Here is a 126,984-nt window from a genome sequence, read left to right as displayed (position 1 = left end):
CACAGTCTGATAGATTATCCCTGCTATGATCTCTGGGTTGGTTCAAAAAACCCACAGGCAGGCTCAGATTATTTTAGGGTGACCAGATGTCCCGATTTTATAGGGACAGTCCCAATTTTTAGGTCTTTTTCTTATATAGGCTCCTATTACCCCCCACCTCCTGTCCCGATTTTTCACATTTGCTGTCTGGTCACCCTAAATTATCTATTAAATTCTAAAGAATCCTATAATTTCTCTCTCCCCCTGTTCTGTTTCTAAAGCTCAGTGTTGGTTTCATCCCTACAAAACCATACAGAATTTTTCCCATCAGGGATATTCAAGTACAATTATTATGCCCTGAACTAGCTGCCAGTCAGTTTCAGCGCTGATATTCCCTGAATGCAGAAAAAAATTGTTTGTTTGTTTATAACCATGTAACTTACGAATGTCAGTTTCACATCCATTCCTATCCCTTTAGACAATGAGGATAATTACAACATGCCTCAGATATTGCCAGGCTAGGGGACCGGAGAGAGCATCTCCTGATGGAGAAGGGAGGGGGCTGGACTGTGATTAAGGCTACGACTTTGCCGTGCAAATTTTTAGTTAATTCCATGGTGGAGATGGCGGGGGGAAAACCCATAGTGACGGAAGAGTCACGGCTTGGTTGCGGGGGCATTGAGAACAAGCCTGGCCCGCATTCACTCTGGAACTGCAGCTCCTGTCCCTGGGGGCGGCGGCTGACTCCCCGTTCCAGGCGGTCGCAGCGCTACTCAGGTTTGGTGCATCCACCTCTCCACAGAGGCGGACACACCATACTAGAGTGGCGGAACGACCATGTGGTCCATGTCGCAATACGAGGCAGGCCTGCAGAAGCTGCCTCTGCAGGGGTCACGGACCTTATTCAAATTCACACCTACCAGGAACACCGTGATGAGTATAAAGGGAGATTCTTTTTGGAGGATGCAGGACCCAATGGTTCTCTCTGGCTCCTCAGCTCTCAGCCTATGTCAGGGTCTCTCTGAATTCTGGCCTGGGCTCTTCAGTCCTGGAAGGGAATGCTGGCTAGATACAGGCGTGCGCACCACGTGCATCCTCCTGCTGCAATACTAGCTCGCGCTGTAGCATCACAGCAGAGCTGTGATTACAGATGCTGGTAAATGATATGTCCAGCCTCAGTCCAGCACAAAGAGCTTTTATTATTAGCATTACGTTAGCATCTATAGGCCCCATCTGCTACGTGCTGTACGTACCCATAGTGAGAGACAGTCCCTACCCCAAGAGCCAGCAATTTACATAGACAAAGAGAGGAAAAGTGACAGGGTCAAGGTCATACATCACGCCAGTGGCAGAGCCAGGGATAGAGTCAGGTCTCCCGCGGCCTAGGCTGGTACCTTTCCCACTTTAAATATCACTGGACACGCTCCTCGTCCGCGGTGCTGCCTTCCAGCAGGCCTGCGCCTGCCCCTGCTTCGGGAGGCAGGAGCTTTGCCCTACACCGCAGTGGGCAGCCCAGAGTTCAGGCACATTCCACACACAATGAACTGCTCTGAAGACAGCTCCATGGGCTCCTATGTAGTGGAGCCGGCGCCCCACCTGGGAGCAAAGGTTTCTATTGTAATCAGCAATCCGGCCTTCATTGTGATTGGCAATCAGCTTCCTTCTCCAGCTTCATCCCACTACGCAGGGGGCCCCTCCAGGCTCCATTCCGCCTTCACCTGGGTTCTTTCCCAGCACTGTAGCCTTGATGTAAACCTAGCTGCTTCCCTTCATTTTCCCATCAGAACTGATGAAAAAGGTCATTAATGGCCTGTCTCCCCCCTGCAATAGGAGACAGGGCATTGCCATCAGGCCAGCTGGCATCTGAGCGCTTTCTTTCAACCAACGGCCCAAAGAGCTCTGCCAGTTTTCCAGAACAATTACAAACCGAGATCATCTCACTCACAGTGAAATGCAGCCACCTCTGGGCCGGCACTCGGCAGCTGTTTAACAGCTGCATGGCCACGCTGCCCAGCAGTTTAAGGCAGGAAGTGAAGAAGGACTTTTTATCCAGTTATGGCGGGGGAATTTAGGTTGGCCAAGGTGGGATCTGGCCAAAATTCTGAGGCTGATGCACCTATTAGTGCAACACGTGCCATGGGATTTTAAATTATTATTCTGTACTGTGGTAGACATGGACCAGGACCCCATCGAGCTAAGCACTGTTCAAACACGGAACAAAGAGATGATCTCTGCCCCAAGGAGCTGACAGTCTAAGCAAATGCCTACACGTGATTGGGACCTCGCTGCTATCTCTCGACTGCCAAATCAACCACTGGGTCAGGCTCTCAGGTGCTGTAAAACAGGTGTAGCGCCATTCAGGTAGAGACAAGCCAGTTTGCACCAGCTGCGTGTCTGGCCCACTGTCAGTCGGGGGATGAAAATAGAATTGTTCGGAAAAGAAACAGAGAGCATCACAAATTCATCATCGGGTCTGAAGTTAGGCTGTGATTAAGCTCCAACCTCCTCTCCCCACCTCCAACTTTTTCCTGAGTTAGAATCTGAAATCTCTTTACTTTGTGGTGCTGAAACTTTGGTTGCTGGCTGGGAGGAGAATCTCTGGATCACTTCATTTAGAATGTTAGAGCTTCCTGGATTCTAGAATCTGGAGCCTTGTAGCACTTCCTGGGTTCTACAATTCCAAGTCTTGCAGAATTTTAAGGGTTACGTTCCATTTAGGAGAAAGAAAAAGAGAATTTTTGTAAAAGCTCTTTCATGCTTAAAGAATTTCCATGGGATTTTTTAACAGGTTGACAGTTACATTTAACAACTATAAAAAATTCCTGTGGAGAAATAGTCCCCTGGGAAAGAAAGATGATGTCACGGGGTGGGGGAGAGAACAGGCAGAGACAGTGCAAAAGTAGAAGAGGGAAGAGGTGTTTGAGAAAGAACATTATAAAACCTTGATGATTTTTAGAAAAGTTCTAGACTTTTCCCATAGCCCCAAACGTGTCTGTATTCTCTCTCCTATCTCTGAGTCCTGGCTGCTGTGTATATGTGCCCCTGCCCTCTACTTGAGAGAGTCAGAACAGGCCTTTTCTACTTCACAAACCAGGTCACATCGAGCGGCATAAAATCGAGGCCTTGACTTCGTGTGGTCATTAAAACAATGGCTTACCCTTCTCTAGCAGCTTTCTTCCAAGGATCTCAAACATTCTATAATGAAGTCTGACAACTGTCCTGTGAGGCAGGCAAGGGAAAATGTCACCAACCTCTGAAATGCAACCACCTCTGGAGTGGAACGCGGCAGCTAGTCAACAATGCACAACAGCACTGTATAAGAGCTTTGCATATAAAGTAAAGAAGACTACTGTAACTTATGGACATGATACGGGGGTATGACCAGAGTTCAGGTTTGATCAGGATACCAGAGGTACTCTTAGGAAGAGCACCATGAGATTTCTCATGACAAGATGAGGTCAGGAGAACATCAGTTTCACCTGTACAGGCTGGCGCACACTCCAACACCTCCAGCCACACAGTACCTCTAGCCCCACGCTGGGGCCTTCATGCCATGCACATGCCACATAACTGCAAATGCCACTCCAGTGAGCTATGTGCAGCTCTCCCTCCTGAGTAGGACGTAGGATCGACCTGGCATCTTCAACACCAAAGGCACAGCCGCACCCTAGTCAGTTAAAGGCGTCACTGCCTTAAGTGCTAGTATGAGCAGGCTCAGTTTATATTTATATGGACCAGTCATGGGAGGGGAACATGACACACTTAGCCAGAGGGCTAGATCCAGGCCAAACCAGCTGTAGTCCTGGGCCTGATTTTCAGTCGTGTTAAGTCCTCTTTACACTGGGGGGGGGGGGGGGGGGCTAAAAGTGGGTGCATGCGTAATCTGCAGCCCCTCTGTGCAGCCAGAGCTGTGCAAAGGTGCCAGATAGCATAACTGAGCGAATCCAGCCCAGGTAAATTACACGAGGCTATAACAAACAGACAGGACCTGACTCCCCATTGCCCAGCCTCTCACACAGTCACTTACCCCTGGGCAAAGTGGGTGTGGCACCACCCAATCAGAAATAAGAGCATTTTATGCCCACTTTGGCACATTGGAGAATCTAGCCCATAGGTGCCATACGAAGATACATTTACGCCCCCTTCCCCCAGCCCATAACTCCCCAGAGTGCCTTTCTGGTATAAATGTTTGAGGAGTCCAATTACAAAAACTCCAGACTAGCCTTGTCAGAGGAACCTGGGTCTCACATGGTCAGATCCTACCAAATTTCCTATCTCCCATAACCCCCCTTTGAGAGACCCAATCGCCCTGCCCCTGGCATGGCCTTGGCATTCTAGGGCTTGTGCCAACAAGTGACGCCGACAGCTCCTTTGAAGGTGGAGCCATTGGATTTAGGCTTCACATCTGGACGTTTGCAGCCTTGATATTTTAAAGATGTATTAGAGGCGGAGATGAAGGACCCACTGTGGAGAGGTAGAGAAGACAGCAAGAGTTCCCAACTCTGCCAGCGTTGCCAACGTGTGTGATTTTATGGTGATTCTCATGATAGCTGGTGCTTTTCTTAATGCCCCAGCTCCCGGAGTCCTGGGATAATATAGGCATCTCAGCTTTTGTTTTGTTTTGTTTTAGAGGAAATTTTCTAGCCCTTGTGGGTGGAGGTCAAAGTAGCCCGAATGCATCCCTAGAGGCTCAGTGGCCAGAAGGACACAACTTTTATTGATTTCTTTAAAGTCAATGTCATGAGTGGTAAGCAGCTTCATGATTTTAGGGACCTGCCCTCATGATTCCTGAATGCTCAGGGCTGGCAATGCTGTATCCCTCCTGGTTCTGAACGGGCAACGCTGGCTCAGATGCACCCTTAGGGGCTGAGTCTCACTTACGCTGATGCCCCTTTGCACCCACTCTGGCTGCCGAAAAGAGTCTGAAAGTGGCTGTAATTGCAAGTTGCACTTTCCCCTGCCAGGGCAGGGTGCGGGAGAATCCAGGCCCCTGTGTCTGTGATGCTCATAGCTGCCTCCTGAGCTGAGCTCCTGTCTGGCTTTGTCACAGATGTTGAGTTGCTCCAGGGCTTCTTTTCTTCTTTTCAAGCTCTCCTCACATGGAACAAAAGGGAAGGAAACAATCAAGCCCACGTTATGCTCAAACCGAGGGTTTCTCGCTGTCTGGAATCGCAGCGTGAAGAGAGACAGTTTGCTAAGCCTCGAATGAGACCGACCTTCCTGGTTCTTAGAACTGTTTGCAAAAGGCCACCCCACTCTGCATGCTTTTTTCAGCGCTGTTTGCTTCTAAAAGAAAAGCAAGGTTACCCGCCCAGCAGTGAAGAGCAACCTTACAATAAATGGAAATATACTTATCTCACAGAGCTGGAAGGGACCTTGAAAGGTCATCGAGTCCAGCCCCCTGCCTTCACTAACAGGACCAAGTACCATCCCTGACAGATTTTTGCCCAGACCCCTAAGTGGCCCCCTCAAGGATTAATATCATAATCCTGGGCTTAGCGGGCAAATGTTTAAACCACTGAGCTATCCCTCCCAGCCCATTGTATGCACCCCGGCACTCACAAGCAAACCCCAGCGAGCAGCCCCACATTCACAAACAACCCTATGAAAATAAGCCACCAGGTGCAGCCCAACGCTCATCAGCATCCCTACAATAACAACAAGCCGCTGCCTGCAGCCCAGCACCAGCAAGAATCCAGAGGATGTTCCACCCCATAGGATGAGAACTGGCATGGGACAGTCCCTGGATGTTCAGAGGTGGATAGTGTCCTTTAACCTGCTCTGGTGTGCTTGGGTCCGCAGCTCCCATCCATCCATCAGGCACTCCTTTGGAAAGAGGGAAGCAGGAGTATCCGATAGTCTCCTGATCCATGTGACTCCTGGGGACACTACTCTCATTTCCACAGACTAAGGAAATGTCTCAGAGCCGCCCATGTCCTCAGGACCCCATGCTGGCCTGGATCTGCTGAAGGAGGGGGATGGAGCAGAACGGTGTCTCCGTCACTTGGAATCGGATCAGACTGGGGCCACTGCTGTTCTGCCAGGCAAGGGTCCAGCCCACGGGACAGGGGGCTGGGATAGTGTTCTGCTGCGTCTGCAATCATGGACGTCTCACCACAAGTACTGTGTGTCTGCCATCGTCCTGCTAATCCCAACAGCCTCGCCACAGTGCAGGGAGAAAATCCGTGTGTAGGGACGTAACGTATGGGAACAAGCCTGGCACTCTGACCAACAGCACGCCATCTCCCAGTGTACTCACGTGTGCGTGCACACGCTCACATGCAGTCACGGATGTTCAGATGCTTCCAAAAACAGGGGGCTTTTTAGCTTTGTTTAAACTGCTATCAAATAAACAAAAGGGAATTAAATAATCCCATCTGCTCCTACGCAAAATGGAGAGCATCGGCACATGCATCCACACTCACACACACACACTGACACATATACACGCATGCACACACCCATATACATGCATTCACATACATATATGTATGCATATACACACAAATGCATGCATATCCACACACAGAGAAACTACACTGGTTTCTTACAGGAACAGGGATTGAGGAGACAATGTAAGGAGTGAAAAAGAGAGAGGTAATAAGATGCTTTACAATGACACAGAAACACCACACACACACACACACACTATATATATATATGGTGTTTCTGTGTTACGGTAAAACACCATCAAATGCAGGAATGGTGCTGTATCCATTATGATTAACAGCACGTATTAATCTAGCATACAATACTTCTACAGAGATATAGCACCTCTCTTTGTATATATACTAAGGTGTATCTAGGCAGATTTTATAATGTTACATATCTCTGTATAAATATTGTGTTCTTTATTAATATCTACATTATATATAAGAGAGGGAGAGAGACTGTATGTAGCTAGACCCATAGATAATGCTTCTGCCTCACTAGTGCATATTAGAGCTGTGTAAAAGTATTGCAATGAGGCTTTGGGTTTTGTTCAGACACCCCAGGACTCAGCCCTGGTTCTCAAACCGGGGCCAAATTTCAAGCTCGCCTGGGGTTTGTGGTGGAAGCCACTTTGGGGTCGAGTTTGGGAGTTTCCAAGCACACGACGCCAGAGGAAGCATGTGGAGAAGATGTTCTTGAGAAGCCCAGGAGACCCCACATTTTGGTGCTTCCCATAGCTCCGCTGCACATATTTCTTGAGCCACTGTAGACACAGACACATGCTGTCTGTATATTGGAGGTGCCTAGGTGGCGGAGTTGAGTGATACAATCAGACGCTGTTGCCATGTTATCTATTTAGCCCAAGCCTATCTAGGTAACCCTTCCACCTGGAATCAGCCCCCTCTGAGATTCTGAAGGGCTAGAGGCCAATGGTTTCTACCTTTCTGATGCCTTAGAAGCCAATCCCACTTGGAGATAGATGGGTGCAAGCTTGATGGAGCCCATGTGCTAAGTGGCCAATGATGCTGGTGATTGCTAAGGCAGAACGGGGGTCAGGAAGTAGTTTTCAGCTCCCTCTCAGAGCCACATTGTTATAGAACTGGGCTGGTTTCTTGCAGAAACAGGGTCCAAAGTGATGTAATGTAAAGATAGAAAGATGGAGAACGTCTCTGCTCTCCATATAAAATATCTATTGAAATATATAAATCTCTATAAATTAAATATATATATATATATCTTTATTTTATTAGGGAGAACTACTGAGCACTTTGTTGTTGGAGGGTTGAGAAGTGGGCACAAGACTCCATCAAGGTCAAGGGACAAATTCGGGCGAGCCAGGGTGAAAATTTTGAATTTTGAAATTTCAATGAGAAATGTGATCCAAATTTGAAACAGGCAAAAAAACCTGTTGAAATGTTGGCAAAAACTTTCACTGAAATGCTGACAACATTTTGTTGAACTATGAACTAACTCTTGATGAAAAACATTGTTGCAATGTAGACGGAAATGTTCATTGATATCTGAAATGTTGACAAAAAATTCATTAAAATTTCAAAATTTTGATAAAAATGCTGACTTTTCAATGGAGATTTTAATTGAAATCTGGAATTTTGACAGAAATAACTGTTGAAATTTTGATTAAAAAGTCATTGAAATTTTGATGGAGATTTTCATTGAAATATGAAATGTTGACAAAAATTGCCATCAGAAGCTGAAATGTTGACAAAAGTCTTTGTTGCAATTTGAAATGTTGACCAAAGAACACAGGAAAAAATGCAACCCTTCCACAACATTTTTCACTTCTTCTCAGACCAACTCGAGAGCTAGGAGGCAGCTCATAACAAAATGTGAGAGGGAAAAACAACTACTGTTACAAAGAGAGAACAGTAACCCCAGATCTGAGCAAAATGAGAGTGCAAGAAATCTGCACCTAGGTGAGAATTTTACATTGAGAATGTCTAATGGACATGCAATCTGGGGCCTGAGATACAGATCTGAGCATGGATTTATCTCACTTTACAAACATTTCCCCCACTTTTGAGCTGGCTTGAATTCGGGGTGAAGTGTCACTCATCCCTTGATAAACCCATCTGCACAGCAACTGATGGAAGCTGCGTTATGAATGGCACCGAGCACGTTCCTTTGAGGAGGTGAAAGAAAGAGGGGGACTTTGCCATTTAAGTTCTATATGATAATCAAACATAAAACCTTGAGACACTGCTAACTTTTTCTATCACTATTCTCAGCTGTCGGTAGCCCCTCGGAGTCAGGGTGAGCTGTGATGTTTTAACAAGGAGTTTAATCCAAGATTACCAGCAGCAGCAACAAAGCTGACTTAGTGGCATGACAAACTGATATCTGTACTTTGTATATGGACCTGCCGACAAACAGGGATATACGTACACCTGCTTAATGTTAAAGCAAACCCACTACTGCTCATTTAGTTAATCTGGATATTAACAGATTTGGTTTAAAAAGAAAAAAAATCGATGTTCGTTTTTGCCTGTTAATTGCGTACTGTACGGAAAAAAATGATATAATATATATATAATTAGGGAAGATGTGTTCTTATCCATTGGAAAGACGTCACATGAAAAGTCTGATTTTATTGCGGGGGGGGGGGGGGGGGAGAATGTTCTTCTATTTTTTTCTCTGTTTGGAAAAAAAAAAGTTACTAAATAAAAATATTCAGATTTTAAAATCGCTTTTGACCGGGTCTTTCGTTCGCCCTGGAGCCAGATTCCCATTGGCACTCAGGCCACTGGACCTCTCTAGCAGTTCATTGTTTGTAGTACGGCAGTGCTAGCGCTCCTGACTGAGAACACAGTCACACAGTCAGCTAGAGACAGTCCTGGCCTCAAAGAGCTCATGATCTAAATAGACAAGACAGAGGAAGGATGGGAGGGCACAAAGGGTAACATTTCCACAAGCGCCTGAGTGACTTATCCACCTATATGGGTTTAGCTAGGCTGGCAGAACAGCCTAGTGCAGACACAGCATGTGCAGACAGGCATGTGCCACTATGGTAACACCTCCCCACCCCATATGGCTATCATAGAATCACAGAATATCAGGGTTGGAAGAGACCTCAGGAGGTCATCTAGTCCAACCCCCTGCTCAGAGCAGGACCAACATCTGACAGACCAACACCTATCCTGACAGCCGTCCTTTTCTACGTCTACACTGGGGGTTTTGCCAGCAAAGCACAACCGTTAGGGGCTGTGGGTTTTTCACACCCCTGACTGACATAGCTATTCCAACACCACGTTGCAGAGCAGACCAGGCCCCAGAGATAGAAGTTGGTCAAATAAAAGATATTACTTCCCCACCCTGTCTCTCTAATATCCTGGGAGCAACATGGCTACAACTAAATTGTAATTCATTAGATAGATAGATAGATAGATAGATAGATAGATAGATAGATAGATAGATAAGGTGTATGGGGATAGATAGATAGATAGATAGATAGATAGATAGATAGATAGATAGATAGATGTGGTGTATGGAGATAGATAGATAGATAGATAGATAGATAGATAGATAGATAGATAGATAGATAGATAGATAGATCGATCATCATTCTAGGTGATGATATCGATAGATTTCCCAAATAATTATCAAACTATGAGGTGTTGGCAAAGTGTTTGTTTCAACTTTACGCTCGTTGCAGTTTGTGGTGTGTGGTTGGTGTCGTGTGGAAGGCCATAAACACAAAGAGCCCTGCATTAAGCAGCAACTAGAGAACTCCCGAAGTTCCTACATCTATTAAGCTCCCCACTGCAAAAATCTTCTCTTGGATTGTTTCTGCTACTCTGGGTGACCTGCATGTTATTGCAAAACATCCCATTTTGCGCCATCTCCTGCATTCTGGCTCTTTAGCACGGTTGCTAGCTGTGGCTTGGTGTCTTGCCACAATTGGTCCCTGGAGTTAATAACATTGGTTCTGCTCCAGGACACTTTTTAAAGGGAAAATAGTAAATACACTTTCATGATAAATTTTCAGATAAAGAATCATCAATGCTAAAACTCAGAGAACTTCCAGGATTCCTGGATATGCTTGTGAGCATCCAGCAGTTGTCCAGACAACTCTCCCAGCAAACAGAACTCAGCACTTTCCTTTAAAAGGATCGTCACAACTCGTATTTCAGCCCACCACCTGACCGACTCTGCTCAGGGCCGGTGCAAGGATATTTCGCGCCCTAGACGAAACTTCCACCTTGCGCCCTCCCCCTCCCCGAACCCTGCGGCAGATCCCCGCCCCCCCCCCCCTCCGCCCTGAGGTGCCCCCCCCGCGGCAGCTCCCTACCCCAGCTCACCTCTACTCCACCCCCTCCCTGAGCCCTACGGCAGCTTCCCACCCTCCCCGCCCCGCCCTGAGGCACCTCCCCCATGGCAGCTCCCCCTCCCCAGGGCGGGGTGGGGGTGAGGAGCTGCCGCAGGGCTCGGGGAGGGGGCGGCAGCTCCCCACCCCAGCTCACCTCTGCTCCGCCCCCTCCCCGAGCCCTGCGGCAGCTCCCCACTCCCCCCCCGCCCTGAGGCACACCCCCCCACGGCAGCTCCCCACCCCCACCCCGCCCTGAGGCGCCCCCCCGTGGCAGCTCCCCCCCGCCCGGAGAGCCATGCTGCAGCTCACCTCTGCTCCACCCTCTCCTGGAGCACGCCATCGCCGCTCCACTTCTCCCGCTTCCCAGGCTTGCGGCGCCAATCAGCTGTTTGGCGCCGTAAGCCTGGGAGGGAGAGAAGCAAAGCAGGGTGGCGTGCTCAGGGGAGGAGGCGGAGCAGAGGTGAGCTGGGGCGGGGAGTTCCCCTGCGTGTCGCCCCCCCCCGCCTTACTTGCTGCAGGCGGCCCCCCCCGCACCGCCCTGCCCCAGCTCCCTCCGCCTAAATGCCGATGACGACCAGGGCGGCCGAAGATCTGGCCGCCGGGGTCGCCGCCGAAGAAAATGCCGCCCCCCAAATGCTAGCGCCCGGTCGCCTAATAGCGTGCACCGGCCCTGACTCTACCAGTTGTGATGCACACAGGCAACTTTTCATTGCAGTCATAAATCCCAGTGAGAAAAATATTCTCCCAGAAGACACATTTCTTAGCCCCCCCCCCCTTTCTTTTCACAATTAAATGTTAGATGTAAAAAATAACTGGGGTCAAATAAATTGCTCTACTTGTCTATACATTTTGGGGGGGGTTGGGCTTTGGGGCTGCTCCAGAACTGGGCAGTGGTGATGCCGTGTGTGTATAACCTGAAGCACCCCACATGTTTTAAAGTGATATCACCTTTTTAAGACTTTCATTTTTATTAGCACTGGCCAAAAATTTTCCATCTAGTTTTTTTATTATTATTATTGACAAAAAATGGCCTCTTTTCTAAATGATTTTTTTTTCATTAAAGTTTCTGGGGTTTTATACGAAAAAATGGGCAATAAAAAAATTTCACTTTGGAAAAATAAAATTTGCTACCAACCCCCAAAAAATTTTAGGACGGGGGGCCTGCCCTTTACACCCAATAGCCCCATGGTTAGGGCACTCCCTAAAAGGTATGAAACCTAGGTTCAAATCCCCACAAGGGATCTTTTTCGCCAAAAAATTTTGCCCAGCTCTACTCATTGGACAACTGTGACCAATGGAGTTAGTGGACCCCCGCCTTCTGACCCATATAACCCTAAATTAGATCAGGTGACTGGGGATGGAGAATAAAATTTATACACTTTTCAGCACTATTGTGTGTCACACCCTTATTAGATGGTGCCAAAAGTGGGATTCAAGCCTGAACCTCTCTCCAGGGACCACATATTGAAATGACCCCGAGGTATCTGACTGATGGTTGATGAATCCCAAGAGTTTCACTAATTTTAGCAGGAACATTTTATCATCTGAATGTTCACTCTAGAGAGTGTGTTAGCCACACTTCGTTAATCTCTGGTTTTAACGTTTTCTGTCAACCAATAATGGGGAGGAAAATATACCATGTGACTTAGATGACCAATCACCATGAATAGGAGACCGTGAATAGCTGCATTGAATAGACATTTAAATCCGCTCTCCCACAAGGCTGAAAATGATTTGTTCAAACTAGTCTGCAAATACGTAGAAAGAAGAAAGGCTTTAGAATAAAATTGCGTGGAGCAGGAGTGGGGGATATGGACAGGGGTAAGGGGGCTGAGGCTGGGGCCACAGCTGGGGCACCGGGCACGGAGCCCTGGGTGCAGTCCCAAATGATGACTCATCACATTTGCGTTTTAAGACCACTTTCACAGCAGATTTGGAAAAACACAAAGAAGGTACCAATGTGAGATTTCTAAGGATAGATACAGCATTCGACCCAAGGTTTAAGAATCTGAAGTGCCTTCCAAAATCCGAGAGGGACGAGGTATGGAGAATGCTTTCAGAAGTCTTAAAAGAGCAACACTCCGATGCGGAAACTACAACACTCGAACCATCAAAAAAGAAAATCAACCTTCTGCTGATGGCGTCTGACTCAGATGATGAAAATGAACGTGCGTTGATCCGCTCTGCTTTAGATGGTTATTGAGCAGAACACATGTCCTCTGGAATAGTGGTTGAAGCATGAAGGGACACATGAATCTTTAGCACATTTGGCACATAAATATCTTGCAGTGTCGGCTACAACAGTGCCATGCGAATGCCTGTTCTCACTTTCAGGTGACATTGTAAACAAGACATGGGCAGCATTATCTCTTGCAAATTGTAACCAGACTTGTTTGTCTGAGCGACTGGCTGAAGTAGGACTGAGTGGACCTGTAGGTTCTAAAGTTTTACATTGTTTTGTTTTTGAATGCTGTTATTTTTGGACCAGCCACAAAGAAGCACAAACTCAGACATACACAAACACGCAAATCCTCCTCCCTACACACAATCGCACAAAGACACACAAACACACATCCAGGGCCACCCAGAGGGGGGGCAAGTGGGGCAATTTGCCCCAGGCCCCGCGAGCCCTGGCACTGCGGCGGTCTGGGTCTTCGGCGGCGGAGGGCCCTTCAGTGCTGCCAAAGACACGGAGCGACTGAAGGGCCCCCCGCCGCCGAAATGCTGCCGAAGCCCCAGACCGCCGCCGGGTGAGTACAAGCGCTGCAGCTCCCCCGCTTTGCCGCAGGCCCCCTGAATCCTTTGGGCGGCCCTGCACACATCTGTCTATATTTAAAGTAGAACTGATGCTTTTAATAGGAGGTAAGTCTAAGAACTATTTCGCACCCCTGAATCAGTAGTGGAAGATCTTTATAAGTTTGAGAATCGCAAATAGGAGCTAGGTTGCAGAAGTGACTGGAGTGGGAGCTGCGGGAGGTTCAGGGCTTTTGAAAGTCAGGTTTCTTATTGAAGAGTCTTTTGGGGTCAAGATTTTCAGACTGATTTTGGGTGCTCAACTCAAGACATCTGAGGTCCCTTTAAGGTGTCTCAAGATGGGCACCCAAAATCACTCGTCACTTTTGAAACTCTTGGGCTTCGAGCCAAACTTTTTATATTTAGATTGGAAGTTCCTTGGGGCAAGGACCATCTTTCTCTTCTGGGTTTGTACAGCGCCTAGAATTATGGGGTCCCTGGTCCAGTGCTGTCCTGGGTCGCCTAGGCACTACCGTAATACACCTAATAGATAATGGACAGCGCCTACCCCCATGGGGTCCTAGTCCACAACCGGGGCACTTAGGCACTACCATAATACACCTAATAGATAATGGACAGTGCCTACCCCCATGGGGTCCTGGTCCAGAACTGGGACACCTAGGCACTACCGTAATACATCTAATAGATAGTGGACAGTGCCTAGCACCATGGGGTCCTGGTCCAGGACTGGGGCACCTAGGTGCTATCACAATAATTAATAATACCCCTAGGCCCCCATCTTTGAAAACCTTGGCCCTGGAACATGGACAGAAGAAAATCGTTGCAGCTAATTCAGGGTGCGTTCTGGTTGGCAGGAGGCTGCCTTACAGTTTGGGAGAATTATTTCCAAGAAGAGGAGAATAAAAAGCCACTTACCGCAAGGGCGGCCCCCGGTCACTTGGATGAGGAGCAGCAGGAGAGCGAGTTGCTTCATTGTTGACTTTGCAGCAGGGAAAGCAGTAGATCAGCTGGTTAATAGCCAGGCTCCAGCGTGAGAGGCTCCTCCCCAAATCTTCCTGCTCCCAGGGCTGCGCTGACTCTCTGCATAACCTGCCCATGGCACTAACATCCCAGAGGAAAGTTCGAGACCCTGCAGCCCTTGAGTTCAGTGGGGGTTTGCCGCAGTGGGGATGGCCATGCAGTTACATCCTTAGAGCAGTTTTCATTTCCAGAGCGCACTGAGGGCTCAGTGATGGGCTTGTGTATCAGGAAGCTCACGGGAACCAGGCTGGGAGGGGAGCGCCAGAGACTAGGAGGAAATCAAGTAGCATCATGTGCACAGAACAAGCCCTCCCCCTGCACTCCCTCTGCTAACTGAGCCTCACATCACCCCTCTAGGGTGGCCAGGTCTCATTATACCCATTTTGCAGATGGGGAAACTGAGGCCAATAGTGCCTGACCTGAAGCTCATTGAAGTCAATGCAATGCCTCACGCTGGTTCCAGTCAGCGCTGGAATCACGTCCAGAAAAGGGAAGCGAGGGGATCGGTTCCCAAGTCCCATCTCAGACCTTTTTCCTAGGAGTTTCTCTCCTTGCTTTGCAGCAGAACTGACGCCAGCACATTTCACTCATGCCGTGGAACCTGCCTGCACACGGCACGGCCACAGCTTCACAAGCACAGCCAAAGGGCCCTGCAGCACAGCTACCCAATGCTAGAGGCAGGCAGAGGGGGCTTGTTAAGGCTCAGATTCAGGAGAGCTGGGTTCAATTCCCCCTCTGTCACTCACTCCTCGGGCAGGTGATGGGCTCTCTCTGGGCTCAGCTCCCCAGCTGTAAAACAGGGGTGAGAACCGTCCCTACTTCACCAGGGTGCTCTGAGGATAAGTGCACTGAGGTTCGTGTGTGCTGTGGTGCTGGAGAGCCGGACAGACCCAAGCTGATGCTGTGTAATAATAATGTCTAGTGCTGTTCATGAGTAGATCTCAGTAGCATTATCCTCATTTTACAGATGTAGAGAAACCAACAATGTCTTGGGCTTTTTAAAGTGTCTCTTTGCCAAGTTAACATATTACAACTTCCATGTTAAGTCACAATGTAACACACCGAAGAGAGGGTCAGGACCCACTTGGGCCATAGTTCCAATGTCTGAGGTTTCCAACTGCAGATTTGAGCATCAGAAACTTCTTTTACATGGAGAGACATAGCTATTCCTCTGATGCACCAACCCCCTCTGCCTTAAAGGCACCAATAGCGAAAGTGACCTTTTAAAAGCAAACACAACCAACAAACACCAGCATTATCCGTACACATGGGGGCTGGGGAGAAGGTTTCAGGTGAACACCTAGACCAGGTCAAATCTAGTTCATCTTTCATCTTCATGCCCCAATGCTACGTCTGCCAGTCCAGCCAGAGAATTCCATGTTTATATACAAGCACCTGGCAGGCCTGGCTTATCAACTGATCACTGATTCCTTGCATCCTGCCGCTGAGTGTTGGTTCGGGCGGTGGAGATGAATTGCCCCAATGAAGCCACAAAGGATGTCGGGGCTCTGTAGATCTTTCACTGCTAAGAAGCAGATTGAAGCAGGAACTTTGTTATTTAGGTTTCATTGAAACAGCTCCGCTTGCCCTTGGAATTTAGAAGTGACTCCGACCACTAAAAACAATCAAGGGATCAGAACAATTCATTGAATTTCTTTCTGTCTTTCAAGTACGGTTCGCTCTTGCACAGCATTTTTTAATCCACAGATCTCCATGCACTTTCCAAAAGGGATCAACATTGTTATCTCCATTTACGAGAAAAACTGACGCACTGAGAAGGGAAGAAACTTTCCTGAGGTCTCCAGATGAGCTGGGAATAACCCAGCTCTCCTGGTTCCTACTCCCCATTGGATCGCACAGCCTCCACTTTGCAGCACAATACCCTTTCTGCTCTAGTCCTCCAGCTACTCACCAACACCCTTAGTCCCACGTTTCTCAATGTGTGGGGTGCATCAGTGCCCCACTGTGACAGAATATGCCCTTGTGATCACACCCTATACGCTATCGTAACCATTTTGTACATGGCATGTCTTTTAAGGTATCATTTGAAAACTTGTAATTTGCTGGTCAGCATCATCCTGATAAAATATGTGTGGTTTCATTATATGTGACATTATAAGATTTCCTGTTATGGTGTTATTCAGCCATGTTCCAAACCCCACAGCCCTGCCCAAACAGAAGTTGGCAAACAGGTCTGTCCTAAACAAAGGAATATGTGCTCTGCTAATTTGCCTTTAAGCAGTAAACAGAGTCATCAAGCAGGAAGAGAAAACAAAGTAAATTCAACTACGTGAAAAAAGCAGCAGGGAACACCCTTCCACATAGACTCTGTCTCCTAGTGGTCAGCTGGAAATGTTTTTCAAGAGGGGGACTGCAACTATAACAAGGATGGACAAACATCCTCAAGGAACACCCCCCTCTCTCTCTCTGGCTAATACATTTACTGCACCTGAAGAGAAAAAGGAAGCAGGTGTTGGACTCTGGTGGAAGATTCCTGACCTGAGAGTTTGGTCAGTAACTCTGCTGAAAGCATGTGGTGAGAAACATTGCTTGAATCTAATAGTTTGTTCTATACCACAAGGGTTTGATTCCTTTCAGAATGTTTGTTCACAAGAACTAGGATCACTCTGGATATTCTAGCTATCCACAGAAATTGTCCGTTCCTTTTTTAATCTTTGCTGAATTCTTGGTCTCAGCAACTTCCAGTGGTAGCGAGTTACCACTTTAGCCCAGGTAACTTCATATTGGCCAGGCCCCACACATGAGCACAATCCACAACATCACAGCTGTCCTTTTGAAGCCCAGGGGTATTTCGCCCTAGGAGAGACTGCAGGATCTGACCCCATAGCTGCCCTGTATACAGCAGGGGTCGGCAACCTTTCAGAAGTGGTGTGCCGAGTCTTCGTTTATTCACTCTAATTTACGGTTTTGTGTGCCAGTAATACATTTTAACCTTTTTAGAAGGTCTCTTTATATAAGCCTGTAATATATGACTAAACTATTGTTGTATGTAAAGTAAATAAGGTTTCAAAATATTTAAGAAGCTTCATTTAAAATTAAGGTGGGCAGGACCTGGGCAGTGTGAGTGCCACTGAAAATCAGTTCGCGTGCCGCCTTCGGCACGCGTGCCATAGTTGCCTACCCCTGGTATAGAGTAATATATTTAAATACACTGTGTTTATGATGTTTGTATACTCATATATCAAACCCAAAGAGGGACTTAAAACCCAGCTGGAATGTTATGTATGTGTGTGTGTATTTATCTTTTTTAATCGACATTATAGTTTTAAAAGGATCAATTTTAAAAGATTAGTTTTATTTTTCACAGTGAAACACTCTTTACACAGTCCCCATATCAGCAAAACTTGTGCCATGTGTCTGGCTGTGCTGGGATCTCACGCAGGACATTGCTAATGTCTCCTTGCTTTCTATTACTAAACCCTTTACATGGAGATTTTGTATATTGTCTGTTAATTAACACAGTCAGTGGAGCAACTGGCGGCTCAGATACCACAGTGATGCAGAGATCAGACAGGGATTCGGTATTCCACTGACTCAGAGTTGCCATAGAGCAGAATTTCTTTTCAGCTGATCACAAGTGGCCCCAACTTGAGTAATTGAGGCCATGGACTGCAGGGACCTACCACCAGCCTGAAGGGCAGCCACACAAGGGATCCCTCTAGTCACAAATCCACTCATCCCTGCCCTGCCTCCAGACCCTCCCTCCGCACTCCCAGGCTCACAGACCCCCTGCACCAGACCCCGCAGTTCCTGCCACCCTTGCTCAGCAGAACCGTCCCAGTCCCACTGACAGGGGAGGCCTCTGAGGCAGGATTCGCCTCTTCCACTCAGATCTTCGGGTTCACATTCCAGCCTTAAAGTGATAGCAGCAGAAAAGGAAAATCGGGGCAGCGTCAATTTATTTGTTCGGAAAATCTCTACGGCACAGCCTGGTGTTGGGCCCTACCAGGAAGATCCCAATTCCTTGTGCCACTGGAGTAGGGTGACCAGATGTCCTGATTTTATAGGGACAGTCCTGATTTTGGGGGCTTTTTCTTATATAGGCACCTATTACCCCTCCCACCCCCTGTCCCGATTTTTCACACTTGCTCTCTGGTCACCCTACACTGGAGGCTGGGGCAGAGCCATCTCCCTGTATTCCAGAGTGACACCCCTCCAGAGGGGTGGGGAACAGGATTGACTCTGGATGGAAATGTTCCCCTCTGCCCTCCACCAGGTGGCGCCATGGGGGTGCAATGCACCTTAGGCTGCTGCTGAGGAAAACCTAAGCCCCGCCCCTCAAAGGGATTTAGACGCCTAATTCCGGGCTGGAGGGAGGCACCTAAGCCAGGTTGGTCGTTTTTTGAGGCAGAAATTTCAAGTCACTGCTCCAGTGTTTGGGGCAGGTAGGGGACAGCTTTCAAGACAAGATTGCCAGCATTTTTTTTTTTTTTAAACATGGACAAAACACTGTTCTGGGTATCAGCTGAGCCCTTTCAGCTGAGTTAAAAGAAAAGAAAGAAATTCAGCTGGGGCAGAGACCCACCAGGGAAATTCCAGCCCAAAGGGTTGAAGTTTGGCAAAATGATAAGCAATGAAAACAGAGTTTTAGAATGGGACATGGTGGGGAATATTAATCATAGGTGGTCCTAACAACTACGACTAGAAAAGGGGGGGGCAAGGGATGAAGCACTAGACTAGACTCAGGAGACCTGCTACTGTGCTACTGGCCTGCTGGGTGACCTTGGGCAAATCACGTCACCTCTCTGTGCCTCAGTTTCCCCATCTAAAATGGGAATAATGCTACAGACCTGCTTTGTAAAGTGCTTTGAGATTGACAAAGGAAAATCACCACATAATAACACCCAGTGCTCCTGTTATTGCTAACCGTAAATAATTACAAATAATGACAGAAGCGTCTCATTCTGACTGGTGCTGAGAGCCCTGCAGGCCTCTCAGTCGCAAGGGGAGCAAATCACACCAAGACCCCAGCCCACTTCACATTCTTTATTTGCATGGCAGACGTCTGAGTTCAAAGCCAGGGAGTAGCTCCAGCTGGAGTGAAGCAGCGTCGTTCACTGGGTCACGCCAGCCTTTCCGGACTCAGCGGTAGAACAGCAGCACTGCGGATTCAATCATCTCCTTGGATACGCTCCAGTGCTGATGGGTTCCATAGCCATCCCAGGCAAAGGCAGGGAAATCGCCGCACTGAACCGGGTTCCCTTCTGGGAAGAACCCTCCTCCACCTATGCAGTGCTGAGGAGAGAACAGAGGAATTGCCAGATGGGAGCAGAGCAGGGGCCCATCTAGCCGCTCTCCTGTCTCCAGGCCAGTGCCAGCTGCTTCACAGGAAACCACAAGAAACCCTGCAATGGCCAATTGGCGAATAATCTGTCCCCAGAGAAAGTTACCTCCTGACCCCCCGCCCTCCCCGAGTCAGAGGTCAACTAAGGCCCTGAAGCATGAACATTTAAATCTCTTCCTAACTCTTGGGACCAGACTCTCCATTGCCCTGACTCTTGTGCAGTCACTTACCTTGGTGCAAAGGGCCCCCAGATGACAGCGTTTGACTCTCCTTTAGCGCTGGTGTGAACGTCTGCACAAGGGGCAGGGCCAGGAGGCTTTGGGCCATTGGGTTTTTATTTTTAGTATTTATTGTTTGCATTAAATCTCAGAGCCCCCAGCCATCCATGGCCCAGAACCCTGGTGCTAGGCGCTGTACATTAGTTATTAGGTGTATTACGATAGCACCTAGAAGCCCCAGCATTGGCCCAGGACCCCTGACACTAGGCGCTGTACAGACACAAGAGAGAGACAGTCCCTGCTCCAAAGACCTCACGATATAACCCTGACTATCACGTGTTCTCCTAGCCCGTCCTTGTTTGAATCCTGCTCAGTGAATAAACACAGACTGATGGAGAGGACTGGATAGGCAGTTAGTGAAAGGCCAGGCATTATCCCCCTCCTTGAACTGCAATATCTGGACATATGGACTCAACTCACGACTCCAAGCTCCTGCTACTGCCAATTAGAAATTAGAAAGGCCCTTTCTCCCTAGAACTGAAATGGTCCCCCAGTGCACCAGAAAATACACTGATTCAGCACATCCACCCCCGTACCCTCAGCAGCTTCTGACAACAGGGCTCCTGTGAGCTGGTCCTCCCTTGATGGAACCCCAAAGGACAGAAATAACATCAGCAGCCCCTACACTCCCCTGGGGGGTGATTGCCTGCATGGGCACAGCTGAACCCTCCCTGTGGCAGTGCAGAGGTAAAAAAAGAGTCTTTGCGCAGGCAGTGAGCTCCAACAGTGACACTAGGTGGCTCCACAGCTCATCAGCAGAGCTGGACACACAACTTCTGCTGAAAAACTGCAGTTTTGGGTCAACCAAAACTATTTCCGAAGTAAGGTTCAACGTACGTACGTACGTACGTACGTGTGTGTGTGTGTATGTGTGTGTGTGAGAGAGAGAGAATGAATATTTGGTTTGAATATTTAGCTATTTTATTATTTTTAAAAATGGGGAGAAATACACAAAAAAAGAAACAACAACAACAAAAATGAAAAATGCCAGGCTGCTTTGAGTCAAATAAAATATTTTGTTTGACCCACCACAACTATTTGGGGTTTTCATCCATTTTGAGTTGACACAAAAAAATGGTGGTGGAGACTTCAGATTATTCGCTCCACTCCAGCCCGCCACTCATCCTGGACCCTGCTCCAACCCTAATCCCACTCTGGTCAGATACTCACATGCTCAGTGTTACAGCCGGTGACTTTCACCCCAGCACACAGAGCCATGGCTGCCTTCTCAGTATTAAATACGCGGAACTGGATGTAGCCGGGGACGAATTCAGCTGGTGACAGAAAAGGGGAGGTCAGAACCATTGTTTGCCATGGACAGGTGGAGAGAAGTGACAGAGCTCTGATCCCAGCCAAGCCCCTTCGTTAAGTTCCTGTGTGTGAACTGGGAATGATTAAGGATCTGGAACTCCTGACTAGGCCATGGCAGAGAAACTAAATGAATTATTTGCATCGGTCTTCACGGCTGAGAATATGCGGGAGATTCCCAAACCTGAACCATTCTTTTTAGGTGACAAATCTGAGGAACTGTCCCAGATTTAGCTGTCATTAGGGAGGTTTTGGAACAAATTGATAAATTAAACAGTAATAAGTCACTAGGACCAGATGGTATCACCCAAGAGTTCTGAAGGAATTCATGTGAAATTGCAGAACTACTAACTGTGGTATGTAACCTATCGCTTAAATGTACCAGATGACTGGAAGATAGCTAATGTGACACCAATTTTTTTTTAAGACTCCATAGGCAATCCTGGCAATTACAGGCTGGTAAACCTAATTTCAGTACCTGGCAAATTGGTTAAAACTATAGTAAAGAATAGAATTATCAGATGCATAGATGAACACAATTTGTTGGGAAGAGTCAACATGGTTTTTGTAAAGGGAAATCGTGCCTCGCTAATCTACTAGAATTCTTTGAAGGGGTTAACAAGCTTGTGGACAAGGTAGATCTAGTGGATATAGTGTACTTAGATTTTCAGAAAGCCTTTGACAAGTTCCCTCAACAAAGGCTCTTAGGCAAAGTAAGCAGTCGTGGGATAAGAAGGAAGGTACTCTCACTGATTAGTAATTGGTTAAAAGATAGGAAACAAAAGGTAGAAATAAATGGTTAGTTTTCAGACTGGTAAATAGTAAATAGAGGTAACTAGTGGCATCCCCCAGGGATCTGTACTGGGACCAGTGCTGTTCAACATATTCATAAATTATCTCAACAAAGGGGTAAACAGTGAGGTGGCAAAATAGCAGCTGATACAAAACTACTCAAGATACTTAAGTCCAAAGCAGACTGTGAAGAGTTACAAAGGGACCACACAAAATTGGATGACTGGGCAACAAAATGGCAGATGAAATTCATTGCTGATAAATCCAAAGTAATGCACATTGGAAAACATAATCTCAACTACACATATAAAATGATGGAGTCTATATTAGCTGTTACCACTCAAGAAAGAAATCTTGGCGTCATTGTGGATAGTTCTCTGAAAACATCCGCTCAGTCTGCAGCAGCCGTCCAAAAAAGCGAACAGAATGTTGGGACTCATTAGGAAGGGGATAGATAATAAGACAGAAAATATCATATTGCCTCTATATAAATCCATGGTTCGCCCACATCTTGAATACTGCTGTGACGTTGTGCAGTCTATATGGTCTTATAGAAACATAATAAGAAGTGAATATAATGTAACTGGAATATGCTTCAAGCAAAAGGTCTCTTGTAAGGTATCATTACAAAGCTTATAATCTACTGAGTGTGATCATCCTATTTGTAGAAATGTATCACTCTTGTATCTGAAACTAGAAATATGAAATATAACTCTGAGGGCCTATTGTAATTATGCAAAGTGTGGGCCATTAATAGTGGTTTGGAATCTTGATAACTCCCATTAACCAGGACCATTGTCTGCACATGGCTGTGTTTACCTGTGAGTCTTCCTGTATATGTGTGTGCTGGCAAGTGGGTAATGAAGTCTTGCAGTGACATGTGATCATGTCACCTGACCTGGAATCCATCTTTAACCTGGGTGCTTTTCCAGTGAGAGGGGGTGGAAACCCAGAGGGACAAAGGGTTCCCGCCTTATGCAAAAGATATATAAAGGGTTGGAAGAGAACAGAGGGGGAGAGGAGCCATCATGAAGAATCCCCTAGCTATCACCTGAGCTGGAACAAGAGGTGTACCAGGGGAAAGAATTGTGCCCAGGCCTGGAAGGTGTCCAGTCTGAGAAAAAACTTACTGAAGCATCTCTGAGGATGAGATTATCTGTGTTCAGTTTGATTAGACATAGAGTTGCGCATTTTATTTTATTTTGCTTGGTGACTTACTTTGTTCTGTCTGTTATTGCTTGGAACCACTTAAATCCTATTTTCTGTATTTAATAAAATCACTTTTTATTTAATAATTTACTCAGAATATGTATTAATACCTGGGGGAGCAAACAACTGTGCATATCTCTCTATCAGTGTTATAGAGGGCGAACAATTTATGAGTTTGCTCTGCATAAGCTTTATGCAGGGTAAAACGGATTTATCTGGGTTTAGACCCCATTGGGAGTTGGGCATCTGAGTGCTAAAGACAAGCACACTTCTGTGAGCTGTTTTCAGGTAAACCTGCAGCTTTGGGGCAAGTGATTCAGACCCTGGGTCTGTGTTGGAGCAGACTGAAGTGTCTGGCCCAGCAAGACAGGGTGCTGGAGTCCTGAGCTGGCAGGGAAAACAGGAATAGAAGTAGTCTTGGTACATTAGGTGGCAGCTCCCAAGGGGGTTTCTGTGATCCAACCCGTCACAACTGCGTGCGGATGTGGTTGCCCTATCTCAAAACATTTATTCTGGAATTGGAAACGGTACAGAAAAGAGCAACAAAAATGATTAGGGGTTTGGAACAGCTTCCGTATGAGGGGAGATTAATAAGACTGGGACTTTTCAGCTTGGAAAAGAGACGGCTAAGGGGTGATATGATAGAGGTCTATAAAATCTTGACTGGTGTGGAGAAAGTGAATAAGGAAGTATTATTTATTCCTCATAACACAAGAGCTAGGGGTCACCAAATGGAATTAATAGGCAATAGGTTTAAAACAAAAGGAAGTATTTCTTCACACAACACAGAGTCAACCTGTGGAACTCTTTCTCGGAGAATGTGAAAGCCAAGATTATAACAGGGCTCAAAAAACAGCTAGATAAGTTCATGGAGGATAGGTCCATCAATGGCTATTAGCCAGGATGGGTAGGGAAATATCATGGAGCAGGTCCTCAGGGAATCCATTTTGAAGCACTTGGAGGAGAGGAAGGTGATCAGGAACAGTCAACATGGATTCACCAAAGGCAAGTCATGCCTGACCAACCTGATTGCCTTCTATGAGGAGATAACTGGCTCCGTGGATATGGGGAAAGGGGTGGACGTGATGTATCTTGACTTTAGCAAAGCTTTTGATACGGTCTCCCATAGTATTCTTGCCAGCAAGCAGGGCCGGCTCCAGGCACCAGCTGAGCAAGCTGGTGCTTGGGGCGGCAGATTGTTCGAGGCGGCATTTTGCCCAAGCCTAGGGTGGCACGGCCGCTTTTTGTTGTTGTTGTTGTTGTTGTTCTGCTCCGGCCGCCCTGTAGGGGGCGGCGGCGCGGAGGACCGGAGCGCCCTGCAGGGCAGTCCTCTTCCTTCCCTCCCCGCCGACCGGAGCGGAGCCCTCGCTGCAGGTGGCAGGAGGCGGCGCAGCGGGAGGGGTCGTGTGGCAGCGCCCCTGCTGTAGCCCTGGCTGCCCCCTTCTCTCTCTCTCCCGCCCACTCCCTCTCCCTCCCCCTCTTCCCCCCCCAGCCAGTCCCCCTGCACCCGCGCTCCGGCCGCACCGCAGGTTTGTTTGTTTTTTTGCTCTGCCGTTCTGGCCGCCCCGTTTTTTGTTTTTTTTTTTTTTTTGCTTGGGGCAGCCAAAAAGCCAGAGCCGGCCCTGCCAGCAAGTTAAAAAAGTATGGATTGGATGAATGGACTATAAGGTAGATAGAAAGCTGGCTAGATCGTTGGGCTTAATGGGTAGTGATCAACGGCTCAATGTCTAGTTGGCAGCCGGTATCAAGCGGAGTGCCCTAGAGGTCGGTCGTGGGGCGGTTTTGTTCAACATTTTCATTAATGATGTGGATGATGAGATGGATTGCACCCTCAGCAAGTTCGCAGATGACACTAAGCTGGGGGGAGAGGTAGATAAGCTGGAGGGTAGGGATAGGGTCCAGAGTGACCTGGACAAATTGGAGGATTGGGCCAAAAGAAATTGGATCAGGTTCAACAAGGACAAGTGCAGAGTCCTGAACTTAAGATGGAAGAATCCCATGCACTGTTACAAACTGGGGACCGACTGGCTAAGCGGCAGTTCTGCAGAAAAGGACCTGGGGATTACAGTGGATGAGAAGCTGGATATGAGTCAGCAGTGTGCCCTTGTTGCCAAGAAGGCCAACGGCATATTGGGCTGCATTAGTAGGATCATTGCCAGCAGATCGTGGGACGTGATTATTCCCCTCTATTCGGCACTAGTGAGGCCATATCTCGAGTATTGCATCTAGTTTTGGGTCTCCCACTACAGAAAGGATGTGGACAAATTGGGGAGAGTCCAGCGGAGGGCAACGAAAATGATTAGGTGGCTGGGGCACATGACTTACGAGGAGAGACTGAGGGAACTGGGCTTATTTAGTCTGCAGAAGAGAAGAGTGAGGGGGGATTTGATAGCAGCCTTCAACTACCTGAAGGGAGGTTCCAAAGAGGATGGAGCTCGGCTGTTCTCAGTGGTGGCAGATGGCAGAACAAGGAGCAATGGTCTCAAGTTGCAGTGGGAGAGATCTAGGTTGGATATTAGGAAACACTATTTCACTAGGAGGGTGGTGAAGCACTGGAATGGGTTACCTAGGGAGGTAGTGGACTCTCCATCCTTAGAGGTTTTTAAGGCCCGGCTTGACAAAGCCCTGGCTGGGATGATTTAGTTGGGATTGGTCCTGCTTTGAGCAGGGGGTTGGACTAGATGACCTCCTGAGGTCTCTTCCAACCCTAATATTCTATGATTCTATGGGATGGTGTCCCCAGCCTCTGTTTGCCAGAAGCTGGGAATGAGCGACAGGGGATGGATCACTTGATCATTCCCTGTTCTGTTCATTCCCTCTGGAGCACCTGGCATTGGCCTCTGTCGGAAGACAGGATACTGGGCTAGATGGACCATTGGCCTGTCCAGTATGGCCATTGTTAGGTTCTTACGTTCTAATTCCATTCCCACACAGGAGCTGGGCAGTTGTCCCGTCACAGCTGGGCGAACCGTAGCTCTGTCACTGTTCTGCGTGTGTCTTTGGTGCACTGCACCTTTCAGTTCCCAGGAGCCCTGGGTAGTGCCACGATCTCAAAACACCCCTCCTGGCATGAGCTGCCAATGCAGCCGCTGCCTCATTCCCCAGCTGGAGATTTCCCCAGTCTGGGATGGGGAAGGGCTCCTTCGGTCACCCTGCTGACTCTCAGGGCTTGTCCTGGTCTGGCTCTCCCCAGGCTGGGTCCTTATCCCTGGTCTGTCTGTCGGGTGCAGAGGGGAGGGGAAGGGTCCTTCTCACAGGCATCTCCTCCACCCTTGCTGCCACCACCCTTCAGGGCCAGCTTTAGGGAATAAGCCCCCTTCTGCCTCTTCTCCTTGGCTCCTTTCCTAGAGATTGGAAACTCCAGACCACCTCTTTCCTCAGTCTCCACCTCCTGCTGTCCTCTCTTCTGGCCACACCCTCACCAGGTATCACAGACCACCCCATGCCAGAGCCCTTTTGTGTTCAGTTGCCATGTAGCATGTTAAAGTGGAGAACACACACCATGCGCTCTCCTGGGGAGTGTCCATATCCTCTCTCTCATGTAATCGTTTGCCCTGTCTCTAAAACGAAGTTCATTCAGACTGGAAGGACAGGGCTGGTCTGTACAGGTGGAGAGGCAGAACCCGCACGCTCACGGCAGACTTACTTCGGGCAGCTGGCGCGTAATAGCTGGCAGTTTGCTGGGCATCGCCATAGTCGTAGATGATGGGCACAGCGGGGCCATTGTTGGTCTTGCAGACGCCGGCGCCATATTTCACTGGGTATTTCTGGGAGACAAACACAGCGAGAATCCAGCGTTAGTTTCTGTCCCTGTGGCAGGGCAGCTGCAGCACAGACAAGTCAGCTTCACTGACACATGCTCGCTGGGTGATTAGTTCAGTCAGTGCTGCCTCCCACACAGGCCAGTCCTGGGGCACCGTGACCCCAGCAGTGGGCAGGGAAATCTGGCATGTCACGGTGCCCCTTGGGGTGGATTTATCACAGACTGTTTGGGGCAGGGACTGTTGTGTTCTGGGTCCATGCAGCACCTAGCACCGTGGGGCCCTGGTCTGCGGGGGGTTCACTAGGACCTGCCACAATGCGGGCAGTAAATGATAATAGGTGAGGATCAGCATGTGTCCAGCATTGTTTCCCCACCACCCCCAGCCCTGTGGAGATGCCCCTGCTAGGATGCCTGAACCCCAAAGCTGGGGCTCAAGGGTGGGTCGAGGGCTTGGCCTAGCGCCAAATAATTATGTCCAAAGGCCCCCCCATCTCCAGGGCATGAGGTGGGGTCAGTCTCCGTGGGCTGCTCAGCCTCTCTGCTGAGTCTGCCAGCACATCAGTGCCAAGGCAGTGGCTGGTTTGGGATGTGAACGCCAGCAATTGGTTGAGAGCTCTGTGTCCCATTATAAGCCCCTGGCCCCCCAGCAGAGCCACACGCCCCTCCAAAGCCCCCAGCCCAGTGCCATCACCTGGTAGAGTCTGAGGAGGTTCCCCCCCTCTGAGGGCAGGAAGCCGGTCTCGGTGTGGTACCTCAGGATGGACCTGTTCTTCCATTCCTTCAGGGGCGTCTTGTTGGTTACGTGCCACACGGACAGGTCCTGGGCTTGAAGATCGTAATAACCAGGGTTCTGAAAAGTGAGGACCCAGTTGAAACCTCTCAGCCACATCCCTGGTACTTAACCGGCCCCCCCATCACCGGGGCATCCGGGCACCTCCCCAGCTGTGGTATATGTATCCTGACACTCGCCCCACAAAGCAGAGAAGCACAATTCCCCATTGTACAGGGGAGAACCGAGGCACAGAGACTAAGTGACTTGCCCTAGGTCACACAGGGGGCTTGTGGCAGGGCAGGAAATGGAACCCAGGACTTCCAAGCCCTTCGCTAGCACCTTGACCTCTGGACCATCCCCCCATTTAACCCCCATGTCCATGTCTCCCACCTGCCCATGTGCATTCACCCACATTCTAACGCACCCTCTCTCCCCAGCAGGTAGCTATTGGCCATGGAGAAGGGGACCCCACCTTGTAGTCATCGCTGGTGGAGCCCACTGCGGAGCCGAAGGTGTTGTAATTGGCCCAGTTGCCTTCTCCCTCTGGGTAGTTGACATTGTTCCCCTGCTGGCTGGACCAGCGATCGCCATTGGTGCACTTGCCGTAGGCATTGTTCTCGTGCACGCTGGCCACCAGGGTCCAGCCGCCCCCCTTGGTGGTCATATCACAGAAGGTCTGGTAGGTCTCGCCGTTCTCGGTGCGCAGGGTGTAAATCCCATCTGCAGGGGACGGGGCAGGAAGGGAGGAGCACCGAGCTGGTCAGCCAGGGCCGGAGAAAGGGGCAGGGCCCTCTCGGAGCCAGCCATTAAATGGAAAACGCCCAGGTGAGGAGCTTCTAGTGCGCTGCAGCAGGGGGCAAACCCGGAGTCACTGGAGCAGGACGTGCCCCTGCATCCCGGGACAGAGCGGCCTGATTCCCAGGGACACTAAAGCCCCCTAGGCAGCGGGAAGTGAGTGCAAATTACAGGGACTCCCAGAGGACGGGGCCTGAGCCTTTCCACACACAAGCTGTAGCACATTAATGATACCGGTGTAGTTATAGCGCTACAACTCCTTAGTGTGGACACAATTTATACTGGCTTAAAGGAGCTTTATACAGGGATAGCCATTCCCATGAGGAGGGAAATCGGCTATCCCTGTCTAAGGCACCTTTCTCCCAGTACAACTGTGTTCTGGGGGTGGATTGGTATCAATATATCAGGAAAACCCATCCCCCGACCCGTCACAGTGACACCGGCACAGATGCCGTGCGCAGACCAGGCCTAAGTGTAACCGAGAATCAGGCCCGGGGGCCATTTGTGCTCAGGAAAGGCCCCAGGGCTCATTCAGAGCCCCCTGCCCCTCCTGTTGTCTGTGTCCCTGCGCTGTGTCCCTCTTTTGGGCCTGAGCCTGCGGTGACTCAGTCTGGGGGCAGAACAATGGGTGGAACAGAGTCAGGCAAAGAATCTACCGCCCACGGAGGGGTAAAGTTAGGTGCCCTTCGCCTGGAGCCCTAGGAACTGGGAAAGGGTGGGGGTGCCTAAATTAACCTGGAGTCCTAGGCCCTAGGTAGAGGTGGGATGCCCTAGAGTGTGCAAGGGACAGAGAATGTTGTGCGGGTAACAGGAGGGCCCCTGGCACGTGTGCTTGGCACACAGCACTCCCCCGGTTCGCACCAATCAAAGGGCCCCTGCTCATTGTCAGTCCCTGACATCTGAACAGACTGGACCCAGCTCTGGCCTTTACATTGGTCTGGAGCAGGCACCCGACAGAAGCAAAGCAGCTTCTGACGATCAAGGGATGCCGCCTCCACACTCACCTGCAGCCCTGATCTGGGTGGCTTTAATTTGCTTGCAGCTGCGGGGTAGGCTCTGGTAGGTCTGGTTACTCTGGGGGCTCGGGCTGACGTACGTGTCCTCCCACTTTTCCAGCAGGTCGCGGATGGCGAGCTTCAGTGCAGCAGCACCCCCGCTCCCATCTGCACAGCAGGGTGAGGTAGGGTTAGGAGTTTCCATCGGTTACCTTTTGTGTGGCCAGGGGGGCAGAGCCCTCAGTGCAGAGATCCCAAGTCATGAGAAAGCCACTGGGAGAGTGACATTCCATACACTAACCACGACACACACAGAAGCACACAGACACACAAAACTGAACATATACAGCCCCCCCATCATACACAACACCGAGACACACACACAGCCACACAACCACCCACACAATCACACACAGCCACAAAGAAACACAAACTCAGACACACAAAAACATAGAATCATAGAATATCAGGGTTGGAAGGGACCTCAAGAGGTCATCTAGTTCAATCCCCTGCTCAGAGCAGGACCAATCCCAACTAAATCATCCCAGCCAGGGCTTTGTCAAGCCGGGCCTTAAAAACCTCCAAGAAAGGAGACTCCACCACCTCCCTAGGTAACCCATTCCAGTGCTTCACCACCCTCCTAGTGAAATAGTGTTTCCTAATATCCAACCTGGACCTCCCCCACTGCAACTTGAGACCATTGCTCCTTATTCTGTCATACAAAACCTCCCCCAACAAACAATCGCACAAAGACACACACACACACACCTGTCTATATATAAAGTAGAACTGATGCTTTTAATAAGAGGTACATCTAAAAACTATTTCACACCCCTGAATCAGTAGCGGAAGATCTTTATAAGTTTGAGAATTACAAATAGGGGCTTTAGTGGGAGCACCTAGGCACTACCATAATACACCTAATAGATAATGTACAGCACCTAGCACCACGGGATACTGGTCCAGAAATGGGGCACCTAGGCACTACCGTAATACACCTAATAGATAGTGGACAGCGCCTAGCACCATGAAAACCTTGGCCTTGGAACACGGACAGAAGAAAATCGTTGCAGCTAATTCAGGGTGCGTTCTGATTGGCAGGAGGCTGCCTTAGGGTTTGGGAGAATTATTTCCAGGAAGAGGAGAATAAAAAGCCACTTACCGCAAGGGCGGCCCCTGGTCACGTGGATGAGGAGCAGCAGGAGAGCGAATTGTTTCATTGTTGACTTTGCAGCAGGAAAAACAGGAGATCAGCTGGTTAATAGCCAGGCTGGGGGGGGGGGGCGGAGGTGAGGGCTCCTCCCCAAATCTTCCTGCTCCCAGGGCTGCGCTGACTCTCTGCATAACCTGCCCATGGCACTAACAACCCAGAGGAAAGTTCGAGACCCTGCAGCCCTTGAGTTCTATGATGGTTTTCCTGAGTGGGGATGGCCTTGCAGTGACATCCTTAGAGCAGTTTCCTTCTTGAGGGCTCAGTGATGGGCTTATGGGGTGGGAAGCTCAATGGAGCCGGGCTGGGAGGGGAGCACCAGGGACCATGGTGGTGCCTGCACACTGGGAGGAAACCAAGTAGCATCACGTGCACAGAACAAGCCCTCCCCTGCACTCCCTCTGCTAACTGAGCCTCACATCACCCCTGTAGGGTTGACAGGTCTCATTATACCCATTTTGAAGGTGGGGAAACTGAGGCAGGGAGGGCCTAACCTAAAGCCCATTGAAGTCAGTGGAATGTCTCACACTGGCCCAGTCGGCGCTGGGATCAGGTCCAGAGAAGGGAAGCAAGGGGATCGGTACCCAAGTCCCATCTCAGCCCTTTTCCTAGGAGTTTCTCTCCTTGCTTTGCAGCAGAACTGATGCCAGCACATTTCACTCATGCTGTGGAACCTGCCTGCACACGGCACGGCCACAGCTTCACGAGCCCAGCCAAAGGGCCCTGCAGCACAGCTACCCAGTGCGAGAGGCAGGCAGAGGGGGCATGTTAAGGCTCAGATTCAGTACAGCTGGGTTCAATTCTCCCCGTCACTGACTCCAGTGGTGAGAACTGTCCCTACTTCACCAGGGTGCTCTGAGGATTAGTGCACTGAGGTTCGTGTGTGCTGTGGTGCTGGGGAGCCAGACGGACCCAAGCTGATGCTGTGTAATAATAATGTCTAGTGCTGTCATGAGTAGATCTCAGTAGCATTATCCTCATTTTATAGATGTAGAGAAACCAACAATGTCTTGGGCTTTTTAAAGTGTCTCTTTGCCAAGTTAACATATTACAACTTCCACATTAAGTCACAATGTAACACACCGAAGAGAGGGTGAGGACTCACCTGGTCCGTGGTTCCAGTGTCTGAGGTTTTCAGCTGCAGATTTCAGTATCAGAAACTTCTTCACACAGAGAGACAGAGCAATTCCTCTGATGCACCAACCTCTCTGCCTTAAATAAGGCACCAATAGCGAAAGTGACCTTTTAAAAGCAAACACAACCAACAAACACCAGCATTATCCGTACACATGGGGGCTGGGGAGAAGGTGTCAAGTGAACACCTAGACCAGGTCAAATCTAGTTCATCTTTCATCTTCATGCCCCAATGCTACGTCTGCCAGTCCAGCCAGAGAACTCCATGTTTACATACGAGCACCTGGCAGGCCTGGCTTATCAACTGATCACTGATTCCTTGCATGCTGCCGCTGAGTGTTGGTTCGGGAGGTGGAGATGAATTGTCCCAATGAAGCCACAAAGGATGTCGGAGCTCTGTAGATCTTTCACTGCAAAGAAGCAGATTAAAGCAGGAACTTTGTTATTTAGGTTTCATTGAAACAGCCCCGCTTGCCCTTGGAATTTAGAAGTGACTCCGACCACTAAAAACAATCAAGGGATCAGAACAATTCATTTAATTTCTGGCTTTCAAGTACGGTTCGCTCTTGCACAGCATTTTTGAATCCACAGATCTCCGTGCGCTTTCCAAAAGGGATCAGCATTGTTATCTCCATTTACAGAGAAAAACTGACACACTGAGAAGGGAAGAAACTTTCCTGAGGTCTCCAGATGAGCTGGGAATAACCCAGCTCTCCTGGTTCCTACTCCCCATTGGATCGCACAGCCTCCGCTTTGCAGCACAATACCCTTTCTGCTCTAGTCCTCCAGCTACTCACCAACACCCTTAGTCTCGCGTTTCTCAATGTGTGGGGTGCGTCAGTGCCCCACTGTGACAGAATATGCCCTTGTGATCACACCCTACATGCTATTGTAACCATTTTGTACATGGCATGTGTCAAAGTTAGAATCAGGACTCACAATTTTGTCAAGACCACTCTGTTTATTAGCACAGCGCTCTGCTAATACAATCTGATAATGTGAGCCTCCATGCAAGATTCAAACAGTCTTATTTATACAGATAAAAGGGTGCGAACTAAACAAAAGGACAGAGAGAGCAAAAATGTAAAATATGCATGGAGCACAATATGCATATCCTGCTTCCTTGTTAACTCTTATCGATCTAAGACTAATGCTTCACCAATTGCCCTTAAGTGGCAAGTTAAGCAGTTAATGTCTGCTTTCCTGCCCCCCTGGCTTGCAGCATTTCTCATTTCTACTTAAAGGTACATACAGCATTCTTTAATTCATTCTATTTCTTTAATATAATTCATTTCATTTTCACAATCCCTCCTTTTGGTCAAGCTTACGCAAAGACCAACAATTACTGGGTTCCACATATTAATAGTTCTTTATCTCTTCGTTCATCAGTGATATTTAACATCATCATATTAGCACTCTGTTTTGGGGCAGTCACCTGGGTGGCATACCTTACACAATTCTGGATACAACAGGAGATTAACTGAAAACATACAAAAATCATTAGGATTCCACACAGGATAGTCAGGGCTCCCTGAAACAACCAGTTTCCTATGCCAGAGAAATTGAATATGTTACTTAGCCACTTCCATAAAGAACTCGGCTCTTCATGGGGAAGATATGCGATTTGTTCTAAGTGACTAGCGCGATCTATTACCTCATTGGTGTCGTCGGTATAAACACACAACATTCTTTTCCAATGAGAGCACAGGTCCTTCCTTTGGCCACCAGCACTATGTCCAATGCCTGATGGTTTTGGAGGGCCATCTGTCGGATCGCCCCTGTTTCTTTGGCCAGGGTTTTTAAACTCTCTCTGGTTTCATTTGCCATTATTTCAACTACTGCTTGTAACCTTAGGAGCCTTTTTGCATGGTGTATTACTCCCCCAAGTGGGATAAGGGAACCGCCAGTGGCCTCTTCCCAGGTTAAGGGGCTTATGTTATTTACATACCATTGGGCATCTGATAAGTCCCTTCTTCTTCGCCTGAAATTACGAAGGCGTTCTCGTGGGAAGGACCCTAGCACTCGGAATTGTGGGAAGAGTCGGGCGGGATAACAGATACCTGACCAGTTAGCTGGTAACGCAGTATAAGCTTTGGTCCCACAAACCCAATGATGGCCTATTAAGGCCGGGAAGGGTCGGTTGCACCCATTTGTCACATAGGTGCCTACAAAAGAGGAGTAATATCCTCCAAAGGGGTACAGGGTAATTCTCCTTATGAGGAGTGGTGTTATTTGCATGGCATTGAAAGATTGTATTGTTTTCACTAAGGTTACTGTAGGGGGAACATGAGATTGATTTTTCTGTTTGATCCCAGGTCGAGAAAAAATTCATATCCCCATACCTGGCCCGCCACTCTTTAGTTTTGTTCGAATAATCCCATACACAATTGGCCACAATATACCGAAGGCAACGGCTTTTTCCCAGATCCAACCCTGTCCCATTACATACCCAACACCAATGACCTTTTCCCTCTACCACACTTATCCATTTAGATACATTTATTCCCACTGCTTCCCAAGGGTCATTGCTGTTCCATGTTTTGTTAAACGGATGAGGTCCTCCAGTGAGGTCTGGGGAATTGAGTGGGATTGCCAGGACAGGAACACCAGCTTGAGAGTGGGCTGGGATGTGGCTGCAGACCCAGCAATTAGAAATATTAAGGGGCTTAGCTATCCACACTTGCTGCTGGATAAAAGAATTGTCATTGTGGACTCCCCAGACCTTAAGACACCAGCAGCCGAGGAACAGGTGCCACCAGAGGCTCATGTCGGAGGCAAGGCCCTGCTGGTTCTGACAACCTCAACTGAGGGAACCGCAGTCACAGTTTTACATCCACCAGGCAGCAGGCGCTAGGCTCACTACTGCTTCTTCTTGCACCTTGCTTTAGGTCGTCGTCTGCTTCTGGCAACCCTTACGAGAGCGTAGATTGTAAGGTATTGCAGGCTATTCCTCTACGTCTTCTTTCAGAGTCAAAATTGACTCTGTGTGGTTCTGAGGTGATGATTGGTTCGCTGGGGATGGTGTCTTCTTACACTGCAAAGCATGTATCCACGCTGCGATGCCAGATAGTTTAACAGCCGTCTGGGTAGTAAGCAGTACCTGATGAGGACCCTTCCACCGGGGTTCCAAGGCGTGTTTTCGATGATGGTGCCATACGTAGACCCAGTCACCTGGCTCGAGGTCGTGGCAAGCGTCAGAGGTGGGTTCTGTTGGCCAGGCGGCTCGAACCTGTGAATGGAAGTGACTTACAGCTTGCATTAATCCCTTGCAATATTGAAGGAGCGTACTGTGAGTCAAGTTCAAGTCTGGGACTGGAGTAATGGTAGCCATAGCTCGCATGGGCCGTCCCATAACAATTTCAAAGGGACTCAATTTATGCCTTTGGGATGGAGTGGATCGCATTTCCATAAGGGCTAGTGGTAAAGCTGCTGGCCAGCTTAACCCTGTGGAGTCACAAATCTTAGCAAGCTTATTCTTAAGTACACCATTTCGCCTTTCCACAGCACCTGCACTTTGTGGATGGTAGGGACAGTGCAGCAGGTGTGTGATATGTAATATACGATCCAGGTGTTGAACAATTTGTCCGGTAAAATGTGTACCCCGGTCACTGGACAGAGTGACAGGAATTCCCTTGGCAGGCATAATATGATTTAACAAACACTTAGCAACAGACAGTGAATCAGCCTTGTGACAAAGAAAGGCTTCAATCCAACCAGAAAATAAACATACCGTAACCAAAATAAATTCATATTGTTGACACTTAGGCATTTGTACAAAATCAAGTTGCCAATGCAAGAATGGTACTTGGGGCAGGCCCCGGAACCCCTGAGCCACTTTTACAGGTTTACCAATATTGTGGCTTTGGCAAGTGGTACAGACGGCACAGTGGCGGGCTGCAAAGGAGCTGAAATGGGGGGCCCACCATCCTGCCTTAGTTACAGCAGAGACCATCCCCTCCTTTCCGACATGTGAAACACCGTTAGCAGGGTGGCCAGCGACGGGTAGAGTGAAAAGGGGGCCACAAAGGCGCCAGCAGGCAAACGCCAAAGGGAATCAGGATGTAGAGAGCAACGCTGGGCAACCCCGGAGTCTTTTTCGGCTTCTGGGTCAGAGTCTTGGAGCAGGGTGAGGTTAGTGCGGAATGGCGGTGGTATAGAAACAGAAAGGGGACCTAGAAATGCATCTGGGGAAGGTTCTATGGCAGCAGCATGTTTAGCAGGGGTGTCAGCAAATGCATTACCCTTAGCAACATCAGCATCCGCCATCGAGTGGCCAAGGCACTTAACAATAGCTAGGGCAGATGGAAGTAAAGCTGCGTACAGGAGAGCAGCGATGTAGGGGCCATTTTGGATAGGGGTACTGGCGGAGGTAAGGAAACCCCGAGCTTGCCAGAGGGTGCCAAAGTCATGTACAACCCCAAAAGCGTAGCCGGAGTCAGTCTAAATGGTGGCAGAGCATCCCTCCGCCAAAAAGCAGGCACGGGTGAGGGCAACTAATTCGGCAACTTGCGCTGAGGTTACAGAAAGTAAAGGCGCAGCTTCTAGGGTCTCAGCGAGTGACACTACAGCGTACCCTGCAAGGAGACGACCTTGGTTGTCTCGAAAACAGGAACCATCAGTAAACAAAACAAGGTCAGAGTTAGGGAGAGGGACATCAGAAAGGTCAGAGCGCGGAATGGTGACAGCAGAGACAGTTGCAAGGCAGTCGTGGGGATCACCGTCATCAGACAAAGGAAGGAGAGTGGCAGGGTTTAACTGAGAACAACGCTTTATGGTGATATACAAAGCAGACAGCAGTAAAAGTTCATACCTGGTAAGGCAGGCGGAGGAGAGGTGGCCTGTGTTACGTTGTAACAGCAGAGTTTCCACAGAGTGAGTGACCATGAGGGTAAGAGGAGAGCGGAGGACAAGGGATTCGGACATTTCGACTAAGCGCGCTGCGGCAGCCACAGCACGCAGGCAGGGGGGTAAGCCTTGGGCCACAGGGTCCAAAGTGGCAGAGAAGTAAGCCACTGGGCGGTTCTTGCCTCCGTGCACCTGAGTGAGAACTCCAAGTGCACACCCAGATTGTTCATGGCAGAAAAGGGTAAAGGGCTTAGAGTAGTCAGGCAGCCCTAAAGCGGGGGCAGAAGCCAAACCCTGTTTGAGGGAAACAAAGGCAGAGTCTGCTTCAGGGGGCCACGGCATGGGGTCAGGCACAGAGAGTCGAGTGAGTTCCTGGAGAGGTTTTGCAAGGGAGGCATACTGGGGAATCCATTGCCTGCAAAATCCAGCCATGCCCAAAAACTTTCGGACCCGGCGTGGGGAGCGGGGTCGGGGAAAGCTAAGGATAGCCTGGACGCAGGCAGGAGAAAGTGTACGGGAACCCTGGGAGAGGAGAAAACCAAGGTATGTGACAGAGGCTTGACAGAGCTGTAGTTTAGAGCGAGAAGCCTTGTGACCTTTTTTTGCTAGGGCAGTAAGGAGCACTGAAGAATCAGTTTTTGAGGCAGATAACGAGGGGGAACAGAGGAGTAGATCATCTCCATATTGGACTAGAGTGGACCCGGATGGGAAAACAAGGTCAGCTAGGTCTCGGGCTAGTGCCTGGGAAAAGTAAGATGGACTTTCAGTATACCCCTGAGGGAGTGTAGTCCATGTATATTGCTGTCCCTTGTAAGAAAAGGCAAAGAGGTACTGGGAGTCAGGGTGAACCGGAACAGAAGAGAAAGCAGAGCACAAATCAACAACAGTAAAATGAGTTGCCTCTGGTGGGATAGAAGCCAGAATCGTTGCTGGGTTAGGGACAACAGAAAAGGCAGGTATGACAATACGATTAATGGCTCGAAGGTCCTGAACAAATCGCCATGATTTGCCATCAGCTTTTCGAACTGGGGGGATAGGGGTGTTACAGGGACTGGAGCAGGGAACAATAATGCCTTGCTCCCGCAGGGCGGTCATGACCGGAGCAATGCCAGCCTCGGCTTCGGGGTTTAAAGGGTATTGAGACAGGCGAGGCAGAGGCTTGAAGGAGTCAACAGTAATGCAGACGGGGTCAGTATTTAGGTGGCCCACCTCAGAGGGATGGCTTGGCCACAGAGAGGATGGGATGTGCGAAATTAGGTGTTCAAGGGATGGGACCAGTGGGCAACAAGGGACTGGGGTGGAAAGGGGGGTCTCAGACAGCAGGGAGGCCACAGAATCACTCAGAGAGGACTGGGGAATTTGCAAATAGACCCCATCCGGGGAACAGTATATGGTGCAGCCAAGTTTACATAACAGATCCCGACCCAAACGGTTTACTGGAGTGGAATCAGAGAGAAGGAAGGCATGATCTGTGGATAGGGGACCAACCTGGACCGGTAGAGGTTTTGAAAGGGGATAAGGGGTTGGGATTCCCGAAATGCCCACAGCAGATACAGTCTTTCCGGAGCAGGGAACCGCAGGCAGGTCGGTAGTACGAACTGCAGAGAGCGAAGCTCCCGTATCAACAAGGCAAGGGAGAGACAAATCATTGATAGTTAACACACACTCACCTATGGGACTGAGAGGTAGTAAAGGAGCTAAAATTTCCTGAGGTTCCCCGGCGTCCCGTCATTGCTGCGGGACAAAGTAAGGCTGGGGACTGACTGGCTGTGCCGGCAGGGGGTCTAGCTGGTTATTTACAGAGTTATCAGGCCGGCTCGGACATTCGTTCTTCCAATGTCCGGGCTGCTTACAGTAATTACAAACATCCCCATTACCCGAAAATCCAGTTCCTCGGCCCCTCCCTCGACCACGTCCCCGTCCCTGGTATTTTCCCCGTCCCCGGTACTGTTTGCCCTGCCCTGAATAATGCTGTATTTGCAGGGCCATTAACTGTTGAGATGATTGTTCCTCCTTTCCTTTCAGAGTGTTGGCAGTGCTCTGCCACTGTTTGCAATTTGTCCATGGTTTCGGTCTCCCACCCAACACTTATTTGCTTTAGCATATTGCCAACAGCAGGTAGGAGGCCATTAACAAACGCATTAGCCAGGGTGCCCTGTCCATTTTTATACGGTTGCTGTATACCAGAATGTTGCAGAAAAATGTCAGTTAGCCGGGTGCGACAGTCGCCCGGGTTTTCTCCCTGTCGTTGCTTAGAGCCGTTTATGGCCGTCCAGTTGGTTTTAGGACTCCATACCGAGGGATGGCTTCAAATAGATTTTTAACTCGCTCCTTAGACTTTTTCCAGTATTCAGCATTAGGACCAATGTCTGGTAAAGTAGAGTGGCGGTCAGCAGCGAGCCAATCTGCTGCTGTGAGCCATTTTTCATGCTCACTAGGGGTAAGTAGCTTGCACAGCTGCAGGAGGTCTGCCTCAGAGGGTTCATAGGTGTCCCATACTAACAAATTCCTCTGCGAATTTGGTAGGATTTTCCCAGGGCTTTGGAAAGCCTTTTACAACTGAAAGGAGCTCTGTACGAGTCCAGCTCCAAGTGGGACCCCCGTCTTGGCCCCCAGTATGCAGGATTCGGAGGGGAGCCTGGATATTTTTAAGGCCCAAGCGTAAGCTTTTACGGGGCAGAGCGGGATCAGAGGAATGGGCCTGGGCCGTATCGGACGGTCCAGACGGGTCTGAACTGGAGACCTCTGGAAGTTGTTCCTGAGCTGGGGAAGCTGGTGACTGTCTATTGATCCGACGCAAGGCTGCCAAGCCAATTAATGCGTCTTCCTCATCATCATCCCCAGAATCTAACAAGGGGTTTTCTTCATCTTTTTTCACAGAGAGACAGGAGTATGAAGGGGGATCTGCTCAGAGAACGGGGTAAAGGGGAGCGCTCGGTCTGGTGGTGGGAGAGGAGGTTTTCAATAAAGCTTTTAACTTATCATTTGAATCTTTGAGAGAGGCGAGTTTCGATTCTGTCCACCTACGATTTGCCTCTTCCCACCACTGCATGAAACAATCAACCTCTCCTCTGGCCAATTTAGTTTTAGATTGGCCGAGTTTGTCTTTTAAGACGTCTACTCGGTCCTTGTCCCAAGATCCTAACAGTGGCCACTGAGTTTTGGGATCTCCCTGAGTTAGCCTAGACCATTTTTCCAGAAATTTACAGAAGTCCGGACCCTTCCTAAAATACATAAAATGAGCCAGCGTTCCTTTAGGGAACTGTCCCGACTTAGACGTCTGGTTACCCATACAGGAGGACTTTACACACACACCAATCACACAAGAAGGAAATTCGGGTTCGTCAGAGCGATGCCCGGTGCAACACACAAAAGGAGCCCACAGGCTACTGCCTCAATGGCCCTTGCTTTCACACCAAGGGTTTTACCCAAGGTGCGGTGCGGCTGCGATTGTGCAGATTTCACTCACTCAGACCGCGGGGACAGGAACCCCTTGGTCGGCCGATCCCCGGACGGAGATGGCACCCAGACTCAAACACTCCACAGGAGGACAGATAGACACAGAGACAGGACAGTCCTCAGTCCGGACAAAACACAGAAATAATTATCTGACAAGATTCCTGATGCCAGATCCTGGGATCCCTACCAGAACAGAGTGGGAACCAACAGGTTCGATGGCGTAGACGTCACTGTGGTCGTGCGCCCTTCCGTTCAGGACGACGACCGCTCGGGCCAAATGCCCAGGTGCCGGCTGCCACGGTCGTCCTACAAAAACGGTCAGGAATCACACGGCCCCAGTGAAGACGGTTGCCATCTCGGTGGAACCTCCAAATTGTCAAAGTTAGAATCAGGACTCACAATTTTGTCAAGACCACTCTGTTTATTAGCACAGCGCTCTGCTAATACATTCAGATAAGGTGAGCCTCTTATTTATACAGATAAAAGGGTGCAAACTAAACAAAAGGACAGAGAGAGCAAAATTGTAAAATATGCATGGAGCACAATATGCATATCCTGCTTCCTTGTTAACTCTTATCGATCTAAGACTAATGCTTCACCAATTGCCCTTAAGTGGCAAGTTAAGCAGTTAATGTCTGCTTTCCTGCCCCCCTGGCTTGCAGCATTTCTCATTTCTACTTAAAGGTACATACAGCATTCTTTAATTCATTCTATTTCTTTAATATAATTAATTTCACTTTCACACGTCTTGAACAATTTGAAAACTCATGATTTGCTAGTCAGCATCGTCCTGGTAAAATATGTGTGGCAACATTGTATATGAAATTATAAGATTCCCCTGTTGTGATGTCTGTATCTTGGGGGAACGCCCAGCACCCCCATGTTCATCCTTGTAAAATGATTGTGTGGTATCCAATGCAAAGTTTGTCATGTCGGGTGTCTTCGGAAGGCTCATGATGCACTGAGCATTGTTGTTGCAGTAATGTTATAGGTTATAATTTCATGTATGTAGTTGTGAGGCTGAAAATGTATCCTCATGGCTTAAAATAAGCCCAGGCAAAAACTCTCCAAGAGCGGAGGGGCAGTTCACACCTCATCAGGGCATGTGTGAGACAAACCCAGCCCAGCCTCACAGGAACAAAAGACACTGCCTAGACAGCAACAAAAGAATCTGTTAAATTCTTCAGGGAATCACCCCGCTTCCTTTGGTCAGTTTGGGACTGCGATGAGGTAATGCTCACCTGACTCTGAAGGGTGGGGGGGAACCGAAAGTGAAGAAAGAACATGATAAAAGGGAGAGACGTTTGCCATGCTCTCTCTCTCTTCCACCTACATCTACAGACACCACACCAAGCGACTGAAGCGCTGATCAAAAGGGAGAGCCTGGCTGAAGAGCAACCAGCCAACCTGTGGTGAGAAGCATCTAAGTTTGTAAGGACATTGAAAGTGTTAAGAACAGCTTAGAATGTGTTTTGCTTTTATTTCATTTGACCAAATCTGACTTGTTATGTTTTGACTTATAATCACTTAATTTATCTTTGTAGTTAATAAATCTGTTTGTTTATTCTACCTAAAGCAGTGCATTTGGTTTGAAGCGTGTCAGAGGCTCCCCTTGGGATAAGAAGCCTGGTATATATCAATTTATTTGTTAAATGGGCAAACTCATATAAGCTTGCAGCGTCCAGTGGGCATAACTGGACACTGCAAGACGGAGGTTCCTAGGGTTGTGTCTGGGACTGGAGATATTGGCTAGTGTCATTCGCTTGCACAATCCAAGGAGCAGTTACATGCCAGAGGCTGTGCGTGAACAGCCCAGGAGTGGGGATTCTCACAGCAGAGCAGGGTAAGGCTGGCTCCCAGAATCAACCATTGGAGTGACCTAGCAGATCACCGGTCCAGATAACACCAGAGGGGAACGTCACACCTGTATGATATTATTAACCCATTTTCAAAACCTCACAGCCCTGCTCAAGAAGAAGTTGGCAAAACAAAGGACTGTGTGTTCTGCTTAATTTGCATTTAAGCAGTAAACAGAGTCATCAAACAAAAGGAAGGGAAAACAAAGGAAGATCAAACAAGTGAAGAAGGCAGCCAGGAACATCCTTCCGCTTAGACTCTGTCTCCTAGTGCTCAGCTGGGAAGGTTTTTCAAGAGGGGGACTGAAACTATAGCAAGGATGGACAACCGCCCCCCCCACCCTCCGGCTAATACATTCACTGCACCTGAAGAGAAAAAGGAAGCAAGTGTTGAACTCTAGGGGAGGATTCCTGACCTGAGAGTTTGGTCAGTAACATTGCTGAAAGCATTTGGTGAGACACTTTGCTCAAATCTGACATAATTTGTTAAGTTAGGTCTTAGTCAGCAGTTTATCTTTATTTTTCGTGTAACCATTTCTGACTTTTATGCCTCATTACTAGTCACCTCACCGTTGTCCGGCTTGTCCTCGTCCGTCCCGCCACGAACGCAAGTCGACGCCTCACCATTCCATTTTGTTGCGAGCACATTCTTCCCATTTCTGGCCAATGAGTTTTGTCATGGGATCGGCCCTGCGTGTTTTCAGTCTGCCCAGCGGTCGCGTGTGGTCTCTGGGGATCCAGTCACTGATGCGGGTTGTCCACCTATTGTCTTGCCTGCAGACTACATGACCCACCCATCTCCACTTTGCGTCGTACCTCGCCTGTACTACATCAGTCACCTCTGTACGCCTTCTGAGCGCCTCATTCGGGATGTGATCACGGAGCGATATCTTACACATTCGCTGTGACGGGTTCGGGCCCTTTGGGGTGTCACCTGAGGTGCCACTGAGTCAGCCTATTCTGCCAGCCTGGGTCCCCCTTGTTGGGTTAGGCTCACAAGCCTCTTCCAACCAAGTACACAGGCAGGGCCTCACCCAGCTGCACAGAGAGACAGATCCGCTCTTGAAAGATTCAGCCTTAGGGGCTTGCCCCAACACCCTGATGCCCACTCTGTTCAAGGGGTACAAACCCAAAGGTTTTATGAAATTTGCCCCTTCCCTCAATGTGGAGGGAGATATGCACAACTTCTTCCGCTCCCCTCCCCCATTTGAAATTACATAATTTGCCCCTTCCCTCAATGTGGAGGGAGATATGCACAACTTCTTCCGCTCCCCTCCCCCATTTGAAATTACATAAACTGGGTTATATTATAAACAAGCAATAAGTTTATTAACTCCAAAAGATGAATTTTAAGTGAATATAAGAGATAACAGACAGAACAAAGCAAATTACTGACCAAATAAAGCAAAATACGCAAGCTAAGATCAATATACTTAAGAAACAGATTACAAAATGTAAATTCTCATCCTAAATGTTATTTTAGGCAGGTTGCAAAGTTTCTGTGGTTCAGAGTTCCAGTTATATTCCTTTTCAGACTGGACCCCTGTCTCAGTCTGGACTGCCCCCTTGCCTTGCCTTCAGGTGGCTTTTGCAGTCTTTGTTCTTGGGCAGACAGGCCATGGAGAGGAGGAGTCCCATTTGCCTTCCTCCCCATCCTTAAATAGGATTTACATAAGGCGGGAATCCTTTGTTTCCCAAACTTGACACACACTCACCCTTCCCTTTCAGTGGAAAGTTACAAGAAGTCCCAGGTAATGTTTAGTATCAGGTGACAAGACCACCTGACTCTGTAGTATCACAGCATCCATGAGTCAGTGGCACTATGAAGCATCCGCAGAAAGGCCAAGCCTTTTCACAGTCCATTGTCCTCACTGATGGGCCATCTGCCCTGTCTGGCTTTTCCATTGTTATACCTGAACAGTGGACATCACCCAAAGTAGCATAGTTGAAATACAGATACAGAGTCAATATTCCTAACTTCAGATACAGAAATGACACAGGCATAAAATTGGATAATCACATTCAATAAATTATAACCTTTCCAATGATCTCTTACAAGAACCAGCTTGCATAAAGTACATCTCAGTTATGTCATATTCATATCATAAGCATATGGAGTGAAACATCACATTCACCTTTCTATTGCTCTCTGGGTGACAGTGAATTTTTCTTCCTCCACTTTCGTCATTGACCAGCTTTCCATTGCTGTCAGAACAATGGAGTTAAACAATTCTTTCCTTTCTTCATGGGCAGTTCAATATCCATTAGAAACGTCTTTATTTTATTTAAATTTGCCCATCCCGCCTTTCTCCTCCTACTGCATTCCCTTTCAAATGAGTTGTCTCTGTTCAACTGCTAACCCAGGTAAATATATTGTCAATCTCCTCAATTACTTTCCCGTTTCCAGTGATGATTCCTTCTACACAATGCTCATTCCGCATCCACATTGTCTTCGACGTGTTCACTTCCAACCCGATATCATGTGAAAATGTTTGCAGTTGCTGCAATTTGTTCTCCAGTTCTACTGTGTCCTTTGCCAATATTACACAGTCATCAGTGAAGAGAAGATGCGTTAACTGTTCTCCATCAATTCTGATTCCTTCTTCCCAGTTCAATTTCTTGAACAACAACCCCAGTACTGTTGCAAACAGATTTGGAGAAATTGTGTTGCCTTGTCTGACTCCTCTACGTATAGTAATAATGCAGGGGGCATAGAATAATGTTATCTCTGTCGAGCAATTGCAGTTAATTTCTTCCAGCAGGTCAATGTACCTTGGGTCGATTCCAATTTCGTTGAGCGCATTGAGTAAAGCATTAATCTCCACAGAGTCAAATGCATTTGTCAACTACAAAAAGGCAATACACAATGGTACTTTGTATTCCTTGCATTTTTCGATTGCTGCTGAATTGAGTGGGTGTGATCAATTGCTGAATACCCTGAGAGGAAACCAGCTTGTTCTCCGCTTTTGTGCATTTCAAGATCCTTCTTAATCCGACTGAGTATGACGTGGGTTAAGACCTTATACCTTGTGAGAGGAATGTAATCAGATGGTAATTGCTCAATTCTTCTAGATCGCCTTTCTTCATCAATAGTATTGTTTTCGATTTCAACCATGCATCTGGAACACACTTGCTATTGATGTAGATAGTGAACCGTTGCGCCAATGCTTTGAAGAAAGTATCTTCCCCTGTTGTGAGATATTCTAGCTAAATATCGTCAACTCCCAGGCTCTTCCCTCTCTTTATGTTATGAACTGCGTCTTTGATTTCTTCCCACATAATGTCTGGAACTTCTTCTATAAACTGCTGCCTTGACAGTGTATGCTGGACATTGACATGCGAGGAGTAGAGATCATTGTAGAATTTTGTACATATTTCGTTCATCTTGCTCCTTTCCAATGTCCTTTCACTGTTTTCGTCTTTCAGCGCTGCCAGGATAATCTGTTTCAGCCTAACATCTCTTTTTACCTTCTTCAGACTCTCCTTCTTTTCAGCCCCCTCTCTCAATTTCTTCTTTCTAAAGTCTTCGTAGTCTTCTTTGATCTTCACACAAATTTCTTTGCACAGTGTTCTGTATTCTTCACCCATTTTTCCTTCTAATTTCATGCATGCCCACCTTGCCATCAGATTCACAGTTTCCTCACTGATCCTCTGTTTGCATCCCAGCATTTTCAATGCCTTTGCCTTCTTAGCTGCTGAGATTATGTGCAAGATAAACTCTTCATAGTCCTCATCAATGTCCTTGTTGACCTTATACTCAAGATCCGTTTCATTCACTTCCTGTGCAAATGCCTCTTCATTAAAGTGCCACTTTCGCTTCGGTTTCTGGCTTCTCTTGACTCAGTCTTCGTAGGCATTGTCAACTCAGTTTTGAGCGCAACATACCATGGTCTGAGGCTGTGCAAATGATTCGTTCTCCTATTGTTGCTACATCATTGAAGATTCTTCAGCATCCATCAATACATAATCAACCTGATTCAGTGTGACTCCATTCAGGCTTTTCTATGTCCACTGCCGACATTGTTCTTTTTGAAATATTGTGTTCATTATGTGGAGATGGTCTGCCTCTGAGAATGCAACCAGACGTGCTCCGCAATCATTTCTTATACCTTTACCGAATTTCCCAACGTACTTTTCATTCTCGCTCTCCTTTCCATCTACTATTGCATTGAAGTCCCCTTGGATGATTGTATAGGTGGCTCTTTTCCGCATTGCCTCCTCCAGCTCTTCGTAGAAATGTTCCATTTCTTCATCTTCTGCTTTTTGCGTGGGAGCATACACCTGAATAATTTTAAACATTCTCCTTTGTTTTATCTGAAGCATGAGAACTGCTATCCGGGGTGATATGCTGTCACAAGTAACTATCTTTGTAACTGGTTTCAGAGTGGTAGCCGTGGTAGCAAAAACAACGAGGAGTCTCTAAGGTGTCACAAGGACTCCTCATTGTTTATCCTTGTAATTTTTTCTTTCCTGACAATGAATCTAACACCTCCGGTCCTTGCTCTATTGTTGAATGATATTCCTAGGAATACTTGCTCTCTGCTTTTCCATTGTGCAATGAGATCTTTTGTTCTTCTTAGAATCACAGAATATTAGGGTTGGAAGAGACCTCAGGAGGTCCTCTGGTCCAATTCCCTGATAGGTTTCGCATATCCTGATGATGTCAGTTTTTATTGATTTTGTGACTTCAAAGTAAGTATTAATAATAATTAATAAAAACGGATCAGATGATAGTGTTCTTGTGTTGTGACTTGCAACACATAGTTGGACTATTCTTTTAGTCATTTTCCATTTTTCGGCCTGTGCTACCCCAGGTTGAGAGAATTGGTCAGACCGATGCATGAGCCTGTGCTCAGTTTCCCAGTTTAATCTGCTCTGTGTGGCTTATTTGGCAGGATAATTTTGCAGCAGTGCATTCGGGGTGCCAGCCCTTGTGCCCTATAGCTGCGGTACCCCCTCCACTTTGGCCGGGTTGCCCTAGAGTAATAGAGGTACGGTCGGACTCCCTACTACTCTGGCCACTAGCTCATTACTTCTACTCACTTAAAATCCACCTCTTTGTAGTTAATAAACTTGTTTGACAGTTTTATCTGATCAAATTGTGTTTAAACCCTCATTCTTGATGCCAGGCTAGGGTGACCAGATCACAGGGATGAAATATCGGGACACGGGGAGGCGGAGCATGCTGCCAGATCGCACACAGCGTCCCGGCCGCACGCGCTGCCCTCCCCGCGGAGCCTCCCGTTCCCCAGCCCAGCCCGCCCTGGCGGGGAGCCCCGCACCTCTCCCACTCAGCTGCACTCCAGCAGCTCCTTCCTGGTGGGGCGAGCCGCTGGAGTGCAGCCAAGCAGGAGAGGCGCGGGGCTCCCCGGCAGCAGCGGGGAAGTTTATTGATTCGGGGGACCTTGTCCGGTTCCTCGCCCTTGTCCACTGGCCGCCCCGCCTGGGACAAGTCTCGCCCCCCACAGCTCCTCTCCATTGCGTGTCTCCGGCAACCCACACCCCCGGGCCGCGCTGCCCACCTGGGCCGGAGCCAGCCCCAGCTGCTGCCTGCGCGCAGCCCGGGCCATGTCCAGCTAGCACCCAGCAGCCACGGCAACTTTCCCTTCCCCTCCCTCGCTCTTGGAAGATGCCCAACCCTCCTCCCCCCACTCCATCCCCAATCCACATCTCCTCCCTCCATCCCCCTTTCCTCCTCCCTCCATCCCCCTCACATCCCACGCACGCTCGTGTCCGGTGGTCTCCCTCCAGCGCTTGCGCCACCGCCATACAGCTGATCAGCGGCGCGCAAGCCTGGGAGGGAGGAGGAATGCGGGCGGCTTGCTTGGGGAAGAGGTGGGGCCAGGGCAGGGATTTGGGGAGGGATCCAATGGGAGAAGGAGGGTCGGAGTCGGGGCGGGGGGGCGCGAGCGCTGGAGAGAAGGGCAAAATTGCTTTTTTGTCCAGCGTCCCACCGAACATCAGTTGGGACGCTGGACAAACAAGCAAATATCAGGACAGTCCCAATAAAATCGGGACATCTGGTCACCCTATGCCAGGCAGTCTGGGGAGCTTCGGAAACTATACGAACAAATCAGAACAAAATGTCATTTTGACTTTTTCTGAACAAAATTTCGGAATTCCTGTTCCGCAGGAAATTTCACAGTTTCAATTGTTTTGGTTACATTTTGGAATTAATTTTTGTGGTGAGAATTTTCAGGATTTCCTACAGAATAGGAATTCCAGTTTCCAGCCAGCTCTATAAGAATATATTTAACGAGAACTGAGAGTCACACCTTCTTGTTAACTGTTTGAAAGCCACCCTGATTACCACTACAAAAGTGATTTTTCATCCTGTTGATAATAGCCCACTTTAACTGATTTGTCTCAACCCCGCACTTGGTAAGGCAACTCCCATCTTTTCATGTACTGCTATATATATCTTCCTACTGTATTTTCCACTCCATGCAGCTGATGAAGTGGGTTTTAGCCCATGAAAGCTTATGCTCAAATAAAATTGTTAGTCTATAAGGTGCCACAAGGCCTCCTTGTTATTTTCACCTAATGAGCTGACTCAGGGAGCTGGGACTTTAAGAAAAATGACTAAAATGTCACAAGGCTCATAGAATGTCAGGGTTGGAAGGGACCTCAGTGGGTCATCTAGTCCAACCCCCTGCTCAAAGCAGCATCAATCCCCAGACAGATTTTTGCCCCAGATCCCTAAATGGCCCCCTCAAGGATTGAACTCACAACCCTGGGTTTAGCAGGCCAATACTCAAACCACTGAGCTAACCCTCCCAATATATGCTAACATTGTGAGAACTGACAACACTGAATTTGGGAAACATTGGCTTAGCCCTTAGGATCTGCAGCAATAATCTGTCATGTGTGGCATCTGGGCTGTCTACAGGCCTAGTGCTCACCTGGGCTAAAGTAGTCTAGAGATGAAAATCCAGTGTTATTTCCGTGGGAATTCGAATAAGCCAATTTCGTCTGAAATTTGTCACAGGAATTTTCTATTTTTGATAGAAAAGACACAAACAAAAAAAGGTTGGTTTTGTTTTTTCATATCTGCCACCCCAAAAAAAAATGGCATCAAAAATCAACTAAGGGACTTCTCTGTTCCTAATCTACTGCCCATGCAGGTGAATGGGGTCAAAATAAAATCCCTAAACTACAACTTCCACAATGTACCCTGGCACCATCGAACTGACTCCAACTGAATCCCTGCGATTCAGTTCAACAAACAGAGATGAATCATTTTGTTCTGGGAACGTCAAAACATTTATTTCTCCCGGAAAATGTCAATATTTTGATCTTTCAGGACAAACGGTTGAAAGATCTAGCTCTAACTGTGACAGATACGGCAATTTTCTGCACTATCTTTGGGAGATCTTACTTTGTGTATCATTGCAGGCCACAGACTGCATGTAATTCTGTGGGGGAGGGTGACCACAGCTCCCCCAGGAACTAAGAAAAGTAGCAGGGGGTGATGGGGTGCCTGCCCCACACTGAGCTCTAAGGGGTTAATAGAGCCCTAGAGAGGCTGTGCAGGAGGCAGCCAATAAGAGAAGGGCCGAAGGGACCAGCCAATCAGAGCTAAGCAGGCCCATATAAAAGGGGAGCTGCAGGGCAGAGGAAGGCAGTTTTCTGCTGGGAGCCCAGGGAGGAAGGACTGTAAGTGGGCTGTAGCCCACAAAAGCTTATGCTCTAATAAATTTGTTAGTCTCTAAGGTGCCACAAGTACTCCTGTTCTTTTTGCGGATACAGACTAACACGGCTGCTACTCTGAAATGTGTCTCTGGAGGGCTGAAAGATCTACCAGCACCCTGGACAGAGCAGTGCTGCTAGCAGGGACTGGGCGAGTGACAGAGCTCCTGGGTGGCTGCTGGGGTTTGCAGGCTGAGGCCCTGAGGCAAGGGTAAAGAGGATACTGGGGCCACCAGGAAGTGGCCAGACAAGTTACTGCAGTCGCTACTAAGGGAAGTGGCTGAACAGCAGACTGCAGGTGGGGGGAGCACAGTGTGGGGCACGGCTGGAGGGCTGTGACGACACCATGGTCCTTGGAGAGACATGGGTCCTAGAGCAGGAGTGAGGCAGCGAGGCACCACCTGAAGAGGGCACCCTAATATGCAGAGCTAATTGCCAAGACAACCATCAGGAGGCGCCAGAGTGGTGAGTGAACCCCCATTACAGGGGGTGATTAGGCAAATTCATTCAGATTGTAACACCTCCAGAGAGGTACCACCACATGGGGAGGCTCCAGATACTAGTTCAAACTGGATTCTCCAGAGACCAACAGACAAAGAAAGGACTGGAGGATAAACAGTCTAAGTTTCAACTAGCTCAGGACCTTCCTTCTGATCCAGCAAACGGACGAGACCTTCTGTCAAAGAAGGGCTGGAGGGACTTTGGCCGACTGATGTCCCATAAGCCTGACAGGTGACTGGAAAGCTTTCTGCACGCTGTCCTAAGGTTTACAAACCCCGGGCAGGACACAGGCAGAAGAGAGGAGAGAGCCTTCCTTGCTCCCAGGCAACCAGGCTGAACCTCACCCCAGTACTGCTGCCAGAACTGCCACTCATGGAGACAAGAAACCCACAGCTGGGCCCCATAAGGAAAACAAGCCCAGCTATGAAAGAACAGAGAGGCCGAAAGGTCTGCAATGATGAAGAGGAAACCGCTCCAGGTCAAGCTGACTCCAGGGAACGGATAGGGGGATACAGGAAGGCGGCAGGCCCTGGAGCCTAAGGGCTGATTGGTTCATTTCATGTTAAAATAATGGGCTGAGTCCATTCAAGTTGACTAGAGGAAAGTTGGGCACAGAAAAGGGGTGTACACAGAACAGCTGACACATGCATATAGGAACTCGTGTTGGTTTGATATGTCTCTCTCTGTAATGCTTTCACCTTACCAATAAATGTACTTGCTTGTAAGGAGCTAGCTGGTAACGTGTGACTGCTGGCAATTACAGCTGTTCATAGCCCTCGGAGAGAAAACAAAGCACAGATGCTGGCCTGGTTAGATAGTCTGGCGTGCTGGGGATATCACAGTGTAGGCAGGGAACAGAGCAGCCTGGAAATACCCCGGTCAGGAGGGAGAGAGATGCTAGTCTCTGCCCAAGAGAGGTGCTGGCTGAGGAGCTGGGAGGCTAGAGCAGGTGCTCTTGAGGGACCATGGAGGGGGAATCTAGGTGCAGTTGCCCTGAAGTGTGACAATAACCTTCTCTGTAATTGTTGAGAAAGCAAATGAAGGGGAGTTGACAAACTGAGTCTGCAAAGAGTTTTCACAGGAGAAAATTCATGGCTAGCAGTTTTATTGAGTACATGCTTTGGGAATGTGTGTAGACAGGACAACCCTGACTGACCTGGCCCAGCCACTGGTAGGCTTACACAATGTAAGGAGTTTGCACTGCGCCCCATCACCATTATTAATGATTTGTATTATGCTAGTGCCTAGGAGCTTCAGTCATGGAGCAGAATCCCACTGTGCAAGGGGCTGTACAAACACAGAACAAAAACTAGTCCCTGCCCTGTAGCACCTTCCATGGCAAGCAGCTGACTTATGAGGGAAGATTGAAAAAAATTGGGTTTGTTTAGTCTGGAGAAGAGAAGACTGAGGGGACATAATGTTTTCAAGTACATAAAAGGTTGTTACAAGGAGGAGGGGGGGAAATTGTTTTTCTTAATCTCTGAGGCTAGGACAAGAAGTAACGGGCTTAAAATGCAGCAAGGGAGGTTTAAGTTGGACATTAGGAAAAACTTCCTGTCAGGGTGGCTAAGCACTGGAACGAATTGCCTAGGGAGGTTGTGGAATCTCCAGCATTGGAGATTTTTAAGAGCAGGTTAGACAAACACCTGTCAGGGATGGTCTAGATAATACTCAGTCCTGCCATGAGTGCAGGGGCTGGACTAGATGACCTCTCCAGGTCCCTTCCAGTTCTATGATTCTATGAGCCATAGTGAAGGCTGTTTTTTTGGAAAATGCCGATTTGACAAAATCAAAACGTTTCACAGGGCCATAGTGATTTCATCCCCATTTTCTACAGGAAGTTATCAAAACGTTTCATTTTGAATTTTGTTAGACTATACTATAGCATCTAATTTAGTAATAAAAAGTTGACTGTTATAGTTATTATTATAGTCAGTGTGCCCTTGTTGCCAAGAAGGCTAACGGCATATTGGGCTGTATTAGTAGGAGTATTGCCAGCAGATCGAGGGAAGTGATTATTCCCATCTATTCGGCACTGGTGAGGCCACACCTGGAATATTGCGTCCAGTTTTGGTCCCCCCCCCACACAGAAGGGATTGGAGAGAGTCCAGCGGAGGGCAACAGAAATTATTAGGGGGCTGGGGCACACTGCTTATGAGGAGAGTCTGAGGGAACTGGGGTTATTTAGTCTGCAGAAGAGAAGGATGAGGGGGGATTTGATAGCAGCCTTCAACTACCTGAAGGGGGGTTCCAAAGAAGATGGAGCTCGGCTGTTCTCAGTGGTGGCAGATGACAGAACAAGGAGCAATGGTCTCAAGTTGCAGCGGGGGAGGTCTAGGTTGGATATTAGGAAACACTATTTCACTAGGAGGGTGGTGAAGCACTGGAATGGGTTACCTAGGGAGGTGGTGGAATCTCCTTCCTTAGAGGTTTTTAAGGCCCGGCTTGACAAAGCCCTGGCTGAGATGATTTAGTTGGGGATTGGTCCTGCTTTGAGCAGGGGATTGAACTAGATGACCTCCTGAGGTCACTTCCAACCCTAATATTCTATGATTCTAATTTCTAACAAAAGTTGATATGATAATATTTGTCAACCTCATGCAAACAAAATGTTTCTACAAGGCTGAAACAAAACATTTTGGAATGTTCCTGTTCAAGAAAAAGCCCCAAGATTTTGGCTTTTCATTCTGCTTCAAGTTTCAAAATCTCAGAATTTCCCACAGGAGGGAAAGTCCATTTCTCGACCAACTCTGATCCCAAGTGAATGTCTGGGGTTAAACTCGTACAGATCCTCCAAGGGTGGCTAGCCCGAAGCCCTAGTCAGGAACTAACCAAGGGAATTTTCATCGCATGCTACATATTAACAAGACTGAAGGTCATTCCTCCGCTGATCTTAAAACACATTAGAGAGCTGGCTAAATATGAAAATTATCCCCATTTCTCCTAAAGGGTTAAACAGGGCACAAAGAGTTGGAGTGACTCTCCTACGTGAGGAAGTGGTAAAGTGGGGAAGGAAGCGAACCCAGGGATCCTGAATCCCACTTTCCTGCACTAACCACCTATCCCCATTGCCTCTTAGGGCAGAGATTAGCACCCTAGAGTCCTGATTGTCAGTCTACCTACCCTAACCTCAGACCACACTCCTGCCTCTACACTGTAGCCTGGACTCGGCTTCCATACTGTTCGTTACAGCGATATGAAAGCTAAGGACATATTTAAGTTTTGCTAAATTAATTGTGGGGTCACAGAACTTTACTTCATTTTCACCTCCCACCCACCCCCAATTAGAAGTGACTGGCTTGATTCTGACATACTGTACTCCTGGTTTACAATGCCTGGCCAGATCCTCACTTCTTCTTTTCTACACTAGTAATCACTAGCTCTTACATCAGTAGAGCTCAAATTCTTTACAAAGGAGGTCAGCATCATTATTCCCATTCTACAGGTGGGGAAACTGAGGTACCTGGAGGGGAAGTGATTTGCCCATGGTCATGCAGCAGCAGAGCTGGGAATAAAACTCTAGTCTTCAATCCACTAGGCCACACAGCCCAGTGACTTATGTGGAGCTTTCCCCCAATTTGCCCCAGCTGAGGTTCTGGCCCAGAATATTTACAGCTTCTGGTTTGCAACAGAGTTACATCCCATTTACAATGGAGTATTTACAGTAAAATCACATCCAGTTTACAATAAACCATTTAGTTATAATGGGGTTACCCCAGATTATAACAATATATGTACGAGAGTTATTCCTGGTTCACACCAGCATTACTCCTGGTATAAAGTAGATTTACCCTTGGTTTACAACAGAGTATTGACATCTGTTACACTCCTGGTTTACAGTGGTATTTACAACAGAGTTATGACCAGTTTACAATGAAATATCTATTTATAATGGAATTACCCACAGGTTATGATGACATATTTAAGATGGACTTACTTTTGGTTTACAGAGAAGTATTTACAACAGAGTTACTCCTGGTATACAACACACTCACCCTTGATTTGCACCAGCGTCAGTGACAACAGAACCAGCTCTGATATTTGATATTTAAATAGCAAAGTAACAAATGCAGCAGAAACTTTAGAAATTCAATCATGGATTTTATATCCAGCTCCGGAATGAAATTCTGACATCAGGTAGGAAGCTCGAGGGATTTCCAGGGGATGCTGGAGTCCTGTCTGCACCTGGCACTGGATTTTGGTCCCTTGCCTCACAGAAGGTGTTTCAACCTCTCTCTCTCCTCCTTTCTGGCTCACTTCTTAGCATCCAAGTTGAAGGCTTTAATAAGCACCTTCTGGGCATCAGCAGCCACCGCATTCACAAAGCTCCTCAGCATCTTGTACGTGGTGGCAAAAGACAATGCTCCGGATGCAAGCGAGCCCAGGAGCGGGACAGAGCTCAGCACCTCATTGGCTAGCTTAGGTGCCTCGCTGCCTGCCTGTATCAACAGCTGCACCACCAGGATGTTGGAGATCTCCTTGGCCAACGGTGACTCGATCACGGCCTTCATCTGCTCCACCGGCTGCCCCATTTGTGCCGCCAGCTTCTCCAGAGAGTCATCGTCCAGGCCGAAGCCCTTGCAGTAACCTTGCAGGGTCCTGGCCAGTACGTCCACATCGCAGGAGATCAGAAGCCCTGGGATGGGCACGGCGTGGACACCGCAGGCCACGATGGAGACCAACCACATGTGCTCCAACATTGCTGCCTTTTTCTTCTCCAGGATGTGCAGGGAGATGTTGGGCAGGGCCATCAGGAAGGTGTGCCGCTTGTGGTGGCTCAGCTCCCTCTCCAGCGTCTCCCCCAGGAGGTGAAAGTCGTACTTGCTGAGATCAAAAGCCGAGAGGAGGAAGACCTGGGGCGAGCGGATGCCTTGGGCCCGCAGACCCTCCAGGCAATTCTGCCGGATCTCCTGCAGCACCCCCACCTCGCTGTAGCTGGATGGCCGGCGCCTGAGGGAGGAATCCAGGTCCATGTCCACCTTGGAGCGGACGAAGTAGAAACTCTTGTCCATGGCCTGGATGTGGCGGGCCAGAGCAGCATGGTTGGCAGTAAAGCGCTGCGAGGCGATGATGAAGAAGATGTCGTAGCGCGAGAAGCCGACCTGCTCCAGGTAGGTATCGGGGTGGAAATCGGGTGTGCCAATCCCCGGCAGGTCCCAGATGGTCACGTTGGGGTACCGAGGATGCTGGTATGGAGTCGGCTCCCTGGTGGTCTCCACCACACCGGTGCGGGCGGCACCTGCATCCTCATCACCCAGGCCCCGGAGAGCATTGACGAAGGATGACTTCCCGGAGCCGGTCTCGCCCGTGATGCCGACATCCAGCTGGACGCTCTCCAGCGACTCCAGCATCTCCTGCAGCCTGGAGGCCACTCCAGCGAGGTTCCCCTCCTCAAAGGCAGCTTTCAGGGCCTCCAGCTCCTCCCTCGACAGCTTGATGATGTCCTCACTGCTCTGTGAGGCCATGTTGGCTCCGGCAAGCTGCTGCAGCCCCTGCCTTACAGAGGGAAAGGCCAGTTCTTGTCTGAGTTCCTGGGAATGCTGAATCACTGAAACCCTCATCTAGGTGTTTGTCTCTGGGCAGCTCTTCCCGGAGACCCAGCCCCATCCCAGCCTTCATCTTCTCTGGCCTGGCCTATGGCAGCTCCCGCCCCTCTGGCTTCCCAAAGCATTAGACACCAGTGTGGGCTGGCTGGGAGGGAGAATATGGGCTTGACCCAAGAGCAGAAGTGGAGCTGAAGGGTGGGAGATAATAGGAGTAGGGCCCTATCAAATTCATGGCCATGAAAAATGCGTCATTAACCATGACATCTGCTCTCCCCCCTTCTGAAATCTGGTCTTTTGTGTCCTTGTACCCTATACTATACAGATGTCACAGGGGAGACCTCCAACTGGAGGTTCTGACCCAAAAGGGTATTGTGGGGAGGGGGGTTGCAAGGCTATTGTAGAGGGGTCGCAGTATTGCCACCTTTACATCTACACTGCCTTCAGAGCTGGGTGGCTGGAGAGCAGTGACTGCTGACAAGGCACCCAACTCTGAAGACATTGCCCCACCAGCAGCAGCACAGAAGTAAGGGGGCAATACTGCACTAAGCCACCCTTCAGAGATGGGTGCCCGGCCAGCAGCCACGGCTCTCCGGCTGCCCAGCTCTGAAGGCAGCGTTGCCATCAGCAGCAGAAGGGTGCAGCCCACTCCTACAATAGCCTTGCAAACCCCCCCCCCCACAACCTCCTTTTGGGGTCAGGACCCCCATGGTTACACCACCATGAAATTTCAGGTGTAAATATTTGAAACTGTGAAATTTGATTTTTAAAATCCTATGACCGTGAATTTGGCAGGGCCTCCTACGTGTGAGGTAATGAGCAATTAGGAACCTTTCACCCAGACCAGCTCCACAGAACCGGGCAGGATCATCAAGGAAAAAGTTGGTGACTCCCTGACTCCCAGGGGGCTGAAATATGAAAGCCGATTCTGAGGGACGATTTCTTACTCTGACAGTTACAGTGCTGAAGGCAAGAGTTCAGCCACGCTAACCACTAGACCCCACTCCCCTCCCAGAGCTCAGTATAGACCCAGGAGTCCAGCATCCCAGAGCCCTGTGATCTAACCACTAGTCCCCTCCCAGAGCTGTATATAGAACCCAAGTGTCCTCACTACTAGCCCCTCAGTTCCCTCACCCACCTTCCCTCCCCAGGAAGCTCTGGGTGCAGAGATGGTTCTGGCTGGGGTTGTTTAATACACCAGGGAGCCAGCTTCTGCCCGCACCTCAGAGCAGGTTACTCCCATTCACGCCGGGCTGGCCTCTGTCCCCGGCTCTGCCCCAGGGTCCCCCAGCATCTTTTCCCCAGGTGTGTCTTCAGCACCATCCATGACTGCCATGGAAACGTGATCACATCTTGTAGCCACATGCTGATTGGCTGGCTGAGCATTCCTATGTGATGTCAGCGGCCATGTGGTGACCCGCTGCGTTCATTGCTCATTTGCATCCAGGGGCTCAGTGACGGCTGTGGAAAAATGTCCCATGCAGGATGGGGCTAAGCAGTTGCTCTGGGCTGGGGTGCCCATCCCCACTGGCTCTGCATGTCTGGGACTGTTCCTCAGAGCAGACCAGGAATGAGGCACTTTATTAGAGACTTTCCAAAGGGAAAATGAGTCCACAAGAGAAGATCCTGACTGCAATCCCCTCTAGGGGCCTGATGCTCTCCACCAGTCTGACCCTCGGTGCCCACTGGCAAAGGGCCCACTCTCCAGTAATTCAGGCTAGGCCTGACAGTCACTATCCCCAATACGTATCTAAAAGATGGCATGGAATGTATCATCCATAAACAGGTGACAGGCTGGTCCTGAAAATCATGATGTGATGCATGCACAGTGTGGATATAAAGAATATGTTCTTACGCTGTTGTTTGGGAGGCAGTGCCTATCGCAAGGCTGCCCCAGACCAAGGAATGGGGGTTCCCCTCTCTGAGCGGCTTGATGACAGGCAGAGCCCAATGAAAGGACATTTACATATAACATAAACAAAGCCATCAAGCAGCAGAGAAAACTACTTAGTGAGCTCTCTACATGTCTGAGTTTGTGCCCCCTCCCCTAAAGGCTTCCTGGCTCTTGAGACGAAGACAAGAGACTGGAAAATCTATAGGAGGCAGAAAGCCATCTTGGTTATCCATCACTTGGAGGACAGAGGGATGGCACTTCCGAGCCTGTGAACGGCAGATCCTTTTCCTCTTAGCTGGAAAGGCAGAAGCTAAGTGAGAAAACTGCTTAGGCAAAGATGAAAACTTGCTAAAATTAAGTTTTAAGTAGTAGACAGTGAGCTTTGTTTGTAACCAGCTGTCTCTTTCCCTCAAATCTCCGTTCTTTGTTAAACTTCTGAGTTTTCCTATAACCATTTCTGATCTGCTCTATTGAAGCATGAAGTGAGCCCTCAGCTGGCCTACCAGGCTCATGCCCCGTCTCTTTGGGGGCAGTGAACTTAGTTTCTGGGAGCGTCCCGGGAGAGGGACTGGATGCAGAGACTTCTCCGTGGAACTGCAGGTCACTGAATGTCACCCGCAAGGCAAGGAAAAGGTTGGCAGAGTCTCGAGGCATTTGCTGGTGAGCCGGACAGCCTGGCGGAGCAGGGAGCTGACACACAGTAATCTCCAGCAAAGCTCACTCTTGCTAAGGCAGAAGGGTAAGACCATGGCTTGTGGTTCTGGGTTGCCTGACCAGAACGGCACAACGGGGATGTGGGCCTTACCCTCTCAGCTCCTGCACAGGGATCCCCCAACCCCCCAGCTTCACTGCAGCCTCATGTGGATCGAAGTGGAGCCGACTTGCTCTGATTCAAGCGCCTACGGCAGTGGGAAGGTGACACAGCCCCAAGTCAAGCCAAGGTCTCCAGCACAGAGCTGTGTGTGAGGGTAGTGCCTAAGGGCCAGCAGAGAACAGGGCCCGGTTGTGCACCCCAAACCCCTCATCCCCCCACACCCCAACCCTCTGCTCTAGACCCAAGCCTCCTCCCACACCCCAAACTCCTCATCCCCAGCCCCACCCCAAAGCCCTCACCCCTAGACAGAGCCCACCACCCCTCCTGTGCTCCGAAGCCGCCATAACCCCCCCCCAGAGCCCTTACCCCCCCCCATACTCTAATCCTCTGCCCCAGCCCTGAGCAGGGCCACCCAGAGGATTCAGGGAGCCTGGGGCAAAGCGGGGGAGCTTGGAGCGCCGCCCGGTGAGTACGAGTCTGTGGTGGCGGCAGCATTTCGGCGGCAGGGGGGCCCTTCAGTTGCTCCGTGTCTTCGGCAGCACTGAAGGGCCCCCCACCGCCGAAATGCCACTGACGACCCGGACCGCCGCCGGGTGAGGAAAGGGATTCTCGGCCAGGGCTTGCGGGGTCCGGGGCAAATTGCCTCACTTACCCCCCCCCTCGCGGCCCTGGCCCTGAGCCCCCTCCCACACTCCAAACCTCTCGGCCCCACCCCCACCCCACATCCCCTCCATATTGGTGCACACACATTCATTCCGTACATGTATGTAAAAAATTTGAGGGAACATGCTGGAACTCACCGGCTACTAAGGCCACGTCTACACTTACAAGCTCTGTAAGATCGTTCATGTAGCCCGTTATGCTGACAGGAGCGAGCTCTCCTGTGGACATCATAAAACCAGCCCAACGCGCGGCGGTAGCTCTGTCAGCAGGAGAGCGCGACAGAGCGCTGGGCACACGAGTGCTTATGCCGGCAAAACTTCTGTCACTCAGGGGGGTGTTTTTTCACATAAGTGCTAGTGTAGACATGGCCTGGAGGCTGCCAGAACAGTCCCAGCCAGAGACCTCAAACCATTAGCACCTGTGAGAACAGAGGGGTGGGGAGAGTGCTGCTAACCACAGTTCAGCAAATAGATGTTTTTATTTGGGGGCTGAACCAAATATTCTGGAGAAGAATCAGGTTGGAGTCAAACCAAATCCAATTCTTAAAAAAAAAAAAAAAGTTGTCCAAGTGAAAAATCTTGCTCTGGATTAACAAACATTTTGGTTGGCTCAAGTGAAATTTGAGTTTCCTTTTCAACTCAGCCCCGTTCTGGTGTTTTTTACATTTGTTTTCTAATTCAGCCATACACTTTTTCTAAATAAAAAACAAATATTGACATTAAAAAAAACACAAAAAACCTTTTTCCAGCCAAAACTATTTGTTGAATTCAACCTGAATCCATCAAGAGTAACGGTGCCCCCCACCCGCCACCCCCCAAAATATACTCCCAGTTCGGATGCCAACACAGCTGTTAGATCAGTGATACTCAGACTGAGGTTCACGAGTGGCTCTTTAATGCGTCTCCTGTGGCTCTTTGCAGCACATGAAATTAAAACGCCGTGTGATGAATTAACAACCAATCGGGATGCTTTTACTATGTTAACCACCATTTGTAGTTGATAAAAAAATAATACTTGGTCAGTCATTTTGCTGGGAGAATAATATATGAAAACTAAATATTTCCCCTGTCATACTGTTTAAATATGAAGAGTACTATTGTTGATTGCTAATTTGGCTCCTGAACCACTGAGGTCTAAGTATCACCACTGTATTAGATGCATAGAACTACTGTGCAGTCCCTTCACTTCCACCACTGACCAGCAGGGGGCAGGAGAGCTGCAGTCCACTCCACATCTGAGCAAGCCAGCCCCATCTTCCTCCTTCCAAATGTTCAGGGAGACTGAACTCAAACCAAAGGGTTTATTTCCAGTTACAAATAGATAAAATTACAAAAGTATTTTAAAGCGATTTAAAAAGTGACTATTACATGTCTCAGGCTTTCAAGTTAAGGTCTGGCAAGGTTTCTCTTGCTGAACGGTAATAAAAAGCAGCCGCACAGTTAAATCTGTCCAGCTGTTGGGAGAGGAGTCTGGCCTCCTGGAGAGCTCTTGCCATGGTGGTTACGCACTGTGACCCAACAAAGTGAAGGATTTGATTCCAGCCTCCATTATTCCTGGTAACCGATCCAGTCTGCTTTGGAGCCCCGGGAGAGAACAATACAGATTCCACGGACGAGGCACCATCTACCGCAGCCTGGCAGTGGCCCCTTTCCTCCTCCCTCCAGACGGCAGCTCTGTGGCTGCAACAGGCTCGTTCCCTACACCTATTTCTCAATGGATCCAGATGTGTGGCGGTTCGAAACTCCTGCCATTCAGACTGAGGTTGGGGTGACCAGATACTGGAAAAATTGGGACACTTTTTTCCCGGGGGAGGGAGGGGGGAGATTGACGGATGGCGGGGGATGTAGTTGCGTATATAAGACAAAGCCCCTAATACCGGGACAATCCCGATATTGTCAGGATGTCTGTTACCCTGACGTAGGATCTGTAGGTGTCTGCCTAGCTCAGTGCTCAGGAGGCACCTACAACAGGCATTTAAAGGCTGAGTGCTCAGGGATCTAGCCACTCACCTTCTTCCCATTCAGTCCTACAGGTCTGAGTCTCATTTGCACTAAGGCCCCTTCACACCGCAGGGTCTTAAATGTAAGTGGGAATAACAAGGCACCTACACCCCTTTAGCCGTCTCACCCAGTCGCCAGTCGAACAGCTGTTGGCCCCGTAGAACATCTTCCACACAAAGCGCTACCCAAGAACTAACAATGTGAAAGCTGATTGCATCTTCCTCCCAAGCACGAGCAGCCACTTGGCCACACCAGCCAGAGTTGGGTGCACCGGCGTCGCTGTGGGGAGTGCAGGGTGAAGCAGCACAAGGCGACTCAGCGCCAAGCCTTTACGAGCGCCTGCCTTGAGGAAGGGCCCAGAACTTCGCCCTCGAGAAAGCCAAATCCACCCCACAACTCTGAACGGCAAGAGCCTGCAGAGCATCGCTAGGTCTCACCGCGGCCCCCTGCACCTTTTGGATATGGCCCACGGCAGGGTGTGAACTCCATCTCCACGCCGTGCCAGCCAACCTGGTTTCAATCAAGGTTTGGGCCCAAAACGCCAGACTGAACCAAGCTGTTCTGGAAGGCTCTCCTGGCCCTGTCAAACTGGGCTGAAACGGAGCTCAAGCAGGGCCGTAAATCGGTGGGAAGAAGTTCTTGATTTCTCATGGACTGGATTTTCTCTCTGCTGCCTCACAACCAAATCACAGGCCAAGGGAGAGGTGAGCAAGTCCCCTTAGATCTCATTGCTATGCCCCTAATCCCTTCTCACCAATCACCTCCTGCTCCAGGGAGATGTAGAATTCAACCTGTTCCGACACCACAAAGAGGACATCCTGACACACTCGTACAGCAGTGACGGTGGGGGCAGGGATGGGGACACCACGCAACAATCTTCTACAGTCACAAAAATATACTTGTGTGCCCTACATTCAGTGCTCTAGCATAACCAGGGCTCCCCAGCCTGCCACTTCTGGCAGCATCAAACCCTCCGATAGGCGTAAGTGGCACTACAGCGCTGCAAGGCCTCATGCTGGCCTGTCGCACGGGCTGAATTTCACCCTCCTTGGGGAAGCCCGGTGCTAGCGGACATCCCCAAAGCAGAGTGAGCAATCTGCAACGCCAGCAAGTGGCAGGGGGGCCCCTCTGCTGGCTGTGTTCAGCAGCCGGGTTTGTCGCCTGTCGCTCTTAGGAAATTAAGATTGCATAAACCAAAGTCACCTGTAGCGCAGCGGGCAAGACTCCAGCCCCACGACTCTAGGGGACAAGGAGAGTCTAGAACAGGACTAAAAAGGCACTAGGTGAAACTTTAAAAAAAAAATAGTTAAAATCGCAGTGAGTTACAGTAATTCACACGGAACATTTACAGCAGTTCATGGGGCAAGGGGCAGGACGTCGGCAGGAGAGGGGGAGCCAATCCAGGGCCAATGTCACACCAGGAAGGACGAGGTCTGTTTGAATTCTCCCTGGGGGAAGTGAAAGAAAGACACAATGAATTCCCATGGACATGAATTACAGCGAATCCTTCAAAACAAACCTGCTCCCTTTGCCCCCGTCCCCGAGCCCCTCGGAGAGAAAAGCTCATGGTGCTGCGCGGCCAAGGAGAAACAGTCGTGATGGCTGGGAATCGGGAGACCTGGGTCCCAGTCCTTGCTCTGCCTCCCACCTTGAGCAAGTCACCTCTGCTTGTTTCCCCTCCCATCCTGTTTGTCTAGCCTGTCTACCTAGACTGAGCTCTTGGGGGCAAATCTAACGCCAAGTGACTCAGCAGGAGAGCACTGGGTTTTCTGGGTAGAAGCACAGACTAGGTTGCAGGTGACGTTATGTTTATGGGCTCAACCTCTCTCATCGCAAAGCCGCCATGTGTCAGGGAAGAGCTGGCTGTTCGCTTAGGAGAAACTTGGCCTGGCAACACCCTCTGTTATTCCAGCCCGGTGTGAGAATCAACTTCGTAACTCCTCCCACAGCCCATCTCCGGCATCAGTCCGTGTCCCTAGCACGCAGGGTTTGGGTCTTGTCAAGTACACGTCCCCCTGTGCCTTGTGTGGAGCCCATGGGAGATCTACCTGTGTTCTGGGGAAGCGGCCCGAGTGGCTTCACCACTTTACAGAGCAGAACGCACCAGTTGCACGTATGTAATACCTGAGCCAAGGATCCCAAGCTATTAAACAACTGAATCACCACCACGACATATTATACCCATTTAACAAATTTGTAAGTGGAGGCACAGTAGGTGTAAGGGACCAAGTTGGGAACAGAACCCTTGAACTCCCAGATCCTGACTCTGGCTTTTACCACTAGCAATAACTCCTGTTTTCCCTACCCCAGACCAGCAAATGGTGCTGGACTCTCAGCAAAGACAGAATTTTCCTGACATTTTTGTGCAAAAAGTCCTGGCTAAGCGGCTCTGAAGTCCCATTTTCAAGAGTGGTGGAGGTGCATGGGGCCAGGTTTTTAATGGCGTTTAGGTGCCTGAACATGCAGATAGGCAACCGAGGGAGATTTCCAAAAGCACCCAGGCACACATCTGCATCTTTAGGCACCTACATCCTTTAGAAATCTGGCCTGTAGGCTCTTAAGTATCTACGTCACTTTTGAAAATAGAACTTTGGTGCTTTTGAAAGTGTTACCCTCCGTCTGAGGACAGAAAAGACTCCGCGTGCAGACACCACTTCCCGCGTCCCAGTCTCCATCTGACTCTCAGAATGGCCTCTGGCTGATTGTTTAATTACCTCCCAGACACTAAAAATTAGTCTTATTTCTTACTGCACTGATTAGTCATTCAATTTACACTCTTGCATTGGAGTTTCACTTTGAGGGCCTTTGCCTATTTAGCACATGAATAAGGTTAGTCGAGACTGTAGCATAGCATTACTGAAAGGTCCTTGATTTAATGGCTTGCATGGCCAAGCAATGCCCTGGAGCTCCCTTGCCCCACGTTGTGTGTCTGTGGGAATGGTTTTCGTTTTAAAAATCGAGGGCTGTAGCTCTGTCATTCCATGCGACATTGGTAAGCTGCACCACAGCTGCCAGACTGACTGGTTCTCTAACTGGGGGGAAGAAAACTAACAGCAGCCCTTCACCATTCCTCCTCAGCTAGCGGCATCAAGGAGGCCCCGGCATGATGCTTTCGCTGAGCCAGAAGTTATGGGCTTGACGCAGGGTTCACCAGGTGAATTCCGTGGCCTGCGTTATGCAGATGGTCAGAATGGTCTCTTCCAGCCTCAATCTCTGACTCTAGAATCACCTAACACAGCCGGGAACGATGCCCTGTTGGAGACCTTCGTGCACATTTGGCTCGGTATCTAAGGGTGACTCAAGGTTGCGGAAGGCGTGAAAGTTACATAGCCAGCACAGCAGGTTTTCACTGGGTGGGGCACTAAAAGGAGATGCGTTTACACATCTCTTGCCAGGACTCATCATGACTGACTAGCACCTCCAAACGTAAACGCTGGGGTGGGGATGGTGGCGCTGCAGTGTTAGACTGAGCAGGGCGACTCGGGGCGAGAGAGAAATCTTCCCCGCTGGAGATAATGTATCAGGACCGTCTCTGTATCAAGGGGCCAGCCGCACCGGCAGTGCTGGGGAGGCACTTGGAACTCCTTGCTGAGTGGCAGGTTCTACCCTTCTGAACTCTCAAAACATAAGATAAGTTTCTCTAGTTTAGAGATGCCCCATTTTTAGCTCAAGCCTTAGAGGAAAGGCATTGGTGAGAATCAAATGTACACTGAACAGAAGGTCTTAAAGGCCTGACAGTGACTGATGGGCTCTGATACACAGGATCCTTCAGCAAACTGAAGGAAGAGTGGAACACCAACTCCCACCACACCCAGAAGGATTACTGTCTGGGACGCTGGGGAATCTACCTACCTGACTTATACGGTGGTTACAGTAATTATCTACATAACTGATCTGGCGCAAGTCATCACAGTATCTGAGCACCTCAGGGTTTTTCATGCATTTATCCTCACAGCCCCCAGGGGCAGGGCAGGGCAGTGCTATTATCCCCATTACACAGGGAACTGGGTACCTGAGGCACAGATCCACAGAAGTATTTAGGCTCCATTTCAGTGGAAGTTATGAGCCTCAATACTTTGATGGGTCTGGGCCAGAGAGACTAAGGCCAAGTCTACACCAAAACGTTAAGTCGAACCAGCTATGTTGCTCGGAGGTGTGAAAAATCCGCACCCGGAGCCATGCAGTTAAGCTGACCTAACCCCCGGCGTAGACAGCACTAGATCGATGGAAGAACAGCAGCTAGCTGTTTAAGTGGAGACACAGCCTCAGAGACGTGCCCGCAGTCGTACATCGGAGTGTGATAGAGCGAGGAATTGAATCCAGGTCCGCCGAGTGCCTGGTTAGTGCTCGAACCACTGGGCCATCCTTCCTCTCAAGGTCAGACAGTCTTGGTGCAAGTCATTAGCCAGGAACTGACACTGGGCTGGCAACACATGGACAAGCTTCGAACCATCAGCTATGTCCAGCAAATGAACTGAGCTTGTCAGGTGAAGTATGCATCCACCAGTTTGTCCTTCCCTCCATGGACTGGCTTTGGGTGAGGTGCGTCTCGGACGCTCCATAAAACCCACAAGGCGTGGGCAGATCACTGCTGTAAGCAGGCTCTGTGGCTGGGTTACACCCTGCCTCTCTCAGGGGTTGCCAAAGCACCAGTCCCGGCCTGCAGGTGATTTGATCGCAGCCCTGACACTCAAGAAGCCAAGAACAAAGTTATTTCTTTGGGGAAAAAAGACTTTCCGGGCTGCCAGAGCAAAGCCGCCTGGCTGGCAGTTCTACTTACGTCACTCCGGTTGGACGGCTGGCTGTAGATAACTTGCTTATTGGTGCTGCTAAAATGAGAAAGAATTAAACTAAGACACTTCACAAGGGCTGATCGCTCTCGGACCACACCCCAAGCACCAGCTGTGCCACTGTACCCCACCAGTGTTGGCCAGACAGACAGCAACGTTGGGGAAGCAAGTTAGCAGACAGCTGAGGTTAACCACCAGGCTACATCAAACTTCACACCAAAAGATAGATGGGAGGTGCCTGATTTGCCCCTTCTCTCCCAACTCCCACCAGGCAAGGCACAGCCTCCCCCAGCTCTGGTAGGAGAAATGCTTTACAGACTGGCCTCTTCCTTCCATCCCTATTTCGCCATCCAATACCCAGCACACCGCAAGGACGGGATTGGGAGGAGGGCAGCTAAGAGGCCTAGTCCTGATACCCAGCCTGCTTTGGATGCCAAGTGGATTTTGGGATCTCTTCAGTCCCCATGTTAGAACCAACTTGTAACTTGGTATAATCAGGCCAGGAGCAGAACTGGCACAGAAGTGAGGGCTGAGGAGGGTCAGGACAGAGGGGTATTGGCAGAGCTGGAAGAGGAGTCCAGGGCCAAATAGGTGGGGGGCTATGGATCAGGTACACAAGCAGAGTTGTGGAGGGGGGAATTTGCAAGCTCATGCAGGTGCTATTTGCTCCTGTGATGTTGACTTCTTCTGGGTAAGGGGAAGGAGACTATGCCTGGCCTGGCCTAGAGGCAGCATACTGCCCTGCTCTACTCTTCTGCAGCCTTTTGCTCACCAGGCCAGCGAGAGGTGGGGACACAAGACAACACTGCCATCTGGGGAACAGGGGAAGACAGTGCTCCACCCAGATGCCACCTGCTGACCCTTTCGGGTGGGGAAAACGGCGTTGATGGAGGCTTAGTCCTTGTCTTCAACTGGAAGATGCTGCTGGAATAGAGCTAGGACAGTGCGGACCTTAGAGGGTAGGAGTGACCCATGGTGGGGACAGCAGAAACATGTGCCCTAGTCCAAGAGGAAAGGTCAAAGTCTCCCCACTGTTCCTGACCCAGAGATCCCACCCGGCGGCGGAGGGAGGGGGTGTTTGAGAGAGAAGGGGGAAGCAATGTGTCACACAGCAGCTACGCTGGGGCACAGTGGGGTGAGGGAGGAGCTTGGCATACGCGCTGGCACCTTGCACTCTACCTGCTGCAAGGAAGAGATTCCAGGCTGCATTTAAACTGCCATGGAGGAGGTGGCTGAGTCTGGCTAATCCTGGTGCTTGCCCCCCAGGGGAATACTCTACCCACTCCACAGCGCTAGAAGGATCTCCGCAGGCCAGGAGCACAAGAGGGATGGAAGAGGCTTGGAGGACGGACAGAAAACAAGGCACACACTTGAACAGAGTACAAGGTTCCACTTACCCTCTTCTCTCTGGAAGGGAAAAAGAAGAAACAGGATGGTTAAATGTTGGAGATGGGACGTGTCGCTCGGCTGCCAAGGGATGGCTCCCTGGCACTGCTACAGTGGGCAGCAACACAGGCTTCCGCGGGGCCACACTGCTTTCAGAGTGCACTCAATTGGCTGGGCCAAGCGCAGACAGGTCACATGCGCACAGGGATGCGAGATAGATTCACGGAAGGGGGGAGCACAGGCCTGACCACGACGCAGCCAAGCAAGCTCTGCACCACAGCCATTTAATCCAGAGAGGCAGCCGGCAGGAACTGCAGTTCCCAGCATGCAATGCTCCATCTTGAGTCAAAGGCGGCTTGATGGAGAGCTGCCCAATAGGGTCAAGAACTCCGCAGGCAGCACCTCATCATTGAAAGGGGTAAGGCAGCCAAAGTTTGCTGCATCGCAGGTAGCCTGCAAGCTTCTGGCAAGCAGGAGACGGAGCCCACTGCGTAGATGCCGCCAGCGAAATATTGGTCGGGAGCAATGGCTCCTCCCAATAGCTTCTTCAGCAGCAGCCAGAGCTCATTAGCCTGCAGCACCCTGCCTGGCACCCTGCCCAGCGGTGCGGGCCTTAGCTTCTGCAGGGGAATTGACAGGGGCTCCGGGGAACTGCCTAGGGCCACGGGAGTGGCTGAGCGCAAGTGGAAGGGGGCGGGGAGAGGTATGTTCGCAGCCCAAGTGGGTAGCTTAATACTTACTGCTGAAAAAGCCACGACTGTAGGCGAACCAGATGCCGAAGGCAACCAGTGCCAGCACGATTAGCAGCACGACCACAGCTGCCACGATACCGCCCACGTTGACTTCAGCTGGGTGAGAGAATGACGTCAGCGCGGCATGCGGAGATCTTATGCGGACAGATTCCCCCTGCAGGCCACAGGATCCCAAACGCTTTCACATCTGCAACTGCCCCCGTGGGAGAGTGACACCAGCAAAGGATTTAACCTGTCTAGTTGCAGTCACCGGGGGAGACTGGAGCCCACCTTCCTTCAAGGTGGAATCACCCTGTCTCAGTTGCCTTGAATGGATTTAAGCAGCTAGGGGTGAGGAGTCTGCACCAGGGTACCCAGCCGGAGGGGTGGAGGGAGGGGAGACACACGGACGCGGGTTCTGTAATTATAACCCTGCTGCTGTCCCATTCACGGCTCCCTTCACGCTAAGACAGCTCCCAGCCTGCTCCACCCACCTCCATTTCTTCCTGCCCCGCTGTCACCAGCCCCTCGCCGCACAGCTGGAGTCAGCGCTTGGTGCTAGCTGCTTCCACCTATCGGGAAGTGGCAGCAGAAAGGGCAGCGGCTGAGAACGGCAACATTCCACGGCCAGCTTAGCCTGGGACGAGCCTGCGAGCCACGCCAAGGGCTGCCGGGCCTCACCCCTCCCTGTTCTGCTGCTTTGCTATTTGGTTCCGGTGAGCTCAGCCCTGCCCTGATACAAAGTCGACAGGCATTCAGAGGGGAACTGGCCAGGGCTTGGGAAGGGAGCACCGGCATGGACCTGGCACCCGAAGATCTGCAGTCTGAGCTCCGCTGTATGGCTCTAATGTTGCGAAGGGCTAAAACCAGACCAAGGGGGGAAAACAGGATGGCTTGGGCAACTCCAGGGAATGGGGGCTGACAGCACGGTAGCTTTTCAGAGGAGGGGATGGTTGGAATGCTTGTCACCGGAGCTGGGCCCGGCAAACACACCTATCCCCAACCTCTGGCACTCCCAATCCCAGAGTGCACTAGGCTAGGGCGGGAGCCTCCTCTGGGACTGTCTGTACCAAGGCCCAGCTCCGGAGGTCATGTAGGAGGCGGGACATGCCAAGAACCACTTGTCGGCTCTCAGGAGACTCCGTTCTCTGCGAAGGTTGCTCTTTTAGCAGGGCAGCCCAATGAGCTTCTGGTTCCAGGCTCTCCCCGCCCCTTCCAGCAAAGCACATGCCTGTTTTCCCATCAAGACACTTGGGCACTGTCCAACCTTTAATCTATCGCAGCCAGTACAGGGAGTAGCTGCAGGAGGCCGGGGAAGGGGCAGTGACAACACTAGCTATTGCAAGCTTGCAAGTGACTTCCAAAGAGCCCAGTGCAGACGTGCGCACACAACCACCCACATGCAGGGACTGCAAGCCCCCCTTTCCTTACTGGCTTCCAAGTGGATGGCTTCCGATTTCTGAGCGATCCCGACGTTGTTCTGAGCCTCGCAAAAATAATCCCCCGTGTCGAAGCTGGTTACGGGCTCAATCGTCTGGAGTGGGAAAGAAGGCGTGAGGGAGGCATAGACAGAGGTGTGAACTCCCCACGAGTCAGGCAGCCCCCTCCCCAGCGCGTACCAGCACTCCTGTCTTGGGGTCGATCGTGTAGGAGGAGTTCCTGAATTTCTCACTGATCTTGGGGTTGGAGGGCATCAGGATGTTGTCCCTGTACCACTGGAAGGTAGGGGGTGGAGAGCCATCTGTTTCTGTGCACGACAGCACAGCTTTGTTGCCGATTGTCACCGAGGTGGGCACCTTGGCAACGGGCTTGGAGGGAGGCACTGCCAATGGAGAAGGCAAAGAGGCACATGTTACAGATGACCTTACAGAGCTTTGAACCCACCGCTGTGACCCCCCGCCCTAAACACACCCAAGACGCGGTCATGTGCATTTATTAAGTTGTGCTTATTAACCCATGACTGGCCGGATTAGACTCGAGGTCCTGCTCAGTGACACGAAGGCAAACAAATGACCAGCTCATTTTAAGTGAAGTAAATGGCAAGCAGCAGCCATGTCTAGCTTGACAGTCCGTTGACTCGTGAACTAAGTCAGTGGCTGGGCCTCTTCCATTGGCAGGGCTTTCCTGGCACTGCTCCAGGGCTGATCAGCGACGTTCCAGAGCTCAGGCCAGTGTAACTGTCATCCCCCGACAATGCACCTTTCATTGCGATGGGGAAGGAGTGAAAAGCGGTTCCTTCCTGACCCATGCAGAGATCCTGTGCTGCCCTGAAGCTTGATTCTACTCATGTCAGCACAACTCCAAATAGTAGTGGACTTTTCTTTAAAACCCAGCCACACTATTGTCTGGATCTCCTGGGACACGTTCCACAGAGAGCAGCAGTTCCTTGCGTGGGTTCTGAACCAGCTGCCCTTTAATTCAATAGAGGATTAATGGCACTCACTGGGCTGGCTCTTCCATTGCCCTGCTCCCTGGGCAGCCATTTAAACCACAATAAAATGGGTGTGGAATGCAACTAAATCAGAGCAGCTCTCGGGGTTCTGGTGCAAACGACTGTACGAAGAGCAGGGAGACAGAATCAGGTGCCCGGCGTTCAACATAAATGGCAAGTGCACGTGGGGAGAAGTGTCACTGACCAGAAATTAATGCTTTGACTACAAGCCCTGCTGGGGGCAGTAGCCACCCTGCTGACAGGTGAAAGGTGCGATGCTGGCCGCGTGGGTGAAACCAGCGTCCCTCCCACTTTGATGGAGCAACTTGTAGAAACAAAATGTTTGACCAAAAGTGCTGCGATCCTGAAGGAAGGAAACAGAGTTTGGTCCAACACTGGGCTCCCATTCGGTGACTGATTTCGCAGCGCTGGTGAAAGGTGCTAGACTGACAGCATTTGTGAGTGAGGCTCTGGGTACGGCCACAGAACAGGCACTGTAAAAGTAGTGTAATCTTCCCCCCCTAATCTTTTGCCAGGGACCTCAGCCCAGCCATGAAGGGACCAGTTCTGGGGGGAGGACTGGTCAGTCTCCATTGGTCTCTGCAGACAATACACCCAAGGTTCAGATTGGTGCTGACAGTGAGTCTTCAAGGTGTGAAGAAGTGGACTGACAGCACATCTGTATGAAGGGGGATCTCTGCTTAAATGACATTCGCATGTAATGCAAGATAAGCATGGACTTGCCCACGTCAGCAGGGGGAACAGTTACAGTGTCAGACTTCCTGAGTGCGTGTTACAGAAATAATGGTGCCCCCGTGTAGCTAGGATTGTTTCTTCATTGCCACATAATGGGCTACGCATTGACCCGTGCGAGGCAGTCCTCGAGAACCAGTTGTGTTTAATGGTTCTGAAGATGCGGAGCCAACAGAACTGGAGGCTTTTGAAACCATTGGATAATCCGGGCATTAGGCTTTCCCCAGGGCCCCCCTTCGAACCTGGCTAGCCTGACTGGATTACAGGATACTTGCCACTGCCCAAAGCAGCCTTATTCCATGGCTCTATTCCAGCAGGACTGACGCTGCTCTAAGCAAGGCCCTAAAGCTCCATTCATGCGCCCCTCTGGCCCTGCAGGTCCGTGGTCAGGGGACATGGGTGAGAATTTCAGAGAACCAGGTTTAGACGATTGAGGCTTCCCTACAGTCTAAGTCCAATGTGGAAAAAGTCTTGTTTCAGTGACCTCAGGCTAGTTTGCTATCCACTGATGATACCATGGTGTGCGGAGAGCAACATTGTTCAAATAAGCCATTGGACTCTTAGTAGGGAAAAATACTACCCTTCTTGCGGCAGGAGTCAGTGGGGAGGTTCCCCGGTCTGTACCACGCAGGTTAGAAGTTCATAGTGCTCCCTTCGAATCTTAAACTCTATGAAAACACACTCCTTGCCCACAATTGGCAACATGCCCCCAGGGGCCCCCTCTCTCCGCGACTAGAAGCCCTGGAACTTTAGCCATGGCAACCGGTCCCAAGTTGTAATTACAGGAAGGCAATAGTACCTTGGACGATGAGGTCAACTTCTGACTTTCTTAGTTGGTCACTGCCCCCGCTCCCGGGCCAGAAGACTTCGCAGGTGTACTTCCCCGTGTCCTTCCGAGTCACCGAAGAGAAACTAATCCTTGTGGGTGAGTATTTAGCACGGTCTTTGTAGGGGTCTGCAGAGAAAGGGGAGACAGTGAGAAGCTGAGAGCACTTGGAGGTGGAGGAATACAAGTGAGAGCCAGAACAGGCTGCTGGTGTGGAGAAGGGGAGGAAGGGCAGCCCCATGAACCAGCCTCAGAGCAGAGTAAGAAGAGCTGATTAAATGGGGTTCAGTTCAAATACAACAAGAGGTCTCCCCATTGCAGAAGGAAGCTACACGCCCCTACGTCCAATAGCCAAGCCAGCCCAATCACAGCTGGCCGGGGGATGGAGGGGTTTGTTGCAGGGTTTAAGGGATAGGTTCTGTTATGCTGTGCTGCTGGCGGATATGGACTAGCTAGTGAGCAGGTTACTCCACCCCATTTCTTTCCTCGTAGCTTTTCCCACGAGTGCTCGGTGCTTTTTAAGAAATTAGTTAGCAGTGGTAAAGCTGATTCCAGGCAAAGCAATCTAGAACGCTGTGTGTGGTTACCCCAGTCACATTAAAAGACTGTTCTCAAGCTGTTCAGCTGACATGGCTGAGCGACAAAGGGGTCTGCAGAAGGCGAGGAAGCCATCGCTAGGACAGAGGACACAAAATGGCTGGTTGGTTCTCGCCTGTCTTCGTAACACCTCAGCACATCTGTACACCACAGCTCAGCCATGGAAGCGTCAGTGCATGCTGGGATTCCTGAAACACCTACCCCACAGGGTCCAGCTCTGTCACTAGGAGAAGGCACTTCTGGCTAATTTCCAGAGGTGAAGCACTGCACTGCGGGAAACAGTAGCTGAATCGGGGTAACTGCTGCCAATGCCTGTGGCTTCCTGCCCGTATTGGGAAGTTACAGACTGAACTGGTTCAGAAGGACCCAAGCTAAAGACCTCACTTCGGATCAGGGTGGATAAAATCAATGATTTTAAAAAGTTTTTAATTTAAATTGGATACAGAATTATTTTCAAAAATAAACCTATTTAAAAATAAATTTGAAATGATTACCACCTGTATTAAGGCCAAACTTACTATCGTCTATTAAAATCATTTAAATTAAACTTTTAAAAAATGAACAGTATGTTCACTGCTGACGTTTTAAAGAAAGTCAGATCACTGAACTGGTGGAAGTCACACGCTAAAGTCTTGAACCAGCTTTGGACAGCAGTAGCTTCTTCTGCACATGCAGAGAGAATTTTTTTTTCCCCCATTTCAGTTTATTAACTAATTCATCTGAATAACTCATTCATTCATTAAACCGATTGGGAGCTGAAAAAGCAGAAAAGCTTGTTTTCTTCCTGCAGTCTATGAATAAAAAGTAGCTGTAAGAGAATGAGATCTACTAGCTCTAAAATCTTGCCATGGTGACCAGAAACAATCAGTTCAATTCGCTAATCTACAGATAATACTTTGTTTAATAAATCAGTTTTAAATGCTAAACATACTGTCAAACGTTTCTTATTTATCCAGTGCATGGAAGGCAGTTTTATTTAACTGCTTAAAAAAAATGTTTAAATGCTGATTTTGTGCCTTTTTATTTGAATTCCAATCTCCATCCGAACAGAGCTTGACACAAATCAATCACAAAAAATGCTAGGGAGGGATAGCTCAGTGGTTTGAGCATTGGCCTGCTAAACCCAGGGTTGTGAGGGGGCCACTTAGGGATCTGGGGCAAAATCAGTACTTGGTCCTGCTAGTGAAGGCAGGGGGCTGGACTCGATGACCTTTCAAGGTCCCTTCCAGTTCTAGGAGATAGGAGATCTCCATTAATTTAATTAAATTAAATTAAGAAATGCATAATTCCCCATTTTCAAACAATAAAAAATGTAATCTTTAAGAATTTGAAGAAATGTATGTTAAGCTATATAATAAATGTTCCAGTCGAAAACCGGACACCTGGCAACCCTACCTACAGCAGTGGCTCATGTCTTGCAAGGCAGGGCCCGGCTTCCTACTCCAGGCATTGTGACCTGGTGCATGGGGTTGTAGCACCACTCAGGTTTGGCCCCTTGATTAGACAAGGCAAAACCTGAGGAGTGCCGCTACCCCATGCACCAGGTCACAACACCCGGGGCAGGAAGGCAGAAGCTGATGTTGCAGGATGGGTGGAGGGCAGGCTCACTCTGCGACATATTTTCCCCCATTCCCCCTCCCCTTATGCACCCACTGGGGCCTCCCATTCACATCGGGCTGGGAAACAACGTATTTCTGTATTTGCACCCTTGGCTTCAGGATATCTGTGGGTCCAAGTGAACCCATCAACCCATGCTGACGCCACCACTGAAAATAACTAAAAAGTACAAATGCAAAACAAGATAAAAATCAATAATTTAAAGCAATCCACCCTGCCTCAGATGCTGCAACCAGCTGGTATAACCTGTGCTTATCCAACACCTGGCCCAGAGACCGTAAAGGGGCCCTCAGACATTCCGTACAATGGACTCACGTACCTGTGAATTTCGAATCATAGTAGAACAGCACTATTGAAGAGCCCTTTTCAAACTTCCACTCGACCCTGGGTGTTCCGCTTTGCGATACGTACGCAGTACAGGGTAGATCAATTGCTGGAAAGAAACAGCAATAAGTCAGCATTTGCACTGTACCCCAAAGGTAATGTCATGTAATAAGATCCTATTTGTAAACACTTGGCAGAGCTAAGCCACGAACATATTTGTTTTAAAATGGACTGGGAGCCAGATTTTCATTTATACCCAGGACTAATTACAGCGTAGTGGAAGGGATCATCCTTCCTGAATCCAAAGGGCTGGAAAAAATGCCTAATAGTGAGAGGCTTAAAGAGCGGTTTAGTTCATTGAAAACAAGATTGCCAGCTAACATGATTATGGCATATAAGTACGTTCTCGGGGGGGGAATACACTAAAGGGCTCTTGGGTACAGAAAGGCAGAAGAACCACCAATGGCTGGAAAAAGCCAGACCTGTTCACAATATTGTATTGTTTTTAAAAGAGTGATTAACCATTGGAACCATCCAGGGAAGCGATGGATTCCTCAACTCTTGAGGCCTTCAAATCCGGCCCGTCTGCCTTGCTGGAAGAGATGCTTTAGCCAAACAAGTGATTGGGCTCAATATAAGGGTAAGTGGGTGAAATTCTCTGGTCTGTGTGATGCAGGAGGTCAGAATAGATGATCTAATGGTCCCTTCTGGCCTTAAAAGTCTACCATTTCTTGAGGGCCACCATCTTAAAGTCACATGGGTCTGAAAATGCAGCCTACTGCTGACATGCAATACTAAAATCACTGGAACAAAAACATTAATGAGCTTTTTTGTTCACTTTGTGCATTTGGCAGCACTTTGGGTATAGTCCGTTTCAATGCTGCCTTGTCTGGTCAGTTTATGTGGGTCTTTCAATCAGGAAAAGGGCAGAAATTCACTTATGAAAACTTAAAATAGGAAATTGATTGTGAAGCTGCAGAAACTAGCAGGGACAAGAATTGTATCTGAAACTACTGGGCACTCATTGAGATTTACTAGATTACAAATCAGTGTTCCTGTAAGTGTCAATCCAAAATTAACAACAAATTAGAAAACGGACATCGTATTGACAGTCTGAAGCAGAGTGGAGCTACATTTCGCTCCTTCTTGAATGCCTGGGAGACTAGAGATGGAGTTATCACTGGCAACTGACATTTTAAAAAAACAAAATAGGGGTAAAAATTTCAAAACATGCCCAAATGACTTAGGAGCTTTTAAATCACTTAGGGCCAGATTTTCAAAGGTATTTAGGTACCTAAAGATGCAGGGAGGCACCGAGTGGGATTTGTAAAAGTGAAAGCAATGGAAGTTCTATTTCCAGCCCACCTAGGTGCTTTTGAACACCCACTAGGCACCAATCTGCATCAATAAGCACCTAAATACATTTGACAACCTGGCCACGTAGGCACTTTTTGAAAGTTTTACCCTAGATTTAGTAGTTCAACTTGCCAGAGGCCATTCCCGATTCTGTACTAATTCAATCATCGTTAGGGCTCAGTCATTATCTCCACCCTGAACCTCATCATTATGCTCCGATACAACAGCTATTAAGCCCCAAACTTTCATCTACATTTCATCTGAGACATGGACACTGAAATCTCTAGAACAAGAAGTACTTGAATTTCAAAGATTCAATACTCACCAAAACTACTATAGTATTGCTTTGAGTGCAGAAAGACTCCAGAGGCCGTGAGCCAAAAAGTCAGGCCATGTATTAAAGCAGATGCTTGTAAGTTCACTATTCAGTACACGAACTTGTCAAAGTTGTTGCTAGTGTACTAGGCACTAGATATTTATGCAAATATATTCCAGCTAGTACAGATACACCCCAATCTAGTACAAGATCATATGGTTTGACAGAAAAATGAATGGATTCCGCCATTTCCTCCTGGGATCTGCCCCCGATCATCCAGCCGTCGAGCTGAGGGTAGTCGTGAATGAGCCTTTGCTACCGCAAGGCACTTTGTGAAGACTTAGTGCCACGGAGAGTCCAAAGGGCAGAAAGTTGCACTGATAATGATGGGGCCCCCACTGGGAGCCCTAGGTGCTTCCTGTGAGACGGATGGATGGCTATGTGGAAGTACATGTCATGTCAGCAGAGAGCCACCAACCAGCCTTGAGCCTGAAGAGATGCAATGATGGAGGCAAACGTCACCATCCTGACTTGGGCTCATGTATGTGTCCAATCTTCTCAGGTCTAGGATGAAGTTTGAATAGGACGAAAACTCCTTTCTTCTTCAGAATAAGGTATATAACAAGAGTATAATAAGAACAGGAGTACTTGTGGCATCTTAGAGACTAACAAATTTATTAGAGCATAAGCTTTCGTGGACTACAGCCCACTTCTTCGGATGCATAGTCCACGAAAGCTTATGCTCTAATAAATTTGTTAGTCTCTAAGGTGCCACAAGTACTCCTGCTCTTTTTGCGGATACAGACTAACACGACTGCTACTCTGAAAAGAGTATAATATTCTTCCTCAGTGCTCCATAGGTACCTACATGCCATAGAAGAGATGAAGCAACTAGTACACTTCTGTTTATAATAGGTTCTCATGACAAGGATCCCTGAAGAAGGATGGGGCAGGGGGTAATGCGTGGAAATGGATAGGGGAGCCACGGGCAATTTCTAGCACCCATTTGTTGGCTCTGATGGCTGCCCAGGCCCAGTGGAAAGGGGAAAGGCGGTTCCTGAAGGTGGACGCAAGCTCCACACTGACTCCAATGCAACTCCCAAAACTCCTGTCAAATCCGCTGCCTCAGAGGGAGTCTGGTACACTGAGGTGATGGGTGCCCCCAGGAGTATCTGGGATTCTTTCTTTGTGGGTACTCTGGCTGTTGATCCCAGTAGTAGGATGGTGTCCTCTGTCTCTGCTTGGGCTGCTACTTGTAAGGGTTCCTTTAGGTGTGTAAATCCATAAAAACCACAGAGCTTTCCTTGAGGGACTGGAATACTTCATTTGTTTTCTCACTGAAGAGCTCCATCCCATTAAAGGGCAGGCCGTCTATCATGGCCTGTACCCACAAGGCCCGTCTCGTAGTGACGACCGTGGCCATATCAGATGTGTTCTTGGCCGCCTGTAGGGATGCTCTCCTGACCATATGGCCCTTCCTTGATTATTTCTTTCAACTCGTCCTTGTTATCTTGAGGGATCTTGGATTGGGAGAGGGTCACTCATTTCTAATGAGAAAGGTGTATTTGGTGAACAGGGTCTGGTAATTTGCCAGCTGGAGTGAGGCTGATGAGTATGCCTTGTGTCCATGGAGATCCAACTTTCGGGGTCTGTCATTAGGCATGCCTTTCGTGGACTATGATTTCTCCTGTGCTGCCGCAACAGCCAGGAACTCTGCATTTGGATGGACATAAGTGTGTTCAAAGCCCTTTGGGGGCACTGGTATCTGTTCTCCACCCTTTTCAAAGTGGGAGGAAAAGTGCCCGGCATTTGCCACAGTCCTTTAGCCAGTTCCAGGAGCCCCTTGTTAATAGGAAGGGTGATTCTGGCCAGCATCATGGTGCTCAAAATAAAGACTTCTCTTGTATAAATATAGTCCCAGTATCCAAGGTATCTGCAATGCAGGAAAGAAGGTCTTGAAAAGCTTTAAAATCAATCGCTGGGGCCGGGGCTGGTGTCACTGCCTTGTCCTTGAGTGGAGCTGGGGGTCATTGCGATCCCTCCCTTGCTTCCTGCTCCTGTGGGCCCATGTGTGGTTCTGGTGTGGATGGCCTGGTTAATGATGCCACTGGGGAACGGGATCACCTCCTTTCTGGAAACATGGGAGAGGGATCTTGCTCCCAGACACAAGAGCTGATGGTCCCCAGAAAGGATAAGGCGATGCCATATGGGTAACTAGGCTCCCCAGCAACCTCCTTGGGGTCTGTGATGTTATCCGATTAAAATCGGACCATGCAAACCATTGTTGCTACCACTGCTTTATAATTGCAGCAAATCTTATACAAAATATGACACATGGCCAGAAAGGGTTAAGCAGCTTGCAGGCTATATAACCCAAAGCCAACCTTTAGAGACATGTTAGAAGAGTATGTGAATGGTAATTAGGGCCATTCCATGGCAGATAGATTTGCATTTCAAAGTTCTAGCCTATGTTGTTAGAAAGTAAAGGTGATACTAATTTTATGTTTACTTATATCTTGTTTAATGTTAGCCATGTAAACAGTCAGTTCCTGTCTGTCACTATAGCTGTTGATTCAGAGATCAAAAGGGAATATTAACATTTAGATGGGTCTTGGGTGAAATAATGTCACTGTCTATATGTCACTTTAAAGTTTGTGATAGACTGCCTAATGGATAAACTGCCTTATGTAAATCCATGTAGCTAATTAGAATAATAGAATATCAGGGTTGGAAGGGACCTCAGGAGGTCATCAAGTCCAACCCCCTGCTCAAAGCAGGACCAACACCAACTAAATCAACATGTTACTGGTAATGCTTAGGAAAAGATGGAGATGGAGATCCTAGTCCTGACTGAACCACCCTGAATATAAACATTGGACTATAACCTATGCACAAATTCTGAAAACTCTTTGCAACTACAAAGCTCACCATCTCTGCTATGAATCTGAATCTCAAGAATTGTACTCATGACTATATGGATACTGATCTTTTAACCAATACACTCACTCTCTTTTTTAATAAATGTTTGTTGGTTAATAAGAATTGGCTGTAAGCGTGTATTTGGGTAAGATCTGAAATATTCGTTAACCTGGGAGGTAATGTGTCCAATCCTTTGGGACTGGTAGAACTTATTTGTATGACAAATAAGATTTTCAGTAATCCTCATCATATCTGACTTGCGTGTCTTGGGGGAGGCCTAAGGCTGGGTTGATTTAAGGGACCTGTGTTGTTGGCTTCTGGGTAACCAGTGAGGTGTTGTAGAAGCTGTTTTATGCTGGTTTGGTAAATTTAGGTATTGGAATATCCACCAGCTTTGGGGGTTGTCTGCCCCATTCTCTGCAGTTCACAGTGACCTCAGTTGGCTCCCCTGAGACTCTGGTCACAGGGTCTCACTCCAAAGGAAGAAGGGGCTCTCTACTCAATTTGAGCAAGGAGGAGTACATGGGTTAGGTGAGGAGGAGTATCTCTTCGAACAGCAGTGTCATCAGGCGATGTGCCATTGGGGCCACACAGGGAACATGTCTGGAGATGATCCAGATTACTCCAGAGCAGACACCTGTGCCAAGACTGGTGCTGGGTCCCTCATTCCCTGTGCCATTAACGGCCTATGTCGAGGACTCAGATGCTCGGTACTTTGAACAAATGTTTTGTTTCCTCCTGAGACCTTCCTTCACGTTTGGGGTTACATATGGGCTCTGTCCAGTCCCACGAGTGCATCTCATCTTTATGTACAGGCACGGATGCCACCTTTACTGCCTGGGAAACCTGCGCCAGAGTGACCGATGCGGACACTAGGGCCGTCCATGCCAAGAGCATCAGTACCGCGGCTTTCGGTGAAGAGGCCTTTGCCAATATTGAAGTGGTTGGCATCAAAGTCACTTGTGCCAGCTCTGCCGATACTCTCTTCACCTTTTGTCCAGTGCTCAATCCTGAAGCATGACCTATGCTCAAGAGAGCGCTGGCCGATACTGGCTAAACTAGCCTGACACTGGTAATGGCCGTCACTTCTGTGTCTGAAGTGACCCATGTGGACTGCTCCAGCATATGCCGCCTGAGCAGAGCGTCCCTAGATTTGCAGGTCCTGGATGAAATGGACTTGCCCACAAAGCACCGATCCGGGAGGTGGCTCTCCCATAGGCAGAAGCTGCCTTGATTGTGTCCATCCTTGACAGGCATGAGTCCATCACAGGATAGGCAGATTTTGAAGTCCGCCTTGAGATGTGGCAGCTTGCATGAGGTATGAGGGGGAGGGGTCCTCACTAACTTTTTTTTTTTTTTTTTTTTTTAAATGTCCACATGAAAGGAGTGTGAAGATGAAGATTTTTTCAGTTAGGGGAACAGTGGGTCAGACGTTCATTCAGTCCCATCTTGCTGCCATGGGCATCAAAGGGAAGTGAGGGAGGATCGCGTCTGCTCTGCCTTTTATGCCCTTAAACAGGAACACAAAGGGGCCGGAAAGGAGGAGGAAGATGATAAGTAGCTCCAACAAACTCAGCTATTCAAAAGAAACCGAACTTATGCCCACGAGACGCACGTGCAGCTGCAGTGGAATCCACACGGACACCAAGTCGAAGAAGAGCTGACCTTACAACATCTTAGGAACAAGCTGTCATGACTAGATCACATTCAATATGTGCAAAGAGAATCACATCTAAACCAGTAATATATATATACATAGCTGGTGCTGTACAAGGGTCCGTTTCACAAAGCTGAAAACAACTGAACCAAACCAGCTGGCAGGAACCAACCCAGGGATAATCTTTGCAGTTTGTGAGCTCCAAGCCATCAGTGCTCCTAAAGATCACTACACTGACTTCTGCTGGAAGGAAACAGGGCCACAGTAGCAGTTTGTCAGGGTGAGCGCTTGAGCACAGACACTACAGCGAGGGAGGGATTCTCGTGTCACTGTAGTTAACCTACCTCCCCGAGAGACAGTCGCTAGCTTAACGGAATAATTCTTCATTCACCAAGTGCTCTCTACACCAGGGCTTAGGTTGGCATAGATGTCTCTCAGGGGGGTGGATTTTTCATACTCCTGAGAGCTGTTGCTATGCCAATGTACGTTTTCAGCGTAGACCAGCCCTCAGCCAGAGATCATTCCCCAGCTGGGAAAGGCCAGTGGGTGGAACTACACCTTGACTGCACAGGCAGCAATCAACAACTGCTCCATCACTGGCAATTTTTAAAATCAATCGTTTTGTCAGAAGATCTGCTCTAGTTCTAACAGGAATGTATTCAGAGAAGACCTATGGCGTGGGTCTGACTAGATCACAGTGACCCTTCAGGCCTTTGAATCTATGAATCTATTAATTTAGCACTCTGCACTTACGCTTGTTCTCAGGCACTTGAATGGTTTGTTTGTCCATGACCTGGGCTGATATCAAGGACCCTGTGGGAAGGAGAAAAAATACGATTAGGAGAGATGTTTGTTTACAAGCCACAGACCCCAAGTGATCCCAGAGCCAGCAGAACAGCTGCCAAGCTCAACCCCACAGAGATTCAGCTCTCCTATGAAGGATCAACACCTTAAGAACATTCTTCTCTACCTCATTTTCTTGGAGAACTCTTACCCTTACAGTAGTTGCCAAGGGTCTGCACCCCATTGTGGGAAAGGGGTTTTAGTCAGACTGCTTCAGGCTTTGCTTTCTGGTTGGTTTTTGTTCAGACAAAGTTAAATGTTTGTATTCGGTAAGGCCTTACGACGCTGAACAAGGATCACTAGGACCACTAGGCTACACACTGCACACGTACAGACCAGTCCCTGCCCCAAAGCGCTTACAATCTAAAGCCAAGACAGATACCGATTTCTTCCCCGCTTCCTCTTTAAACAATTGCCCCCCAAATCGCCTCCCCAGTCTCAGCAGCACTCCTCCTCCCCACACAAAACCACTCAGCTTATCTCTGATCCACCAAGAAAGAGCCCAAATTGACTGAAGTGTGCACAGGCTGGTTCCTCTTCCCCATGGAGCAGGAGGCAAGTTCCCAAAGGGTTGGGGCAGGCAGACCACACAGCTCACAGCATCTAGGACTAATATTTCGGACAAAGGAAGCCTCTGTTAAAGGTTCCACACCCTCACTCCTGCAGGTAACGCAAAACTCACAGCAAAAACACCTGACCTAGAACACAAAAACACCTATAAGTCCGGCACCAAACACAGGGGAGTCCCGACTTGACATCCCTGATATTAAGGTAAAAGCACCAAGCAATTATTTTTTGGAGGGAAAAGGTCTTTCCAGGCCTCCTTCATATGTCATAAAGAAAAGAAAATCACAAGCCCACATTTCTCAAATGCTTTGGAGGCATTTTTAAGCAGCAAGAAGCCTGACACTCATTTTTCCAGAGATCGCTCTGAGGTGACACAATGTGTGTTGGGCTGAGAGTTCCTGGTCGTGAAGACACGGGCAGGTCTGAGACAGCACTGACCACTCTCGATTATTTTTAGAATAGTTCAACTATGAGACTTCTCATTGAAGAATGAAACACTCGGCGTTTTCCACTCTTGCTGCAGATAACATCCCCAGCATCCGACCTGGCTTCGGCTAAGTGTCACAGAGCCTGCTGCCATCTAGCTTCCCCCTGCACCCCCCGCTCTCTCCTCTTTGCCTCTGTGGAAGGGAACAGAGTCCTTTTCCGCCTAAACATCATCGCCTGTCAGCTAACAGGAAATCCATCTCTGGAAGTGGCCTATTCTGTAAGCAGGCAGACATAGGAAGCCTAACAGAGAAGGCAGGAGGTGGCCTATTTAAAATATCCTGAGGAACAGAACAGAAGGGTAGGACAGAGGTTTGTTCTGTGTCCCTAGCTCCACCCAGACAGCTTTGCACTTTGCCATCATACCAGTCATTTTTGCTTATGCAATCACAGTTTCTAGCAGTTACAGAACTTTTATAGCACCTATTGTCCCTGACGTGAGTGCAATCTTAGATCTATAAATACATTGTGATTGCCATTGGGGCTGGAAGCCACAATGCCCTAGTCTCGGCAGGAACACCACCAAATGCACAGACACTCTGAGAGCCCTGAGGTTCTGGCTCCGATGAACAGCAAGTTTCAAATGGGATGGGGACCTCCACTGGGAAAACTCTGTGCTGGTTCTAGGCCAGAACACAAAAGCGATCGCACATGGCTATGACGGGCTAGGCCAGGGGATCTTTCCGGGAGCTGGGGCCCTGACAATTCAGAGGTTTAAAGATTCTCACCAATACCCTGAATTGTACCTGTGCCCCAAAAGGGAGCTGGTGCACTGCTCTGAACGTAGTTCTGGGCAGCAGCATGTTCCCCAACTGGAGTTTGTGGGTGAAATCCCAGAGCAGTCCTACACTGAGCTCCCTCCAGCCCGGAGAGGCCAAGGGCACAGATGGTCACTGGCAGGCGAAGGTGCAATCTCCTGTTCGCTATAGATAGAGAAGGTCGACATGGGCCACTGCCACTCCCTGAGAATCCAGAAGGACCTTGAGATTGCTGATGAGAGTCAGGCACCCCTCCGCTATCAGACACCAGACAGTGCCTCAGCAGGTCTCCTTTTGCACACTTCCTTCTGCCAACACCCTCTATCCAGTCTCCTACCCAGGCTGACCACAGACACAGGAGGGGAGTGAGACGGGGTAACCTGGCTCCCTGGGAGGAGCTGCAGAGCTCACACTGCAGCAGAGGACTCCTTTCCCCCCAATGGATTTACTGAACAGGTCAGGGAGCAGTGGCAGATTTGGGGCCCATGGAAAAATCTCCCCCCACTGCTGCTGCGGCCCTGGTAGGGCCACAGAGCTTTTCTAGTCTCGGGGCCGCAGGGAAGAAGGAAGGAGCGAGCGGGGGGCAGGGCCTAAGGGAGAACAGGCAGAGTTGGGGCAGAATGGGGCCGGGCCATGGGGGAAAAGGATGGAATGAGGTGCAGCCGTGGGTGGAATGGGAGTGGGGGAAGGGGCGAAATGGGGTGGGCCCATGGAAGGGGCGGCACTGGGGAGAGGTTCTGGGTTCGGAGCTCGCAGCTCCCCCCCCCCCCCCCCCGAGCTCTCAGTCCCCCTCCCCCTACAGTGGCCCCAACCGAGCTCTCAGCCCCCCACTCTCCCTGGGCCACAGGGGGGCTGAGAGCAGCAAGCAGGGGTGTGGCCTCAGCTGGAAGAGGCGGGGCAGAGGGGCTAGCCTCCCCAAGGGGAAACTTCACCTGCTGCCATGGTCCCTACTGTGCAATTTCTAGTGCTTTGTCCGTGTCCCAAATGATGGGGACCTTCTCCAGGCTGCTAGAGCACAGGGCAGACACGGCTTTCCCAAGGCACGGTGGCTTTGTGGCCAAAGCCCAAGACTGGGAGTCAGATCCCCAGGTGAGATTTTCACATGGGATTTAGTCAAACTCCCGTTTGTTCTAATGGGAGTTGCCTCACTTAATCTCCTAGTCAGCCTGGAAATTCCCAAACTGTCCCTGGCTCGATGAGCTTGGTCGCATCACTCCCCCTTCAAGTCTCAATAACCCCAGCTGTAAAAGGAGGAGACAGGAGCGATTTACAGTGCTTTACAAAACACAAATGGATTTGTCGACAACTTCGCAGTGTAGACATACCCATAGTTAAGCCAACCTAAACCCTGGTATAGCCACTGTAGACCCAGCTACTGCCTCATGAGAGCGTGGATTAACTACAGCAACAGAAAAACTTTGTCACTGTTTCAAGTGTCTACGCTACAACAGCATAGCTTCAGCGCTGCAGCTGTGCCGCTGAGGTGCCTGTAGTGTAGACGTAGCCTGAGACTAGATGCTTCCACACGTACAGCTTAAAACAACATCGGCCTTTTTAGCTGCATGTCTATTTCACGGTCTTCTAGGAACTTTGGGTCTCTCAGCATTACTGCTCTCTAGGTTTCTAGCTCCTAGTGAATATGTTTAACCCCAGATTAGATTGCAGTTATACAAGATTATTCTCCTTTTGTTTTTAAATCTCTTTAGGTCCCTCTATGCTATTTCTCTGCCCTCGCTGCTGTTTGCTACTCCTCCTGATTTATCATCATATGAATGTCATTAACATACTTTTCCTCTCATAAAAGGAGACAATTGGAGAGCTTTAGTTTGTAAGCTCTGCAGCATTTTCTGCTTTACAAACATGAGAGTTTAGACTAAGATGCCCAAAGCCGCCTAAGGGACTAATTGTAATGGGCACTGGGCAGCCAAAATCCCCTAGACACAGCTTGGCAAGTCTCTGCCTCCGAGTCTCTCCAAACCCCATGGGATGGGGTAAGCAAGTGGCGCTGTTTTATAAAGCGGCAATGGAAGCACAGAGGTACGTCAACTGTCAGGTGTTTGGGGCAGGAATAGTCTTTGTTCCATGTCTGTACAGTGCTTAGCACCTTGGGGCTCCTAGATGCTACTGAAACACCAATCCCCAATTCCCCAGACCAATGCGTGATTTACCTAGGCTTACACAACAAGATTGTGACAAAGCCAGGGACACAACCCAAATCATAGGCTACAAGTCCTGTGCTGAACTACACAATGCTCTAGAGAGAAGACCCAACCCTGTGGCACCCAACTAGACAGTTATCTAGATATCTATCTGGCCGTGTCACTATTACCCAGGAGTCGGCTCCACCACATTGTCATTTATTACCCTGCTAGTTTTCAATCCATAGCACAAGGTGCATAGACTAGCTAATCTGAATGAATTGCAGTAGAAGACTGAGACAGGCTAATCGAGTTTTAAAATCCAAGTGTGACATCTTCATTCCCCCAACGGTTGCTGTCACACGAAAACAATCAAGCAAAGCTGTTACCAAAATGGAGGAAGGGAGCAGGCCAATAAAGTGACATGAAAGACACCGTGTCCCCAACTAAAGGGCAAGAACGGTGTATCAGAACCAAAACCAGTTATCAGCAAGGAGACAGCTATCCATTAAACAGGGAGGGGGTGGAGCGGAACAAGGGAGAGAGAAGCTCTCAGTTAGCTTCTATAGGCTGCCTGGTGGAATTTCCTGTTCCACCTGTTCTGTATCGTCTCCTCCCACGCAGCCCCCACTTTGTTCAGGAGTTTCACAGGAAACCTAGCCCAGATTTGTCAAATGAAACTTTGCTTGACGTTTTTCAAACACCTCCCCCCCCCAGTCTTTAGTCATCAGGCTCTGCATTTCCTGCTGTTTGGAACAGATTACACAAAACAGGACTTTATACGGGGCCCCATATCTGGGAACTCAGTTTCTTTCCCATGGTGCTTTGCCAGGTGTCGTGCCTCCTCAGCAGTGTGGCAGGTTTTTAATGATTTTAATGTACCTGCTGCCCCATTTGTTTTACATGTCCTTGTGGGCAGGGCCGGCTCTAGGCTTTTTGCCGCCCCAAGCAAAAAAAAAAAAAAAATGTTGGCTGCCCCCCATCCCAGCCCTGGGCTCCTCGCCACATCCCCCACCTACCCAGCCCTGAGCTCTCCCCCACCAGCCGCACCCCCCCTGCCACCTGAGCCCTGGGCTCTCCCACACACACACACACACACCCCTGCACCCTCCTTCTGCCGCAGCCCTGGGTCACTGGTAACTCACTCCCAGGGCAGGACATTCAGCAGGAATTTTAGGTGTGCACAGAACACAGACAGGATTGGTTCCCATATGGTTACAGAACTGCAGTAAAGTGGAACAATTTTCAGCTTGTGTGATTGGAGGATGTCTGGATGCATATTATAAGACTGTCCTACATAAATGATGAAAAGTTGAGGTGCCTTTATTATTCTTTTGTTCCACTCTTTCTTTCTATGGGGAATTTGCCAATGCAATATCACCGTCTTCCTTTTAAACAAAACAAAAAAAGGGCAATGGCTGTTGAAAATAGCAATTCCAGTCCTAATAACCACTGGGAAGCATTTCTTGCTCAATTTTATCCTACTTTTTCTACAGCAAGTTACAGTGGATCAGTATATTTGATTTGGGAGAAATGAAGTAACAGCCGCCCAAACTGAGCTTGAGCACTCCTGAATTTTGAGGTGTTCAAATCTGGAAGGCAGGTGCTGGGGGGCGGTGGCTCCGCAGGGGAGCACGTATGCAGCAGCGTGTCTGGCACTGCGCGAAGCCAGACACGCTGGTCTGAGTGGCACAGTAAGGGGACTGGGGGGTTGGCGAAGGGGTAGGGAGTTCCTGGGGGGCAGTCAAGGGACAGGGAGCAGGGGGAGTTGGATGGGGCGGAGGTTCAGGGGGGGCAGTCAGGGGCAGGGAGAAGGGGTGCGGGCCCCGGGCCAGCCCCCAGCCAAGCACCCCCAGGCCAGCACCCCCGGCCCCGGGCCAGCACCCCCGGCCCCGGGCCGGGCCCCGGCCCCGGCCCCCGGCCCCAGCCCCCGGCCCAGCGCCTCCCTATTTTCCCGGACATGTTCGGCTTTTGGGGATTTTCCCCCGGACGGGGATTGGAGGCCCAAAAAGCCAGACATGTCCGGGAAAATCCGGACGTATGGTAACCCTAGTTAAAATATGGTATCCCTGCCCTTCCCAGTGCAGCTCTCCATTCACAGCAGGCTGCAGCATGAGGTCTCAGCTTCCTCACTCCCTCTCCCTCTTTCCTGTTGGTAGTGGCCAAGGGAATGCTGGGAAATGTAGTTCTTTCCCTGCTCCAGGGCTGGCTCTATAGGCAGGGAGCTAACCAAGGAACTACAGCTCCCAGGGCCCCCTGTTGGTTCTCAGCTCCCAGGCTGGATCCCTGCCGCCCCTGCAAATGGGCTGCCCCAAGCACGTGCTTGCTTTGCTGGTGCCTAGAGCCGACCCTGCTTGTGGGGTTGTTTCCTCCTGATTCCTACGAATGGCAGGCAAGTTACCACCCGCCACCAGCATGAGTATTCGAGACTTGCTAGTGATCTTGTGTGCTTCTGGAGCTTGACACATTTAGCGTGTGCTTCAAATGGATGGGATGCTTCTATAGTGGCAGTCGTCTTGGATGCCTGATTGCTAAGAGCTAGTCTTGGCTCTGCCTTGGGCAACTCACACAAGTGCCTCAGTTTCCCCATCTGTAAGTATTCTTATACTTAATCCCTTCTCACAAGGGGAGGCTTTCTACAGTGTCATAAGCGTGGAGGAGGTTTACAAGACATGGTTCCTCCCCAAGAAGTTCACAATCTAGAGCCCCACTGATTCCACAACCACACCAGCCCATCTGGAACAGCCAAGACCTGGTCTATGCCACCAAATGTAAACCATGCTTTGATTATTCTGAGGGAAAGCTATGTTGTAACCAGGACCAGTGACAGGGCTGTTCTGTAGATGGGGCCTTATAACCAATTTAAATGGTCATAACATCTGGCGATGAGTCACCCATGCTTATGACAGTTCCTTCTCTGTCACAGCCAGGCTAAGAAACTGTGACTTAGCCTAGCATCTACCAGGATTAAAACAGTTCCCTAACAGTTGTATCCTGTTATTTTTCCTGACCACAAAGATAAGCTATACATTTCACAGCTGCCTCTAAATATGGTTCTTGCAGTGTTCAGGCCGGTGACACAATGGCGATTAGGGTAAGCAGAAGACAACGGTTAATACGGTTTAAGATCCCATGATCAGGTTTCACTACATCTTGGTTCTTTGGTATACCTTAAGTTAAATCAGGGCTTCTCAAACTGGGGGTCAGGACCCCTCAGGGGGTGACATGGGGGGGGGGGGTCGCGAGCTGTCAACCTCCACCCCAAACCCCGCTTTGCCTCCAGCATTTATAATGGTGTTAAATATATTTAAAAGTGTTTTTAATGTATAAGGAGGATCGCACTCAGACTTGCTATGTGAAAGGGGTCACCAGTAAAAAAGTTTGAGAGCCACTGAGTTAAATGATTTTAACTGTATCAAGTATCAGAGGGGTAGCCGTGTTAGTCTGAATCTGTAAAAAGCAACAGAGGGTCCTGTGGCACCTTTGAGACTAACAGAAGTATTGGGAGCATAAGCTTTCGTGGGTAAGAACCTCACTTCTTCAGATGCAAGCTAACTGTATCAGTATTGCAAGACCACCAGGGACAAAGAGCAGGATGGAGAGAGAGAGGGGCTAAGCTAGGCTGGTACTTTGCAAGTCAGGAGAGAAATGACAGAGGGGTACAATGAAGTGTTAATGGACATTATGGCTGTAAATTGAATCAAGCAGAAAAAGCCTAAGCAGCAGTCTGATAAAAATGGCTGCTAAGTGGCAGCAACAGGCTGGAAATGGGGCAAATCAATGACTGTAATTTGATTAAAGTCAGTTAAGTAACTAGAGTGAAAATCAGTAATATGCAGCACTAAGCACATGGAAAACTAAATCAGCTACATGACAATCAGCAGAATTAACACACAAATTCGCGGTTCTTTGAGTCAGTGAGTTTCAGCCTGAGCAGTAGTCTGAGATCTACACAACATCATCATTTCACAATTAAACAAATATAACACGTAAAGATGCGGCACCGTGGCGAGGTCCAAATGATAACATATAGCACACCCTCCAAGGATGCTGTACCCAGTGGCCTTGCCCCACAGCTCCCTGAGAGCAACGTTTGTGGGAGTCAAGTATCAGAGGGGTAGCCGTGTTAGTCTGAATCTGTGAAAAGCAACAGAGGGTCCTGTGGCACCTTTAAGACTAACAGAAGTATTGGGAGTAAGAACCTCACTTCTTGAGAGTAAATCCATCGCTGGCTGGTGCTGCACCAATGTTTCAGAATGTGAACCACAGACATGGCATTTTTCAGTGTACACAAAAGCAGATATCTTACTACATTAATAGCAACCCCGTCTGGCAAAAGGGACTCTTTGTTCTTTGGAAGACAAGACACAGGACCATAGATTTTTAAGTGCTAGAAGGACCAGTGTGGCCATCTAGTCTGACCTCCTGCAGAGCAAAGGCCTTAGAATTTCACCCAGCAATTCCTGCCTCAAGTCTAGTAACTTGTAACTGAGCTAGAGCATATATTTTAAGACACCCAATCATGATTTAAAGATTTCAAGTGATGGAGAACCCGACAAACTTCTTGGTTCACTGTCCCAGTGGGCGATATGCCCCCTCACTGTTAAAAACGTGCCCCTTGTTTCCGGTTTGAATTTTTCAAGTTTCACTTGCTATTCCTCAGATCTGGCATTCTGCCTTTGCCTGCTACATTAAAGAGCATCTGCCTGTTACTCCTGAGGGTATTCAGTGCCAAAAAAATAAAAATTCTGCACACGATATTTTCAAATTCTGCAAGCTTTATTGTCAATAAATAAATGCAAAGGCTCCAGCATGCAGTGGGGAGCACAGAACTCTGATTGTACGAAGGTGGGAGATCACCCTGCAGCCTCCCCACCGCCCAGCCCCAGGACACGGACTCAGTGGTGAGGCTGCACCCGACCCTGACACAGCACAAGGCCTGGGTCTACCCCAGAAACACCCTGGGGCCCTGCCCCTCTGTGCCAGGTGCACCAGGTATGGGGCGGGCAGGCTCAACTAAGTGTGGAGGGGCTCAGTATGGGATGAGAGGATTCTCTGTGGGACAATTTGGGTGCAGGCTGCTCAGTGGGGGGGATCTAGGTGTGGGGGTATCTGCAGGAGGGTCTGGGTGCTGGGGGAGTGGGGCTTAGTGGGGTGGGGGTCTGGGTGCAGCTAGTTGGGGGTCAGTGGCATGGGGGTCTGGATGTGGGGGCTCAGGGTGGTGCAGGGGGGTGAGGCTTGTCCGGGTGGGGGGTTGAGTGCAGGGAGCTCAGTGGGGGGGGGGTCCAGAGGCAGGCAGTCTGGGTGCAGGGTGGCTCCAGATGCAGGGGTTGAGGTTCAGTGGGGTGGGGTTCGGGTATGGAGGACTAGGGGGGTTCTGGGTGAAGAGGGTGAGGCTTGGCAGGGGTGTCTGGGTATGGGAGGTCCAGATGCACTGGAGTTGTGCGGATGGGGAAGCAGCTCCCCGTACAGTGACCCCTCTCCCCACTGCTGAGGAGCGATAGGGGCAGGAAGCAGGGAAGGATGCTGAGCTTCCTGCAGCTGGGGGCGGTTTCGGGGGGGGTCCTGACACAGCCCCAGCTACTCCTTACAGGGGAAGAGGAAATCCCATCCTCCCCTGCTCCAGCCCAGCTAGGACTGGCAGCTGATCCCGGCTCAGGGTAGAAGCCACATTTATAAGAATAAGATGGCTGTACTGGGTCAGACCAAAGGTCTATCCAGCCCAGTATCCTGTCTACCGACAGTGGCCAATGCCAGGTGCCCCAGAGGGACGGGAGTGAACCTAACAGGTAATGATCAAGTGATCTCTCTCCTGACAAACAGAGGCTAGGGACACCATTCCTTACCCATCCTGGCTAATGGCCATTAATGGCCTTAACCTCCATGAATTTATCCAGTTCTCTTTTAAACCCTGTTATAGTCCTAGCCTTCACAACCTCCTCAGGCAAGGAGTTGCACAAGTTGACTGTGCGCTGTGTGAAGAAGAAATGTACCTCTCTGACGGCTGCTCTGGGAGCCTGAAACAATGTATCTGCTCAGCTAGGGAGTGGTGCATAACTGCTTTTGCAGCTTCCCTTTGCTTCCCTGTCAGAAAGTCATTTTTCTGCAGGGAAGCAAAGAAATTTGCGGGGGACATGAATTCTGTGTACGCACAGTGGCACAGAATTCCTGCAGGAATAACCCGTGTAGTGTTGTGTTAACAGTAGGCGCATATACACCGTGATCCAACCACCGCTTAACTGTCTCTTTGACAAGCTAAATAGACAACCTATCTTAATTCTATTGCACCTAAGATTACAGGAGCTGCAGAAGCTCAAATTATGTGGAATCAGGAGTACAGGTGACAATGCACAGAGTGGTCACTGAAAGGGCATATAAGAGCATTGCATGAATGCACTGGGGGGACCAACCGTAAGGACACAGCTGATCTGCCAGCATTTTCCATTTACACTAGGTCACTCTGCACTGGCAGCAGTGCTAATGCAAAATACATATGGCAGCTACCCTTGCTCTAAGCCAGGGGTCTCAAACACGCGGCCCGTGGTTATTTTCTGCGGCCGAGCTCATCGCAGCCCCCAGCATTTACCTAGAGTGGCTCCGGCCCAACGTGCACCTTGGGCAGGGCAGGCTCTCTGCCTGCCTGCCCTGCCCCCATGCCGCTCTGGGAAGCGGCCGGAACGTGAGGAAGGAGGGGCACATGGGTATGTGTGTTGCTCTTGCTTCAGGAAGCGCCCCCAGCAGCTCCCATTGGCAGCGGATCCCCTCCTCCCCCAGGGTCTGTCCGCTTCCCGGAGTGGCGGGGGGGGCTGCCCTGCCCCCGGGGCACGCCGGGTCAGAGCCCGCCCCCCGAACCTCTCCTGCAGCCGAACCCCCTGCCGCACCCCACAACCCTGCCCTGAACCCCTTGCTGCACCCCAACCCCCTGCCCTGAGCCCCCACCGCACCCTGTACCCCGACCCCCTGCCACACCCTTCCTGTACCCCCTGGGGGCAGGGAGGGGGCAGAGTTGGGGTGGGGATTTTGGGGAAGGGGTTGGAATGGGGGCAGGGAAGGAGCGGGGCCTCATGGAAGGGGTGGAGCCGAGGACGGCTGGGGGGAGGTGTCAGTAATGCGGCCCTCTGGCCAATGTACTAGTGCTCATGTGGTCCTCGTGGTCATTTGAGTTTGAGACCCCTTCTCTAAGCAAACGCAACAGTGCTGGATGCATTCAACCACTGATCTGAGCATTCCTGGGGGGGAGAACTATCCTGATAGCACAGGCTGGTGGATTGAGCTGGTGATGAAATTCCTCGTGAGCTAGGAGATGCAGCAACTTTCGTTCTGGGACAGGAAATGACCCCACTGAGTAAGGTACAGTGATAAATTACTTCCACCACCTCCTGCAGCTTCCACTCTACCTCCCCACCCCCCATCCCGCCCCCCATATACCTACAACTCATCTTTAAAGGTGAGCTGTGAAACTGCTTTTGCCCCTTGCCTCTCCTGTGTAAGAGGTAACAGCTTTTCAGAATAGCAGTTTGGGGGTTTTTTATTATTGAAATACCAAAGATCTCAGGTCTTCCAGAGCCTTGATCTGTTAGATGGCTTTGCAAGACCTGAATAGTGATGGCACACCAGACCATAGCATGGGCAGCATCTGTCCCTCCTCTTGCATTAAGAGGGAAGAAATACCAGGTCCAAGTGAAACAGTTAAGGATCGTGGAAGGACAAGGGGCTGCATTGACCCCAATGAAGATTTGAACCTGGGGGTTCCAGGGAGTAGGTATTTTAAACCCCCAAGACTTTGCCCACTAAGGCAGCCCCTCCAGCACAAGAGAACTAAGAGGCACCTAAAAAGTCACTCCAAAAAGAAAATGAAAGTCTGTCCCTGTGCTTTATAACCCTTCAGGTATTAAGATCTTGGGGGGCGAACTTTCAAAGGGGCCTCAACCCATCTGCCCTGTAAGAAACAGGATTGAGATGGTTAAGGCTCTCAACATGCAGGCACACACATTTCCACCCAGGCAGCTGTCATCTCAGCTGTGCCAGGAATCGATTGTGGATGTAAAACAAGAGGCCGTTAATTAAAAGTAAGAGGTTACCATGAACCTACTGTATTCAGTAAAGGGTGGAGGGAGAATCCTGCTGCAAACTGAGGAGAGGGAGGACAAAGGAGTTGAGATTTTACTTGGTATTCTTCAGAGGTCCCGCATCCAGATTCCAGCTGAGACAAAGGTGGAGAGCAAAGCCCTGTTTTGCAATTAATCCGTCCCCCCTCAGGCACTTCCTAGGAAGAGCCAAACCTCTCCATCACACAAATGATAGACATCTCTCAGCAATCAAGGGCAACCCAGTTTATTAGAAGCCTCCTGCTGAGACAGCACAATGCAAGAGGCCACTGTTTGGAAGTGTAAAGGAAGGAGCCCTGGAAGTCTGATTGTTTCTCAGCTCAGCAAACTGGGAGAGTCTTTGTTTTTTTCTTTTAAACACAAACAGGCTAGCTGAACCAGGAAACGGCAAACTAACCCTATGGCTTACAGATCATCAGCAGTGACATAAATAGGTTCGGGAAGGGGGGCGGGGGGGAGGGTTCAAGGTACCCAGTCTGTTTTGGTTTCCAGGGCCGCCCAGAGGATTCAGGGGGCCTGGGGCAAAGCAATTTCCGGGGCCCCTTTCATAAAAAAAAAGCAATATTATAGTAATATGCATTTGGAAATGTAAAAAATTACCAGTGAAATACATTCAAAAATTAATTTTTAATAATTTGAAAATACACAAAATACATTATTTAAATACATTAAAAGCTGTAATGGTATGTATACATTTGCAATTACATAATGGGCTGTCGCTGGGTGATGGTGATGGTTGGTGCCAATGGGCTGTCGCTGCCTGGGGGTGGTGCTGCGGTTGCCCAGGGCTGGATGGGGAGCTGGGCTCTGGGTCGGGGGGTGCCCGGCTCAGAGGGGCTGGGCTCAGAGCTGGGGGTCAGGGCTGTGGGGGGATGGGGTTGGGAGGTGCCCGGCTCAGAGGGGGCAGGGCTTGGCACTGGGGGTCAGGGCCCTGCCCCCTTACCACACGGCTCTGAGCGGGAGGAGCTCAGGCCCCGCCCGAGCCACGCCACAGCAGCATCGTCCAGGGCCGCTCCTGGACGCAGGGCGCCGGGGGATGAGGGAAGGCGGAGGCGAACCTCCGACATTCTCGTGGGGACCCCTGGCGGGGCCCGGGGCAAATTGCCCCACCTGCCCCCCCTCTGGGCGGCCCTGTTGGTTTCAGCATGTCTGCACAACAGCATATGCTGATGCACTACTTCTGAGAGGCAGTGTGGTCTAGCAGACTGGGGCTAAACTGGAAATCAGAACTCCTGGATTATACCAGGCTGTGCTGCTGATCTGCTCTAACCTCGAGCAAATCACCTTCCTTCAATGTCTCTATTTCCCTTCCCACCCCTCTGTCCTATCTAGATTTTAAGTTTTTCAGGGCAGAGACTGTGTGTACGTACACTGCCTAGCACAACAGGGCCCCAGCTTTGGTTGGGACCTCTAGACATTTCAGCAGTACAAAAAAAAAAAAAAAGACAAGAAGTTACTGTTTTTCCATGCAGTTTCCTCACCGCATTCCAATGTTAGATCCATAGAGAGTTCAACTCTACAGGCAAGAAAATCAATATAACTGAACTTGAAAGGGCTCCTAGTGGCCAGCTCCCAGAGACCCCTCCCTTTGTATTGCATCATAAACCACTACCCTGTTCCCAGTCCCACTTCTTGGAACTAGAAAGTCAGAGCTGCTCCTGAAGAGGGGAAATGCCCTCGAGCCGACTGACCTTTAAATACCAGGCAGTCACAATCTAGTCTGTAAGAGCAGGTTATGTGCTGGCCCTGAGTTTCATTCGACCCAACAGGATAAGATGGTTTAGGGTTTCTGAAAGGCAAATATTGAGCCTACTCCCCAGGGTTTACACAGAGCTGCTGGGAAATAACCTCTGAAGCCTTCTGGGCGTGTTTGTAATACAGCACAAAGGCTATGACATCATTTAATCTCTGTATGTTAAATGCCTGGCTGCTCCCAGGCTTGCCTAACCCTGATCCAGTACATTTAAATCTGGCACCACCGTGCCATTAGGGATGCCATTCTTATGCTGTTTGTGCAGCACCCAGCACGTCGAGGCGCCAATCCCGCTTAGAATCTGTGGGTGCTGCCACAGCACACTAAAAAATTAAGTTGCCACCTGCCCCTCCCACACAGCCACCTATTATTATTTACTGTTTATATTATGGTAACATTTAAATGCCACAACCACGACAGGTTCCACTGTGATAGGGACTGTACGAACACATAGTAAATGACCAGGGCCGGCTCTAAGTTTTTTGCCGCCCCAAGCAACAAAATTTTTGGCTGCCCCAGCCCTGGGCTCTCCCCCCCCCCATCCCATCCACACCCCCTGCTGCCCCAGCACTGGGCTTTCCCCCCCACCCAACCCACATCCCCTGCCGCCCCAGTGCTGGGCTCTCTCCCCCACCCCACCCACACCAGCCCTGGGCTCTCTCTTCTCCCCCCACCCCACCCGCACCCCCTGCCGCCCCAGCCCTGGGCTCCCCCCACCAGTGCTGACTCCGCCTGCTCCTCCCTCGCCTCCAGCCAGTCCAGAGGTGGCAGGGTCGGGGTAAGCAGCAGGGCTCCCGGGCCGCGCCTCAGCCCAGGGTCCCTTCAGCTGGGGCTCCCGCCTTCAGGACCGGCCGGACCCAGGAGAGCAGAGGGCTGAGGAGCTGGGGGAACGCCCCGGCACGGGGCTGAGGAGCTGGGGCAGGGTAGCCCCAGAGGGAGCGGAGCCCTGGAGAGCAGGACGCGGGCCCCGCACGGCAGCACCCCACCCTCTATGGCCCCGCTGCTGCTTCTGGCCGCCCTGCCGCAGCCCCTGGGCGGCTCGGGCTGCTTCGCCCAGCCCCGGCTGCGGCGCTGGGGGGGCGGCCACCCTACGGCATCTGCAGGCGGCTCCGTGTGCCCCGAGGGGCGACCCCCAGCCCAAGTGTCCCCTGCTAGGAGCCTGCCCGGCCCAGCCACAAGGTGCGGGCGCTGCTCCCCCGCGGCGCGAACTGCAGCGGCCCCAGGGTGACGCGCTGCTGCTGCCAGGGCCAGCTCTAGGCTTTTGCCGCCCAAAGCAAAAAAAGGGGAAAAAAAAAAAAAAGGACGTCCAGAATGCCGCCCTTGAAAGTGTGCCGCCCCAAGCACGTGCTTAGTTTGCTGGTGCCTAGAACCGGCTCTGGAATTGACAATCCTTACAAGCTGCTTTCTGGGAGTTGGAAGGTACTTACTAGTTCATAGGCAGTGCCAATAGCTAATGTAGAATCAGGGTGGGGACTGACAGCCCCACACATATTTCTGCCAAGAAGGGTCAAATGAGTCATTCTGCTCTAAAACTACACACAGCACATAATGGAACAGGCAAGCCGAAAAAATCGAAGTTGCCGTGGTTCAGGTCACACAGTCATTTAACTTTTCACCCCGACCGGTTGCCAAGCAGAAACAAGGATAAAGATCTGCATAATGCAGCTTCACTTTCCCCGCACGGGCAGGTCAATGACATTCCGGGGACCTTTGCAGACCCATGTGCAATCCATTACTAGGCAGACAGAGCATCAGAGCCATTGCCATTCTGCTTTATGAAATGCTGGAGAAAAACTGGGAAGGGCTCCAAGCACAAAGGAATTCTGAGTGAAATTCCCCTTCAGAGGAGGTGCTGGATAACCACCAATACAGCACTTCGTACCTTAGCTACCTTCCATCCAAGGACTCCAAAGCTCTTTACATAAAATCTGATTCAATAGATGGCATGTTTATTCTACCCAAATACATTTACGCTCCTAATCTCCCTCAATAGAACAGCACCGCAAACAGAGTATTAATTCGGCTGGTAAGAGGGGGGAGTATACCACTGCAGAGGTACAGCCAGCACGGGGAGTGCTACCTAAACAGCCGTTGTGTTTTCCTGTATGTCATCACAGCACCACTCCTAGGCACTGACGTGCTATTTAGTGTACCAGGGATAGTAGATAACTCCCAGCTGAGTGCGCCAGCCTTCCCATCAATCACTGCAGCATAACAACCGCCAGCATCCAACGGGTTTACACTCAAGCCACACCACCGCTGCTCTGGCACCATCCTAGAGATACCCCTGCCTGGAAGAGCAAACTGTGCATGGGGCCTTAAAGGCTGTAGGTACCTCTAGACATCTGAAAATGGGCTCTGGCCAACACCCATACCTGGATTGCATGGCACAAGGAGTTCCTGTGAATGCTCTGAACCAGCCAGTGATATCACCGCTCAGTTTGTTTCCTTGTACAAAGGGCAACAGTCTGAAACAGAATCGACTCCCCGTGGACTGAAGTGTGGGAGCTGCCCTTGGATTAGGGGATCTGTATTTCTAACTCTTGCAATTTTACAAGTCTCATGATATTTGGTATTTTTCTTAAAGCCCCAACTCCTGCAGCCAGGTGGTTACAAGAGAAGCTCCACTTTCAGTTCTTAACAGTGGTCACTGAGAAGAGCTCAAGGCTCAAAAACCAGAAGGCCAATAAAGACCTCTCAAATTATTTAAAATCTCACTAATTTTAAAACAATCTTGTGGTCTGGGGGGCCTGGTCCATGAATGGTTGGGGCTGGCAATGCTGAGAACCCAAGTGCCAGAGGAGGGTCTTTTAAAAACGCACTTAGTTACCATTGCTTGAAAGTGTTTAGAGGATCATTATCCTCCAGTGGGTGCCTCTGAACAGCACAGCTGGAATAGTCCAATATTGCATGACCACAAGAGATAGTGACTGCACAGTCTCCACTCACCTTGGGCTGGATTAACAGCACCCCATGGAAAGACTCCCACGCCCTCCTGCATTTGTCACTCATTCTGTTCCCAGTACAGAGTCAAACTGGAAGCCCTCCCCACCAAAACCTGTCAGGCTGCACATTCCCAGGGTTTGAGCGTGTGGATTTGGCATCAACATCTGTCGTTCAATAGCCATATTTCATTCAGGACACTAACCAAAGGATTCTGAAGAGTGCTGGTGCACTGGTGCACAATTCAGATCTGAATTAGGGCCGCCTCTTCTTTCACACAATCTCTGTGGGGACCAGCAATTTAGCACTTCCACACCACTTTATCTGTAGACATTAAGACATTTTATAAAGATGGGGTGGAGAGGTCAGTATCATCCCCATTTACGGACACAGGAAAAGATTTATCCAAGGTTATACAGTGAGCCAGTAGGAGGACTGAACCCAGGACTGTTGACTTCCAGTCCGGAAGATAGGGCACTGGACAAAGCTGCCTCCCTTAATAGTAGCTGAAGAGCTACAGCTCTTCACGCTCTCCTTTGTGAATCCACCGACAAGGGGAGGGATAGCTCAGTGGTTTGAGCATTGGCCTGCTAAACCCAGGGTTGTGAGTTCAATCCTTGAGGGGGCCACTTGGGGATCTGGGGCAAAATCAGTACTTGGTCCTGCTAGTGAAGGCAGGGGGCTGGACTCGATGACCTTTCAGGGTCCCTTCCAGTTCTAGGTAATGGGATATCTCCATTAATTTATATTTATATTTATATTTAATTTATCTGTCCCACAATGATGGGGCTCTATTCACATGTGCAGAGTCTGAAGGAATATGCATGTGGTGAATTCAGAGAGGAGGCATTTCTGCTTACATGTCACAGAGGGGCCTGGTACCTGGGCTGTTTTGCTCTTCACTGGTAAGAACTCATCCTGCCCTGACATGCTTCACCCAGTGTTTGATTGAATTTACCAATCAGGTGAGAAGGGTGGGGCATGGCACAGATACAACTGGCTGATAACTCCTGGCTTGAAGCCATGGAGCCAGCAGAGAGTGAATGACTCACTACTCGATTTGCCTTGGTCAAATCACAACAGTAAGGAGACAAACCCCAAGGAGCTTAGCAACTCTGTTCAAATCACTCTGCTCTAAGGCTTGTGCTTAAGCATGATAAAGACAGGAACAAAGGGCAACAGATAATTTGAGGGACGTGATCATTGCCCTCTATTCGACATTGGTGAGGCCTCATCTGGAGTACTGTGTCCAGTTTTGGGCCCCACACAAGAAAGATGTGGAAAAATTGGAAAGAGTCCAGCGGAGGGCAACAAAAATGATTAGGGGGCTGGAGCACACGACTTATGAGGAGAGGCTGAAGGAACTGGGATTGTTTAGTCTGCAGAAGAGAAGAGTGAGGAGGGATTTGATAGCTGCTTTCAACTACCTGAAAGGGGGTTCCAAAGAGGATGGATCTAGACTGTTCTCCGTGGTGGCAGATGACAGAACAAGGAGGAATGGTCTCAAGTTGCAGTGGGGGAGGTTTAGGTTGGATATTAGGAAAAACTTTTTCACTAGGAGGATGGTGAAGCAGTAAAATGGGTTACCTAGGGAGGTGGTGGAATCTTCTTCCTTAGAGGTTTTTAAGGCCAGGCTTGACAAAGCCCTGGCTGGGATGATTACCAGGGGGTTAGACTAGATGACCTCCTGAGGTCCCTTCCAACCCTGATATTCTATGATTCTATGATAATCACTCCCCTGACAACAGGTTCCTCAGGAGAAATGCTTCCTTTTAGAAACGAGACACAAGGTAAGGGAGATAGATCGATCCGGCAGGTAATCTGCACATACCCAAAGATACTATCGGGGATTGATATATCATGTTTCGTCTAGACACGATATATCGATCCCCGAACGCACTCCTGTCAACTCCAGAACTCCAGCAGGGTGAGCGGCGGTAGCGGAGTCGACGGGGGAGCCGCGGTCGTCGATCCGGCGCCGTGAGGACGGGAGGTAAGTCGAAATAAGATAAATCGACTTCAGCTACGCTATTCCCGTAACTGAAGTTGTATATCTCCCCCCACCCCCCCCCAGTGTAGACCAGCCCTTTTATTGGACCACTGTTGGTGAGAGAGACAAGCTTCCGAGGTTACACAGAGCTCTTCTTCAGGGCTGGACAAAGCTGCCTCTCTTCTTCTTACCTGTTTTCTAAAAGGGAAACAGTGGGTTTTCCTTTGAGAAAGCTCTCAGCAGGAAAAAGAGATGAGCCGTTTCTACCAGGAAGAGAATGCTCTCTCACGCTCTCCACTGGACAATTGTGGGAGGAGGAGGGAGAAGTTTCCAGATATACCCTTAGCTAAGCAAGGCCAGAACAACATCCCACTAGTGGAACAAGTCAGATCCTGTGATTTTAGGGTTTCTCTGCAATTAACTTCATGTGCATTCAAAAGGGAGTGTGAAGGTTGCATCTTAGCAACAGAAAAGCAGCACAATGCACACTGCTATCTAGCCCTGCCCTGCCTCCAGCCAAATAGCAGCCAAGGTGTGAACCCACCTTTCCCTCCCTCAGTAAGGTGTTCAACTGAATGGCCAGATGGCCCAGTTAAATGCTCATGTTAGCAAAGGAGTGTACAAAATAAATTGTCAGAGGCACAGTCAAGCCCTCGGACCTCCTAGTTCACAAGTTGGAGAAGTGGTGGCAGCTCTAATGTAGGTAATATACCTACACTAAGGCCTTGGCTACACTCGGGACTTCACAGTGCTGCTTTCACTCTATGCATCCGAAGAAGTGAGGTTTTTACCCACGAAAGCTTATGCCCAAAAAAAATCTGTTAGTCTTTAAGGTGCCACCAGACTCCTTGTTGTTTTTGTAGATACAGACTAACACGGCTACCCCCTGATAGTTAGCACTGTATGTAGTCCACCTCTCCGAGGGGAGTAGCGTGCAGCGCTGCGAGTGAGCATGCAGCGCTGCAGGCTCTGATTACACTGGTGCTTTACAGCGCTGCACTCACTGCACTGGGGGGGGGGGGAGGGCGCGTTTTCACACCCCCTGAGTGCAGCAAGTTGCAGCGCTGTACTAGGGTTACCATATTCTGTACCTCCAAATGGAGGACACTCCACGGCCCCCGCCCCCGCCCCCAGCCCCGCCCATACCCCCTCCCCAACCCCGCCCCCTCCCCAAAGTCTCCGCCCCCTCCCCTGCTTCCCGCAAACATTTGATTCGCGGGAAGCCTGAAGCAGGTAAGGAGGGTGTGGGGGGGAGGAGGCGCAGCCCAGGCTAGCCCCCCCGGCGGCTCCAGCCTGGGTCGGCTCGGGCCCCGGCCCACCACCCCCGGCCCGCCCAGCACTGCTGGACCCCGGCCCCCCGCCGGCCCGGCCCCCCGCGGGCCCGGCCGGCCCGGCCCCCCGCGGGCCCGGCCAACCCGGCTCCCAGCCCGGACCCCGGCCCGGCACCATGCCCCCGGCCCCGGCCGAGCACCACCCAGCCCTCCCGATTTTCCCGGACATGCCCGGCTTTTGGGGATTTCCCCCCGGACGGGGATTTGAGCCCCCAAAAGCCGGACATGTCCGGGAAAATCCGGACGTATGGTAACCCTAGCTGTACAGCGCCAGTGTAGCCAAGGCCTATGATTCCTGCTAGTGCTACCACCACTGGAGTGGCACCACTGGTGAATTACAAGGCTCGTTTTTGCCAACACAGTCACAGCCTATACCCCTCAGGTATAGGCTGTGACTGGGCTCAGGATTCTCGTGTTCGTGGCCAGAGCATGTTGCACCGTGGTTGTGTTGCGTGTCTGCGGACGGAAGCAGCACGTTCTGGGATTATGTTGGAGTCCTGGAAGACACCAGTGCATTTCTTCTGCTCACACACACAATACTCAGCCATTTTCATTTCCCAGCTGCCTCCTCTAGAGCAACAACAAGGATGAGCGCATGACTTTTCATACTGATGCACATTATTGTTTAACATGCAAGGGTGGGGTGAGTTAGTCACAAGGACTGTACTTTACTCCCAGCGAGCAACTTCCTCCCAGCTGATCTCCTAATGATCTGTCTATATGCAACATGACTCCGTTTCCAGAGCAGGTTTAAGTCTTGTCCACAGTGTGAGAGGTAATCATTTAAATCAAGCCATTTTCAACAGACCTGAACCCTGGTGACGACTGCCTCTCACGCTGTCCTGCCTGCAGACCATTCTAAGACATGGCTGCTGAACAGTGCTTTTAGCAGGCCTTGCTCTGGGTAGCCAGATTGTCAAAGAGAGGGAAACAAAACAAGGGATGGGCCCCTCAGGGAACATTTTGGTGGGGCCCAGAAGTACATGCCAGAGGAGAGGCGGGATAGAAAAGGGAACTCATACCCCTCTCGGGTGTGGATTGCAGTGGGGCTCAAAGGAAGGCCTCAGAGGGCAGGGGGAGGAAGTGAACAGTGCCAATATGCCACAGGCCTGATGGAAAATTCCCTGGGGCACAGAGTGTACTCAGCCAGGCTGTCATCTGTCCAGTTCAGCTGGCCAGCCTGGGAGGGGCAGGATGTCAGGCAAACAACCATTAAAATCCAGTCCTAAATGTGAATGACGGAAACTGTCTCTTATTTCCCTTTTCTTCCCTTCTTTGAGACTCCAGACTGGCTTTTTAAACAGTCTCAGTCTTTTCAATTTCTCCTTATACAGATGTTCCATACCCCTACCCATTTGTGTACTTTTCTGTATTTTCCCCCCAATTTTTATTTATTTATTTTAAGATAGGCAACCAGAACTGCATTCAGTATTCAAGGTGGGGGTGTACCACAAATGTATATAGCGACATTGTGATATTTTCTGTATTACTATCTCTCCCTTTCCTAATGGTTCCTAACATTACCACCTTTTTCGATGGCCACTGCACATTGAGCAGATGTTTTCAGAGAACTATCCACAATGACTTCAAGAGCTCTTTCTTGAGAGATAATAGCTAATTTAGACCCCCCATCATTGTGTGTTCATAAATAAGATTATGGTTTTCCAGCACACATTACTTTGCATTTATCAACACTGAATTTCATCTGCCATTTTTTTGCCCAGTCGCCCAGTTTAGTGAGAGCCTTTTGTAACTCGTGGCAGTCAGCTTTGGACTTAACTATCTGGAGTAATTTAGTATTGTTTGCAAACTTTGCCACTTCACAGTTTACCTGTTTTCCCAGATACACTGAACTGGCAGGTTGAACAGAAGGGTGGGCAACCCAGATTTTGGCCATCCTAAAAGATTCCTTGTAAGCTCATCAGGGGCAGAGAATCTCCTAGGCAGCCCCCAAGTGGCAAGCAGTTATCTGTGACCCCCTGAAGGATGGGAGGGAACTGGCTGTCTCTCAAGGAGGCACTCAAATAGAAGAGCAGCAGGAGGACAGGCCAAAGACACCAAAGGTAAGGGGGGGGGGGTGAGGTGTTGTATGGGGGAAGGGGAGTTGCTAGGGGGAATGACAAGGGAAGAAGTTGAAGGTGGACAACTTTACTGGTGAACCTAGGCCAACCTTCATGGTCTCATTGGGATTCATTTAGATGGTAGGTAAGCTCTTTGGGACACAAACCTTCTCGTTGTTTGTAGAGTGCTTAGTACAACGGCTCACTGGCCTCTAGGTGCTACCATAATACTATTAATAGAGATGAGTCAAAAAACATCCCCTTATTTTGGCTTTTGATTTTCAAACCATTGACCACTTTTTCCTTCTCCATGTGAAGGAGAAGGAACCGTGAACCCCGGACCCAGTCAATAAGTCTCTTACTTTCTAGTTTTGTTACAAACATTGTGCATGGCCCGATTCTGAACAATAGAGGTACAGCATTTTAAAACATGCTTTTTATGTCCCATTAGCTAAAACTTGTGAATTATCTATTTTTAAAAAGGACTTGCATACAACAAACCAAATATGGCATGATCTCTGGAAAACAGGTATATACTGCACCCAGGCAACTTGGAAACGAAAAGGTCTCTCTCTCTTTAAATTGGGTCAAAATGATTTTCAGGCTTTTCGTACCTCAAACTGCTGGAGCAACAAGTGGCTTTGGCAGGAAAACAAAGCTTTGGTAAGTTGTTTACATGTTTGATCCACTCGGAAATGAGTGGAAAGTGAAAGCTTGACAATGAACTTCAGCTAAGGAGTAGAAATGTAACATGGAAATAGATCTAAAAGATGGCAGTTATACTGGGCATTCATTCCCAGCGAGGAAGAGCAATCAAGTCAGGCAGTGACAGTGCATGACCCCCTCCACTAGCCAACCAATAGGGCCTCACCCTCATCTGGAAGAATGAGAGGAAAAGATTTCAGGTTTCATGGCCAATTCTGTCTCTACTAGGTCTTCCCTTAAGGGTATCAAGCTCTGCCAGTAGTAATGCTGGGTTTTCCTGAGGTGGATACTTGTCCTTTAGAAACTGGGCTAGGGCACCAAAATCATTTCACCATAAATCACCGAAGGGCAGTTAGATGAGGATGATGATTTTCAGTTGATGAAGATCTGGGACATGCGTGTGGTGTTCGTAACATGTTCATGGCATCCACTTTGGAAGTACCAGCTGGTTTTAGAAGTTGCCAGGTAACAGTGTCATGCCCTCAGGACAGCTTCACCCAATGAGAGCTTGTTCTGATGATGTCATGCTTAGGCCTTTAGACCCCATTTCAGAGCTTTGTGGGGGATGGAGTTCCCATGCAACTAGAACTAGTGCTTTGTTCATGTCCTTGCAATAGAACCTAGCTGAAAGGCCATTGTTACAGTCACTTCCAGGCTTTTAATTGCTTTTGTTCTGAACACAAAGTGAAAGGTTCCCTATTACCTGTCAATTGCCCCCAGCTCCCACCCCCACCATGTTTATCCCCCATTTCTTCCCAGCTACCACCCCAAAAATCCATCTAGTTTATCACATGTAAGTGAAGATCAGATTTTTCCCCTTCTATTTTTGGTCTCCAGTGTGTTGCCTCCTTTCCCACACCCCTTAGGTTCTGTCCCCATTCCTCTTCTCCCTTCCTGTGCTCCTGAGGGCACGGGGGCACCTCCAAATGCAGGGGAATGAGCATTCGGAAGCAAGTGTTGGGCAAATCTGCAAGTTACTTCCCCCACCCCAACTGCAGGTGAGTCAACTTCAATCAGGAAGCCATGTGCCATTATGCAAGTGACTGATGTGTTGAAAAAGTCCCCACAAACAGAGAAGGCTCTTTACAGAGCCTGCAGTCTCCCACTAGTACCAGGTTTTCCCATCAGAACACAGCATGGATGACCACTGCAAGAAACACCTACTTTTTTGGTTAAAACCTCTTCTGTCCTGTTTTTCCCCTTTGTTCTCTTGTATCACAACCCCCCACCCCACTGCCTATTGTTCATGTGGGGATGGATTTATTTATTTATTTTTAAGATCACAGCCAGGTGTGCACACTAATGGTTTCAAATTGTGTTTTATCTGAATCTCCCTTCTAGGCATCTGGACAATGAGCCTGCTGATTGGGGCCACAAACACTGCTTTCCCCATCTAATTGAAAAGAAGTTTGTTTACCCTACTTAAGATCATTTAACTTTTAAAAAAAAAATCCCTCCTCAAAATAAAGTCTCTTGTAATCTGGCCACCTGTTTGCTATCTTCTCCTCCTGTGCAATATATTCAGTATCTCACTGTAAATAAAACCCTTATTCCTTAAAGCTCAGGGCCGGCTCTAACTTTTTTGAAAAGAGAGCCGCCCTGCCGTATCACACCCCCCCCCCACGTGAGCACCGCCAAAATCCCCCCCCGTGCCACCTGAAGCCACGCCCTCTCCAAGCGCCCCACCGCACCAGCCCCCCCCCAGCACCGCGCCGCCCGAAGCCCCCGCCCCCCCCAGCACCACACTGCCCGAAGCCCCCGCCCCGAGTGCCGCCGATTCCAACAAATAAAAATAAAAAATAAAAAAATTGAGCGCCGCCCTGCCCCGAGGTGCCGCCCCAAGCACATGCTTGGTCAGCTGGTGCCTGGAGCCGGCCCTGTTAAAGCTACATCTCCTGGCAGTTTCTGAGTAGGGGAATTTAATCCTCACACACAGCCAACCCCAGACAAACTCCTAGGAGGTAATAAATATCCCAGTGTTACAGATTAAGGAAATGGGGGAACGGGGTCAGCTCAAGGAGTCTGTCAGAGCCAGAACTGGAATTCAGGTGTCGAAGGCTCCTGTGCTCACATAGCTTACTAGTGAGTGTGTTACAGGTCCCATCTGTGCCCAATCCTCAGGTTACACGTCTGTTACAGCCTTGTGTCTTTAGCTCTGCAGGCCCCTGGTCCAATCCCTGAAAGCAGCAGCTGACACCCACATCATTAATTCACGGATCTGATAACAGACCATGGCAGCCACACTCTGTTTATTGCTTATCCAGGTGGCTGGAGGTGGGTTACTACCCTGGCTAACATTGGCTGGTTTTTGTCCAACACACAAAACAACAAACTCAGCAGAAGATCCCTTCCATACTGAAGAAGGTGAGTGAAAGGTGCCCACCTGGAATGATTAACCCTTTCAAAGTCAGCCTTCAGTTTTCAACCAGAGCCTAGGACTTTCATGAGTTTAAGGGAATTTAGTAGCCCAAAAATACCTAATAACCAGAGGAAGTTTACAAACCCTCCTCCCCTGTGGCAGGAAATCCTCCACCCCCCCAGGACGTTTATGGGTAGCATCACTGCATTGGGGGAAGGGTCACTGATCAAACAACAGCTATCCATTCCCACTCCTATCTTCTGCCAACAGCCAGGATTTCAAGATACAGCCAAGCTACCTCTGCCCACTAGAGTCCTCAGTTTTGCTCTGCTCTGCAGCAGCTCCTCTGCTTGCCCTAGGGCCCTGTCGACATTGGGGATTTTTTTTACCAGATTTGCTTCTCACTGCTAACACTGAGAACAAATCCACTCAGAACAAGTCTAACCAACATGGTATTAAAAGCCTCAGCAACCTGTCTACACTAATACTCCCAGTGCTTCTACCAGCAGTGGAAAATGTTTCAAAATGTTTTTAATTAATTAGTGTAGACAAGGCCCATCCGTCCTTTGCTCTAGCTCAGGGGTTCTCAACTTCACTGCACAACCCCTTCCTAACAACAAAAACACAGCCCCTGTGCAAGGCTGAAGTAGTAGCCTGAGCCCCACTGCCCCGGGTGGGGGCACGCACTGAAGCCAAAGCCCGAGGGCTTCATTCCTGGGCAGCAGGGCTGTAGCCTAAGCCCTTGGGTTTTGGCTTCAGCCTGGGTGGCAGGCCTCAGGTTTCGGCATCTAACGTGGGCCCTGGTGACCCCATTAAAACTGGGCTGTCAAACTCTGGGTCACAACATCAGCTCTAGCTCATTCTCCGGAGCCTGATGAAGCACGTTTAAAGGCCTCAGAGGGACAATTTAACTTTGGCCTATTGAGGTAAGGGGCAGCTACATATTAACCCGAGATGCTGGCATAAGCAGCTTACTAAATGTCACTGCTCCCTGCAGCTCTAGGATAGTCCCACTAAGGACAGTTTGTGGGCGGGGAAGGGACATCTAAACCAGTGGTTTTCAAACTTTGGTACTGGTGACCCCCCCCCCCCCCCCCGAATTAAAAAACATATTTAGCACTATTATAAATGCTGGGGCAAAGTGGGGTTTAGGGTGGAAGCTGTCAGCTCGTGACCCCCCCCCACCCATGTAATAACCTAGCAACCCCTTGAGGGGTCCCAACCCCCAATTTGAGAACCCCTGAATGAGACAGTCTTTGCCTTTTAGGTGTTCACCATTCAACACACTGTCCTTATGCGGAAGTGCAGAGCCCTCAGTCTGTAAAAATAGCAGTAACTCTAGGAAAGAAAAAAACTGGGCAAGATGCTGCTGTGACATTATGAGTGTAAAATAATATTTCATTGAAAGATGACAGGACCAGAAAGAGTTAATTAACTCAGACTGACGTGACCCATGAGTGAATTGTAGGAACTGGTTAGGAAGATATGTAAATGAATAGAGCTTTGAAATGCAAGTCTGCATTGTTAGAGATCTCAAGGGTAGATGTTTGCTCAGGTCTTGTGATGCAAGCAAACAAGTCTTGTCTATTGCTGTAACTTTAATTCGAAGATCAAAAAGGAATATTAACATTCATGATGATACTTGAGTGAAATAGTATTATTGTCTATATGTTTCTTTGAAGGTTGTGGTAACCTGTATCTGAACTGTTTAATGGGTAAATTACCCTATGCTAATTGCCAGGATGTTTGGAAGGAGAATTAAGCCTATTGTTTTCTCAAGCCAAAAGGCTGCTGGAAATGTATAAGAACCCTGGGACATGATCCTGCTGCATCTCAGATCTACTTTGGGTTTCAAGAGGGGGGAAACCTTAAGCCACAAGGATTGAGATCCCCAGTCACTGACTGGAGTCACCCTGAATATGGACATTGGACTATAACTTATGGACTATTTCTAAAAGGACTTTTGGCAACTACAAGATCACCTCTGCTACGTATCTGAACCTCAAGAATTGAATTCAAGTCTGTATGTATATTGATCTTTTAACCAACACACTTTTCTTTTTTAATAGATTTTAGCTTAGTTAATAAGAATTGGCTATTAGTGTGTATTTTTGGGTAAGACCTAAGTCATAATTGAACCTGGGTACGTGGCTGATCCTTTGGGATTGGAAGAACCTTTTCTTTTATATGATGATGTAAGATTTTCAGTAATCATCATCATCATCATCTCGGATGTGTGTCTAGATGGAGGCCTGAGGCTGGGTACTTTAAGGGAACTGCATTGTTTGAACTTCTAAGTAACCAGTGAGGTACTATAGAAGCTGTTTTGTGCTGGCTTGGTAAATCTAAGTATTGGAATAACCACCAGCTTTTGGGGTTTGTCTGCCCCGTTTTGTTTGCAGTTCACCCTGATTGAGTGACCGCAGCTGGGTCCCTCGGACAGCACCGTCACAGCTGCTGATGCAGATTTGAAAGCCAGGAAGTTCTGTTTTTAAACAGTGCTTAATTTCGGTGTTGCAAAACATTAAGGTATCCCGAACAGCCCTTACTCCATGCTCACCCTGCCCACGTGAAATAGATGTCTGGTATGTATTAGCAAAAAGGCATTTTAAATCCCATATCATTGTTGCTTCAGCTATGGGTCTTCAGCTCAGCTCCAGACTAAGGGCTTGCCTGTATGAGATAGCTGCACTGATTTACAAACAGATGTAATTAACCCAGTGCAAAACCCCACGTAGACACACATTCTGATTTAAGAATTGCTTTGACTCAGTTTAGCTGAAGTTAGGAAGGAATCAACTTCAGCTAAATTGATATAAGCCACTCAAACTAAAATTAGAACATCTACCCTGGGGTTTGCACTGGTTCAATCAGATGAGTTAAGTAGTCCCACCAGGGTTAAGTAGAAGGGTATAAGTAACTGAGCCAACTCCTGCCCAGCATGGCCAGGATGTTTCAGTGCATATGGGATTGAATAGCCACCAGCTTCTCAATACCTTTCCAGAAGTGCAATCACAGGCTAGTAATCAACACCTGTCCCATGGCTGCGAGCATGTAACTTCTCTGTTCAAATCTCTACATCAGCTTCTTGTTCATTTCCAAGATGGTCACACTCCACGACCTTACTGTGGAATCTATTGGGACTCAGATCATGCTCCTTCCACAGCACTTTTGCTGTCAGTTTCTGGGACTGTTCTTCCCAGAAGAGGAGGCAGATCTCTTTCCAAACACAGGGCCCATGGCAACTGGCCAGAGCATGGCATCCTTCAGGGTGCAAGTGAAGATGCATTTATTTGGTTTGGCATTTGGGCCACTCATTCCTAGGAAGGAAGCTGCCAATACACTTGATAGATTGGCTTAATTTATGCTTTTGTAAATAGTACCTAGTTGCTACACCAACAGGGGTTTTGTAAGTCATTAATACCAGTTGTATAGAAATGGAACAGAGGCTGGGAGCAATATGGAAGTATTTGGCTCAATGAAGTGTTTTCTAGTAGCCAGTGAAGAGCTCTCCACCACTAGCTGCACCCTAAACAGTAAGTAGCATGATGCTGAAAATAAACCCATAAAAGCAGAACATGAATGTTAACAGAACTGAGATTGATTCAGAGCCACTCAAACCCTGAAATTGTCCTGGGAGCTACCAGGTCTTTTGCTGGGTGACTCATCAAGGACTTCTCAACTGTTCAAGCAGACTGAAGTTGCTTCCCTGAAGCTTAAGGGAGCAAACTCTGTTCTCCCCTCCCATGTAGCTGAACAGCGTTGCACAACTAGTGAGATACATTAAGAAGTTTTTTTCCTCCCTTTTCAGAGTCATGTCCTGGCCACGGCCTGGAACCATGTACCAGACCCAGGCCAGATCTACACAACAAGCTGTCGGGCAGGGGCGCGAATAGGTGTGATTTGTGACCAACAGAGGCGGGCCAGCAAAAGCAGCTATACCGGTAAAAGTGCCCTTTACTGGTACAGTTTATTTCACTCAGGGAGGCTGGAAGCAGCTATGCCAGCAAACGCACAGTTGTGCCAATATAAGCTGTTTGAACACAAGGTGTGCTTTGCCAGCAGAGTACACCGACATAGAGAAGGCTTTGCTAGTGTAGCTATGTGTAGACTTGGCCAAAGCGGAGCAGATTATAACCTCTCTTATGTGTCCCGAGTTAACAGAACGGGCCCTTCCCCATGTGCCAACGTGTCCATTTTAGAAAAATGCTCTCACCACAATGAGTAGGAAGCATCCCTACTATAGGAAGGGCCAGTCCAGTCATGTCTGCAGAAGCTACTCATTAGAATTAGGTTTCTATCCTTCACAGCTGCAAACTAAACTTTCCAAAAGGGTCCTGACACTGTGTTAGAATAAAGGCCAAATACTTGCCTATTATCCAAGCTGTTTTTCCCATATATAAAGGTATAGCAAGACAATCAATCAAAGAGGCCCAACAGCAAGGAGGCCCAGCAGATGTATCCCATTACCCCTACCCCTGGACCCTGGAAGGGCAATCAATCAAGGGGACCCAACAGATGTATCCTATATACCCCTAGAAAGGAATTTAAAATTCCTTAGGTCAGCAGAATGTATGCACGTTAAGTCATTTGTTACTGGGTATAAAAAGGCTTGCTCTCCGCTTGTAAGGTGTGCTCCTCCCTCTGGCATGAGTCGAGGGGGACACCCGCTCAGCTGACTGATCAATAAAGAACTTGAAGCCGTCTTCTAGACTCCCGTGCCTCCTTGGGGTAATTGGGCAGCTCCAGGGGGAAACGAGCCCATTTGGCTAACAAATGGCGACTCCGCCGGGACTTCTCTCCCTGTAGAGGGCACTGACCGACGGCCGAGGGCGATTCCGAGGAGTGGCCACCTCGAGCTGTTGCTTTGCTCGGGCCTCGGATCGTCACAATCGGCCGGGGCGGCTGTGTCCTCTCTAAAGAGAACTCTGAAGGACACGGAAGCAAGACGGCTTCAGAAGGAGGGGAAGTCTGACTGCCGGACGCGGCCACTTCGGGCGGTAAGTGCGTTTACCTCCTGGGTTTGAGGAATAACGCCCCCGAGGTGTGGGTTGGACAGTGGAAATCCCCTAGGCAGCCTGTATACGGGAAGGTATGTTAACATTATTGTAGCTTTGTAAATGTCTTGTTGTTGTGTTTTTGGTTAAAGGGTAAGCAAATAACGGCCAATGAGTAACGTAACTAACTCCACAAGTCCATGGGCCGTTTTTAACAATTATTGGGACTTGGAGCAACCTCAGGGATTACTCTTGTTTATAGGAAGGGTAATCTTGTTTCTCCTCTTAATGGTGTGTTGGAAACCGAGATTGTAACTGATTAAAGGATCTGTGTGAAAGATGAATGAGTGCTGCTGACAGGTCTGAGGCTTAAGCTGACTTCAGCCGCCCCAAGACTCCTGCGAGGGGAAACCAGATGATCAGGATATCTTGATTGCAAGGGGGGTCAGCCGAACCTCGTGACCCAGCGGATATCTGAGTTAGAACTAGATCTATACCTCTTCCCCCTCTTGATATCTCTGTCTCGGAAAACTCTGGGTAAAGCATAATGGGGTCCGGACAAAGCACCTTCTCCTGGACACCCCTGGGATGTATGCTGGATAACTGGAAGGCGTTTAGACGCCAGGCTAATTATGGAATTGTATTATGTAAAGACAAGCTTGTAAAATTCTGTACTCTCGAATGGATGACATTCGGGGTGGAATGGCCCGAGGGAGGGACGCTCAAACCAGGGGTTGTACAAGCAGTACATAGCATTGTGACCTGGGATGGGCATTGGGACCAATATCCCTATATAGATATTTGGCAGGACCTTGTGGCCAATCATCCCCCATGGTTGCAAAAATGTAGATCACAAACTATTAAAACCTTAATGGCCCGTGCCCCTGTTAGGAAACCCTGTTTCCCTGTTAAGAAATCTTGTCTGCGGGCTGTGATTCCCTCTGCCCCTGATCCTATGCCCCCTCCCCCTTTGTATCCTGGCCTCCCGGCTCCGGTACCCTCAATTGAAATCCCCCCCCCCACATCTCTGAGGATAATGCCTCAGCTGAAAGGGGTGAGCCAAGCAACCAGGATTTTTCCAAACGGGACCCCCCTCCGATCTCTCTGAGCTCCCCGGTGTCTAACCACACCAGGAGCAAGGGTGGCCCGGTACTCCAAGGGCCCCTGCAACAGAATTATTTGTGTCCACTGCAAGAAACTGTAGCCCCTGAGGGTAATCTCACTATGGTATATGTTCCCTTTACCACTAGTGAGCTATATAATTGGAAGGGGCTTCGGGCAAGAATATAGAGGAACTTTTAGAAATAGCCATGAAGGTTTATGATAGGAGGGATGATGAGGAGCGAAAGAAAGGGGCCCGTGTTTTGGCCATGGCCCTGAGAGAAGGATATGCAGAAAGGGGGGACAAGGTTAAGGAGAAGCCAGGGCCACCTGGGAGGGGACGGGACCCCCGCCTGGGTCAAAACCAGTGCGCTATCTGTAGGGAAGAGGGGCACTGGAAGAATGAATGCCCCCGGCGACAGGCCATGGGAAAGGAACGTAAAAACAAAACCCCGTCCCTTCCCATCCTTTACAACAACACGGGACGTTCAGGGGAGGGATCTTCCCCATAGGGAAGCCGAGGGACCCAGCGGCCCCTCCTGGCTGCGCAAGCTGCCAGTCTGGATCCCACGGTAAAAATTAATGTGGAGGGCCGCCCAATTGAAGCCCTTATTGACACTGGGGCCACTCTTAGTTTGCTCCCCCTTAGTAAGGCTCCCCGAGGTAGAGCTCGGGAATGTGCCATGGTACAGGGGATAGAGGGACAAACTACAGCTTTGGAAAAAACTTTGCCTCTCCTAGTAAAGGTAGGGGACCACCAAATTTCCCACCAATTTGTTTGCAGCCCCTCTTGCCCCATCGCACTGCTTGGACGAGATATTCTTACTAAACTACAGGCAGAAATCTCGTTTGATAAAGGGACTATGGAAGTTAGACTTCCTAAGCAGCAGTCTTCAAATTACCAGATGACCCTGATAAGTGCTGGAAATCACCTCCCGGAATGCTGGGGAGGAATGAAGAAAGCCAGCTGTCAGGGGTTAACCTTGAGGTTTGGGCAGAGGAGGGAGGTGTCGCTCGAGCCCGGAATGCTTCACCAGTGCATATTTCCCTTAAGGAAGGAAGCAGCCCGGTCCGAATTCGACAATACCCTCTTAAGCTGACCACTAGAATCGGGTTAAAACCTCTGATTCAAAAGTTTCTGCAGTGTGGGTGGATCAGGGAAGGCACGTCCCCGTACAACACTCCGATAATGGGAGTGCCTAAGCCTAATGGGCAGTATCGGTTGGTCCAGGACCTGAGACAGGTTAACAAGTTAATAGAGGCTCCCTATCCAGTCGTCCCAAATCCCCATACTATTTTGGGCCAAGTTCCCAAAGAGCACAGTTGGTTCTCTGTAATAGACTTAAAAGATGCCTTCTTTTCTATCCCCCTTGATTTGGAATCTCAAAAACTGTTTGCCTTCGAGTGGGAGGACCCAGATACTCATTATAAGGCCCAATACCTTTGGACCGTGATCCCACAGGGACTTACCTGTGCACCTGAGATTTTTGGCAGCCAGTTGAGAAGGGACCTTGCCCCATTCCTGGCTAGACACCCCTCATGTAACATAGTCCAGTATTGCGATGATTTGCTCTTAAGTACTGAAACAGAGGCAGCTTGTAAAGAGCAGACTGTAAAGCTCCTTAATTACCTTGGGGCACAGGGGTATAAGGTTTCAAAGGAAAAAGCACAATTGGTTAGGCGACAGGTCACTTTTCTTGGGTATCATTTGTGCCAGGGAAGTCGTAGTCTAGGTAAAGAAAGAATCCAGGTGATACTCAATAACCCTCGACCTCAAAACCCCCTAGAGTTGAGGGCTTTCCTGGGGTTGACTGGGTTTTGTCAACTCTGGATCCCTGACTACGGGGGAAGAGCCAAACCGCTGTATGAATCCTTAACTAAAGAGGGTCTGCTCCATTGGACGTGGACCAAAGAGATGGAAAAAGCATTTCGAGAGCTAAAAGAAGCCTTGGTTCAGCCTCCTGCTCTAGCCCTCCCCGACCCTCGGAGGCCATTCACTCTATACGTTCATGAGAGGGGAGGGGGGGCTGCTGGAGTTCTATGCCAAAGGTCGGGACCAACCTGGCGACCCATTGGATACTACTCAAAGGTGTTGGACCCTGTCGCCAAGGGGTGGCCTGCCTGCTTATGGGCCGTTGCAGCAACCGCTCTTCTTGTACAAGAGGCTGAAAAATTAACCCTGGGAGGGGACACTGAGGTTGTGGTTCCTCACGGGGTGCCTCAAATACTGGGGACGGGCGCTGGGGAAAAGCATTTAAATCCCAGTCGACATACCAGATATGAGGTAGGGCCCTTGCTAGCCCCTAACTTAACCTTTAGGACAGTTAGCTCCCTCAACCTAGCTACCCTATTGCCTGACCCTTGGGTTTCCTATGAGACCAGCCCCACTCATGACTGTATTGAAGTCTTGCAACAGGTGTCCCAGGCACTCGGTATACAATGGAAGTTGCATACACCCTGGAGGCCGCAAAGCTCGGGTCAGGTGGAAAGAATAAATAGAACTCTCAAGGATACCCTCACTAAACTATGCACAAAGTCTAGTTTAAAGTGGCTTGATGCGTTACCACTCGCCCTTAACTGCATTCGAAGGGCCCCACGTAAGGGTCTTAAGCTTTCACCATTTGAACTGGTCTTTGGGTTCCCTCCCCGAATACTTATCCCAGGATTCCGGGAGGATGTAACCTGGGAAGTGGGAAATGACTTACTATGGAAACAGGTTTCCGGGTTGCAATCTGTTTTGTTACAGCTGCATCGACGCGGCGCCATTCCAGGCTCTCCCCTTGGACCAGACCGTGCATCCGTTCCGGATCGGTGACCAGGTCCTTGTCAAGAAGTGGAAACGTGACCCCCTTACGCCAAGGTGGGACGGTCCACACACCGTTTCGCTCATTAGCCAGGCCGCAGTTAAAATTCTCGGGAGCGACAAATGGACACATCACACCCGGGTAAAGCGGTTTCTGAATCCTGACCAGGGAACCAATCCCACGGAAGAGGACACCGGCCCTCTGCCCACCCCGGCCCCGGAAGTCCGGGGTGGCACGGGCGAAGACACCGTCTGGGAGTATCAAGGACTCGATGGGCTAAAAGGACTGTTTAGGAAAAAGCAATAATGAACTCATTATTGATATTTCTGTTCATAGGTGTCTATCACGGCTATGGTTGGGAGAATAGGTTTATACAACTGGGAGAAATAATAGCGAGTTCCTTCAATCTTAGTAGCTGCTGGGTTTGTGGAGGTCCAGGGGATTGGAATGAATGGCCTTGGGTAGCCCAGCCAGTGCAAGCTAAATGGTGGATCAGTAATTTAAGTATAGTCCACAAAGGAACAGAAGTTTGGGATGAGGATAGTAGCCCTTGGTGACTCTATTCCTCTGAGATGGGGATCCTTTGTCTAAACCGAACAAAACCAGAAGGGGTGTATGTGGGCAAAAGCCGATGTGACTGGACCCTATCTCTAGGATTTGACTGCTATGATCACCCTAGTTGCCATACGTATGACTGTTCTAAATATCAAGGACGGTGGAACCATACCCACGTAAAACTCACTAATCATAGCTGGGTAAGTTGTTCCTACCAACAGCATACCGGCGAGGGCTGTAAGGCAGTTGGACAAGATGGGTTCTTTGATGCCCTCTTTCTAAGTTGCCAGCGAGATAATACCGACAGTAAGGATCACGTGGTACGCTGGTATCAGTGGGCATGCAACATTCTAATGGAACTCGGGTAACCCATTTTAATCATTTTTGGTCTACTACCAATAGCCCTAAATTTGGTTGTAATTGCGCTTGGAAGGAAGGGGCTGGGCCTTGGAAATGTGACTATGGTAATCCTGACGGTACATCTATTGTATTAGGGGGACCCCTGGAGATGGGTAACTCTTTGTATTACGAAGAACCAGGCCCCAAGGACTATCCCGAAACCTGGGATGGCCCCTTTGCGAATGGACAATGGGCCCTAAAAGGCCATTACTGGATATGTGGGCAATACGCTTATCGAAGCTTGCCTCCAAATTGGTCAGGAATATGTTATGTTGGGTACATTAGGCCCTTATTCTTTCTACTACCCCAAATCCAGGGAAATAAATTAGGAATTAAGGTATATGACGACTTGATTAGGGAGAGGCGGTTCGTTGATTCCGCATTGACTGCTGGAAGCTCCCAAAAGTGGGGGGCTCAAGAGTGGCTCCCTGTGTAATTGCATTAGTCCGACAAATGGCTAATCAAATTGTATGCCAACGCATGATGGCATTATATCAACCGGTAAAAGCTGAGGATTGGGGGCCATAAGGCTCTCAAAATGCTTTTAAGGGGGGAGAACCTTGTTAGAATAAAGGCCAAATACTTGCCTATTATCCAAGCTGTTTTTCCCATATATAAAGGTATAGCAAGACAATCAATCAAAGAGGCCCAACAGCAAGGAGGCCCAGCAGATGTATCCCATTACCCCTACCCCTGGACCCTGGAAGGGCAATCAATCAAGGGGACCCAACAGATGTATCCTATATACCCCTAGAAAGGAATTTAAAATTCCTTAGGTCAGCAGAATGTATGCACGTTAAGTCATTTGTTACTGGGTATAAAAAGGCTTGCTCTCCGCTTGTAAGGTGTGCTCCTCCCTCTGGCATGAGTCGAGGGGGACACCCGCTCAGCTGACTGATCAATAAAGAACTTGAAGCCGTCTTCTAGACTCCCGTGCCTCCTTGGGGTAATTGGGCAGCTCCAGGGGGAAACGAGCCCATTTGGCTAACAACTGGGCTGCCTTCCTCCTACAGCTAACAGAGCCTGGAATAAGAGGAGTTCAGATCCTCTCCCAACCATAGCGATGGAGCAGTAACTCTGACACTCTTCAAAACTGACACAGGTCAGGCACTTCCAAGAAGTTTAGAGCCTCCTTCTGCACCCACCCAAAACCCATCCACCTGCACGGCAAGCGCCAGCAGCGAGCAGGACACCTTATCTGGCTATGGCTGGCTGATTCAGGGGTCGCCTCTACCCCACCTCTGCCCTCAGAGCAGTGCCATGTTTGCTGAATCTGTCAGCCCACAATGCGCTCCACTTGCAAGACACTTCTGTGGTTTCTATTCATGAGAGAAAGAGAAAAGGAATTGAGGCACAGACCCCCAGTTACATGCCATGGGCTCTGGCAGCCAGTCGTGTGACGCAATTAGTATCTCAGCGTCTATTTAATGGTGCTAGCCCTTGAGAAGAGCCAGAAAATATGACCCGAGCGTAAGCAATGCTACAACTTCTGCTTGAGTCTGCAGACAGCCTTCAGCAGGAGCAGCAGCTATTAGAGCTGGGGGGTAAGTCATTGGCCCCACACTCACCACTAGTGCAGCCCAGACACCCACTGCTCTGGGGGAAGCCACCCTGCTGTCTATGCTGGCGTGGGTCACGCATATGGAGAACTCCTAAGCAAGGGTGGGGTACAGCCACAGCATAGGGTCAGAGCATGGGGGGAGGGGAGTGGCCAGAGCACAAGTCAAGCAGGGCCATAGAGTGCCTGACTCCGCTGGATTCCAACGATCATTACAATATCCAGACCCGGCTGGAAAGTAGCACGGGGTGATCTCTCTTCTGGACAGCAATAGGCAGAGCTCAGAATAGCTCAGGAGTTGCAAAGCAGCTTGAATGGTTTCTCAATTTGTTGGACAGACGAGAGTGAGTCATTTGAGAACCTGAGTAAACAAGCCAGGCTGTTCTTTGCTCTGCTGGGGCAAGAAGCCCTTCACACAGGAGGCCTCTCCATAGTAACTTACATTTTCAAATTGCAGGGTGCTCAGAGAAGAGCCACAGATGAGGGGTCTAGAAGGACCAGCTTACGGGACTGAGCTCTAAGCCATATTTTTTTTAAGTGAAGACGAGGTAGGTGACAGTCCTCAGGAGTGCAGGAAGGAAAATACTGAGACAAATACAGCCAGGGCTTCCTGGGCAGTGCAACAAATATCACAGCATCCTGCTGCTGCTGGTAGTGACCATTTGGTTGGTGTGAGACAGGTGGGGAAATATCTGCCCCATTGTCATAGCTTCAACAGATTCCCCCCCACCCCCCACCACACACACACACACACACACACACACGTTCAACTTACCACTGGCTGCAAAACTATCTTCAGATAAGTTCTGATAGACCAGCTGAGACCCTTGTTTGCTGAACTGATGCCATTAGAAACAGAGCAGCATCAGCACAGATAGGTCACTGGTGCTTTTAAACAGTTAGTTGTCTAACCCTGCTCAGTACAGGTCTAGTTCAGGGGTTCTCAACCCTTTTCTTTCTGAGCCGCCCCCGCTATAAAAACTCCACCACCCACTTGTACTACAACAATTGTTTCTCTCCATATAAAAGCCAGGGCCAGCACTAAGGGGTAGGAAGCAGGGCAATGCGCAGGACTCCACACCACGAGGGGCATTGCGAAGCTAAGTTGCTCCGGCTTTGGCTTCAGCCAGATGCTGGAGCTCAGGACTCCCGGCTGCAGTCCTGCATGGCACGGGCCTAGTGAGTCTAATGCCAGCCATGCTTAGCAGACCCCCTGAAACCTGCTCACAGCACCGGGTTTACAATGGCGCCCGTGGTGCCATGGAGCCAGGCCCGTGCTCAGAAGGGGCCCTGGCCTACTCAGCTTGCACTGCGCCCCGAGACCTCGCCAGCCTGCTGGCTACCCCCCACCCACCCACCACTTGCTCCTCTCTGCCCCCAGCACCACCAGCTGGCTCCTCTCCGCCCCCTGACCAGCCCCCAGTGCACCTCCAGTTCCAGGCAGTCTGCTTCTCCTGTGGGGCCCTGCCTGTCTCCCCAGAGCTGAGCCGCCTGGGACTGGTGCAGAAGGCTGGCCAGTTTTGGCCAGGTTGGGGGGAGGGGGGGCGGGGAAGAAGAGGACAGTGTGTGGGGCTTGGTTGGGCCCCTCCAGGCAAGTGGGTCCTGAGGGAGCCTGGCTGGGGCAAGCCCTGGCCGGGCTGACTGCATCACTCCCAAAGGGCTGGGCCAGAGCAAAGCGATTCCCTGCCCCGGGACCAGCCCTGGCTGCGCTGCCGGCTCATACACTTCCCTCCCAGCAGGGCCTGGGAGTGCGGCTGGGAGGCAGAACATGGGGGAGTGGGTCTCGGGGGGAGGGGAGCTAGGCTGTGAGGGGGCAGGGAAGGTGTGTGTGTTGGGGCACTAGGGAGTGGGGGTTCTGTGTGGGGTGCTGGGCAGTTGTGGTGGGGCTGTGGGGGCGCTGGGCAGGGTGGTTTTGTGCAGTATGCTGTGCATTTGTGGCAGAGGTCAGGGAGGCGATGGGCATGGCAGAGGTCTGGGGGGCGCTGGGCAAAGGGAGTTATGGGGGTGTTGTTGGGCAGGGGAGCTGTGTGGCACAGCATGGACCTGCCCCCGACAGGAAGGGGCATGCTGGCAGCACAGGGCCAGCAGGCCACAGTGTGTCTGGCAACTGCTGGTTTGTAAATAGTGCCCTCACATTGGGCTGGGTGGAGCGGGGCTGCCCCCGCCATGGCACGCCCCATTGCCCCTGGCTGGCCCCTCGCTCTGGGGACTGACCTCCCTGGCCCATGCCATGCTCAATTGCCTCCATGGAGGGGGCACCCCCACAAAAGGTTAATCTGGCCCTGCCCCCACGTAAAAGTTGCAAAGAAGGCTAGTGTAGACAAGGCCACACACTGTTCAACTCCCTGCCAAACCCTTATTTGGGTGACCAGATGTTGTCAACTCAAAGCCCTTGAACCTGTCCCCCAAACATATCATTATGCCCTCACCAGCCTACAAACTGAGTTCTGAGTATCCCCCCTGGACTGAGTATTGGCCACAGGAACAATGGTCTAATCCAGGGGTAGGCAACCAATGGCACGCGTGCCGAAGGCAGCACACGAGCCGATTTTCAGTGGCACTCCCACTGCTGGGTCCTGGCCACCAGTCCAGGGGGCTCTGCATTTTAATTTAATTTTAAATGAAGCTCCTTAAACATTTTAAAAACCTTATTTACTTTACATACAACAACAGTTTACTTATATATTATAGGTTTGTATAAAGAGACCTTCTAAAAACGTTAAACTGTATTACTGGCACGCAAAACCTCGAATTAGAGTGGATAAATGAAGACCCGGCACTCCACTTCTGAAAGGTTGCCGACCCCGGAATGGTATCTTCTAGTTCCTAGAGCTCTGAAAGCAGTTCCTTTCAACAAGCTAATTGTCAAGATCTCGCTTACAAAGAGGAACATTCTTCCTCTGCCATGCAGTCCCAAATTGCTTGAAATCTCCATGCTAGAATTCCACACTGGCCAGCTGTTCCAGCATCCAGCATGGAATGCTGAATCCAAAATTAACATCTCAACCGTTCAACATTAAGAACATTCAGCTGAAATGGAACTCAAGGGGGCTCATGTCATCTGGAATGATGAAACCTAAGAGCCCTCAACACTGCAACAGGGGATTCGATTTGCTTTGCCATATCAGCATACCTCACTTCCCTTACACTGAAAAAGGAAAATCCCACAGGAATAGCCCCTGGGACTGATCACCTCTTTTCCAACACCAGAGGCGTGGTGCAGACACAGGTTGGCCGCCTTCAGCAGCAGGTTAAAATCCATTAATCGATTATTACACCAGCACGGTTGCACCAGGGTGTAAGTGAGATAACCGAGTTTTCAGTTTCCAAAGGCAAACTGGGATTTAGGATTGCCTCTCAGCCACAGCCACATCAGCAGTGTGGTGCTCATTTCTCCAATCTGAGCTACAGAGGTTTGTTTTTATGTATGAACCCAGATTCACTACAAGAAGTGTCTCACTAATCCACACCCCGGAACACCAACATCCCATAGAGCAAAAGCAGATCTAGGTAGTTATAGCTGAGCTCCTCACAACCACCAATGGATTTTAACCTCACACTGCTATGAAGGCAGATAACTATCCTCATTTTACAGATGGTGAACTGAGGCACAGGGTAGATTAAGTGATTTCCCAAGGTCAAACCAAAAGCCTGTGGCAGGGTAAGTTTATGAAAGAGGCACGCTCCTGCTGGGGATTTTAAAGGCTCAGGGAGCGAAAAGTAAGATCTCTGTCCTAACAGGATCCCATCAAGACTTGTTTAGTCTAGACCACTGGTTTCTCCAGAGGTTCTTACATCCTTTTGAAACTCCTGCCCTCTGTCTTCACTATTGAGACAACCCCTTTTGATACCTCTAACATTAACAGTCAAGCATATTGCCCTTATTATTAATGTTTTAAAGAGATTAAATCTGCAGATACATTTCATAGGAAAACAGGAAAAATTACTTTAAGTGCTTTTTAACCCACTTAAAGAAACATCTTAATTTTGAGACTTTACATTAGTATTGATTCTTTGTGTGGACAGACTGGAGCCTTCTGAAGTCTGCATTTGTTATAAGCACCTCTATCAGGAATTAGGCACTGTCCTAGGCAAGGTACAAACAAATCTGTTAGTCTTTAAGGTACCACCGGACTCCTTGTTGTTTAAACAAATCTGATAGTCTCTTACCCAGAAGGCTCACAGTCTAAGACAAAAGATTTGACTTGGGAACAGACAGGAGGGAGGAAGAAGGGATGTTAGGTTAGTTGTAACAGTGATCTTAGTATCCACGAGTGATCACTAGTCTAGCCATCGTCACATGGTAGTGATAAATAGGTTTCACAAAGATAGACTAAGGATGGATTTAAAAGACATAAGGCGGTGACTGCAAATTTTGATGAGGATTTCTTCTCACGAGTAAAGGGCAAACATGGGAGAAAGCTTGATGGGAAAAGCAGACACGCAGGTTTATTAATAACCCATTATCACTAGCATGTAATTAATGCAGAGGAGGAACCAGTGCTCATACATCATAAGAATGTCATTAAACCTGCATCATGTGCAAAGGAGACAGCAAGCCCCCATGATTTAATCAAGAGGGATGGTTAAAAGGTACTGGGAGGTTTTGGAACACAGAAGTGGTCAATTTGCCTGACTTCATCAAGACGACCATCTGGAAGTAAAAAAGGAGGGGCAAAAGCCAAACCCCGATTGCAGGAGCTACACATGCATTCAAAGTCAAATTTACATACATGTAACATTACATAAGACTGAAAAGCAAGATTTTTTTTAATGGAAATAGAGACTACCTTAAAAAGGATGCTGGCAGGTCAGCTTTGACCCAGAAATTAAACAAGCACAAATGGTTTGTTTTTCTTTAAAAAGTAAGTTTTAAAAACTAAAAATCACAAATGTCCATTGATTTTTAGAAATCAAATGGAAACAGGCAGGGTTTATGTTTAAGTGACCTGCAAAAGGGGAAAAATATATGTTTGATTGTAAAGAAGAAACAATGCACAAAAAAGGCTTGAATTGATTTGTGTTTTAATAATGGGTTTTGTATTTTTTTTTTTTTTTTTTTTAAACATGAGAGAGATTAGATTTTGCTGAACAAACTCACTGACTCACTAGAGAATTAACCGGATTTTGATATCAACCAGAGCTATTGAAAGGAAGCTGATTGTTTTCCATGACTTCCATCCAGTTCATTAACTTGGTGATGTCTCATCCCTCTCCTCTGGAATAGTTAATTCCCTCCATTCTTCACTTATCCACCCTTGACTTTTTTCACCCCCTCCCATCTGAAGGTCCGCCCTGCCAGCTTCCCTCTTCTCCTCCTCCTCCCCCCTCCACACACACACACCTTGCTCCCCCCTCCCTCCCCCCCAACATCTGCTTCCTCCACTCCTGTTCTTGCATTGTGGTGTGTTCCTGGCAAAACCGCTATGACCAGGCTAATTGCATGCACTACAAATTCATTCTCTCCTGTTCTACCATCTTCCTACATGAACCACTCTGCTACTCCATCTTAAATGAATCCCATGCCTCCAATCCCAGCTGCCTTTTCACCACTTTTGGGTATGTCTACACTGCAAACTAGAAGTGTGTTCTTAACTCAGGTTAGCTAGTTTAGGATAAAATAGCAGTGAAAACAGCTACACAGCATCGTGTTAACATCTGGAGTTAAAGTCTATAGGGCAGCCTCAGATGAACTTGCACTGCTAACCCAAGCTAAAAGACAGATTACTGCATCTTCATTGTTATTTAAACCCAAATTAGTGAACCTGAATTAAGACTACACCTTTTTTCCCAGCAGTGTAGCCCTACCCTTTGACTTGATCCTTAAACCTTCCTCTCCTCCTGCATCTCTGCTTCTCTCTTGACATGGGATCTTATCAATTTCTTCCCAGGAAAAAACAAAATCCTCACATGACCATCCCTCTCCCATCTGCTTGCTTTTTCTTTACCTTCCCCTCCACCTCACAACTCTCTTTCCTCCTTCTCCCTGATCACAGACAGAAGTTTCTTTTCTTTTCTCCAGCACCTCCACTTGCCTCACTGACTCCATCCCACATGCCTCACACCCACTCTCATCCCCTCCTTTACTCTTCACCGGCTCTTTCCTCTCACAATACAAACATGCCTTAGTGAGACTCACCCGTCTTAAAAATACCCACCCTTCTCCCTCCATTACCATACCATCACCTCTCCCGCTTTTATCTCTAATCTCATTGAATAGATGATCTACAATCCCTGGCTGGAATTCGTTTCTGCCAACTCCATCCTAGACCAGGAGCAGCACTTCAGGGGAGGGGAGGCACCTTGCAGGGCCTATAGCCACCCCAAAATTTGCCTTAGCCCTCTCCCCCACCAGCTGCTGTTCTCCGGCCACCCAGCTCTGAAGGGAGAGCAGAGGCTGCTGGCCCGGCATTCAGCTCCAGCGGCATTGGAGAATTAAGGCCAATGCAGGGCCTGAGAGTAGCCCCCGGCCTGTGCCCCCACTAGCTGGGACATGATGCCCAGGGTAGGTGAAGAGCTGGAGCTCTCCACAGCAGCCTGGACTGACCCACTCTAGCCTGGGCTCCTGGAACCTGCCCCCAGAGGGCTCTGCAGGCCCTGGAGCCAGGTCCCCACACCCAGGCAGCTCCTGCCAGCTGCAAGCAGCCAATGCCCCACACTGCCCAGCTCCAGTTTCAGACCTGGCTGGAGGCTGGGCCTCACAGCAAGGGGGGGCACAGCTCCCCAATTTTCTGTCTGGCCCACCTCTAATAGCTTGGGCACTTTCAAAATTACTTAACACCTAATTAAAGCAAAACCTGATAGATTTGAGTGAATAGCTCTTTCTAGAAGATTCAGAGACCCTTTTGGGTTGAAAAGACTCCAGTTCTCTCATCCTCCAGCAAGGACAGGGACCACAGACTTGATATTCCTGATTGTAAAGTTACAGAAAGCAAATGAAACTTTACAACATTCGGGCTGCTCTTATACATCATCAAAAGCAGCACAAAGGGAACAGCTTTAAATAAACAAAGCTTTCCCAGCAGTATTTGCAATCCAAACATTCAGAGTGCCTGAAAACACTGGTACAATGACAGACAGGCTACCCCAAAAAATACAACTAATTTTCATTGTTTAAGTGCAAGAAGTGAATAACCTCAATGGTGAAAACCAAACTGGATTTCTAGAGTGCTTCCATTTTCCTGAGTTTGAGGTGTTCTTGTTAATACAGGAAACAAGATTTGTTTAGTAGCATCTATGATTTGTGACTTAACTGGATCTCCAACTGTGAGCACTGTGAAAATAGAGCCTCCTGCAATCAGTATGGCTGCACAGGCCCCTGTATGCGTCTGATAAGGAATCATCAGCATTTTACAAACGGTGTTTAACTCACAAGGAAAGAAACTTCTTCCCCCAATTCAGACCAAGCAAAAATTCAGAATGAAGCATCGCCAAAATCCACCCTCCCAGGCCTTTAATCTGCCCAGAAGGGCCCTGGCGAGGGCTTTACAGAGGTTCAAACTCAAAGCACCAAATGTTTAGCACAATCCTCAAACCCCAAAGGGAATAGGGGTCAATGCAGGGTGGGGACTCAGCTGAGAAAAGGAGACTCAGCAACAAAACGAATGATCTGCGAAGCAAGGAGCGAGACCCCGGAGCAAAGGAGCCATGGGCAGCCCCAGGGTCCTGGGGTCCCAACACCTCAGAGAGAGACAGACACAGCTTCATGTACCACCACCACCAGGACCACCCCAGGCAGACACCCCCAGCGGGATGAAAAGTGAAGCTCCTGAATTGCCTCCTGCCCCGGCCTCACTGCCCCTGGCCCCTTCCTGTACCCTCCCCCCCCCCTCACAGCCCCTACCCCCCCCTCTCTCCCCTCCCCCTCACAGCCCCACCCCCCCTCCTCCCTCACAGCCCCACCCCCCCTCCTCTCTCCCCTCCCCCCTCACAGCCCCTACCCCCCCTCCTCTCTCCCCTCCCCCCTCACTGCCCCACCCCTTCCTCCACCCGCCCGCCTGCTTGTCTCACTGCTTTCCCCTCGCCCGCCTCACCGCCCCGGCCCCCGCCCCGGCGCGGCACTCACAGGAGCTGACGCTGAGGAGCAGTAAGTGGAGCCGGCCCCACGCCCCGGGCCCAGCCATCGCCGCGCACCCAGCTACCCACGGAGCTCTGCGAGATGCCGCTGCCTGACTGAGCCCCACCCGGCCCCGCTCACCGCCTGCAGGTGAGGCCCCGCCCTCTGTGCCCCCATTGGCTCCCGGCCCACGCCCACCGCCCCGTGCACCCCGCCCCCACGTACTGATTGGATGCCGGTACGGTGTCGTCAACCAATAATATAGTCAACCCTGTGACCTGACTGGCTAGCACACCTACAGCTCCGCCCTGATTGGCTACCGGTGGGGGCCCTTAACCTCGCCCCCGTGAACTTAGTCCCCGCCCCAAGGCCCTCCCCTCCCCCCGCCAGGACTCTCAGGTTGCCATGGTGACGGAGGCCACACTCTGCTCGACTG

At 49.5% G+C, this 126,984-nt stretch overlaps 3 protein-coding genes and 1 pseudogene across 3 annotated transcripts; all 4 read right to left on the bottom strand.

The window, feature by feature from the left end:
- Positions 1 to 19,507: 19,507 nt before the first annotated feature.
- Positions 19,508 to 32,383, bottom strand: LOC128827416 (intelectin-like protein). The gene is made up of 8 exons (XM_054011269.1): positions 32,042 to 32,383; positions 30,889 to 30,952; positions 29,736 to 29,894; positions 28,409 to 28,656; positions 27,856 to 28,014; positions 27,048 to 27,168; positions 21,263 to 21,366; positions 19,508 to 19,765 (listed from the first exon to the last, which is right to left on the bottom strand). Exons 2-8 carry the CDS (start codon positions 30,944 to 30,946, stop codon positions 19,613 to 19,615), a joined length of 1,002 nt encoding a protein of 333 aa, XP_053867244.1. The 5' UTR covers positions 30,947 to 30,952; positions 32,042 to 32,383; the 3' UTR covers positions 19,508 to 19,612.
- Positions 32,384 to 46,089: 13,706 nt separating this feature from the next.
- On the bottom strand, positions 46,090 to 47,015 carry LOC128827317 (craniofacial development protein 2-like; annotated as a pseudogene).
- Positions 47,016 to 54,218: 7,203 nt separating this feature from the next.
- LOC128827440 (interferon-inducible GTPase 5-like) lies at positions 54,219 to 55,981 on the bottom strand. Its single transcript, XM_054011309.1, has one exon. It carries the CDS (start codon positions 55,979 to 55,981, stop codon positions 54,674 to 54,676), a length of 1,308 nt encoding a protein of 435 aa, XP_053867284.1. The 3' UTR covers positions 54,219 to 54,673.
- Positions 55,982 to 60,620: 4,639 nt separating this feature from the next.
- On the bottom strand, positions 60,621 to 126,700 carry F11R (F11 receptor). The gene is made up of 10 exons (XM_054010977.1): positions 126,558 to 126,700; positions 81,791 to 81,850; positions 74,785 to 74,898; positions 72,225 to 72,380; positions 69,861 to 70,063; positions 69,673 to 69,775; positions 68,251 to 68,358; positions 67,522 to 67,531; positions 66,115 to 66,163; positions 60,621 to 62,782 (listed from the first exon to the last, which is right to left on the bottom strand). The coding sequence occupies exons 1-10, from the start codon at positions 126,613 to 126,615 to the stop codon at positions 62,747 to 62,749; spliced, it is 897 nt and encodes a 298-aa protein (XP_053866952.1). The 5' UTR covers positions 126,616 to 126,700; the 3' UTR covers positions 60,621 to 62,746.
- Between the last annotated feature and the right edge of the window lie 284 nt (positions 126,701 to 126,984).

The sequence above is a fragment of the Malaclemys terrapin genome, chromosome 21 (genome assembly GCF_027887155.1).
Source record: "Malaclemys terrapin pileata isolate rMalTer1 chromosome 21, rMalTer1.hap1, whole genome shotgun sequence".
In the NCBI taxonomy this organism is placed as follows: Eukaryota; Metazoa; Chordata; order Testudines; family Emydidae; genus Malaclemys; species Malaclemys terrapin.
The sequence above is the reverse complement of the archived record's forward strand: the minus strand, read 5'-3'. Positions and strand labels throughout refer to the sequence as shown.

Bases quoted from the DNA above. Each gene is read 5' to 3' on its own strand.
- F11R (XM_054010977.1), bottom strand. From the start codon at position 126,615: ATGGCTGGGCCCGGGGCGTGGGGCCGGCTCCACTTACTGCTCCTCAGC. The intron at 70,064-72,224 runs GTACTATTGCCT...CTCCATTGGCAG, and splicing joins AGTTGACCTCATCGTCCAAG to TGCCTCCCTCCAAGCCCGTT. The intron at 68,359-69,672 runs GTAAGGAAAGGG...TCTCTCACCCAG, and splicing joins AGCCATCCACTTGGAAGCCA to CTGAAGTCAACGTGGGCGGT.
- LOC128827440 (XM_054011309.1), bottom strand. From the start codon at position 55,981: ATGAGGGTTTCAGTGATTCAGCATTCCCAGGAACTCAGACAAGAACTG.
- LOC128827416 (XM_054011269.1), bottom strand. From the start codon at position 30,946: ATGAAACAATTCGCTCTCCTGCTGCTCCTCATCCACGTGACCAGGGGC. The intron at 28,015-28,408 runs GTGGGGTCCCCT...CTCACTTTTCAG, and splicing joins CCACCAGCGATGACTACAAG to AACCCTGGTTATTACGATCT. The intron at 27,169-27,855 runs GTGATGGCACTG...TTTGTCTCCCAG, and splicing joins ACCTCCTCAGACTCTACCAG to AAATACCCAGTGAAATATGG.